At 41.0% G+C, this 144,179-nt stretch overlaps 1 protein-coding gene across 1 annotated transcript; it reads right to left on the bottom strand.

Annotated features, from left to right (window-relative positions):
• Nucleotides 1-60,547: 60,547 nt before the first annotated feature.
• LOC145397079 (glutamate receptor-like) lies at nt 60,548-117,883 on the bottom strand. Its single transcript, XM_080270286.1, has 9 exons — nt 117,787-117,883; nt 117,006-117,053; nt 115,947-116,112; nt 105,469-105,707; nt 97,356-97,540; nt 96,782-97,018; nt 67,981-68,159; nt 66,175-66,337; nt 60,548-60,688 (listed from the first exon to the last, which is right to left on the bottom strand). The coding sequence occupies exons 1-9, from the start codon at nt 117,881-117,883 to the stop codon at nt 60,548-60,550; spliced, it is 1,455 nt and encodes a 484-aa protein (XP_080126412.1).
• Nucleotides 117,884-144,179: the final 26,296 nt, after the last annotated feature.

The raw sequence follows: 144,179 nt of genomic DNA, 5'->3' as shown, positions 1-144,179 counted from the left end.
TTGAAAAAAATATTTTTTTTTTAAAGTTTATACCAAAATTATTAAAAATAAGGTATTCAAATGTTTAAAATTAAATCTTGTAAAACTGAAAAGTAATATCATGATTCCTTGGGTGGCTTGCAGTAGACCGATGTTGGGACATTCTGTATACAAAAGGAGAACGGCAGCAAATGAAAATAAAAAATCACAAGAGGGCTCAACTGAGGTTACATTATAGGTAATCCGAGGTCTAACATACCCCAGTGGCTCTACAGAGCAAAATCAGAGCCAGGTACAGCTATGACCCCATCATCCCCATGAAGAGCATCACTAGGCAGGAAGGTAATGAGACGGACAGATCATTAGACCTTATGCTCATATTTTTTTAAAATTAAATTTCGGGGACTGGTTTCTGATAACCCACGTAACCTATCTAGGGTTAATGACAGAATAGGACAATATTATGACTAGACAACCTTTCAATAGTATTTCTCAAAGTTTATCATCTCATACTAGTGTTCAGTACATGTCAGAAGATTGAGATTTTATGCCAAGTGAAAGTGGATAATTTACATTACAGTAACTAGAAAGATATATGTAGTAAGCAGCCTACTAAAGATTGCTTACCTTGTCTGTGCTATGCCGTCAGCAAAGTAGTTCTTGTACATTGAGTATCCTATTATACAAGCTACGGTTAGGGCTTGGCTTACACCTCGACCTGCAAAGGCTTCATCAAACACACACACACACACACACACACACACACACACACACACACACACACGCACGCACGCACGCACACGCACACACACACACACACACACACACACACACACACACACACACACACACACACACACACACATTCTGCATTATAGGACACACAGAAAACAACCTCGTATATTCGGTTTATTGTTCAAACGCAATTCCATTTGTCTTCTTTCACTCAGTACAGTATTTACATCCTGATTGGACGCTAGCAGGTACACTATTACATTTCAGTGTTTTCATTTAGCATTGCCATACTGTACTGTCCATCGTGTAGGTGTGTCAGCATAAACAAATTATATCTGTGGCCTTAAATATATGTCCAAGGGAGTCACTATTTACCGGCTGGCCTGCATCCACCTGGAAATAATTTAAATGGAATATTAGTGGCAACATTTTATCATGGAACACTCACGTGGTCAGGGCTGTGCTCCTCTGTCTGTCTGTCTGTCTGTCTCTTTCTCTCTCTCACACATTATTCTTCTAATTATTGTTATTATTATTATTATTATTATTATTATTATTACTATTTAGAATGTACTGGAAAAATAGATATTTAAGCAATACAATTCTATGACTTTTTCCATCAACCATGTACATATACTCGTACATTATATACTGCATGAAGCCCATTAACCTAGAGTTAGAGTGTCAGGTTCTACCCCAGCAGAAGGAGGAAGGCGGCGCCGAAACCATGCCTGGAAAAAATAGGGACAGAGCTAAAGTTGTCTATCCAGTTCGAAGAGCCTGTCCAAAGTTCAAGTAAAATTGTCTGGTGTTGGCAAGAACTGAGTAAAACCAAAGACTGCCAATATTCCCAAGGTAATGCCAAATTTTCTACACACGTACTGATCTTCGACTTGCTTCTTTGCAAATTGTCATGAAGATTAATGAACCTTTTTTTAACAGTGGATCTCAAACTTTGCTTGTTAATATCCTGTGACTTATAACCCCCAAAAGCCTTTAAACAGGCCTATAAAAATTTCAGAAGTTATCAGGGGCTATTGTCCCAAGAATCAGTTGTGCAAGTTTGAAGCGAACTGATGAAGAAATAAAGGAATGGCACCAAGATGAACGGCGACTGGAAGAAAGAAGAAAGAAACTGAGGAAGTACAAGATGTGGAAACCTAATTACGTTTTCGGACTTAATAATTTTTAGGGAAGACTGTGTCGAAACTCCCACCAGTTCGATGAATTATTGATAATTTAATTATACCGATAACCAGAAGTATTTTGCACGGCACATGAGACTTTTCTAACTACAGAGAGTAGGTACAGGTTTCATTAACTTCTTCTAAAACAGGACGCTCTCATAAGCTGAATAAAACGGAATGCAGCAAGAAATTCATAAATAGGACGTATTTGGAGTGAAAGGGAAAAATGAAGAAAGGAAGCATGAAAGGAAGAGGGTGCGGGTGTAGACCTTTAATCACTTCAGTCCGAGGATGTCTTTCTTTCTGTATCTAAATCTGCTAGCTCCCTGTCTTTTATATAAAATCCTCCATTACTGGCAATAGTAAAAATAAAAATCTGAGTGATGATCCAAACTTAACCTCACTATGTTCTGAATCTGGCTCTAATCTCAACCCAGCTCTAATCTGTTTTTACTTCTGACTTGTTTAGTTTTGACTGGAAGGTAACCTCCTCTCCTTTGCTTTCATTCGCTTGCCTATCACATCTTTAGTTCAATGACTGATTATACTGGTTTATACATATGAATATCTAGCTGAAGAGAGTGTATAATGGGGTTTGCCTACTGACTTCCTTCAACAGGTTTAACTACAACTATTACGATAATTTATCTTTGCTTTTAGATTGGTTACTCTAACTTAGTGTCTTAACCTCTGCAGTCAGAGGAACTTAACTTATATTCCACTTCTACTGTTATCAATGTATTTTTTTCAGATTAACACAGCGCCCTATTTAAGGGAGGGTTACTAATGGCTATATCTAACCTATCCAGTTAGAATATCTCTCCTACCTTGAATAAAGATATCTGAACGTGCAAGAATGCCATATAAATGAAGTACAATACTTATACTGCTGAGATGAACTTGGATCTCATTGTAATCTCACTTTGAGTACTTCCTGTTGGTTCAGATTTGACTGGAACATAACCTCAGACCTCTTAGCCTTCACTCGCATGGGTATCACATCTTCTGACCAGTAGGTCATTATTCCAGATTCGTAGTCGCTCTCGTGAGGCCAGTCAGCTCAGACGTGCTAGAGACCTGTGGTAGTGTTGTGCTAGTGTGCTTTAGTGATCTGTGATAGTGGTTGTGTTAGTGTGTTGTAGTGATCAGCGATAGTGCTGTGCTAGTGATCCGTGAGTGTGTGTGTTGTGGTGACCCGTAGTGACCCGTGATAGTGTGTGCTACCTTGTGTGAACTAGTGCGTAATGGCTTCCTCGGCAGAGAGCTGTGTCCCCACTGCAGGTACTGAAAAGGACTACCTTGAATTAAAGGAGGAACTTCTCGAACTGAAGCGGGAGGTACAAATTCTCAGGCAGGAGAAGGCACAGATGAGGGAATTGTTGGAGGAGATGTTGGAGGAGAAAGAGAAAAAGGCTGAAGGTTGGACACTAGTTAACAAGGGTGCAACGAAGTTCACTCTTAAAAAACAAACGGAAATTAAGACAACTAATACATTCGACGCACTACGGGACGAATGTGAAGGGAAGGCAGAGAGGGAAGTAGATGAGAAGGACGGTGAGGGAACTTCCAGTACAGGTAAGTATAAACAGAACAAGAAAGGTAAGAAAAATGTTGTTGTTGTTGGAGACTCCCAGGTGAGATATCTGAACAGGGCCATGTATACTCCACTCGCTAAACATGTGTGTCTTCCAGGGGCCAGGGTGGCTAATGTGGTAGATAAAATTTCAAATATCGTAAAGGAAAGTGGTGACAAACCCACTGTGTGCCTCAGTGTAGGAGGCAATGATATTAGTAGCCGTAAGAGTGAGGTACTGTGGAAAAGGTACAAGTTGATGTTAGAAAAGGTTAGGGAGAGGGGAGGAACCCCTGTAGTGCTTGGTGTTTTACCAAGGTGGCGGGTTGGAAGGGAATGGTTGAGCAGGGCAATAGGGTTTAATTGCCGCCTTGAAAGGTATTGCAAAGATAATGCAATACCTTTCATAGACAGCTGGGACCGGTTTTATGGATGAAGTGCCTTGTATAGTTGGGATGGGACTCATCTTAGCAGGCAAGGAGTTACTGTTTTAGCTGGAATGATAGATAGGGAGTTGGAGGGATTTTTTCGAGATTGAGAAGTAGGTGTACAGGAAGATGCAGCAACTACAGTCAGAAATCATTATTACCATGTTTGGATAGTTGCATCGATACTTGCAAAAGTAAGAACAAAAGTTCAACCAATAGTGTAGATACATCCACTCAGGCACCTCAAATTGAGCAGGCGATGATAGATGATAGAACAAGCGATGATAGAAGGGCGATAAGCGATAGTACAAAAAATTGTTATATTAGTAAAGTAAAGAGTTTCCCAGTTAGTAATAAAATAAATAACAGTAATTGCCAAGGTAAAGGCATAACTACTCGTAATAATCTGAAAGTGTACTACACAAACAGCCGGAGTTTACGTAATAAAATGGATGAACTGAGGGCTTTAATTTGTACAGAGAAAATAGACATTGCCGTTATTAGTGAAACTTGGATGAATACAGACACTCGAGAATTTTTAGCAGAATATCAGATAAAAGGCTATAATATTTTTGTGTCAAACCGTCAGGGAAGAAAGGGGGGAGGGGTAGCTATTTATGTAAAGGATTCATTAAACTGTTACAATAAAGCAGACATTAAAGTAAATAGGGACACAGAAAGTGTCTGGGTTGAAATTAGTAACAATAGGGAGAAATTAGTCTTAGGAGCAATTTACAGATCTCCTAAATTAAGTAGAGCTGATAGTAAATACCTCTGGGAGGAAATTAGGAAAGCATCACAGTCCAGCTTAGTAATAATTGTTGGGGACCTTAATCTACCAAGGATAGATTGGAGAAATCAGACAGGAGATGCAGAGTCAGAGGAATTTCTAGAGGTAGTACAGGATAATTTCCTTTATCAATATATCAGGGAGCCCACCAGAGGTAATAATATACTAGATTTGGTTTTAGCTAATAAAGAAAATATCATTAGCGATATAGAGGTTGGTGGACGACTTGGTAATAGCGATCATGAAGAAATTAAGTTCAAATTTATTTGGGATGTCTGTTCCACTGAAAATACCTCCACCGTTCCTAATTTTCGTCTAGGAGATTTCGATGGCTTAAGAGCTTATTTTCGAGCGGTATTCCACAGGGAGATTAGCTATTTGAGGGAATGTCAGGTTAGTGGGGATCCCCAGGTCATAGGTCAGGCGCAGGAAGCACGTGGGGATGTCCGTCAGGTGTCTGTGAGGGGGGAGGTGGTAGATAGGAATGTAGTCCACGTGACGGAAATTAACTCAGCTCCAGTACCAAACAGACGTTCGACCAGTGAGAAGTATAACGAGTTAATAAATATAATATACGGAGGCCAAGATAGATATATTCCTTCAAAACCGTTTAGAACTAACAATTCAGAACCAAGATGGTTAAACAACAGATTAAAATCTCTCATAGGCCAAAGGAAAGGAATATATAGAAAAATAAAACGTGGAGAGGAACACTTACGTAACCGGTACACAATTTTAAATAGAGAAGTAAAGAGGGAGATAAGAAAAGCAAAGAGAAGTTATGAAATTAAGGTTGCAAGTGAATCAAAAGTAAACCCCAAGGGTTTTTATCAAATGTACCGAACGAAAAATAAAGATAGGATAGGACCACTCAGAACAGAATCAGGTGACATTACCAGTGAAGATAAAGAAATGTGCTCCATCCTAAATAATTATTTCATATCAGTATTCACCAAGGAAAATCTAAGCCTGGTCCCTCAAGCAGCAAATATTTACCATGAGAATACGGAAAATATTCTTAGTAAAATAACCATTAGTAAGGAGGACGTATTGAAAGAAATTAACAAGTTAAAACCTCAAAAATCGCCAGGTCCGGATGATATATATGCAAAAATTATAAAAGAAACCAAAGAAGAATTATGTCAGCCACTTTTAACGTTATTTAATGACTCTTTAAGTTCAGGAGAAGTTCCAGAGGCGTGGAAAACCGCAAACGTAGTGCCCATCTTTAAAAAGGGTGATAAATCAGCTGCGTCGAATTATCGTCCGATAAGTCTAACGTCTATAGTAGGAAAAATGTTAGAGTCAATTTTGGCAAATAGGATTAGAGAACACTTAGAAAGATTTAATCTTATAAACGAAAGTCAGCACGGATTCAGGCAAGGACGATCCTGCCTCACAAATTTGTTGTCATTCTACTCGGAGGTCTATGAGGCAGTAGATAGCGATAAAGCTTACGATGTTATTTATCTGGACTTTAGTAAAGCTTTTGATAGAGTCCCACACGAAAGGTTAGTTAGAAAGGTTCGAGCACACGGTATAGACGGCGATATCTTAAAATGGATAGAATCTTGGCTGAAAGGACGAAAGCAGAGAGTATTAATAAATGGAACTAAGTCGGACTGGGGATTAGTAACTAGCGGTGTACCACAGGGTTCAGTACTCGGTCCCTTATTATTTATCATATATATAAATGATCTAGACTTAGGAGTCAATAGCAGAATCAGCAAATTTGCCGACGATACAAAAATAGGGCGTATCATTAACTCGACTGACGATTGCCATAACTTACAAAAAGACCTCGATACATTGTCCAAATGGTCTAAAACTTGGCAAATGGAATTTAACGTTGAAAAATGTAAAGTACTTAACGTAGGCAAGACCATTAGAGATACTAAATACAGCTTAGATAACAAAGAAATTAGCAAATCTGAATGCGAGAGAGATCTAGGAGTTATGATTAGTAACGACCTTAAACCTAGGCAACAGTGCATTAATGCGAGAAATAAAGCAAATAGGGTCCTAGGATTTATTTCGAGAAGCGTGAGCAATAGATCATCTAAAGTAATACTGAAACTTTATCTAGCATTAGTAAGGCCACATTTAGACTACGCAGTACAATTTTGGTGTCCTTACTATAGAATGGATATTAATTCGTTAGAAAATGTACAGAGAAGAATGACTAAAATGATACATGACGTCCGGAACCTGTCATATGAAGACAGACTGAAAAGACTAAGTCTGCATTCGCTAGAGAGGCGTAGAGTAACGGGAGACTTAATTGAGGTTTTTAAGTGGATGAATGGTATAAATAAGGGAGATATTAGCAAGGTACTTAAAGTGAGCATACAGGATAGAACTAGAAATAATGGTTTCAAACTAGAAAAATTCCGTTTCAGAAAGGAAATCGGTAGAAATTGGTTTGGTAATAGAGTAGTAGACGAATGGAATAAGCTACCTAGTAAAGTAGTTGCTGCCTCTTCCATTGAGAGTTTCAAGCATAGGCTAGATAAGCATATGACAAAAAAGGGGTGGATATAGAATAAAGAAAATATTATAACCAATACTAATTCAAAAATAAATTTTCTTTTCAGGTTACACTATGATAGTCTCTATTCTCCTTTCACACTTTCCTGTAAAATGTCCACGCCAGTTTTTCTATACGGCGTGGTGTTCTTTCTGACTTTTTCCTGCCGGCTTCGGCTGGAGGGTTTGGAGGGCGGGGGAGAGCCTTCTTCTTTGCTATCCTTATCTCATTCTAGTAGTTCAGTTACTCTTCTAGGAGCTGCCTAGCATGGGCCAACCGGCCTACTGCAGTTATCCTCTCTTCTTATGTTCTTATGTTCTTATGTCTAATCGCATGAAGATCATCTTGAAGTGAGTGTAGAATGAAATGCCGCTTCTAATCATTAAAAATAAAAGTAAAGTATTTGTCTTTATCTACCTATTTATACATGCCCGTCTACCTACCTATCTACCATATCTAAAAAATAATGAAATCAAAGTACTGGCTGAGTCCCTGCACTTGTTTCTCAGTCTCTGTTTGTTTATAGGCAGCCACCTTTATGACAGAAGGATGATAAATAAGAGATGAGCGGGGAGGTATTTGTCTGTCATACATATATTAATTTCGTCATTAACGGTAAATAAAATCCACACTTGTAGACGAAGAATATAATTACCAAACGGTTTCGGTGGACACTGCCACCATCTTCAGTGGTCAAGATAGAGAGAGGGAGTGACATATTGACAATACAAGGGTTCCTTTTTATGCGTGTGTGTGTGGAAGGGTGGGGTGCAGGTGAGGTGGGGTGGGGTGGATTGTAAGCGGGGATAGGGGGGGGCAACATTACCAGACAGGTCTGGTGTAATTCCTATCTGACCTCGGTACGGGAAGGGACATATCCACGAAGGACCTCATTATAGGATCTACCTAGTAACTGCCTTCACTAAAGTGTAAATTCTTGTATTTTTGGATACAACTGGCTTCAATAAACTTTCGTTTCCGAAAGTCATGACGTTTATACAGTAGATGGGTACCTTGCCAGTCAATTCTGTGGTTGTATTCAAAAACATGGTTAAATATTGCATTATTTATATTACATGTTCTTATGGCGTACTTGTGTTCCTTAATCCGTGTTTCCAGACTACGACCTGTTTCTCCTATGTAAACTAGTTCACAATCTTTGCAAGGAATTTTATATATGCCTGTTTCTGAATATGTTGTATATTTGTTCTTTACTAACATTGCTCTGATGGTGGAGGTATACCTAAATGCTATATTTACCTCACTACTGTAACCTATTAACTTTAACATATTCAAGACTGCAACATAAGGCAAAGTGAGGAAGCATTTCTTTTCTGTGCTGGGGTCTTTAGGTATGTAGTAAGATTGCCTAGCTTCAAGGTATGCTTTTTCAATGAACCATTTGGGATATCTTAAGTTTTGGAAGATTTCTCAAATGAGATTATTCTCTTCTTGCATGTTCTGGACTGCAAATTCTAAGGGCTCTAAGGAACATTGATGAGATAACAGACAATTTTGTGGCAGACTGATGATACAAAAAATAATGAATGAACAAGTTACAATTGGTTGATTTCCTCTACACCTTAAAGCTTGATGAATGATTTTTCTTCATCACCAGTATATCAAGAAAGGGAAGAACAACCCCGCTCTCCCACTCAGCTTTAAATTTAATGGAGGGAGCATTATTTAAATAATGCTACATTAAACCATGTTTGTGAAGCCATCTACTGTATAAAAGTCATGACTTTCGGAAACGAAAGTTTATTGAAGCGATGTGTATCCAAAAATACAAGAATTTCAACCTTAGTGAAGGCATGTACAAGCTAGATCCTATAATGAGGTCCCTGGTGGATATGTCTCTTCACGCACCGAGGTCAGATAGGAATTACACCTGACCTGTCTGGTATTATCCCCTCCCTTTCCCCCTTGGGTTATTCCCCGCTTACAAACCACCCCATCCCACCTCACCTTTACCCCGCCCTTCCACACACACACGCATAAAAAGGAACCCTTGTATTGTCAATATGTCACTTCCTCTCTCTATCTTGACCACTGAAGATAGTGGCAATGTCCTCGGAAACTGTTTGGTAATTATGTTTTCGTCTACAAGTGTGGCTTTTATTTACCGTCTTTGATTATCACGCAAGAGCGATTCATCCAGCCAATTTCGTCATTCATTTATACTGATTGTTTCTTGGCTTCTTTCCTTCATTTTTCAACACTAGGTACATTTTCATTAATCTAGATACAATTAAAATGCTTTCCAACCTGCCCAATCTCAAGAATAATGGTACTGTAACCAAAATTCCTCCCAGTAACAAAATCCTGGCTGCGTCCCTGCTCTTCTTTGTTTCTCGCTGTCTGTTTATAGGCAGTCACCTTTATGACGGAGGGATAATAAATAGATTAAGAGTTTAATATCCAAATAGCTCAGGCACCTATGACCCATGTGTATGTAATCATCTGCCTGCAGCTGGAATAAACTGCAAGAACTGCTTCAGTGATGACATAGTTAATGATGCCATTATCAACATTTAGGATCAGTTAAGTCATTGTCACCTAAATCCAACGACCTAGGGTAAAAAAAAAATTGAATACCTCAGTTGCCTAGACCATGATAACGTTAAAGGAAGTGTACATTTACTCCCTGCTCCCCTCCTTTAAAATGTATTAATACAGCACATGCATGTGTAATAGTAAATATTCTGGCTGAACTGAGTGTAAGATGGGATATGCCCAATAAAACAAATAATCACACACACACACGCACATTTATATATATATATATATATATATATATATATATATATATATATATATATATATATATATATATATATATATATATATATATATATATATATATATATATATATATCAAGAATATTTTCCTGTGACACTGACAATTTTTTGCTATTTGATAATAATTAGCACATTTTAAAAATATTATTGTTACATGTCTTTAACTGAATATGAAATTCATCTAAGTGTAACTTCCTTATCTTAGTTAATGTTTCATTTGTTTATAAACAAAAATTTGAAAATTATACATAATATATATATATATATATATATATATATATATATATATATATATATATATATATATATATATATATATATATATATATATATATATATATTTCATAAAAATCTTTCCCAGTGTGGTAGGTGGGGGCGTTCACCATCCACTCACTCAATGTAGTGCTGCTCTCGGGTGTCTCCCTGTCCTTTCCTCCATCCTTCTTTCCTTCCATCTTCTATATTTCTTTCCTTCATTCTTTCCTCGTCCTTCTGCCTACGGGTGACTTTACACTCCCTCTTCTGTCTTTCATTCCTTCATTCTTTCCTCTTTCTTCTGCCTATTGGCGACTCTACACTGAGTGACAAGCCAAATGGTTTCTTGTACACCAGGAAACTATTTACTACGCTGGATGGTATCCATATAACGAAATTTTGGCGCCTGGTGGTTTAGTGGGTAATTATTGTGCTCCAGTCGGATTGAGCCGGTGAAGGTTTCTCATCTTAAATGTCAGGACCAACTGCCTAGCCCCGGGCTCCTACGCTTCTCATGGGGCAACGTAGGATTGGATGATGGATGGATGGATGGAAAATCTTTCCTGAATTGAAACATAAGCCACATCTCCAAAAATTTTAAGACAATTGTGCCCCCCCCCCTGTGGCGGGGGGGACACAATCTGGCCGCACTATGGGGTGGTACTACTACTCTGCGGCCAGGTTGTGTTAGGAAGAATACTGCCACCGTATTCCCTGCGTGTCGTAAAAGGCGACTAAAAGGGGCAGGGTGAGGGGACTAGGAACCCCTCCTCTGTTTTTTAGTTCCTAAAAAGAGACAGGTCAGAGAAAGGGATGGGGAATGGAGTTATCCCCGTACCCTGAAGATTGGGTCTATGAATGTGCGTGGATGTAGTACGATTGAGGCTAAAAGGGAGGAGATTGGGAAAATGTTTGTGAGAAGAAAGTTGGATGTGTTAGCTTTGAGTGAAACGAAGATGAAAAGGAAGGGTGAGTCTATGTTTGGAAGTGTGAATGGAAGATTGTCAGGTGTTGATAGACGAAGGGCAAGAGAAGGTGTGGCCTTGTTAGTGAGTCCGAAAGTACAGCAGTGTGTGATTGAATGGAAGGAGGTGTCATCGAGACTGATGTGGGTGAAAGCGAAATTTGAACGTGAGTTGTGGGTGTTTGTGAGTGCATATGGGCCTGGTAGTGAAAGGGATGAAGAAGAGAGGGAGTCTTTCTGGAATGGTGTTGATGAGTGTCTGCAGAGTTTTGGAGCGAATGTGGACGTGGTAATGATGGGAGATCTGAATGCTAGAGTGGGAAATGTAGCAGTTGAAGGTGTAGTTGGTATGCATGGTGTGCCTGGAAGAAATGAAAATGGGGAGCGAATGATAGCAATGTGTGTTGAGCGAGAGATGGTGATTGGAAAACGCTTTTTGAGAAGAAAGATATTAATAAGTATACATGGGTGAGACAGGAGGGTGGAAGGGTTGTTGATAGAGCTTTGGTGGACTATGTGGTTGTGTCTAGGAATGTAATAGGAAGATTGTTGGATGTAAGAGTTCTGAGAGGGGAGGGTGGAGGTATGTCTGACCACTACCTGGTGGAGGGAAAGTTAAGAGTAGGTAAGAGATGGGTGAGAACTAGGAGGGTTAGGTGTGGCAGCGAGGTTTTGAAAGTGAGTGAGTTGGATAAAAGAGAGAAAAAGATAGAGTATCAGGAGAAATTGAAAGATGAGTGGAATGCAGTGAAAGATCGGGAAAATGGCAGTGTGGAGGGGGAATGGCAGTTATTTAAGAGTGCTGTGGTGGGGCATGGAGAAGAGGTGTGTGGTGTGAAACGTGTGGGTGGTGGTGTAAGAAAAGGAAGTGAATGGTGGTGCAAGGAAGTAAGTATGGCTGTGGCTGAGAAGAGACGTGCATATGAAGTGTGGCTGCAGAGGAAGGATAAGATGTCATATGAGAGGTATAAGGAAAAGAGGAATAGGTCGAGAAGGGCTGTGCATGATGCAAAAGTGGCAGCAGAAGAGAGGTGGGGTAGGCGGCTGACAGAGAATTTTCAACACAATAAGAAAATGTTTTGGAAGGAGATGAAAAGGGTGCGAAAGGGAGAGTCTTGGAAGAAAGAACGAGTAAAAGCAGAGGATGGAAGGATATTAACCCGCGCCATCCCGGGGACGTACTTCCACGTCCTCTCGTTTTGTCACAGCTAATCCCGGGGACGTACTTCCACGTCCTCTCGTTTTGTCACAGCTAATCCCGGGGACGTACTTCAACGTCCTGCAATTGCAAGGTTCATAATTTCCAAAATTTTCAAAATTCGCGGGAGATTTTCGTTTCGCTCGGGTACCCAAGCCTCCCCTACCTGCCGCCAGGTGGGCAGCATCCTAGACCCCGCGTGACCCGCGCTCGCCCTTGTCTCGGTCACTCACCTGCCAGCAGTGACCCAGGTCAGACATGGCGCGGAAAGGTCTCTCAGACGAGGAAATCGCATCCATCCTGGAAGCCTTCACTGGAGACAGTAATTCTCCACTCGATGATGATGTGGTGGATCGTGATTACGTCCAGCCAGAGGAAGAAATAAGTAGCAGTGATGAGGAGGTCCCTTCGCCCCGAAAAACGCAGTATGTGACATACCGTAAGGAAAAGGGAAGGCCAGCCTGCTTCCCAACCATGTGCACAGCTATCTCTCCATCACGATTCTGATCAGGACGAGGATGAGGACGATGAGGATGACGGAAGTGGCAAGTGGTGTGGTGGGATTGCTGGGAGAAAGGGAAAGTGTTGTGGCGGCAGCACGGGGTGAAAGTGAGAGTGGTGTGGGGGTAGTGCGGGGTGAAGGGGCCAGTGGTGTGAGGGAGGCAGCACGAGCACGTGGTGCTCGTAGGCCTAGGGGAGAGGAGGTTGAGTCACTCCCCAGCACTTCTTTCGGCCAAACTTCTTCCCCATAGCCCCAGGATGTGGGGAAAGGAAAGAAAGGGAAGGGAAAGGGTAAAGGAAAAGGGAGAGGGAAGAGAAGTGCGAGTGATGAGAGGCGCCGCTCTCCACCTCCCCAACCTCCCCCACCACCCTCACCTCCCCACCTTGACGAAGGGGACGATGGTGACGTGGCTGGAGACGGTGGTGTCACGTGGAACTGGGAGGATGGGAGTAATTTTACTCCCATCATTCACCCTTTCACTGAAGAGTGGCGGTCAGGTTGCATGGCTCCAGGTGTAAATGCTGGGTCGTCACGGTTAGATTTTTTCAACTCGTTCTTTGGTGAGGCGTTTGTTGGGCGCATAGTAGAACAAACAAATATTTTTTCACAATCCCAGCGCCTTGAAAGTGAACACTTAGGAACCACAAGCAAGCATGCAGAACAGTATGACTATCCCGTGACTATTTCAGAGATGTTCCTATTTTTTGCCCTGGTAATCTTGATGGGTGTGGTGAGGAAAAATCAAATTCCTGCCTACTGGACAACGGACCCAATCATCCTCACACCTTTCTTTGGAAAGGTGATGTGTCGTAACAGATTTCAGTTTATTCTCGGCTGCCTCCACTTTTTTGATGCAGATGATCCAGCCAATGCAAATAACACCGATAAAATGAGGAGAATTAGGCTGGTATTTGATCATTTACGGGAAATGTTCCGCTCCTCATTTTATCCCTACAGAGACCTCGTCATAGACGAGAGTCTTGTGTTGTGGAGAGGCAATATTTCCTTTAGGCAGTACATACCCAGCAAGAGACACCGTTTCAGGTTCAAGATCTTTGTTATGTGTGACTGTAAGACTGGTTATGTGCAAGACATAGTCTTGTACACGGGCGCACAGACAGATATAATAGAAGATCGGAGTATAGGACTCTCTGGGGCCGTGGTGAAGACAATGATAGAAGAGTACCTTCATCGTGGTCATGTGTTGTACCTGGACAACTGGTACACTAGCCCTCTTCTCGCTAGGTTCCTCCACCAACACAACACCGGAGTCTGTGGTACAGTCAAGAGAAACCGTCGCCATATGGTCAAGATAGGGAGGAAACTTGACAAGAATGAGGTGGTTTTCTTCCAGGCCAATAACATCCTTGCAACCCTGTGGAACCACAACAGGGAAGTTTGCCTCCTATCAACTGTTCACAGCCCCCTGATGCACCGCACAGACTCCGTGGATCACCGTAGCGAGAGGAGGTGCAACGTATGGAAACCAGAGTCTGTTCTTGCCTATAATCTGAACATGAGGCAAGTTGAAACTCCCTGTACTGTTGTTTGCAGATGATACTGTGTTGTTGAGTGAAGACGAAGGAGAGCTGCAAGGCTTGGTGGATGAGTTTGGGAGAGTGTGTAAGAAACGGAAGCTAAAGGTGAATGTAGGGAAGAGTAAAGTGATGGTCTTTGAGAGAGGTGAAGTCAGTGAATGTACAGCGAGGTTGGATGGTGAGGAATTGGAAAATGTGAGTACGTTTAAATACTTGGGTAGTGTGATGAGTAAGGATGGAGGTTTGGAGGGTGAAGTGCTTGAAAGGGTACAGCAGGGAAGAAAGGTTGCTGGATCCTTGAAAGCAGTGATAAGAAACAGGGAAGTGAGCATGGAAGTGAAAAAGTTACTACATGACAGTATTGTGATACCAACTCTAACGTACGGAAGTGAAGCTTGGACATTGTTGGAAGGACACAAGTCAAGAGTGAGAGCAGTGGAAATGAGTTATTTAAGAGGAGCCTGTGGAGTCACATGGAGAGACAGGCTGACGAATGAGGATATAAAGGAGCGTTGTGGTGTTGATGTGGATGTGATAGGAAGCGTTATGAGGAACACACTGAGGTGGTTTGGCCATGTGGAGAGGATGGAGGGTGAAAGACTGACGAAGAGAGTGTATGTGAGTGAGGTGGAGGGGGAAAGAGGGAGGGGGAGGCCGAGGATGAGATGGATGGATGGGGTGGAGAGGTATATGAGAGAGGGGGGTGTGAGCTGGGAGCAGGGGAGTGAAATGGCGGGGGACAGGGCGACTTGGAGGCGATTTGTTTGTGGCCACCCCAAACGGGATTGAGGCGTCTGGCAATAGATAGATAGATAGATAGATAGAGGCAAGTTGATCAGTCAGACTCGATGATTTCAAGTGTTGACTGTGCCAGGACCACGATGAAGTGGTACAAGAAACTCTTTTTCCACTTGCTCAACATCACGGTCCTGAATGCCCACTACCTGCACTCAATGACCACCGGAGTATCCGAGACCTTTGAGGGGTTTGTGAGGGAGCTGGCACGTGAATTAATCGCCCAGCATGCCCAGGACAGACCCCCACACCGCACCCGCGCCCCCCGTGCTGCTCAGACTCCCCTACGTCTTGCAGACCGCCACTACCCCAGCGCAATCCCTTCCGAACCAAACCGTCGTAAACCCCAACGTCGCTGCCATGTATGTAGGCACTCGACAGTCAGACCATCCACGCAGAGAAAAGACACAAGATACGAGTGTGTCGAGTGCAATGTTGCGTTGTGCCTTCAGCCTTGTTTCAAGGAATATCATAATTTCCTACACTACTGAAACTGTGTGGGAAGGCGAAATGACGCTCATGATAATGGTAAGGCCAGTCAGTAGATGCTATGTCAAATATAAAGTTGAAACAGGTGTTATTTTTTCAGAAAAGTAATGTATAAGATGAGAATTAGTGTAAGTGGAAAGAATTGTTATCAAAACTACACCCACTGTGTAAATCTGGTCAGTAAATATGTGATAGCAAGGAAATAAAGTGGAAACGGGTGTAATGTTATCATGAATAAAACGTATAAGTTGAACATTACTGTAAGTTGTCATAATTGATGTCACGAGTACACCCACATTCTGGTCAGTAAGTATGTGATAGGAATTATATACAGTGGAAGATGTTATAATGTTAGTAGTAAGGTATTTTATAAGTTGATTACTAGTGTAAGATGACACAAATGATATCGCGATAACACTCCCTGTGTAAGTGCGCAAATATGACGCTAAGTTCCATCGTACGTTCAGAAATGATGTGATATCAATTATATCAAGTGTTTACATGTGCAATGTTAGTGTAGAATTATTATATAAGTACAAAAATAGGTTGTAAGTTGAATTAGTTGTCATAGCGACTTCACCGTGTGTGTTATTATGCGCTATTATTACGCTATATATTTACGTAAGGCCTGAAATAATCTCAAAACAGTTCTATAAAGTTGAAAAGTGTATAATAATATTAGAAAAGTATTATGTAAGTAGAAAAAGCACAATACGAGTTGAAACAACAGTCACAGCGAGTTCACTCACTATGTAAATAAGCGCTAACATTACGCTAAATGTTATCAAAAGGCCTGTGAATACGTAAAAACAGTTCAATAAAATGTAAAATGGTATAATGTTATTGCAGAAGTATTATGTAAGTAAAAAAAATTATATGTATCATGATTTTAGAATGTTAGCGATTCATCGTGACCAAGTTGGCCGATTTTGCTCGTTTCGCACGATGGTACAATGCTTATTTCTGCTCTATTTTTGTATAAAATCCAATATACTCTTTTATCACATGTTTTTATGTTTGTAATAAATTCATTTCTACTTACTTTCATTGGTTTCCCAAACTTATAATACCATAGAAAACGTTTGAGGCTCACACCGCCTAGTGAGAACACGGGGCCAGGTGGGACCAAGGCATACCTAGTTAAGCTAATTAGGGACCCCGGGGACCACTTTCTTTGCCACCGGCCATTGTTTCTGACCAAAAGCGAAAGTTTAAGCAAAAAAAAAAGGGTCGAAAAATGGCCGGGATTGGGGGGTACCAGTGGTCGAAAAGTGGCCGGGACGGGGCAGGTTAATTGAGATGGATGCAGTAAGGAAGAGATGGGCAGAGTATTTTGAAAGCTTGTTAAATGTAGAGGAGGAAAGGGTGGCTGAGATTGTGGTGGATGGAAGGGTGCAAGGAATAAATGTGTTGGGAGAGTTGAATGATTCTTTGATCACGAAGGAGGAAGTGGAGAAGGCAGTAAAAGAGATGAAAACAGGGAAAGCTGCAGGTATGGATGGGTGTGCTGTGGAATGCCTGAAGGGTGGTGGCTTGACTATTGTTGACTGGTTAGTAAGATTGTTGCATGTGTGCTTTGTGAAAGGTATGGTGCCAGTTGACTGGGCAAGTGCTTGTGTGGTCCCGTTGTATAAAGGCAAGGGTGATAAGTATGAATGTACTAGCTTTAGGGGTATAAGTCTGTTGAGTGTTGTAGGTAAGCTGTATGGTAGAGTGTTAATTAAGAGAGAGAGGGTACAGAGGGAGTGATTGGTGATGAGCAGTGTGGCTTTAGGAGAGGGAGGGGATGCGTGGATCAGGTGTTTGCGGTGAGACAAGTGTGTGAAAAGTATTTCGCGAAAGGCAAGGATGTGATTTGGGCATTTATAGATTTAGAGAAAGCGTATGATAGAATTGATAGGGAGGCTTTGTGGACTGTTTTAAGATTGTATGGACTTGATGGTAGGTTACTAAAAGAGGTGAAAAGTTTTAATGTAAATAGAAGAGCGTGTGTAAGAGTGGGAAATGCTGTGAGTCATTGGTTTCCTGTGAGGGTGGGGCTGCGACAGGGATGTGTGATGTCGCCTTGGTTGTTTAATATTTACATGGATGGTGTTGTAAGGGAGGTGAATGCAAGAGTTTTAGGTGGAGGTCTGAGTCTGGTGAATGTTGATGGTGGAGAGTGGAATCTGAAGCAGCTGCTGTTTGCAGATGATACCGCACTGGTGGCTGATTCAGAGGAGAGATTGGGACAGTTGGTAGAGGAGTTTGGAAGGGTGTGTGAAAGGAGGAAATTGAAAGTAAATGAGATTAAGAGTAAAGTGATGAAGTGTACGAGGTTGGTAGATGGTAGGGGGATGAATAGTTTTGAATGGCAAGTTGCTTGAGGAGGTAGAGTGTTTTAAAAATCTAGGGTCACATGTTGCTGTGGATGGGAGAATAGATGCAGAAGTGAAGTTTAGAATAAATGAAGTAGGAAAGATGCTGGGAGGAATGAAAAAAGTGTTTAGATGTCGTTCGCTTAGAATGGATGTAAAGAGAAGGCTGTATGAGGGTGTTGTGGTACCGACTGCATTATATGGGGCTGAAACATGGAATATGGGTGTAGCAGAGAGGAAAAGATTGAATGTAATGGAGATGAGGTGTCTGAGGAGTGTGTGTGGAGTGACGTGTATGGATCGAATGCGGAATTATGAAGTGCGAAGGAGAACTGGAGTTGTTCGGGAGATGGCTGGTAGAGTTAAGCAGAGGGTGTTGCGATGGTTCGGGCATATGGAGAGAATGGATAATGAGCGATTGGTGAAAAAGATAACTAGATCTGATGTGAGAGGTGTAAGGCTGAGAGGAAGACCACGAATTGGATGGATGGACAGTGTGAAGAGAGCGCTGGATGAAAGAGGGATGTCTGTTGAGCAAGGAAGAGTGGCTGTGCATGACAGAAATAAATGGAGAGAAATTGTGAATGAATAAGTGATGACGAAGCGCTGAGGGGATATTCTCCCTCATTTGGTCTGATCAGCTATTTCAGGTCAGGTGCGGGTAAGGGGATGAGTCTGTTATGATGTGGCAGGGGTAAACCAGTTCTGGTCTCGGGCCCTGCTGTGGATGTCACTGATTGCATTGCGCAGTTGACCCTTGTGCGGTGTGGTGCGGTGAGGATCTGTCCGTTCTCCCCTTTGGGGCTAAGATGCGAATGAATGTGTTTGAATGGATGAGTAAATGGGGAGTGTGTCGTCCTGTCTCGGCTACCTCCTTTTCCTTGGGGTAAGCAGCCTAGGTATATAGACAGATAGATAGATTTTTCAGTATTTAAAGACTAATGAGAAAATACACTCCGGTGTCATCAGCTAAATATTCATCATCTACACAATCTGCTGCCTGTAAGCTCCTGTAGAAATGTTTACTTTCAGCAGGAATCAGAGGAAGGAGATCAATAAGGTCCTTCAGCTTTTAAGGCTGAAGTTTCCGTGCTCTGTCTTCTAGTTGTTTTATAGCATCCTCCCTAAGACTCTGGGGACATTACCCTTTGTAGCACTGAAAGACCTATGTTTTACAAGTTCCCTGGTACCCTTATCTCCATATGAGCAATTTTTGACATTGGCCCTTCTTGCATACTCTGAGTTCAAATCAGGGGCAACTGACTTGGGTTCTTTTTCAGGACTTGGTCCAGAGCATGCAACAAGAGGAACAGGGCTCAAATACAGACTAACCAGTCTTACATGTATATTACCACAAAAAAATAAACTGCAGGAAACAGTACATATGGCACAATACAAATACAATATTGGTACATAAGGATAGGGGATGGAGTGTGGGAGACCAGGTAGTTGTAGGTGGTGGCCAGGTGTGGGAGGCGGCCCGTCTGGTGCACGCCTCTGTGAGATGCACAGTCTCTTACTCTGTGTTCCTGGCTTTCAAGGCCACACTCTCACTATGCGGGCCTCTCACCACCCTCCACCTCCATCACGCTTCTCTCCTCACGGCTGGGCAGCCCTCCCACCCTCGTCCCATACCACCACCAGCCAGCGTCACTCCATGCAGGCCGTGACAATACTCTGAGTCAATCTGGCATGCTAAGAAGTTCAAACCTCTCTATCTATCTATCTATCTATGTATAGTCCGACTCCCTAATCCTGCAAAGGTTGGCCACAGACAAAAGGTCTTCAAGTTCCTCTGTCACCCATCATTTGACTGCCCTCCCCCCAACTCACTTCCCCCTCCCCCATATACCTCTCAATTTCAAACATTTCCACAAAAAATTGAAAATGTCATATGACGTGAAACACTTCTGTTGACTGCATGTCATATGATGTGAACCGGCCCCTAGGGGTTAATGAACAATTCAGTGAGGATTCTACCATTTATTGAGTATCCTTGTTTGTCAGACTGGTCACACAATATTACCACATTAACCCCTTACCCGCAGGCCGTCACTACCATGACGCTTTTTACATAAGTACCATACCTCAAGTACTCACATCCAGTGTCACCAATTTAGCCATTTTTCTGTGTTTGCCTCGCCTCCCAACCTTCCCTCTCTTACCCCCTCCCTCACCTAGCTACGACCTGGCTGCACAACGCGACTCCTGGCCGGTTTTTTCCATTCACTCTTTCCATTGAAATGTGCCCTATGTCCTATTCACAGACAAAAAATTATATGATAAAAGGGAAAAGGCTAATTAATACTGCCATTGGCAATGAGGTAGCAAATTTATCACCTGGCAACACCCCACGTGCACTTGGTCGCTAATTTTCCTTGTTCATTAGCCACTGAAATGTCCCTTATGACCTGTTTTAAGGCAAAAAAATATATTAAAAAAAGGAAAAGGCTAAGAAATACTTCCATCGACATGGAAGCAGCTAATTTATCGTGTATTGTCTAGATTTCCTGCTATCCCCGCGGGAGGGGCACGGCACAGCCCAGCCATCCCCGTGGGTAAGGGGTTAACCAGTAATTAGATAAATGTTACACCTGCGTATCCGAGCCAAGGTTCCCTCATGATTCTCAATTTTAGACAAACCAAACTGAATCTACAGCCTCCTGAGTCGACCCACACTGGTCTGAGTGTGTGGTGAAATGCTGAAGCATATGGGAGAGATAGTAGTAGAATGAATGTGGAAGAAGTGCAGATTGGCCTGGGAGGAAGGTAGAGTCCCGGAGGATTGGAAGTCAGGTATAATTATTCCCCTGTACAAAGGACAAGTGAAAAAGAAGTGTGTGGTAATCATAGGGGCATTTGTCTTCTTAGTGGAATGGGGATAGTATATGGTAGGATACTTATTGACAGTTAGGGAAATAACAAAGGACTTGGAGAAGAACAGGGAGGTTTTAGGAAGGGAAGAGGTTGAGTAGATCAGATTTTCATTCTTAGATCTTTAGTGGAAAAGTTATTTAGTTAATTTAACTTCGCTGTCAAATCGAAAACAAACGTGTGTGTGTGTGTGTGTGTGTGTGTGTGTGTGTGTGTGTGTGTGTGTGTGTGTGTGTAGAAAATAACTCTGGTTTCATCAGGATTTCCCCAAATTTGGGGGAGAGATCCACGGAGCAGTTGATCTATCGTTTTATACAACGATACAGTAGATCAAACTTGGGACAGCAAGAAAATCAAGAAATATACAGCAGATTAATATGGTTAAAATACAGTATCTTAAAGGAGATACTATGCAAAATAATGCTTAACATGAGGAAACCTAGCATCGCTCCAGACCACTATCTCGTGTTTGCAGCATTCCAGATTATATCTTTATTTAATTTTTCAAATCTTAATTAGATGTGTTTATTTTATGCTGCATCATTTTCAGACTGTTAATGCTGGTGGGAATTAACCACAGCTTTGAGTCCGTATAAATTATTTCTATTGTGAAAATAATGCACTGAATCTGAATTAATTCTCGAACACTTTGTTCTAAAACGTTATTCCTTGAGCCGGTGAATGCAGTCGAGAACCATGGCAAGCGTTCTGTTGTATTTGCGGCTGCGAGACCGTGTCGTGACATCAGCACTGTTGAGATTGATGGCTAATGAAGTAAATTCTGCAGGCTATGACATTTCAGAATCTTTACCCTGACCTTTCCTCCACCCAAGGATTACCTACAATCCAAACATTCCAAAAATATTTACTCTTCTATAACATGCACCATTAACATAAGCAAAATACTGTATCATTGGAAAGAAAAACGTTGTTCAGTACACACTGTGTCAGTCTACTTGAAGTTACATGAGACAATGATATACCTGGCTTCTTTATTCTTTCTGTGTGTAGTGGGATAATTACAAAATCTTAAGCCAGACGACTAATGACTCAGCCAGATCTTTTGGTGTGCTGGCTGCGTAGCAAGAAGTTTATGACCAATCAGCTTTGTGAAGTAACCATTAGTATATCGACATGGTGAAAGAGTGTGTGGCGTCGCCTTTGCCCCTAAAAGTTGAACAAACCAACACCCCAAACTACCAACCGATTCCAGTTTTCATATTTTATGAAATACCATGTCCACTTCCCAATCTTTAACCTCCTGTTGTCCTTGTGATCAGTACCAGGTCCTCAAGAATGCTACAAATGGCATTGTGACAATAATATGTAGATCTGATGCTGAGGAAAAGCGTTTAACTCAAAGACAGTAGACAAGAGTTTGTGGTGGAGGGCTGAAAGACAGTGGAAAAGAGTTTGGGGTGGAGGGCTGAAAAATATTATTGACTTTACCGTCCATAAACATCTCGTGACTCAGTCAATCCAGTCATAGAGTTAGTTGCACTTTGAGCTAGCAGTTACAAAAATGCAGTTTAATGATAAGAGCCCATTGGAAGGATGAGGGTGTTTGGGAGCATATACATATAGCCACTTACCATACTCTCACGGGTGTGGTGGAGACTGTTAGTGGTCAAGAGGCGTGGGGGGGTGGAGTCGCTCGTGTCAGGTGTAGAAAGTTGGGGGGATCGCTGTCACCCTCCTCCATGTTGATGTAGCATCATGGAATCTGGCAAAACCTTGATACTTTCTATCACTCACAGTCATGGGGAGTTACTCATGGGCACCAGTGATGGGGTTGGGTATGGCAGCCTACACAATGCCTCCATGTCTTTTATACTGATGTAAAGAGGAAGATACATGTTTGTTAAGGTGTATAGGCCATAGCTGACTTTAATGCTGGGCCCACACTGCAGCACTGGGCATCAGCAGAGGGCTATGAAGACAAGGAGGCAGAGTCTATTATTAACTCGTTGGTATATATTGGGTCAGTTTCTCCATGTACTTGCTTCTGTGTGCAGTTTGAATATCCTTGTTATTAGAATTTCATGTGTTTTCTTCTTAAACACTCGAGCATTCATGAGAACACATATTCTTCAGAGTTCTACAATTTGGTATCATCAGAATTGACAAGAATCTGAAAACATTCTTCAAATCTTGATAATATGCAACGTAATCTTCAATGTAATGGCTGTTCGTGCAGATAAATGTGTGCATTAATTACACTCGTTTTACAGACGTATCCAGTGCTTGCAACTGCAGGTTTCACACGCATCATGAATCTCCACTCTGAGCAGGAATAGCAAATTCATTGTTTCCACCTCATGAATACCATAATCTGGGCAAGATTGCTAGTAGTGATGAACCCTACCTACTGGTGGTCGTTGTACGCTTATCTAGTCTAGAAATTTGAAGATCTCAGATAGCAAAATAATATGACTCGAATAATACAAGCTGAATCACGTCATCAAAGCCCAATAGAACAATTGAGCAGTCGTCTTACAGTCATTTCAGAGCGACGTACGGTCAAGCGTATTTTGCCAAATATAAGGGCAATTTCATCGAAATTAGAGCCATATATTTGACCAAGTAATTCATCCTGTTTGCCAATATCCTACTTTCTGATTCTATTGATCGGAGGCAGCAAGATCGTCCGATGAATTCAGCACTGCAGGGTGGTTGCAACCATGATCAGTTTTACGGGTAATGATTTATCATGAACATACTGACGTTTTTCCTACCAAAGATTATCTAATATCCAAATAATTAACAGACTCTTATTGTACCACAGTGTGAGACATTTGCAGTAGTCCTAGACTACAGTTTTTTTTTTTTTTTTATGCGAGGAAGAAGGAACCAAAGGCCATGAGCCCGCAGTAATAGTTCCCTCCAAGAGAAAAATAAAATACAATATAGAGCCAAATTCAAGATCCGATCATTTTGAGATGCCTGGACACACTGCGTTTGAAAGACTGGAGATCATAGGCAGCAGGAAATACAGACAGAGGGAGACAGTTCCAGAGTTGACCTGTTGCATAAATGAAAGACTGGGAGTAACGGTTAATTCTTGCATTAGAGAGTTGGACAGAAAAAGGATGAGAGTCTGCTGCCAGACGGGTGCTACGCGCCCGTCGTAGAGGTGGAGGAATGCAAGCAGACAGTTCAGAGGAGCAGTGACCATTAAAGTAGCGATAGAAAAGAGATAAAGATGCAACAGTGCGGCGAAGAGACAGAGGTTGAAGGGAGTCAGTAAGAGGAGGAGAGTTAATGAGACGAAAAGCCTTTGACTCCACCCTATTGAGAAGAGCTGTATGAGGGGAGCCTCCCCACACATGAGAGTTGTACTCCACACAGGGGCGGATAAAACCCCTGTATAGAGTCAACAATTGCGCAGGGGTAAAGAAAGAGCGGAGTCGGCTTAGCACACCCAATCTCTTGGAAGCAGATTTTACAAGAGATGTAATATGATCTTTCCAAGATAAGTCCCGAGTAAATGAAACCCCAAGCATGTTCAAGGATGATGTAGGATTAAGCTGAATATTATTAAACATTAGTGGGTATACCTGTGGAAGATTTTGTCGGGTTGAAAGGTGTAAGAACTGAGTCTTAGATGCAGTAAAGACAACCATATTATTTTTACCCCAGTCAGAGATACGAGCCAAGTCAGACATTAGGTGTGCCATAGCCTCATCCCTTGTTTGTTGAAGTAACTGTTGAGATGGGCGTTGCGGGAACCGAATGGAAAGGTGAAGGGTGGAGTCATCAGCGTATGAGTGGATAGGGTTAGATGTAGAGCTTAGAAGATCATTGATGAATAAAAGGAAGAGAGTTGGTGATAGGACAGAGCCCTGAGGAACACCACTGTTGATAGATCTAGGAGAAGAACGATGGCCGTCTATAACAGCGGCTATAGAACGACCAGAAAGGAAGCTAGCGATGAAGGCACAGATAGAAGGATAGAAACCGTAGGAGGGCAGTTTGGAAATTAAAGATTTATGCCAGACTCGATCGAAAGCCTTTGAGATGTCAAGTGCAATGGCAAAGCTTTCGCCAAAGTCCCGAAAGGAGGATGACCAGGAGTCTGAAAGGTAGGTGAGAAGATCGCCAGTGGAGCGTCCCTGACGGAACCCATACTGACGATCGGAAAGAAGGTTGTGATAGGAAAGATGCCTTAAAATTTTTCTATTAAGAATTGACTCGAAAACTTTTGAAATACAGGACGTTAAAGCAATTGGACGATAGTTGGAGGGTTGGGAGTGGTCACCCTTCTTTGGGACTGGCTGAATGAGAGCAAACTTCCAGCAAGAAGGAAAGGTACAATTTGACAGACAAAGACGAAAGAGTTTGCCTAGGCAGGGTGTAAGCACAGAAGCACAGTTCTTGAGAACAACAGGAGGGACCCCATCAGGCCCATATGCCTTGTTAGTACTGAGGCCAGTGATGGCAGAAAATACATCAACTGAAGAAATTTTAATGTCAGCCATGAGGAAGTCAGAGGGGGGAAGTGATGGAGGAACAGCACCGGAATCGTCTAAGGTAGAATTGGAGGAGAAAGTCTGTGCGAAGAGATCTGCTTTATCAGTAGAAGAAATAGCTACAGAACCATCAGAGTAGAAAAGAGGAGGGAAGGATGATGAGGTAAAGTTGTTAGAAAGATTTTTGGCAAGATGCCAGAAGGAGCGGGAAGAATTCGAGTTGGAGAGTTGAGAGCATTTAGTATGGATGAAATTATTTTTAGTAGAGCGAAGAACAGACTTAGCACGATTCCGGGCAGAAACGTAAAGATGATGTGATTCAGGGGTGGGTTGGCTCCGGTACCTTTTGTAGGCCCTCTCCTTGTTGCGGACAGCTTTAGAACAAGCGTGATTAAACCAAGGCTTTCTTGCATTAGTCAAAGGATATGAGAAAGGAATGTATGCTTCCATGCCCGAGAGAATAACCTCCGTAATGCGCAAGGCACACTCAGATGGCTCACGGCCATGGAAGCAATAATCATTCCAGGGAAAATCAAAGAAGTACTACCTGAGGGCCTCCCAGTCTGCGGCTCCAAAATGCCACAGACGACGTTTCCCTGGAGGGTTCACAGGCCGTACCGGAGTGATAGGACAGGTTAAGGTAATAAGGTTGTGATCGGAGGAGCCCAACGGAGAGAAAAGATTAACAGAGTAAGCAGAAGGATTAGTTGTGAGGAAGAGGTCAAGTATGTTGGAGCTCTCTCCAAGGCGGTCAGGGATACGGGTAGGGTGCTGTACAAGCTGCTCTAGGTCATTAAGGATAGAAAAGATGTAAGCTTGTTCACCAGGTGGATCCGTGAAAGGAGAGGAGAGCCAAAGGTGGTGGTGAACATTGAAATCTCCAAGAATGGAGATTTCAGAGAAAGGAGAAATGGATAGAATGTGTTCCATCGTAGAAGTAAGATAGTCGAAGAATTTTTGATAGTCAGTAGAATTAGGGGATAAGTAAACAGCACAGATATATTTAGTCAGAGAATGACAGGAAAGCCGAAGCCAGAGTGTGGAGAATTCAGAAGAATCAAGTTCAGGAACACGAGAGCAAGATAAGTCGTTGCGTATATATACACAACAGCCACCTTTGGCTTTGAAATGAGTATAGAGAAAGTAGGAGGATACAGAAAAGGGTTTGCTGTCAGTTGCCTCAGACAGCTGAGTCTCCGTTAGAAAAAGAAGGTGAGGTTTAGAGGAGGAGAGGTGGTGCTCAACAGAGTGAAAGTTAGAGGAAAGGCCGCGAATGTTGCAGAAATGAAGAAGAAGAGAGTCAGACAGTGGTTCCAGGCATCTTGAGTCATCAACGGGAGAGGGGCAGATGGTGGGGGCATTTATGGTCCCCCCCCCTGGGGACTCCGAGGCTTGGTAAAACGACGCCATTTTGGGTAAATTTTGAATAGGAAGTGTAGTGTGTACTGTGGATGTAGTTTGGTGAAGATAGTTAGAGAAATTTGTACTGGAGAGCATGCTGGCCTACTCTCTGTGTAACTGAGACACTGAAAAAGTTCAGCAAAGGTGGATGGTCAGGAACTAGTCCTGAGGGCTGATGAAACGGGAACTCCAGCACTCCCTGTCATCAGCTTTCCATCCACCTCGGGAGTACTGCCCTGCTCGACTGGTGCTACAGTCTACTCCTCACTAAACGCCTCATTTGGTCATTCCTGGTGGTCTGGTGGTGTAGTGGTTGGGGGAGGCGGTGGCTCAATCAGTAGAGATGTTGCCTCCAGTCCTAACGGACCCAGGTTCGAATCCCGGCTGGGGCAGGGAACAGTTTAAGGATTTGAATTTCATTAAATCAGGCTTTACTGATCTACCAGAAGGCCCGCCGACATGTCGTAAAAATACCCCCGCTAATACCAATACACCAGTCCTGTATGAGACAGCCCTAGCATGTATTCAATATGGACGGTGGGTGTTAGCGCCGAAGTGGTGACATGTAGAGGTGTATGGTATGTAGGAGGACTGCTGGGCCTTGATAGCAGGCTGTGAAGCCTATGCCCAGAGTCGGACACATAAAATAATATATATATATATATATATATATATATATATATATATATATATATATATATATATATATATATCTTTCAGTGTTGGAACTGTCTTGCTTTCATCATGCTATGTCTCTGCCAATAAATGTTCTGGGATGAGTCGCCTAGCCTTAGACTCCTATACCTCTCTTGGAGTACTGGTTGACTTGATTGCCACCATGAAGTCGCCTCTGTAACAGATGGATCTCAGGCTGAAGTTTTGGAAGATGGGGAAAGATATCGCAGAACACATCACCAACCTGCTGCTTGAGTTGGTAGGGAGTACCTCACCAGCCTTCTGTCTGAGTCTCGTGGGTACAGTCTTATGAATTCCAGGACCCAAGTTTGCGCCCTGCCACAGAGGGCATTGGGTGGGATGATAGGCTATCACTTTGCGAGATAGAGCTATTCCTGTAGGCGGTAGTCCAGGCTGTGGTCTTAACCTTCTCGCAGCCAAACCAGACCTATGTTATGTTAGATTTAGGAAAAATCACACATTTTATGTGGACTGGTAAATTTCTCTGGAAGAAATGGTTCTTTTGAGTAGAGGTGGGCACCCAGTGCACAAAAAGTACCGTCGGTACCGGTACCGGTACTTGCCCAAAACTGTAGTGTCACTACCGGTACCAGTACAAAAAAAAAAAAGTCCCGAGTACCAACTCGGTACGCGGTACTAGGTACATGAATATGAATAAAGTAAACTCGCTCAGTAATGATTTTTATTTTTTTTTTACCACACTGAGGACCCAGAGACCAGTCTTGTCAGCAAAGCCGGACCTGAGGAGAGATGAAAGATGTTGTCAGACAAATGTCACAGTCACATTAACTATGGGGTGAATAAAGCATAAGGGTTAGTGACTGTTCAGTCCTTTACATTCAATACATAGATCGCTAAACTTTAACCAGGCACTGTAATTCACATTCTTATACACCTAGTTTAGTGTTTATCAAAATAAACACATTTTATGACTACGTCGTGTCATTTCATGCACAATGATCTGATTACTAATTACACAGTGCACTTCAGTTTTCTTTTTCACTGTTGCCTTTGAGTAAAACGAGTACTTCAAAATGACAGTCACTGAGTTCCGCCCGTTTTGGTTTGAGTATGTCCTTCCCCAATGAAAACAGACGTTCCACAGCAGCGCTGGATGGTATTGGCGTGTTATAAGTTACATATAAGTCTCTGAAAACTTTGCATGGAAAGCAGACCTTGTTGATTTTATGTTTCTGGGGTTACTCCAAAAATTCCTTTACTAGCTTTATCCCAGTCTCTCTTTTCTTTCTCCCTTTTATATAAAGGGGTTCGAAAAACTCTTCCTTGACATCCTGCTCGTCATCATCATCAATGGTGCTGCTCTCCGTGTCCTCCAGCTTGCTCTCCAGCGGTGACACCCTCCTCCTCATTTTCTCTATGTCGTAGAAGGCAGACTCAGGTAACCACGCCAACCACGATAGCTTGAATTGGGGATGAAAGGCAGCAGCAAGGAGGCAGTCACTGTCCATGAAACGATGGCTGAACCTGCCTTCCACACCCCCAGTTACTGTGTTCACTAGAGGCTAGCACATCGTCAGATCGGCGCTCTCCTTCACCTCTTTTAATTTCTTGAGGCACATGGCCAGGGTCGGCAGCAGCACTCCCATGTATGCCTTCTCCTCACCTTCTTTTTTTCACACAACGCTTGAATATAGATAAATAAAATGTACTGGTCCCGAGTACCGACAAAATATGCATTAAAATATACCGTCGGTACCAGTCTCGGTACATGAAAATAGAACTGTCACTACTGCTACCGGTACTCGAATTGTAACTCGGTTCTTTTGTAACTCGGTACTGCCCACCTATGCTTTTGAGAAATAAAATGGCACATTGTTATTACAGTAATTCTTCACTCGACACTGTAGTATGTTCCTAAAACTATTAAGATAGGGTTGTGTTCCAGTATGAATGATTATACTCATACAAAAGAATCCAAAATGGGTTTTATGCCTTGGTGTATCAGTGTGTGTTACACAATAAGTCTTGAGCAAAATATGGAAATACTGAAATGTCAGTGTAAGTTGTATCCATCCTAACCCTTCAGTGCATTAACTGTGATCAGTGGTGTGTTAGAAAAGTTTCTACACTGACTGGCAGCGTTAATTAGGGGAAAACAAGTGTGTTCATTGAAAGTGTGTTAAATGAGGAAATATTGTAATATTACCATACTTTGCTCTTAGGTTACAATAGTCTCAATACCGGGGAATTCAACAATACAATACTTTTTTTTCGATTTCAAAGTTTATATTCAGGCTATTCATGGTTGTGCATTGGTAGGTGGGGGACGACAATCATTCACGCAGTCATGTAGTTCTCTTCGCTGAGTAACAAGGAAAATAGATTCCTAATTCCCAGGATACAGTTTCATACGCCGGATGGTAAACATATAACAAAATGACACCTGGTGGTTTAGCAGGTCATGGCGCTCTAGCCAGATAGAGCTTGTGTGGGTTTCATGTGATGGGTGATTGAAGTTACTTGTTTGCCACATGACACTACAAGGGTAAGTGAAACTGGTCACCATTACTTTCAATATCGGGACTCTTACATTCCCTTTTATATAAGGCAAAATGGGATTCGATGTTATAGTTCTTGTTCTTGTATTATCACTATTATTACTGTGAACTAACAGGGAACCAAAAGAAAAGTGACCATGTATACCTGCAACGCCTGGGATAACTGTGAACTAACAGGGAACCAGGGGTTGCCCAGACTAAAGAAAAGTGACCATGCATACCTGCAAGGCCTGAGATCTTAGGAATGCCTGGGATCTTATGGGACCACCGCCTCTGGGAGACGACCCATAGGGTTCCATCATACCCATTGGTTCAATGTTGCTCCTTGGGCCCATTTCTCCCAGCAATATATTGCCCGTGGACTTATTCATACCAGGAACCTATGCACCCTACATACGTGATTCTATTTGCCAAAAAAAGAGAAAGTGGGGATATTAAGAAAAATTAAAGATATTAGAGAAAGTCACCAGGGAGTAGACTGTAGTACCAGTTGAGCAGGGTAGTACTCGCAAGGTGGAAGGAAAGCTGATGACAGGAAGAGATGGAGCTCCCATTTCATCAGCCCTCGGGACTAGCTTCTGTCCATCACCCTTTGGTGAACTTTATTTCTTTTTCAGTAATATAGAGAGCAGGCCAGCATGCTCCCCAATACAAGTTCCTCTAACTGTCAACACCAAACTACATACTCATTACACGCCACACTTCCTCTTCAAAACTCAAGAAAAACATCATCTCAAGACTAGCCTCGGAGTATCTTGGGAGGGAGGTGAGAGGGACCATAAAAGCCTCCCAACATCCGCTCCTCTCCAGATTACGGCCGAGAGACACGCCTGGAACCATTGTCTAACTCACCATTTAATTTCTGTAAGATTTGTGGCCTTTCCTCTAACTTTCCCTCTGTTGAACATAACCTCTCCTCCTCTAAACCTCAGCTTCTCCTCCTCACAAGACTCAGCTGTCTGAGGTGACTGATAGCAAGCACTTCTCTAAATCCTCCTACTTTCTCTGTACTCGTATAATCGCCAAAGCCCGCCGTTATGTATATATGCGCAACAACATAAATTGCTTTCATATTCCTGAATTTGAATCTTTTTAATTCTCTACTCTCTGGCCTCAGTTATCCTGTCATTCTATGAATAAATAGAACTGTGCCGTGTACTTATATCCTAATTCTGGTAATTATGAGAAATTCTTTGACTATCTTACTTCTAAGATGGATAAAATCCTACCAGTTACTCCTTTCTCCGAAATCTCCATTCAAGGTGATATCAATGTTCACCACTAACTTTGGCTCTCCTCTCCTTTCAGCGATCCACCTGCTGAACAAGCCTACATCTTCTCTATCCTTAATGACCTAGAACAGCTTATGGAGCACACTACCCATATCCCTGACTGCCTTGAAAAGAGTTGAAACATGCTTGACCTCTTCCTTACAACCAATCCTTCTGCTTACACAATTGAGGCAGTACTTCTTTGATTTACCATGGAATGATTATTTTTCCCAAGGCCGAGAGCCAACTCTGTGTGCCTTGTGCATTACGTTGGTTATTCTCTAGAGCACAGAAGCATATATTCCTCTCTTATTCTGTTAGTAATGCAAAAAAAAAAAAAAAAAAAAATTGGCTTAATTACAAATGTTCTAATGCTGTTCACAACAGGGAGAGCACCTATAAAAGGTATTATAGCCAACCCAACTATGAATATCATCACTATATTTTTAAGCAGAATCGTACTAACTCTGTTCTTCACTCTGCTAAATCTAATGTCATACACAGTAAATGCTCTGAACTCCCCAACTCATATTCCTATCACTCCTTCTGGCATCTTGCCAAAACCTTTTTAACAACATTACTTCATCATCCTACCCTATTCTTTTCTACTCTGTTAGTTCTGTAGCTGTTACTTTTACTGATAAAACAGTACTCTTCTCTCAGACTTTCTCCTTCAGTACCACAAGATGATTCTGGTGCTGTACCTCCATCATGTTCCCCTTCTGACTTCATCATGGCCGACATTGAAATTTCTTCATTTAATTTATTTTCTGCCATCACTAGTCTCAATACTAACAAAGCAAATAGGCCTGATGGGGTACCTCCTGTTATCCTATAGAACTACTGCTGGTCTTACTACCAGACTAGGATAACTCTGTCACCTTTGTCAATATGAACCTTTCTTTAATGCTGGAAGTTTATTCATTCAGCCTGTCCCAAAAAGGGTTACCATTCTCTACCCTCTAACTATAGCTCAATTGCTTTAACATCCTGTTTTTTTCCAAAGTTTGTGAATCTATTCTTAACAAAAATATTTTAAAGCACCATTCCTATCATAACTTTCTTTCCGATCGTCAGTATGGGTTCTGGCAGGGACAATCCACTAGTGATATTCGCACCTCCTTTCCAAAATACTGGTCATCATTCTTTAAGGTCTTTGGTGAAAGCAGTCTTGCTGGCTCGTTCTTCTGTGCATCCTCTCACGTCTTCCCCTCGAGCCGTTCCTGTTCTTGATTGTTTTCCTCTCCTTATTCATCTCTTCCATGACCTATGGAAAACTTCCTGGGACTCCCAGGTCACGAGTAAACTTCATCTCGTTAAACATTCTGTTCTTCCATGGTCTATTTTCACTCATCCCAATTTTCGATGGGAGACTTTCCTTGCTCGCCTTCACTTCGGTTAAACCCTCCTCACTCACGGTCATTTAGTGAGTGGTGACCCCCCGCCGCCTGACTATCTGTCACCCTTTTCTCCACTCCCCGTTCATACTCCACGTCTGTCACTCTGCGTTTCCTTTCCTCTCATTATTACCCCGCCCCTCGTTGATTACCGATTTCCTTGGTGACTCTTGTAAGTTTCCTATTTCTATTATTATTGCTTTTCTTTCTGCTTTGCGTGTTTTGCGTCTATTATAATTGTCCTTCCTTCTTTGCTACCTTAGTGCCACATAGCCTCTCTAGGCTTGGTGCTAGCTTTTCTCATTTTTCAATCGTTTGGCAAGAGCTTTGTCATAGCACTTGACGTCTCAAACGCTTTCGATCGAGTCAGGCATAAATCGTTAAATTCCCAACTGCCTTCTTACGATTTCTATCCTTCAATCTGTGTCTTCATCCTCACCATTTATTTTGGACGTTCTGTAGCTGCTGTTGTAGACGGTCACTGTTCTTCTCCTAGAGCGATGAACAGTGGTGTTAGCCAGGGCTCCGTGCTATCACCTCCTCTCTTTCCTCTATTTATTAATGACCTGAGTTGCACATTTATCCCTATCCATTCATACACTACCTTAATGACTCCACTCTTCACCTTTCCATCAGCTTTACACAGCGTCCATCTCAGCAGTTACTTCAATGAACAAGGGATGAGGCTATGGCACACCTAAAATCTGACTTGGCTCTTATCTCTGATTGGGGTAGATTAATTTTCTTGTTCTTAATGAATCAGAAACTCAGTTCTTACATCTTTCATTCCATCAATATCTTCCGCAGGAGTATCCTCTCAATTTTAACAACGTCCATCTCAATCCTGCATCATCTCTGAATATACCTGAGGTTTCATTCTCTCAGGATTTATCTTGGAAGGATCACATTACCTCTCTTGTTTAATTTGCTTCCAAGAGATTATGTGTGCTAAGCCGACTCCATGCCTTCATTATTCCTGCATAGTTATTGACTATATACAGGGTTCTTATATGCCCCTGTGTAGAGTACAACTTTCATGTGTGGGAAGGCACCTCACATACAGCTCTCTTCAACAAGGTTGTGTCAAAGGCTTCTCGTTTCATTAAGTCTCCTCCTCTTGCTGGCTCCCTTCAACCTCTGTCGCTTCACCACACTGTTGCATCTTAATCTCTTTTCCACCGCCACTTCAATGGTCATGGCTCCTGTGAACTGTCTGCATGTATCCCTCCGCCATTATGCTGTGCGTGTTGCGCCCGTCTACCAACAAACCGTTACTTTCAGTCCTTCACGTGTGCAACAGGTCAAATTTGGAAGTGTCTACCTCCAGTCTTTCAGACGCAATGTGTTCTGGCATCTCAAAATGAGTGGATCTTGAATTTGGCTCTCTGTTACCTTTTTTTTTTTTTTTTTTTTTCTTGGGGGGATCAATCTTGCAGGCTTCTAGCCTTTGGTTCGTTCTTCCTCGTATTTAAAAAATCGCAGCCCTGGCAAATCTTGCTTTTTACAAACCTACGTAAGAAAAGCACTCTTCAGTATTCAGGAAACTCTGTCCTGGGGTATGTGCGAATGTTGGCTGGAGAAGCTACTGTAGTGAAGTGATAGAGGACTGGTTCCATAACCAGGAGGCAACTGGTGGACCAGTAGTTGAAGTGAAGATTGAAGAAACTAATCTGGTAATAAATTAAAACAGGGGACGGGTGATAATGCAGATTTGGTTGTTTGGAAACACGGTGCAGAGTAACAGTTAATCATGTCATATCTTATTAAGATGTGAAAAAATAAATAAACAATATGGAATAATGCAAACACGAGATAATCGTCTGGCGCGAGGCTAAGTTTCGTCACGTTAAGCATTATTTTGCATAGTATCTCCTTTAAGATACTGTATTTTAACCTTATTAATCTGCTATATATTTCTAGATTTTATTGCTGTCCCAAGTCGGTTTCATTCAAGTTTGACCTACTGTATCGTTGTATAAAACAATAGATCAACTGCTCCGTGGATCCCTCCACCAAATTTGGGTAAAACCTGATAAAACCAGAGTTATTTTCTACACACACACACACACACACACACACACACATATATATATATATATATATATATATATATATATATATATATATATATATATATATATATATATATATATATATATATATTTGTTTTCGATTTGACAGCGAAGACAAATTAACTAATTAATTAAAAAAAAGTAAGTCAGCTTTGCTGACATATGGCCATACTGACATTTTTGCATGGGAGTTCGTAGCATTTTCATGTGTTTTTGTCTGTTTTTATAAATACTAGGAATATGAACACACATGATGCTCTGGTTTGTCATTATTGGTGTCAGTACAGTAAAAATTGGTTATAAAATTACCTCACATCTTTGCCACATACTTAACCTACTGGACTTCGCCACCAGAGGGCCGGACATAAATAAATCATTGCTGTGTGCGGCTCATATTCCTGTTTTTTTCCGCTGGTCCTTGCCTTCCAACAACCTACTGTCGTTTCAGGGAGCAAAATAAAGGTCTAGTGCTTACTTCACTGCTGGTTCTGTTTTTCTGGTGTTTGGACTTAGCCTGTAGTTTGGGGGGGAAATTCAGTACGGCAGACGGGGCTCCCCTGGTCACGTTTTCTCGTTTCTGCATATGCACAGTACGACCTGTGTGACGTCATAGACTCACTCCACTTCCCCTGCTACCATTGATCTGTTCTGTCATGCTGGTTAAGCTGATGCCCAGCTCACCCTGCTACCTGCCTAGGTGTGCAGCATGGAGTACTTGGGCCCCACCACCCTTGAGGACCTTGAAGCTGACCTGGTGCTGAGTGACGAGGATGAGATGACTCAGAGTGACTGGCCACAGCTACCACAAAGTAGTAGCAATGTCTCACTAGCTGGGGAAGTAGCTACGGAACCAGCACTTTCTGTACCTGCCGCATCTCACCTCGTTGGCTAGGCCTCTTCCTCTGCCAAGTGCCCCGTGCATAACACCTCGGACAGCAACAGTGAGCCTTCATCCCCTGCTGCCAAATCTTCCAAGCGGCAGGAGACTTCTGGTTCTCTGCAGAGGGCAACCGCCCTTGGATCCAACACTCCTCGCCTCCCACAGCTTGTTCAATCCCCCCCCCCCCACAGTTTTGCTGTAGCTTCCTGCCTCTATGCCTCTGGCATTCACACCCAGGGCTGACTACATCAAGCTTTTATTAAAAAACAGCCCAATTGTGAAACATTATACTTCGATGGTTGTCTGAGGTCAACATGCTTTTCACCATGACTGCACCCAAGCGGAAGTCAAGATGTCTGCAATCACTTCCCGTTTTGTCTACATCTCCAGACGTCGCAGGGACATCGCAGATAACGTAAATAAAGGAGAGTTCCTATTCCTTTCTTTGGAAATTCAAGACTTACGTGAGAGGCCTCGCAAGTTTCCTACTTAACTCCTTACATGTTATCCTGTCTGCACTGATCCGAACTTGGCCAAGGAGCTGCCAGGTATCTACTCAGCCTGATGTTTCCACCAGAATGGCATTATCAACCAGCTGGTAGTCACATGGAGCCTTCCTCACCCACCACCACCAATTGTCACCTTCAGCTTCCTTCCCTGCCTTCCATCTTGTGAGTTTTGCAATGAGCAACCGTGGTGCTTTCGATGCTGGGGCATTGGTCACATCTCTCGGTATTGCTCTGCGCCAGAATGGTGTGAATGGTGCTCTGGCCAACACGACTCTCGGACATGTCCTCACTGATCCCGTCCATCTTCTTCTGATACAGCCTTAATGCAACCCAACCTGCCACCTCCAGATACCTTGCACAAGAAATGTCCCCGATGACATCAAGAAGGGGTTAACGTTTGGTATGGCTGCACTAGACGCTGGGCTAACCCTGCCCCCGTTGCCAAGGGTGGGGCTTCACTAGCGTCACCACTACAAACACTCCACTCTGCCGCTCCCCCTGCCTCCACTGTCGGTTTGGACTCAGCTGCAGTCACTGAACTTTGCAATGCTGTTCCCACTCTCAGGACTCGGATTAGTACACTTACGGCACGTTTTGATGCAATAGAAGCCCGCATTGATGGCTTGGTTAGCAAGCAAGGAACACTTGAGACAACATTAAATTCACTGGTTGAATCACAACAAGTCATCATTACGACTGTCACCACCCTTACGGAGAAGCTGGACTCCACTGTCATTCCCATTGGACGATAGAATGCTCCCCCCAGAGAGTCTTCCCCTCGTGGCACGCCACATAGCACTTCACATGTCACCACCACATCCTCGTCTGGTCCCCGCAAACGTCATGACAAAGTTCGGTAACATGGCACAACTGCATTTCATCTCTTGGAATGACTGTGGTGTTATTAACCGGTCTAACCTTAGTGCACTCAAAGGATATGTATACAGTCGCCACCCGGATATCATTTTCATTCAGGAATCCTTTGTTGATCATTCGCAACTCGGGGTAGAGGCACCCACTCTCAGTGGTTATGTTTCTTACGTCCATCGAGTTAGGAATGGATTTGTCACGTATGTCCACTCCTCCATCCAGGATCGTTTCCTCCAAAGCTCTGTAGAAGACGAGATAACCTTCCAGCTTCTTGAGGTCACCACTGGAAGTGACACAAATCGGTTATGCAACGTGTACTCTGCGCCAGGCAGATTGAATACAGCTGCTATCCCCGCTCCCACCATACGTGGCATGATATACATGGGGGATTGTAATGCCTGACACCCTGCTTTGGGGGACCTTTCTGCCACTGTTAACGATAATGGAACTAAACTTCTTGAGTATATTCATCGTAATCAGCTCACCCGCTGGGACACTGGAGGGGCCACACACTCTCAAGGAGGCACACTAGATCACGTCCTTACATCCGGCCTCGTGGCATCCCCAGTCAGGTGTTCACCTATCCCTGAGCTCTTCTCTGATCACATTGCTCTCAGCCTTCATTATTTCCTCCCTGCTACACCGTCTCCTGTACACAGACGCAGTCGCATTGCAATCCCACCCATGTACTGTCCTACATACATCTCCTATATGACCGTCCTTCTTCCCACGTTCAACTTCATTGTTCTGAAAAGTTGTATTCATCACTTGTCAGAGCCACGCATGACTTCTACACCCATTATGTCAGCATGCCACACATTATGCGCCATCATGATGCCCACACCTTGACACTAGATAATCACATTGCTCAGGCAGAGAGGAAGGGGATGGAAGACGGTTTTGCCTTTCAAAGGCGACCTTCCCCCGAGAGTCTCCATCGATATCAATTGTTGAGGGATAATCTAATTGCTTTCCAGCACTGCGTTTATACCGATTTGTGGCATTAACATACCGATAGCATCAACCATCAAATGACTGCTGGTTCCATGTTGCACCTTATCAACAAGGTTGTTAAGAAAAAGCCCCCTAGTGTCCTCCACCACAGTCCAGCACAGTATGCACAGGATCTTGTAGATGCCTGGTCTGCACCCTTCCCGCACACATACAGGATGTGCTCTCCACCCAGACAAACTTTCGTGCACTCTGTCTCACCACCGCTTTACTGAGGACAGATGATGAGGATGGTGTGGCTAGAACTGACGATGAACTGCGATGGGCCCTCACCAGTGGTAGGGTAATGGCTCCAGGTGATGATGGCATCACTTTTTCTCTCCTCCATGTCCTCCTGAAAGTTCCTGGTAATCCCCTTCTCCAGCTATTCAACCTTTGCATCCCTGGGATATGTGCCACAGGCCTGGACCCGCAGTACAATCGTGCTTATTCCTACACCTGGAGCTGATAAATTCCGATCTGTTTCCCTCACCTCCTGCTTCAGTAAAGTACTAGAATGCATCCTCCTCATAAGACTCTTGTTTAGGCTGCAGGACAAGCTCTCACCCGGACTGTACGGCTTTTTACCACAGCGAGGGACACATCTCTGCCTCATGGAGCTTTACACCCTCCTATCCCCCACCAGTGCAATGGCCTTCATTGATTTAAAGAGTGCATTTGATGTCGCCAACATAGACATCATCCTCGACCAGCTAGTGGATTTTGGAGTTAAGGGAAACATGCTGCGATGGATACGTGGTTGCCTGACTAATAGGTCCTCTAGTGTACTTTTTAAGGGTGCATACAGCACTGCTAAGGATTTCGAGCTTGGTACTCCACAAGGTTGTATCCTTAGTCCTTTTTTGTTTAATATCCTCATACATCGTCTACTCAACCTCCTTCCTGACATCCCTGAAACCACGATTACTTGCTATGCTGATGACATCTGCATTCACTTAAATTCCCCAGCAGATCTCCAATGTTTCCTTCACTTGTTTCACGAGTCAGCTGCCAAATGCGAACTCATTATCTCTCCAGAAAATTGTAGAATCTTCACTTCCCGTCCAGCAAGAACACTGCCTGTATTCTTTGTCGGGGATTGTGTTATTCCTCTGTGCATGCAGTACCTTTATCTGAGGTACCTGTATGGATTTCTCCCTCCATTCCTGCAAGACAACGCATGCATTTGATTGTTCAGGATTTTCTGACCCGACTACATAGAGTTCATTCGATCAGTTGTTGAATATCCCCTGCTTTTTGTCAACTTTCCAGAACAGCCTTACAATCTCTTAAGTTCCAAAACACAGTAATGAGACTCATCCTGGGCTGCCCTGTCTCAACCATAGTTGTCAACATGCAACTTGAACTCAACCTTCCACCACTTGTTGAGAGAATATACTCCGTGGTTACATACTTCAGCGTAAAGTGCCTGCATTATCCTCACTTTTCTCCCCACAACTCTCACATCATTCGGACTTCCCTTGATCCCATTGCACCAAGGCCTCTGCTTCGCAGTGGTGGTCCGACGGCTAAACATCAACGCACCGGTGTTCGCTGAGGAGGTGGACTATGGCATTCAACCTTGGCAGACCCTTGTGCCTGATATCTCATACACTTCGGCCTCCAAGACTAACCTGCCTCAGCTTCAGAAACAGCTAGCTTTGGAAACCATCACCAGGCTGTCATCTTCCCTCCCTTCGGCCCACCATATCTACACCAATGGCTCCCTGCACAAGGATGGCAGTGCTGGCTGTGATGTATTTTCCCCAAGTCTGGACCCACCTCAAGGGGGCTGGTTGGGCTGTTGACTGCCGACATCATCGAGCTCTACGTATTGTGAACTACATGGACTACTGGATACAGTTACTTTTTTAATACTGACGAACAACAGCAGCTTGGTCATCTGTCATGCACAGCCCGCCCTCCATGCCCTCTCCTCTCCCAGGCCTGCATATCAACACCTGGTTATGCAGATACTCCGTCAATTGGCCACTGCCTGCGATCGTTTGCTGGTGGTGCACTTTCTGTGCATTCCCTCTCATATTGGTCTCACAGCCAACAACACTGTTGACCTCCTTGCAAGGAGTGCAAGTGGACTGGATCTGCCCACTGTGTATATTACTAATGCCTCCCCCATTTGCTACAAGCAGATAATACGCACAGCAGCCTACTCCCCTATTCTCCACCGTAGAAATGCTGAGAGGGCTTACAGTGTGTCTATCCAACATTATGACCACTTTCTCTCTCGTCCCCATAGATATCATCACAGTGGTCTTATGGTTCATTGACATAACGTGGTGTGTGCCCACCTCAAACTGGGCTACTGATCTGTGTGGCAGATGGCTGGGGCGGGCAACACACCTCATTTCTCCTGTCAGTTGTATGACGCACCCAATGCCAACACCCTTGACCATTATTGCCTGCAATGTCCACTTGTCTCTGATTTAATACCACACGGACTCACATTAGTGGATGCTTGTAAACATTTGTTGGAAGATGTTAACCTAGATGTTATTCTCATGTGTCATCCACACTTTGGTAAGTGTTAATTTGTTATAGCTAGACAGCATGTCCTGCATGGCACAAGTTCCCCTGCACTCACCTCACATATGGCTGCATGGCACTGTAATAGGTTTGTCACCTTTGTGCGTAATAAAATAATCAAATCTATCAATATCTGACCTACAAATAACCTTACCTCGCGTTACTCCGATGTGAAGCTGTGCACTCAAGGTGGCATGGCCGTTGGCAAATTAACTTTACAACAACCTATGTTAGATGTCTGATGACTTGTCTTTCCCGTCCAGTTTTTCTTTTCTTTTTTGTTCCAGTTTTCATTTTCAGTATCATTTACTGTCATTGACACTGTTCACTCACCTTTCCTAGTGGCACAAGACTAGGTAGGAGGTATTTTACAAAAATCAGCCCTTAAGAATCTATCTCATAAACAAAGCTCATTATGTTTATCTATGCAGTTGTACTCCATGTCCTTTTGTCCACTTCAGTGTTAAATTCTTGGACTTTTGTTTCAATATTTTGCTTGCACTATTCAGGTGACCTTTCCCTGCCTCTTGACGCTCGTTCCCTTTAATAGCAGTCCTCGTGAAGCAAGAGCAGAGTAGGGTTGCCACTGTATGTGCGTGTGTGTGTGCAAGCGCGTGGCAGTGGCTGGACAAAATAATTCAAAAGTTTTTTATCCAGTTTTATTCAAGGTAAGTGGAGGGATCGTAGATCAGCTATTAAGGATACCTATTGCAATTGCGAGGTCATAGGTCAGGGTCACATTGCTAGGTCAAAATTTGACCTATCAAAGTAAAGAAAGTTGTATCAGACATTAACCAAATTTGATGCTGAGGTAGTCGGTGAGGCAGAATTTGAGTCAATTTTCAGAACATTGCCTGGGGTGAAGGGTCAAAAGGTAAAGTCAAATTTCTACCCATCTGTGTGTGGCTGTATGAACAAAAAAGTTTTAATTTGATCTGGGTGCAACTTGGAAGGATTGAGGATCTGCCAATGAGTTGACCAAATTTTTGAGAGTAAGTCAAAGGTCAAGGGACCATGACTAAATTAACTTATATTTTACGAATTAGACCAAAACTTTGTGGAAGAGGTCATGATATTGTGATGATAAATGAATTAGACTAAAGGTCACAAGGAATGGCCAAAGGTCAAGGCAATATGTAGGGAACCTTTAAGCAGATTCAATCCAGTTTAGACCAAACTTTGTTCAGGGTTCAGGGTAATGAAGGGAACTGTTATCAGAACATTCTGCCAGTGGTCAAGGTAGCAGGACAAATTCAAATGCTCGAGCCTATAACTCTTAACCATTTTCGTTTAATATGAATCAGACTTGTTTGAAGGACTGATATTCTGGCAAGTATGAACATTTAAATCTGAGAATAGGATGAAAATTAAAGTCTTAGGATGGGGTCAAGTGAAACGGTTGTAATTCACATGTGGGCATAGTTGGTGAAAGTGATAATGGGCAAGCAAAAGTGAAGTAATTCGATTTAGAAAGTAATCGTTATAAGTCAAAGGTCAAAGTTAAATAAGTGGTCCTTCACGGATTAAGGGTCATAGGAATTGCAGTCTATTATTTTATATATATATATTTTTTAAAACCCGACATATGAAAAAATTCACTAACTTTTATGACAACAAAGAGCACTTAGAGAAAGCAACACCCGTGCCTACCAACTGACCTGAAAGATCGAACATTTGACAATAACTTTGATCTCAGAATGGTTGCCCCCCAAATCTAATTCCTTCACTCCTTTCTGACCCATAACCTTCCAATCTTACCACAAGTAAGATCAAAACTGTGCGAGTTAAATGTGTCTTTTGACATTAAATGCAGACCATTCCGTGTTACACTAAACTTTGGCTAAATCTTGTCAGAACAGAATCCAAGTGTCCTCAAAATAGAATCTCATTATCCTTGCCATCCATGAACTCTTCTACAAATTAGTGTTAATCCGATAAAATCTGTTTAGGCTATCCTTGCCATGTACCCCTGACTTATAACCTTTTGTTCTCACAAACACTGTCGGATCCATGGCTCAACTTCAAGCCTTTTAAGTTTGATCCAAATAAGATAAAAAACATGTTTACTTGTTTTGTTCAAATACAGACACATAAGTTAAAGTTTTAACCTTTTCCCATGTTCTTGGAAGTCATTTTCAAAACCGATAACATTCGCTTTAGCAGTACCTTCAACTCTTCCAACTTTGCAGTAAATCGGATAAAAACTTTTCAAGCTGACCTTGTTAAGTCAATACTTGACCTTGCACTGCGACCTTGACCTCTGACCTATGTTCCCGAAAACAACCACAAAATTTGGTTAAAGTTGGATAAAACTTATTTTCTAGACACACACACACACACACACACACACACACACACACACACACACACACACACACACACACACACACACACAAATTCCAGCAGAACATAAAAATCGCACTTACTTCGCTAATGCGGGTGCTACAAACCCTGTGTAAACTTTTGTTATACTGTATACCATCAATCCCATCCTCTCCAGAGTTACACCTAACTGTTGGTAACAATCACAAAGTTCTTGTTGTATATATATTTTTTTCATGTTCCTGAAGAGTCACAAACAGAATCCCTTCATAACAAGAATGGTTCTAAAAAGGTTCAGTACAGTTGTCAAACAGGGATCAACAGAACACATTCCTCAGTTGTATCATGAAGAAAACTTTTTTTTATTTTTTTATTCTGCATTATTATACTAGCCAAAATATTTCCCGTATGGCTAAAATCTGGAGTTTACAAACTTTACACCTGACTGCCACAATACTGTTGGTCCATGTTGTTGTCGCAATAAGATCGTTTAAGGCCTCCAGTCTTCTCAGGTCCCCTTATTAGCATCAGCACACAGTACTGCTCTGCTGTTGTCACAGTTTGTACGTGAGCCCAGCCTCTCCTTTCTCCTCTTATTTAAATGTGAGGAATAAACACCTGCAGTTACCACTGGCTGACATTTCACAAGTTTTTCTAATAGCTCGTGGCACGTATTCGAAAACTTTGTTTCTCCTGACACTTCCCCTGTTGTTGGCAATTTCAGCGACTCTGACATTTATCAGGCAAAAACATTCCACCACGCACAGATGTCTATACACTGGTCTGCAGCATACCCATGGCTGCTTCTAATTCTCTGTTGATAATCAGTCATTTCGCAAGAAATATCAGAGCTGCAGTCCGTGGGATGGAACATGGGTATAGTGTGCATGCACTGACTCCTCCAGCCATTTAATGGGTTCGTTGGATTTTGGTTTTGAGATAATGGAAACCCAATATGACATTTACGCAATTATGCACTTTCAGCAACTGTTGTTTTATCTTTATGTATTCACTCATAGATCTTCCAGTCTTCATTAAGCACGCTGTACGTCTTAACAAAAGTTGCCTTTATATATATATATATATATATATATATATATATATATATATATATATATATATATATATATATATATATATATATATATATATATATACGATTTCTAGGATCTACCGACATCCACCAACTGTACCCTAATCACTATGTTTTGCTTAGCATGCTCCAAGTCTTATCCAGTTCTCCTCCAGCTTCCTCACCTCGGCCTGATCCTGATGTTGCTTTTCGTTCCCGTACATTCCATTTTCCACCTCGATATTCCCAGATAATGCTGTACCCCGTTTCTCTAGAAATTCTTATTTTGATAACTCATTAAGTGGATTGATGTGTTGGTCAGACTCCAGGACAAAATTTGTTTTACTTTGTTCCTGTTTTCCCACCAGTACATTGGGATCTGATTACGATATAGACTGTTCTTGCTGTATTCCAGGAAAAGATTGATAAAAAAATGTCTTTATGTCATTTAAATAGTCGATAAGCATGAATTCTAAGTCATTTTTCTGGAGTGCTTGGGTATTCTTATCCCCCTCAGATCGAGAAAGCCCTTATTATTATAAAAGATGCTGTATATCCCGACAGTTGTTTTCACTTCAAACCATAGTAATCGAGCTGGATTATCTGGGTAGGCTACTGCCTTATTAATCTTCACCATTTGTGCACACTGCTTCTCAGTATATGCTGCATGTACAGTATGTCGTGTCGTGAAATTTGGCGAAAATATCTGCTGAAAGACTATAGTTCTGGAGCGGTCTGCTTTGCGTCGAACTGTTGGTTGGTAGCACTGACTTGAGTTGCCATGTGCTCCAGGTGACCGGCCTGTGGATGCCAGCATATTTTTTTTTTTTTTTTTTTTTTAACTTAACGAAACTAATGTACATAATTATTAAATCTTTCTGACTGCTGTTTTTATTTAGTATTTAAGAAGCGTTTCTCATCTTATGTTTTTTATAACCACATTCACAACGTTACAATTCAAGAAGCTAATTAGGTGTTTGGAAGTCAGTTCTCCATCTTTATTAACCGTAAATTAGCTAATTAAGTTGATAATGACCTGCGACATTATTTAACAGTGCTCTAAAACAAAATTCACTATATTATTCAACACATGAGAGCAGAGTTATTCTATTATGATAAATGATTTTTTCTTCTAGAGTGGCTGGGAAACTGAATCCCACATATGAGTTCGAACACACAAACCATATGAGCGAAGTCTACGCACAAAGGTGAGTGTGCTTCATTCTACAGTAGGTGCACTTCCTTTCTTACGACGTAAGCACTGCTTGCGGGTGCTGCTTCCATCGTTGTGATTATTTCCTGGTCCTATAGTGGTGTGGTAAGACAAGGTCGACCTGAACGATGACGGTTCTCCGTTGTGCCTTCCTCCTGAAATCCTAATCCAACTTTCTATGGTTATGCTAATACCAAATGTTTGAGCTTTCTGTTCAGGATTCGTTACCCGTTAATAAAGGAAGATCATGCCACCTCTCATATTCATGTTAGTTGGATGCATGTTGTTTGACCTGTCCATACAATGGTGTAGTATGACTGCTTGACGTTTTGTGGTAAGATGTAAGATGAAGTGTCAAGTGATCATCGCCTAACCGTTGGCATTTCGTCTCTCATACGAAGTTCGAAATCAGCAATTCTTAAGAATCGATGTTAAGGCTTCGGAGTTTTATGGGTTCATTCATACCGTCATCCCATCAGCTGCAGATATGGAACTTGAGGAAGTCTGGCTAGCCAACCACGAATATAAAACTCTGGTAGAGCTTTCATAATGTTTCAAGTGTTGCACTTAATCTTCGGACAAAACCGCGACACGACTTCTGTCTTTGACTGTACGTACAATCGAGCAAGTAAAAAAGTGCGAAAAAATAATGGGGTATATGGAGACATCTGGCAGTTTCCTGTAGTAAGCCCACATATCTTTATGAATGAATCACTCAGAATCTAGAGCCTCAGTCAGGTAGAACGTGATTGGCTCAACTTTTGAGTGGCGGTGAAGCAAATTTTCTCATCACATTATACGTATATGTAAATGAAGGTTAATAACTAACTAGTGGTAACAAACAGTTTTTAGAGAATGCTACAGTATTTAATGAACGAACGTGGAGTATAATAATGAGCGTTAGCAACCTGTAAAACCTAACTGGCAACATAGCACAGAGGAGCAGCTAGTCAACTGGTAGTTTCGTTTATTCATGATCGTTGAAGCTGCTGAAAGGAAGTCTAGTGAATGAGAATAATTGGTGTTGACCTATATCGAAGAGAACCGGCAATGCTTTGTTTAACGGATCTAATATTGCTATTAAATTTCATCAATTTCTTGAATTAGTGCACTCTACTGGGGTAGCCGGTGGCAGAAACGGTAAAGAGGCGGCCTGCAGTCCTAATGGGCCCAGGTTCGAATCCCGGCTGGGGCAGGGAACTGTTTAAGGATATGAATTTCATAAAGTACAAACTTTTCTGATCTACCAGGTGACCCCCCAACATATCATAAAAGTACCCCCTCTAATACCAGTGCATCAGTTCAGTAAGAGACAGCCCTAGCATGTATTCAAGATGGATGGTTGACGTTAGCGCCGAATTGGTGACATGTTTAGATGTAGGACTACTGGACCCCAAGGACAACTACTGGGACTTGGGGATAGGCCCTGAAGCCTATGCCCAGAGTACGTCACGTTAAAAAAAGAAAATGACTTAAAATGTCTATCTATTGCCAGATGCCCTAATCCCATACGGTGTGGCCACAAACAAATCGCCCCCACGTCACTCTGTCCTCCGCTATTTCACTGCCCTGCTCCCAATTCACACACCTCTCCACTCCATACCTCCATCTCATCCTTGGCCTTCCCCTCCCCCATTCTCCCTCCACCTCACTCATGTATATTCTCCTCGTCAGACTCTCTCTCTCCATCCTCTCCACATGGTCAAACCACATCAGTGTGTTTCTCTTAACACTTTCTCTCACATCCACATCCACACCACAACGCTCATTCACATCATTATTTGTCAATCTGTCTCTCCATGTGACTCCACAGGCTTCTCTCAAATAACTCATTTCCACTGCTCTCACTCTTGACTTGTGTCCCTCCAACAACGTCCAAGCTTCACTTCCATATGTTAGAGGTGGTATCACAATACTGTCAGGTTCTCAGGACTTCATATTATATACTAATACAAATCATAATAGATTGGAACACAAATGTGTAGTCTTAAAGGTAGTCAAGCTGGGTGGGAAAGGAAATATGTCACCAAGAGTTAACCAAAGGAATGCCAGAGGGCACCGGAAGTACTACATACAAACAGATACACACAAGCTTCTAGAACCCATACCTATGGGTTATACACGTGACACAAGCCCTCCTAGAGAAGTCAGGAAGGATTAGAGAGTGAGAAGGGGGCTAGCGATAGTAGAGAAAGGTGGTAAAGAGAAGAGGGGTCCAACAAGAACTTAGCTAGTAAATAATACGTTCCTATGTAATACACACAGTTTCAACTTAAACTTTCCCTTGAAGATAATAAACTACGATCAGGACCCTGTATCCATCTTTAACCTCTGTCTTCGACTACGCGATAACTAAAGTCAATCTCAAGATTCACATATAATATGGTCAACATACATGAACATCCAGTTCATGATCTATGTCAGATAATTAGTCAAGGCATACATAAACATGGTTTGAAGCCTTTGTTCCGGGGTAGAGATTTCATGTTATATTATCCATATTTTGAAGCAACACTATCACCAACATCAGTAGTAGTTCTTTTTTTTTATGTGAGGAAGAAGGAACCAAAGGCTGAGCCTGCATGAATGTTCCTTCCAAGAAAAAGGAAAAAAACAATACAAAAGAGAGCCAACTTCAAAATCCATTCATTTCGAGATGCCTGGACACACTGCGTTTGAAAGACTTGAGATCATAGGAAGTAGGAAATATAGACAGAGGGAGATAGTTCCAGAGTTGACTTGATGCATAAATGAAGGACTGGGAGTAACGGTTGACTCTTGCACTAGAGAGTTGGACAGAAAAGGGATGAGAGTTTGTTGCTAGACGGGTGCTACGCGCTCGTCATAGAGGTGGAGGGATGCAAGCAGACAGTTCAGAGGAGCAGTGACCATTGAAGTAGCGATAGGAAAGAGATAAAGAGGCAACAGTGCAGTGAAGAGACAAAGGTTGAAGGGAGCCAGTAAGAGGAGGAGAGTTGATGAGATGAATAGCCTTTGACTCCACCCTATTGAGAAGAGCTGTATGTGGGGAGCCTCCCCACACATGAGAGTTGTACTCTAAACAGGGGTGAATAAAACCTGTGTATAAAGTCAAAAACTGTGCAGGGGTAAAGAAGGCACGGAGTCGGCTTAGCACAACTAATCTCTCGGAAGCTGATTTTACAAGAGATGCAATATGATCTTTCCAAGATAAGTCCCGTGTGAATGAAACCAAAAGCTTGGTCAAGGATGATGCAGGATGGAGCTCGATATTATTAATCATTAGTGGGTACTCCTGTGGAAGATTTTGAGGAGTTGATAGGTGCATTAAAAACAACATAATTATTTTTACCCCAGTCAGAGATACGAGCCAAGTCAGACATTAGGTGTGCCATAGCCTCATCCCTTGTTTGTTGAAGTATCTCCTGAGATGGACGTGGGGGGACCGGAATGGAAAGGTGAAGGGTGGAATCATCAGAATATGAGTGGATAGCATTAGATGTACAGCTTAGAAGATCATTGCTGAATAAAAGAAAGGGAGTTGGTGATAGGACAAAGCCCTGAGGAACACCACTGTTGGTAGATCTAGGAGAAGAACGATGGCCGTCTACAACAGCAGCTATAGAACGACCAGAAAGGAAGCTATAGATGAAGGCACAGATAGAAGGATAGAAACCGTAAGATGGCAGTTTGGAAATTAAAGATTTATGCCAAACTCCATCGAAAGCCTTTGAGATGTCAAGTGCAATGGCAAAGCTTTCGCCAAAGTTCCGAAAGGAGGATGACCAGGAGTCTGAAAGGTAGGTGTAAAGATCGCCAGTGGAGCGTCCCTGACGGAACCCATACTGACGATCAGAAAGAAGGTTGTGATAGGAAAGATGCTTTACATTTTTTCTGTTAAGAATAGACTCGAAAACCTTTGGGACACTGGATTTTAAAGCAATTGGACGATAGTTAGAGAGTTTGGAATGGTCACCCTTCTTTGGGACTGGCTGAATGAGAGCAAACTTCCAGCAAGAAGGAAAGGTACAAGTTGAAAGACAAAGGCGAAAGAGTTTACCTAGGCAGGGTGTAAGCACAGAAGCACAGTTCTTGAGGACAACAGGAGGGACTCCATCAGGCCCATATGCCTTGTTAGTATTGAGGCCAATGATGGCAGAAAATACATAAGCTGAAGAAAATTTAATGCAGAGGAAGGAAGTGATGGGGGAACAGCACCGGAATCGTCTAAGGTGGAACTGGTGGAGAAAGTCTGAGCGAAGAGATCTGCTTTATCAGTAGAAGAAATAGCTACAGAGCCATCAGAGTAGAAAAGAGGAGAGAAGGATGATGAGGTAAAGTTGTTAGAAAGGTTTTTGGCAATGTGCCAGAAGGAGCGGGAAGAATTCGAGTTGAAGAGTTGAGAGCATTTAGTGTGGATGAAATTATTTTTAGCAGAAGGAAGAACAGACTTAGCACGATTCCGGTCAGAAACATAAGAATAATGTGATTCAGAGGTGGATTGGCTCCAGTACCTTTTATAGACCCTCTCCTTGTTGTGGACAGCATTAGAACAACCGTGATTAAACCAAGGCTTTCTTGCATTAGTCAAATGATATGAGAAGGGAATGCATGCTTCCAATCCAGGGAAAATAAAAGAAGTACAGCTTGAGGGCCTCCCGATCTGCAGCTCCAAAGTGCCACAGACGACGCTTCTCTGGAGGGTCCACAGGTCGTACTGGAGCGATAGGACCAGTTAAGGTAATAAGGTTATGATTGTAGGTGCCCAATGGAGAGAAAAGATTAACAGTGTAAGCAGAAGGGTTAGTTGTAAGGAAGAGGTCAAGTATGTTGGAGCTTTCTTCAAGGCAGTCAGGGATATGGGTAGGGTGCTGTACAAACTGTTCTAGGTCATTAAAGATAGAAAAGATGAAGGCTTGTTCACCAGGTGGATCAGTGAAAGGAGAGGTGAGCCAAAGGTGGTGGTGAACATTGAAATCTCCTAGAATGGAGGTTTCAGAGAAAGGAGAAATGGATAGAATGTGTTCCATCATAGAAGCAAGATAGTTGAAGAATTTTTGATAGTCAGTAGAATTAGACGATGAGAAAACAGCGCAGATATATTTAGTCAGAGAACAACAGGAGAACCGAAGCCAGAGAGTAGAGAATTCAGAAGAAAGTGAGAGGATACAGAAAAGGGTATGCTGTCAGTTGCCTCTGACAGCCGAGTCTCAGTAAGGAAGAGAAGGTGAGGTTTAGAGGAGAGGTGGTGTTCGACAGACGGAAAATTAAAGGATAGGCCACAGATGTTGCAGAAATGAAGAAGAAGTGAGTCAGACAGTGGATCCAGGCAGCTCATAGAGTCGTCACAGGGAGAGGGGCAGATGGTGGGTACGTTTATGGTCCCCCCCCCCGGGGCTTCCCCCCCTAGGGACTCCGAGGCATTGTTGTGGTGTGCCATTTTTCTTTTTTTCTTTTTTTTTTTTGAAAAGGAAGTGTAGTGTGTACTGTGCATGTAGTTTGGTGTTGATAGTTAGATAAACTTGTATTGGAGAGCATGCTGGCCTACTCTCAGTGTTACTGAAACACTGAAAAAGTTCACCAAGGGGGATGGTCAGGAACAAGTCCCGAGGGCTGATGAAATGAGAGCTCCAGTTCTCCCTGTCATCAGCTTTCTGTACCATTCAGATCTGACAACCTCTTCACAGTGTATCAAATATACCCCTTCATTTCTAAGAATAAGGACACTTTGGTCATCATCAACATCATCAAAGACACCGAACTCATCATGGTCTCCAAGAGACCGAACACTGTCACTTTCGCCAGTGAATCAATAATTGAACGAACGTACCATACATTCTTACACGCTGTTCACCTTTGTCCTGCTTACATCTTCACATTTCAGGCTACTGGAACAGTCCCTTGTGAAATGGCTATCATAAGAAATCACGACATTCATCACCATTGCAACTTCACATTTGCACCAGATAAACCTATACACCATCAGCACATTGGGCACTCACAGTTATATTACTTCATTCATAACACATCAGTTTACATCATTTGTCCAGATATACCTCCATCTCATACTTCAGCATCAGGATTATACAATGCACCAGACTACTGTGCAGTACTTACACCATCCATGTTCACTTTATCTACCACCAACCACTATACCATCCTCAATCATACACACAAATATTTCAACCCACTACCTAAGATGGATTTAACCCGCCCCATCCCGACTGATTTTCCACCACTTACCCCTCCCAATCCCAGCCAATTTTGGAAGAAATTTTTTTTTGGCTCAAACCTCTGCTTTTGGTGAGAAACATCGAAAATTCATAGAGAAATCGCTCACCTGAGGTTTAAAATATTGACTACAGGTATCAGGACCCCTTACCTTCCTGTGTTTTCTATCAGGCTCACTCCAAAGAAAACAAGCTCCATGGGAGGGTAACTATTCCACACCACTCATAAACGGTATTTATTTATTTATTTGGAACGAATTTATAGGTAGTATGAGAGTATATTGGTTTTCACACAATAATATAGGCATTTTAAGCATTGTTTTACTCACCAAGCACTTCAACATACCTTACCTTTTTTGGCAGCATTACATGATCATCATTTCTGACAGTTTCTTCCTCTAATGCTACATAGACTTTGTCTTCCACATTGTCATCGATTGGGAATCACTCTGGCCTTGAATTTCGTACTGTGGCACATGTCTATTCTGGCCAGGTCACTGGTAACAGGTAAATTGCCGAGACAATGGCATGAAAGGGAGGGGAGGTCATGTTGGGTAAGGTATTGACCCTGCCTGATATCTTCTAGAGGAAGGTGTCCCGTGTATACGTACCACAAATCACGCGCAAAACATGAAAATTGTGGAAATTAGGGACTTTGCAATTGCTGCATGTTTATATACATCAACAGGAGTCACAGTGACAAAACGTGTGGATGTATACATACGTCAACGGGAGTCAGTGGGTTAAACATGAGCACAGGTATTAAGCTGACTTCACCTAAGTTTGAAACTATGCAACTAATCAATGAAACAATGAAGCCCTGGGAAGAATTGAGTCTGAGTATGTTCAACCCATATTATGTGTATAGCCCATCATCAACTGTCTTTATAATCTTCTCTATTGTATTTGCTGTAGTGCAGTTCGCAATGCACAGAATGGATGCAAGAATTGCAAACTTGGAGTCAATATTTACCGGAGGAAGAGTGAACATTCAAGTGAGACCCCCTGAATGAAATGTAATTTGAAAATAGTGTTAATTTTATTTTTTTTAAATGGGCCAACAATTGAATTAATATTATCATTATATCTATGTAAAATACAAATTTATTAATAACTCTTACTATGATCTTAACTTTGAACTATTTTTTGCATATATGTGCCTGTTATACATAAACATTTTACACTGTGTTAAACAATATTCCATACTTAGTTTACCTAGAGTGCATTTACTCCATTATGTATACAATATTTTTAAAATGTAATATGTCTACTATATTATTTATCAGTAAAATAGTATCATGAATATTATATTTATACAATATTATAATCAGTATTATGTATTAAGAGACTAATGTCAATTCCATATGCTGTCATACGATCGCCTGCTGGCGTGACCGAGCGATGTCAGGACTCCATATTATAATAATACAAATCATAATAGATAGGAATACAACTGTGTAGTCTTAAAGGTAGCCAAGCTAGATGGGAAAGGAAATATGTGAGCAAGAGTTAACCAAAGGAATGCCAGAGAGCACCGGAAGCACTACATACACACAGACAGACAAGCTTCCAGAACCCATACCTTTGGGTTATACGTGTGACACAAGCCCTCCTAGAGAAGCCAGGAAGGATTAGAGAGTGAGAAGGGGGCTACCGATATTAGAGAGGTGGTAAACAGAAGAGGGTTCCAACGAGAACTTAGCTAGTAAATATACACTCGTGTGTAATACACACACTGTTTCAACGTAAACTTTTCCCTGAAGATAATAAACTGCAATAAAGACCCAGTATCCATCTTTAACTTCTGTCTTGAACTACACGATAACTAAAATCAATCTCAAGATTCACATATTATATGGTCAAGATACCACAAGGTAATAACTTTTTCACTTCCATGCTCACTTCTCTGTTTCTTATCACTGCCTTGAAGGAACCAGCAACCTTTCCTCATTGTTGTACCCTTTAAAGTAATCCACCCTCCAAACTTCCATCCTTACTAATCACACTGCCCAAGTAATTAAATGTACTCACATTTTCCATTTCCTCATCATCCAACCTCACTGTACATTCACTGACTTCACCTCTCTCAAAGACCATAACTTTACTCTTCCCTACAATCACCTTTCGATTCCGTTTCTTACACACTCTCCCAAACTTATCCACCAAGCCTTGCAGCTTCCCTTTGTTTTCACTTAATAACACAGTATCATCTGCAAACAACAGTAAAGGGAGTTTCCAAACAATGCCCTCTCTCATAAGGACCACTCCAGCATCCGCTGCCCTACCTTGTATCTCTTTTATAACTCCGTTCACATACAGATTGAACAATCATGGAAACATGGCACATCCCTGTTCCAACCCAGTCATCAAATAGAAAAATCATTCAGTTCATTATCCACACGCACTGCAGCCTTAGCACCCTCATACATACTCTTCACAGCATTCAACAACTTCCCATCTACTCCATATATTCTTAATACTTTCAACAATTCTTATCTATCCACACTGTCATATGCTTTCTCCAAATCCATGAAGGCAGCATACAACTTCTTTCCCTTCTAGAAACTTTTCCACTAAAGATCTAAGAATGAATATCTGATCCAAACGAGCTGTTCCCTTCCTAAAACCCTGTTCTTCTCCAACTAACTCCTCTGTTATTTCCCTAACTCTGTCAATAAGTATCCTACCGTATACTTTTCCTATTACACTAAGAAGACAAATGCCCCTATGATTACCACAAACTTCTTTTTCCCCTTTCCCTTTGTACAAGAGAATAATTATACTTGTCTTCCAATGCTTTGGGACTCTACCTTCCTCCCAGGCCAATCTGCACATCTTCCACATCCATTCTACTACTATCTCTTCCTCATGCTTCAGCATTTCACCACACACTCCATCAATTCCTGGGACTTTCCCCATTTTGACTTTCTTCATTGCATTGATAACTTCGATCTTACTGATTTCTTCCTGTTTTCTCACCTCCCTCCTTCTCCTAGTCATTCCCCAGCCACTGATACTCACATTACATCCATTCTCTATGTTCATCAGTTCATTAACCCGCCCCGTCCCATTGACGTATGAGTACGTTGCAACGATTTGCATTTGCCAATCCCGGCGACGTACCGGTATGTCGTGCAATTGCAAGGTCCTTAATTTGCACAATTTTCAATTTTCGCGCGTGATTTTTCGTATGTATACACGGGACACCTTCCTCTATTCCTCTACAAGATGCCAAGCAGGGACAATGCCTTACACCGCATAACCTCCCCCTCCCCCCCTCACACCATTGTCTCGGCAATTCACCTGTTACCAGTGACCTGGCTAGTAAAGATATTCAGGGCCAGAGTGATTCCCCAATCGATGACAATGTGGACGACAATGTTTACATAGCATTAAAAGAAGAAACAGCCAGAAATAATGATCAGGTAACGTGGCAAAAAAAGGTCAGGTATGGTGATTACTTAGTGAGTGAAACAATGCTTATAATACCTTTATTACTGCTTGAAAACCAATATACTCTCATACTACATATACATTCGTACCAAGTAAATAAATAAATACCGTTTATGAGTGGATAAAATAGTTACCCTCCCATAGAACTCGTTTTCTTTGGTGCCAGCATGTTAGAAAACCCAGTCAGGTAAGGAGAAACTCCTACCTGGATTGGGTATTTTAAACCTCAGGTGAGTGATTTCTCTATGAATTTTCGATGTTTCTCACCAAAAGCGAAGGTTTTAGCAAAAAAAAATATTTTCGAAAATACCTCGGGACTGGGGGATGTCAGAGGTGCGGGAAACCTCGGGACGTGACGGGTTAAAGTGTTCTCTCCATCTTGTCACTTTTTCTCCTTTCTCAACCAGTTATCTACCATTTTTATCATTCATTCCCTTACTAACTTCACTGCCACCCAGTCTGACTCTCTTTACCTCTTTCCAGAACATTTTCGTACACTCCCTCCACTTGACACTCAAAAACTTTCCAAATTCCTCATCCACTCTCTTCTTACTCTCTCTTACAACTCTTTTCACCTCTCTCTTCCTTTCTACATATGACTCTCGTCTGTCTCTCAACTTCTTCCATGCCCATATTTCTCATACATTCTTTTTTCTTTTGTGCCACAGCCTGTCTCACCTCTTCATTCCACCATCATGTTCCTTGCACCCTCTTTCATTTTCCCTTCACCCCACACACCACCTCACATGCTGCACAGATTCCTTCTGTGAATCTCTTGCAGACATCTTCCACGTCCCCCGTCGCTGCAATTCATATTCACCCAGTCGTTCCTCCATTTCTTTCATATTCTGCCTTATTCTCATCCTCATGTAACCTTTCCACTCTCCTTGCATCAACTCCTTCCTTCCGTCCTTCCCATCTTCTATTTCTCCATTTTACTTGGACCTTGATTCTGACACCACCAAATGGTGGTCAGAAAGTCCATCCCCCCAACCTCTATATGCTCTTGCATCCATTACACATCTTCGCATCGTTTCATCCACACACTCATAATCAATCATTGCCTTCCTTTCACTCAGTTCACCATCCACCCTTCACATCACTCGCCATGTATACCTGTAGATCCTTTTGTGTCTGAAGAGGGTACTGGCTATCATCAACCCCCTCCCAGCACAAATGTCCATTAAAGCTCTGCCATTGTCATCTGTCTCAGCAGGCACACCCCACTCGCCAACTACTCCATTCACCTTCACATTCCCTACTTTACCATTCATATCACCAAGCAAAAACACTCTCTCATTCCTTTCAAACTTTTCCATGCACACTTCCACATTTGTCCAGAACTCTTCTCTCACACTGCTTGCACGATCGTGCGTTCGTGCATACATGCACACAATTGCCCACATTTGTAGTCCAACTTTCAGTCTTCCCCACACAATCCCTGAGCCAACTGATCCATACTCTCTTATATTCTTCTTCCATCTGTTACTCATAACAATACACACTTCTTCTTTTGCCCTCTCATTTTCATCTACTCCTGCACATATACCCCGTCCGTACTCCAATTCTCTCACACTCTCACCTCTTCATTTAGTTTCTGTTAATCCACATACATCCACTTTCGCACCCTCAGGCACATGGACATTCTTTCTCTGTTTCACCTCATAATTTGCACCCCTTACATTTCACGTCGCCATCTGTATCATGTCCTTTGTTCGGTCCTTAGTCGTCATCTTTTGATCAGTCCTGGTCCGAGGCTTCTTGTTCGTATTTTTAGTTAGTTGTTATCCGGGGAGGGGCACTAACCCTCCGCCAACCAGCTTACTGTCACGTAGGGAACACGTGTCGGTTGGTTACAAGGTTACCACCCAGCATCGTAAATGATTTCCTGGTTTACAGGAAATCATTTGGCTTGCCACTCGATGTACAATAGAGCTACCCTAAAAACAGGGTACCACTGCACTAAGTGGGTGGATGATGGGCGCCCCCACCTACCACAAAATTAAATGTGCATTCACTAAATTAACAGTAAATTATTTGCTGCCTTTTTGCCTTTTATATATCTTGTCAATATAATACATTGAAATAGGAAGAGACAACACTGTGCTAGGTCTGAAAGACCTTTTACTGCAACATAGAAGGAGATACAGAGGAAGGACAGCAAGCAGGAGGGAAAAAAGAAGGAAAGGAGGGACATTTGATGAGTTGAATAAAACAGGAGTATTATTCATCCGTTCATAGTATATAGACCACATATGTTATATTGGAGAAAACATTATTATATAATGTTATAAGGAATGAATATTTTGTCTGAGGATATAAGTTTACTGAAAAACTATTATGATTTTGTTCTATGCCTATCGATGATGAGATATATCAGAGTTCAGTCATTATCAACATTAGTGACAAACATAGGTTAGGCAAAACAAACCCTCATAACTGATAACCATGCCGTCCCTGTATTCATTTTCACCACATTAGAAAACATGTCTTATTGAATGATTGCTATGAATTTCCATGGAAAAGATAACAGGAGGTAAAACCCTCGTGAGATATGTGTTGAAATCAGCGCTGTCCTCATCTTGCAGCTATATGGCACACGGTAAACATCCTGGCAAACGATAATGAATGCCTGTAAGTTAGACACAAACTATGCAACAATAAAAAGCAAGCATATAATCCACATTATTGGGCAGTTCCTGGCGGGTACAAGTGATAAGCCCGTCATCGAACATTTTGTGGCAACTTTGACAGGGAAACCAGCGAACAGCCAGTGCCCTTGGTTGAGTGATATCATAGGACACTTCCAGGTGGTTTGGCGCCTGGCATGGACCCACGACCCTGCCATGCTCTAAAAGTTGGCTCTTTAACCAGATTGCTTTTCTGTACATTTTCCTTTTTTTTTTTTTAAATATATATTAGGTTTGCAACAATTAATATGCCATACTGAACTACTACTTTTTCTTTTCAACTGTGTTGCGCATGGTGATACCGCACTCAAGCTTTGCCGACCACCTACTGACAACTGGCCGACTTTACTGCTTGACTGGCTACTCAGCAGTGTGGACATCATCACAGTCATGCCCAACAGACTGTGCTCAATGATGGCACATTCCGCCAGTCACTGCCTGATGGTGTGGACAGGGCATAACAACTTCAATCCGGGGATTGACTAGTGTCAAGCAATATAATTACGTCTTCAAATGAGAGAGAGAAAAAAAAAAAACACAGAGCTACCAGTGTTAATTGACGGTAGTCACCAATTTGTTAACCCCTTCAATTCACTGTTTTCATCGCTCTCTTTCCAACAATCTTCTCCAAACATTGTGGAGGAGGGATCGGTGTTGGTTGGGTGTTGCCAATTAAAACTGGATATTTAATTACCTAGTCTCTATTTGATGTTACAAAACAATGTTGTATGCATCTCATGGACGTGAAAGTAATTAAATGGAGCTGCAGGGATGAATTTCAAGGTAACCGACTCATAATGTATAAATGTTAATGATTACCTGACTATATATATGCAATTCCAATGCAATGCATTTATACTGAGGTGGACCCCATAGGAGGATATTGCCTGCAGAAATGTTAGCAATAATTGAAGGGTTTTGGCACCCCTTCGGTCCCGAGTCAATCCATTTCAGTCCTTCAGCTGCCCCTCCTTTCCTTCTTCCCTCGTGCTTGCTGTCTTTTCTCTATCTCTCCTTCTCCCTTGCACTATGAGGTCTTTCTGGACTAGCGCAATATTGTCTCTTTCGATTTCAATGTATTTTACTGAGAAGAAATAAAAAAGACAACAAGAAGCGGTGCCAAGGCACAGCAAACCCATCCCCAGCAGTCATTCTAGTGCTGATGTAAAAACACAACAGGATATCTAGTCAAACATGTCACATATCGAATTTGGAGTTAATTGGACAAAAATTGACAATTCTTGCCCATTTGAAATTTTAGGCCCGACCCACCTGACATAGACCTTCCTAGCGCCAACTGGGGGGGTTTACCCTCCTGATGTAATGAGGCATGTTATTGGAAACAAATTTGATAGATGTACCTTTAGGTTTTGGTTCCATGTCGATATGACGAATTTGAATGGAGTTATGGCAAAAACGTTTTTATTTTGAGGGGCCTACAGCCTGGGCCTTGGCCCTATTTGGCCCAAAATGTAATCACGTGATCAGAGGGTCCTAGCCCATCAACCCAGAAATTTTAGTCAAAACCGCGCCAATAGTTTTCGCATAAAATTGTTAACACAGAGAGACAGACAGACAGACAAACAAATAGACAAACAAACAAACACACAAACCGAGTGAAAACAATACCAGTCCCCGAGCCCCTCCGGGGATTGGACGGGTAATAAGGCTATAATTTAGTATTAATTTATGGAATACGCATTTCAAGACATCATGCGTCATAGAGCACAATAACTCTAGAAATCGATGAAATATAATAGCAATATTAGATTCGTTAAAGAAAGCATTGCCGGTTCTCTTCGTTAGAGTTCAGCATCGATTAGTCTGATTCACTAGACTTCGTTTCAGCAGTTTCAACAACCATGAATACACGAAACTACCAGCTGACGTGCTGCTCTTCTGTGCTATGTTGCCAGTTAGGTTTTACAGATTGCTAACGCTCATTACTCCATTATACTCCACGTTCATTCATTAAATACTGTATTATTCTCTAAAAATTGCTTCCTACCACTTGTTAGTTATTAACCTTCATTTACGTATAATGTGATGAGAATAGTTGCATCACCACCACTCAAAAGTTGAGCCAATCACGTTCCACCTGACAGAGGCTCTAGGTTCTGAGCGACTCAATCATAAAGACACATACTACCACAGGAAGATGCCCGACGTCTCCATATACCCCAATATTTTTTCGCACTTTCGACTTGCTCAACTGTACATTCTTACAATAGAATAATTGTCTATGAACAGTAAAGCCTAATTCCTTGTTTGTGTAGGTCTGATTTTATTGTATTAAATTGTTTGACTTTTCTGTGGCATAAGGGAATTGAAATTAATATCATGTTGCACAAATATGGTTATTTTTGAAGTCAGAAATTACAATAATGTACAGAAAAAAAAGATCAACAAAGCAGGTGGATAGGTAAGACCTTAGTTTTCACATCAAAATAATTATTACTAGTATACAGTACGTTTCATCTTTCGATCAGAAACCGTTTATGGGAGATGTAGTCCTAAATATTACTGGAATATACATATTAATTGTTGATTTGTTGAGCCAGCTAACAATGAAAATTTCCTTTGATTTACCTAAGCTAACCAACATACGGACGTCTTTAGTATTCCATTCTTGTTATCTACAGATATTTGTATTCTGCTTTGGAAAGATTACTCAAACTGTTAGGGTTAGGTGTAGGTTTCAGTAATTGCTTCAGTACAAGAGGTTTCTCCTTAGCTGAATCGGTTTCATGTAACATGAATAAACTGAGAAAAAAATATTACAGTAGTCAAAAGGACCCCAACCCCTCGAGAACGTAATATTAGTTTTAGTCGTCGTTTGATCTATTTGATTTTAAAGGAAACGATTCATAAGCGAGATAACGTTACACCCTTTCACTAAAGAAACATAAAGAGAAATAAATAAAAACCTCGAGGTTGTAAGGATACAATATAAATAGACGTCATTGTTTTGTAAAGGTTAAAGTAACGATTTCATCTTGGAACGAGAGTAAGTGATCATTTCCACCAGCATCGTGAAGGAGGCCAAGGCACTGGTAATGAAGAGTAAGTAGAAGCCACCCTGCGTGTGGTTGAGGCTGAGGGGTATCTCTTTACTTTCCTGTAATGGAATCTAAATATTAGTGTCTGTACTAAGTAAATAAACAACATATGGCGAAAGAATTTTGTACTCTAGGCTTATGACGAATACAAAATATACCAGTTTTACTGATAAAAGTTGCCGAAAGCCTTTCTCAGAGAGAGAGAGAGAGAGAGAGAGAGAGAGAGAGAGAGAGAGAGAGAGAGAGAGAGAGAGAGAGAGAGAGAGCATGTATTACACATTCCTTGCTACGAGCTGGTGACTCTTACGTCTCAGGGATGGCTTACTCAGCTTACCAGTGAGTTATTTTCTACTTGCCATTTTCCTTTTAAAGCTACATAGAGAGGATTCTCATTCTGGATGGCGACTATCTGGTGAGTCGTAAGGAGGGCTCACTTTGGACGGAATATTTAAAAAGTGCAAAGGTGCTTAAGTTACAATATCAGAGTGGAAGTTACCTCTAGAAAATGCTCTGTGATAATGAGAATCACGTAACTTCAGTCTTGCAACAACATACTAGTAAGTCTCATAAATCTGTTGGCCAGGCTTAATCTTTTTGCGGAGATGTGTTCATGATTACCGAAGATTACCGTTCAAATCACTGAAACAATACATCAGGTAAAGAGCTGCACAGAATATCCCACCAGTATTAACAGATTCTTCACTTGTTTACTCTAACATTCATATCATAATCTTTTTGGAATCAATCAAAGCTTGACCTGTGCGTGTGTGTGTGTGTGTGTGTGTGTGTGTGTGTGTGTGTGTGTGTGTGTGTGTGTGTGTGTGTGTGTGTGTGTGTGTGTGTGTGTGTGTGTGTGTGTGTGTGTGTGTGCGTGTTCTTACCTAATTGTTCGTACATAACTGTATCTTAACACGAATGAGTCAAGCTCGTACTGTCCCGTGTATTAAATCACTTTTATCATACATATACTTCAATTCATTATTTGTTTTGGCACTCTCTGTTTCATTCGGTAGTGCATTCCACTGATCAATTGCCCTACTTGGGAAACTGAATTCGCTTACGTCTTTATCAACTCTCTTTTTATGCAGTTTTTTTCAGTGTCCTCGTGCTGACGCTTCCCCATACGTTATATACTCATTTATGTCTATTTTCTCTTTCCCTGAGACACATTTATATAGCATCATCATGTCTTCTCTTTTCCTTCTTTCCTGTAGTGTTGGTAGATTCAATTTTTCTAGTCTTTCTTCGTAGTTTAGATCCCTTAAGCTTGGTACCCATCTTGTAGTTGCCCTTTCAACTTTTTCAGTCTTATCTATGTGTTTCTTGAGATGAGAATTCCAGGCTACTGATGCATACCCCATGGTTTATCTGATGAATGATGTTATTATCTTTCTCAGCATGTGTTCATTTATGTATGCGAATGCTATTCTCATATTAGTAAGCAGTGTATACATGTTCCGTACCTTCTCACTGATGTGGTCAGCCGGAGATAGTCTATTACTGATAATCACTCCTAAGTCCTTCTCTCTTTCTAATATGTGTAGGATTTTACTTCCTAACTTATAATCCAAATAATGGTCTTTTCCCACTTCTACCAAACTTAATTACATGACACTTGTCCACATTGAATTCCATTAGCTATTTATCGCTCCATTCATGAAGTTTATTAATTCTTCTTGTAGCTCTCTACAAAAGTCTGTGCTAGTAATTCTCTTTTGTATTTTTGCATCATCAGCAAACATATTTAGATAGCTGTCATTTCCAGTGTTACTATCTATGTCATTTATATACACTAAAAACAGTAGGTGCCAGCTCTGAGCCCTGTGGAACTCCGCTAGTCACTTCTCTCCATGATGAGTAATTTCTCCTTAGTACTGTTCTTATTTCCCTTTGTCTGAGAAAATCTTCCATCGAACAGTACAGGTTGCCTTGGATTCATTCTTGATGGTACAGTTTCCATAGAAGTCTTTAGTGTGGTACTCTGTCAAAGGCTTTCATGAAATCTAGATAGATACTGTCTACCCATCTTTCTCTTTTCTGTAATGTTTCTGCAACTCTATCATAGTAGCTTAATAGATTAGTAACACATGATTTTCCATTTCTAAAACCAAACTGCCTTTGTGTTATCATACTGTGTTCTTTTAGATGGTTGACCGAAACTTTTCATATCAGGTTTTCTAGTATCTTTCTTACAACACTGGTTGTGAAATTGTTCGGTAGTTGAGTGGAATTGGTCTATTTCCTTTCTTGAATAGGGGAAGAATGTTTACTTTCTTTCAAATATCAGGTAGTTTACCTTGACCTAAGGATTCCTAGAATATCATATATTTTGGTCTACTTAACTCTTTTACACATTCATGTAGCATCCAGCATGAAATTTCGACATGGCCATTTGCTTTTCCTTTCTCTAATTTACTTAACTCTTCCTGTATTTCTTTTTTTTATGTTTGTATATCTGGTAATATGTGTGGGCATGCATGTTCCATATCATCCCTCTCAAAATTACTTTCTTCTGTGTGTGTGTGTGTGTGTGTGTGTGTGTGTGTGTGTGTGTGTGTGTGTGTGTGTGTGTGTGTGTGTGTGTGTGTGTGTGTGTGTGTGTGTGTGTGTGTGTGTGTGTGTAAAATCTGTGTTACTAATTTTCGGAAGCATGTGAGAGTCTAAATTTTTAAATAACATGTCCATGCTTTTCGTCTTAAACCTAACATTAATTTAGTCTTTTTTTTTCTTGTAAAAATAACAAAATAAATTGCATTGTAAAGCTCATTGTATGTTGTCCAGTTCGGATGCCCATATCGAATAAAAAGAGAATAAAATTTAATATGCACACAGGAAGTGAAGTGTGATTTTATTCTATTGGTAATGAGTTCCAGTTAGGCACGTGGTGTATTTATGCGAAGTGGGTTTTAAATGTAATATTATTTCAAAATACAAGTGCTTACGGAATCTGGATACTTTTGGATGACATTGCATCTGCTGAATGACTGTCGCATTTTGGCAGATGAGTACAAAATACACGTATGTTGTGTGTGTGTGTGTGTGTGTGTGTGTGTGTGTGTGTGTGTGTGTGTGTGTGTGTGTGTGTGTGTGTGTGTGTGTGTGTGTTCTGTGTGTCTGTGTATGTGTGTGTAATGCATTAGGCTAAACGGATGCTGTATTAAGTTTGCTTATGATGACAGCCATACTACTGTCTGACGTTATGTTGTTGAATCGTCTTACGTGTATGATTTTGTTGGCTCTGTAAACACTAGAGAGAGCATGCATACTTTTTAAAATAACAGAACAGAATAAGAAAAAAAAATGGATTAAAAAAATAATCCGTACACAAGATTACTGGAGTCCTTCATTCATAAATAATCTGTAACTGTAGTACTTGACCAGCTGTAGGTTGAAGTTTGGGGAGAAACAACTCAGGGGAAGCGAGTTCCAGAGGGATGTAGTTCGGGGAATAAAAGAATTCTGATAAGCAGAAGTTCTGCAATTTGGCCGTGTGACATTCCAGTCAGGAGCGCTACCAGATGCCCATGTAGCAGGAGGGAAGCATGGGGAGGTGGCACAATGAATTCAACTTTGTCTGAGCTTTTGCCATAAATGTATCTGTAAAATAATGCAAGGGAGGCAACATTTCAATTTTAATCGTAGGGGAGGTAGTTCATTTGTAATAGCAAGGATATTAATAATTCCAACAGTTTTGTTCTGAATTTTGCCAGGTTGTTTTAGTGCAACCTCTCCACATCCATTCCACAAGAGTGAGCAATAATTCACAGGCCTTTTATAAAATATACCAAACTGCTCATCAATGAAAAATTTTGGGCTCTGTACAGTAATCCAAGTTTCTTTGAGGCGGTTTCAGCAAGTGATCAGACATGAGAGGTCCAGCTAAAGATATTGTTAAGTGAAACACAGAAACTTTCAATACTTTTGGAGATGGGAATATTAGTAACAATGAAGATAACAAACGAATTTGGCAATATCTCTTTGTTAGTAAATTGTTTATATATGGTTTTACTAGCATTAAACGAGACAAGGTTATTTTGTCCCCATTTAGTGATCGTAGATAAGTCTTGATTTATGGAGATGGTTGCACTGAGTTGAGAGTTAGAGATAATAAACTTGGTGAATAGGTGTTTGACTGTGAATAAACCGTGAAGTGTTGAGTCATCTGCATATGAATGGATGGGATTCTGGGTGACAGAGAAGAGATCATTAATAGGAGCTAAGAATAGGGTTGGCACTAGCATACATCTATGGGTATGACTGTATAATTTCCATTAGTGATATTAACACACTGACTAAATTCATTCCATGGGATGGCTCTGCAAATGGAGTTGTTGCATGCGGTTATTGGGTCAGCTCGGACAGACTAGGGCTAATCAACAACAACTGTGATGCTGCCGTCTGTCAGACTGTGTGCTGGTAAAAGCTAAGAATAATTTGTATGGTTTGTTTATAGCAGAGGTACTCATACTTTGTACTGGTCATTCCTCACTTTTCTCAGTGAATCGCATTGAGTCTTCCCCCACAATAACGAAAAAGAGGTATCTCCCTTTTGGGAATTTTAAATGCCTCTATTCCAGAGTTATTTGCGTCCACTTAGCGGTTCTTCCTAACATTAATGACAAGAAATCTAGCGGCGGTATGAGGGAGATTTTTACAAAGTTTATGTACCATGATGAATATATTTGAGGACCAATATTTTGATCTTATTAAAAAAAAACACTCAAATGCCAAAAGCACTTGAAAATATGTACAATTGATAACCGACAACACATCGAAAACGCTACTTTTTACGCAAGAGAGAAGGAATCAAAGGTTAGAAGCCAGCAAGATTGTTCTTACTAGAAAAAAAAAAAAAAGTGAAATTCTGAAAACCCATTCTCACTGAGATGCTCGGTCACATTGCCTTTAAAAGAGTGGAAGTCATAGGCAGAGGGAAGTACAGACAGATGAAGACAGTTCCATTGTTGGCCTGTGTCGTATATGAAGGACTGAGAATATTAGTGAACTCTTGCAGTAGAGGTGGACAGGAAATGGGTGAGAGTTTGCTGCTAGACGAGTGTATTCTGCCCGCTGTAATGGAAGGGCGATGGAAAATGTAAGTAGATAGTTCATTAGAGCATTGACTATTTAAGAAGAGATAGTGAAGAGTTTAAGATGCAACGGTGCGGTGAAGAGACAGATGTTGAAGAGAGTCGGTAGATGGCTTACAGGGACGAAAAGCCATTGACTCTACCCTGTTGAGAAGGGGTGTATGTTTGGAGCACCCCTCCTTCCCCCACACACATGAGAGTTGTACTCCACACACGGGCGAATAAAACCTCTGAGTCAACAGCTTTGCGGGGGTAAAGAAGGCACGGGGTAATCTTAGCACACCTATTCTCTTGAAAGTAGATTTTGCAAAATAGGTAATATGACTTTTCTTTGATAAATTAAGAGAGAATGAAACCTTAAGTTTCAGTCTCTCATCCCTTGGAATGTTCAGATTTCTTTCCAGGAGTAATTCCTCCAATCTGAGACTGCCGGTCCATAGGATTAGGTTAGTTACCTCAGTATTTAATGCTCTCATATGCTGAGCATTCTGTTTGGAAATCGCTCTGTTCTCCTTGACCCTGCCTTCGATAATCTGCTTGAGCCACATTTGCATGATCCCAGCGTCCTCCAGGCGATGAATAAGTTGCATAAAACGATGGTAATACGGCGACCCTTTTCTGAGGAGTAACGTAAGGAATGGACCTATCAATTGTGTAATAAACATTGGCATGGTTATAGGCATGAGCTGCATAAGCATGATATTAATTATTACGGAAATAATATAAGTCATCATTGTCCTCGATGTCTAAATCATTCTCTGTTATCAGCATTAAGAGTGTGATCATAAAATTCAGCAATCATTAACACCGTATTTACACCATCAGATTCGATTACGCACCTTTATTTTCGTTTTGCTAATAGCTGGTTGTATTTTTTAGCTCGTGCAAGATATTCTGAAATAGAAAGGGTTAGATATACGCTTCATTAACCCCTTCACACCTTTAGCTCTGTCGTAAGTTAAAAAAAATGACAGGTAGCGGCAACGATATAGTCAACAAGCAGGAACACTTAGAGTGCAATATTCGCATCCGGAGTTGTTTAAATGACCGAACATTTGATTTAACCCTTTGAATTTAACCTTCGACCCATTTCCCTAAAATTCCGATTGCTCCAGTTGTGCTTTACCCTCAGTCCTTCCACCAACTTTCACCTAAATCGTACCAAACTTGTGAGTTGATCTTGTCCTGTGATTCTGGTCATTGTTGTGTTGTTCTCAAATTTAAATTTTTTCATCCTTCTCTGACCCTGAGACCTATGATCATGAAAAGTTGGAACACAGTCAAAGCTATTTTAGTTATAGGACCGAACATATAACCTTGTCCTGTGATCCTGACCTTTTCTCATTGTTTTCAAAATAAAATTCCTTCAGTATCGCTCCACCCAGAACCTACCAGCCAAAATTTTGTGTACATTTTATCGAAACTGAGTCAGATGACATGCATGCTACCGTGACTGTTGACATTTCCCTGTGACCTTGACATTTGATTGTTTTCAATATAGAATTCCGTTTATTTTTTGTAGCATTACCATAAATCTTTCCAAATCTAAATCAGATAAAAGCTGTTAAGTTGACCTTGATGTGTGAAGCCTGACCTTTTATTACCGAGTTTTGTCCCAGTCAAACTAAACCTGTTCATTTTGTTCACATACTAACAGACAGCTTAAAATATGGCCTTGTCCTGTGACCTTCACCTATGGCTGACTGTTTTCAAATACACCTGATCGTTCCGCCTTACCTTTAATTATCCCAAGAAGTTAGCCTAAATCTTGCTAGGTCAAAATTTGATCCAAGCCCCGTGACCTTGATCTTTGACCTACTGTTCTAACCCTGAGTCATTCCATCATGTTTGATTTACATCTGATGAAAAGTTTGTTTGTCTGTCTGTCTGTCTCTGTCTCTGTCTGTCTGTCTGTCTGTCTCTGTCTGTCTGTCTCGGTCTGTCTGTCTGTCTGTCTCTGTCTCTGTCTCTCTCTCTGTTTCACACACACACACACACACACACACACACACACATACACTGTCCAATAAACTGCATCGCTTTATGAGCGCGAACGCAAAACTTCTTTCTTCGGATGGAAGGAGTTAGTCATCAATACACTACATGTAGCACAAGATTTTCAGCATTATTAGGTTAATAATCATCATCAATAATAGTCTGTGATTACAACTGAGTAATAATTACCTAGGCACTATCATCCTGATAGCCAGCATTTAATGACATGGGTATAATCAAGAAGCACAATCAAGCAAGTCGCTTACCTCAGTCCCCATCCAAAGGTTGTCATGATAGAGATGGGCTTCTTGCCAATGTGGTAGGGTGTGCGACCACGTTCATCAGTGTACAGGGACTCGATGATTATAGTGATATAATTCTCCAAGGTAACTAGTGTGTAGCCTCCTCTAGACACCTTCTCTATGGCGTCTTCGCAGCTGGTATACTGAGAATAAGAGACATAGTTTCAAAATGGGGAAAAAAAATTTACCCTTATCCTGAAAGTGCGTGAACTGAAGATACAAATGTTTTGGTCTGGAAAAAGATAGTTTGAACAGGAGGCATGATGACATAATGCATGTGAAACGGAGAAATAATAAAAGGGTGCATTATGTGATATGCATACCTTCCTTTCTTAGTTACCTTTCGTGACAATAGTATCATATTCCACAACTGTGCTCATGTGGTAGGCGTCAGTGACAATGTTGGGCTTGATGTGAACTAATGAGTCAGCCCATCATAGTTAACTGTTAATTATCAGACTGTTAGACTACCTTTGTCCACTCACCTGGTTTTTCTTCAGCCTTGACTTCGACTTCCCTCCAGCCATGGAGATAAAGAAATTAAAGATTGCGATATTGTAATGAAACCTCGAAAAACTGAGTCCCTCTCACTCTTCTTGTACCATTTAGTTACACATTCCATCAAATGTCTGTATTCTAGATAAGGCCAGACTTCTTGAAATAACTGAGGGAGATCATCTGTAGTAGAGTGAAATTGATTTTTACTGTCCATTACCAGACTCAACACAAAATACCTACATCATTACGTTAAGTAAAGTATCGGTGTACTATTGCCTACTTCAGACTATATCAGTGCGAGCTTGTGTTATAGACCATCTAGGTAGCTTTCAGATCTATATGGGTGAGACGATCTTAAGCAGTGAAGCATGTTCAGTCATTAACCCTCTTGCGCACGATAAGTTTCAGTAAGCTTTCCGGCGCACGGTTTTTTCTGTGAGGCCGCCCGGCCTAGCTGCCCACTCACGGCAAATAACATGTATTCTTTCCTTATTTTCGCCACCCAAACATCAATATACTGCCATGAAATTTATCTCATCTTATTCGTCGATGTTTGTTCTAGCTGAAAAGCATCACAAAAAAACAGGAAAACACGAATAAAACAACATTAGGCGGCCGTGAATAAACATTTTGCTACATCACGTTAAATTCCCAAGATCACCAGTCGAATGTTTTCCATCATACAGGAAAATGTTATTAAAAAAATTTAATAGAGAATTTCATCAGCTTTCTAAAGAGACTAATCCGGTTGTGATACGATGTGTAGTTTTCGAGAAAATAGCCAAAAACCAAAGCCATTAAAAAAAAAATCAAAGAGCTCTAATTCTGAACTTTTCTCACATGTTATGTTTTTAATTGCAAAATATTATGCAGAATATCACCAGCTTTATAATGACCTAAAAATGGTTTCTATACGCCTCATAGTTTTCGAGTAAATCGCCAAAAACGTCTGGGAACTCACGTCCGTACGGCACTTTCGTGATGTGCACATAGCATGCACAATATTCCCGCCTACGTAACAACGAATTCTTATCATAGATATTACATTGTTATGTCTTGTACATTCGTAGAATTTACTGCTCTTTATCATGGTTGTTACAGGAAATCGATACATTCAATAGTTTTCGAGAAATTGGCTGACCAAGTGAGATTATTCCTCGGAGCACTTGCGACTTTTACCTCAAGCAAGGAAAAAAACATAGTCTGTTCCCCTGCCTTTTCGTACCAAAAAATGCTCCCAAAGGCTTATATTCTGATAATGAACATACGTAGAATTTACTGCTCTTTATCATGGTTCTTAAGGGAAATCGTTAAGTCCAATAGTTTTGGAGTGATTGGACGACAAATGTAGAATACTTCTCCTCACCCGCACGCAAGATAAAACAACATTCTTTCCCTGCCTCACCCACGCGTACATATTTTTGCTCGTTACGTTTTATTATTTTCTTTTTTTACTCTACATATACACGTAAAATATCATAAGGTTTTTGATAGTGCTCTCAGAAACTCGACATGACCGCTAATCTTTTTGTTAGGTACTGATACTGAAGCTGAACATTCTTCCATCTCATGTGTGTATGTAAAAAACATTACTTATTTGTGTAAAAAATATTGAACTATAGAAACAGGCCAATATACAAATCAACAAAATATGGATAACTCACTTCCTCCAGAGATGTTGAGATACTGGCAAGAGACTGAACGTTGAGTGTGCGTGCGTGTGTGTGTGTGTGTCTGTGGCTGTGGCATATTTTCTCCTCTCCTTGCGATACATTTGCCATAAACATATGCAGTGCACACAATAGATTTCTCCACGATTATTCACTGCACGACATATATATATATATATATATATATATATATATATATATATATATATATATATATATATATATATATATTTAAATATATATATATATATATATATATATATATATATATATATATATATATATATATATATATATATATATATATATATATATGTGGCTGTGGCATATTTCTTGTCTCAGATAATTGCGCTATGTTTTCGCTAAGTCAGTCACTGCATGGAATATTTCTCGGTGAACACTCGCTGCACTATTTTACATGTATGTTTCGCACTAAACTATACGCAATATAAAACACTATCACATTATTTCACCCCAACCTCCTCTCTTATTCCCTTCCCGACTGTATGGCATACGTAACCGCCTGTTTCCTTAGCGACTGTTGCATATCTCTATGATGAACATAAGGCCTGCTATGGTAGGTCAGTTGTTTCACCAATCTAGGCACTATATGTTTCACAAATATAAGTATTGGCTTTACTGTAAAAAGGTAAGCTACTCACCATTTACGGGCAGGATGAAGGAGAGTGGAAACACTGGTATAACAAATCAAACTCCTGCCTGTAGGCCTAACGGCTCATAACGGACCCAAATGCTTTACAAACAATATATCTATGTTCCATTGACACAATCACTTCACGTTATAGAAAAAAAACACTGTACAATCACAATAATTCAATAATGGCTTCTGCTTCGGGTGGGAGGGGGAAAATGGCGGGTTTAAAGGGACAGCTGACAGTCACACAACCTTCCAGCCTGGCTGCTCGAGAGATACAAAGGTTTTTCTGCTACGCAGTGTCTCATCAAAGCAGTCACAGTGTTGCCAATACCTTACCACAGGAAAGCGTGGCACTCACCAGAACACATCAAAATTTGATGCAAATCAACCAGAAACTTAATTTTTGGTGTGTTTTGTGTGTGTGTGTGTGTGTGTGTGTGTGTGTGCTTAGGAACACGATTCACGTGAATGTGCTTCTTTAGAACAATCCAAATGGAACCCAAATAGCGTGACTGTGCCTGAGAGGGTTAATGTTTAGAACGAGTGAGTTGTTATCACCAGGGCAGCGATGAATGTTGAGATAGGACTTTCATGTTTGGTCGTGGGGAATGCAGACTTTTTTTGTGTGTGCTCTCTTCTCTAGCTTTCAGGATTGCCCCACCGATGGTAGCATCTTTTTTTTCACCTTTTTGGTGACCATTAGGGGAGCTAGTTATCAATCTCATACCCTTCCAGTCAGACTGGAAGAGTAGGTGTCATTACCCACTCACTCATTGATCGCTCTGAGGTGTGAATGGGGAACTTGTGGAAATTGTCTGCCACCAGATGTTTCTCACTGTGTAAGCTTTTCACGCGTAGATAAATTAACAAGTTTTCTGTGCCATGACGCATCAGCTTTTAGCCCCCTCCCCCACCCCGCCCACCGTGCACTCCAGAAAAATGTATTCTCGGGTTATTTTCACCACCCAAACATATTTATTTTGCCTCAAAACCCACATATTCCTATTCGTCGATGTTTGTTCAACACGATAAGGAAAAAAAAGTGGGCAAAAAAAATACACTATATGTACGTTAGGATCGTGTGAATAAACATTCAGGAACATACATCTCATTTCCCAGCATCATAAGTCGAACGTTTACTAAACAATCTCTACATGTTAACGCATCATTCGAAAGAGAATTTTATTAGCTTTCGAATGCCGGAGGTTCCAGTTTGATACGAGGTATGGTGTTCGAGTAATAAGCAAATAAGTAAAACCCATTTCTGACTGACAGCAGATTTTTTTATTCTGGGAACTCTAGCGAAAAACCTTTCTCACCAATGATATGTTTTTAGTTTATCATCCTATGCATAACTTCATTGGCTTTCATTTGAGACCACAACGGTGATCCCAGGCCTTATAGTTTCGAGAAAAATGCAAAAAACTACGGTGTACCCACACGGTGTAGTGACTGTAGGGCAGTTTCCTGCCTTCCTCTAAGCTACTGCATATATTTCACCAATTCTATGTACACTAGATATGGACACTATATTCACATAATTCACTATCACTATTTTTTATAGCTGAATGCTCACATTTGGTGCAGGGTAGAGGCAGTGCAGTTGACTAGAAACAGTAGCAGAATCTTCATTGGGCCAACAACTGATAATGACCAGGAATGTTTCACAAACACCAAATTTCATATTGCAAACACCAAATCTAATCACAACAGTGGCCAAACACTATATGCAAGCACTTCTGGTATATCGAAATATGTTGCACAGCCGAGATGGGGATAAGTGAGGAAATTTAAAGAGACAACCACACAGTAGTTTCCCCACTCACAGCTCATTTGGTACTGAATAACCTGTCCGGTCTCTTGCTGATATCGGGACCCAAAGTTGCCAACTTTTGACAAGGAGCTATGCGCCTCCAAATATGACGTCGATCACTAAAAACTTTTTTTCTGATGAAATTTTTTATGCTTTAATGGTGACAAAAGCGTCAATGTGTATTGGCCCAGCCACACAATAATGACGACAAACACATCATCATGTGCAGAGGGGTTAACAGCTTCTCCACCCTGAGTACATGTTAATTTACTGTGATTTTTCTCTGTTGATATCAGAACCTGTGTGGCAAAATACTATCTTCCATGACTGAAGTACTGAGAAAGCTTCATAAAAAAAAATGTTACAGAGGAGAATTCTTATAGAAACTCCGCAGCTTCTTATAGTGTGTTTTGTAGATCAGTTATACATATATTAGACTCGTGGACGAGCAGTTGTTATACGTGAGTAGTTTTTTAAGTAGATAATCTTCATTCCCTTTGTCATGCAATGACAGAAGAGATAAAGATTAGTATGGGACTATTTTTATTTGTCTTGGAAATATTAACAAAGTCTCTCACACACGAGTGAAATATAGTCCCTCTGTTACCTCCCCACTATCTCACTCTATCTCTCTCTGCCACTCTCTCGCCCCTATTGCTAGCCTCCTTCTCTCCACTACCTGTCGGTTCCATGGGTAGCCCTTTTCTGATCTCTGATTCCTACATTCTCGTTTAGCAGGGGTCGTGTCATGTGGGCTATACTGTGGTGGAAATGTTCTAGAAGCCTATATGTGCATATGTGTGTATGTGTGTGTGTATGGTCAAGAAGTGCTGTTTTTGGGCTATTGTGCTGGTGTGAGACATTCTGGAGAGGTGCTAAGGTCACTTCCTTTGGCCCTATGTTTGACATTGACATAACCTCTAGACTATATTATGTCTGTTGCTGGTTAATATGTATCAAGATATTTTACAGTCCTGACATCGCTCGGTCACGTCAGCTAACGGTCCTCCGACAGCTGTCATCATTGACATATGCTAATCTATTAATACATAATATTGATTATAATACTATATAGACATAATATTCATGATAATATTGTACTGGCCTAGTAATATTCTTGAAACATAATACATTTTAACCCGCGGCGTCCCGAGGACGTACTTCCACGTCCTCACGTTTTGTCACAGCTAATCCCGGGGACGTACTTCAACGTCCTGCAATTGCAAGGTTCATAATTTCCACAATTTTCAAAATTCGTGCGAGATTTTCGTTTCGCCCGGGTACCCAAGCCTCCCCTACCTGCCGCCAGGCGGGCAGCGTCCTAGACCCCGCGTGACCCGCGCTCGCCCTTGTCTCGGTCACTCACCTGCTAGCAGTGACCCAGGTCAGACATGGCGCAGAAAGGTCTCTCAGACGAGGAAATCGCATCCGTCCTGGAAGCCTTCACTGGAGACAGTGATTCTCCACTCGATGATGATGTGGTGGATCGCAATTACATCCAGCCAGAGGAAGAAATAAGTAGCAGTGATGAGGAGGTCCCTTCGCCCCAAAAAACGCGGTATGTGACATACCGTAAGGCAAGGGAAGGCCAGCCTGCTCCCCAACCACGTGCAAAGCTATCTCTCCATCCTGAATCTGATAAGGACGAGGATGAGGATGAAGAGGATGACGGAGGCCTAGGACGTGATATCGCCGCGTGGTTGGGAAAAGAGAAAATATCACCACGAGGATCAGAAGGTGGGGCGAGACGACACATAAGGTATGGTGAAAGTACTTTGTCTGGGGAAGTGGCAAATGGTGTGGTGGGATTGCTGGGGGAAAGGGAATGTGTTGTGGCGGCAGCGCGGGGTGAAAGTGAGAGTGGTGTGGGGGTAGTGCGGGGTGAAGGGGCAAGTGGTGTGAGGGAGGCAGCACGAGCACGTGGTGCTCGTAGGCCTAGGGGAGAGGAGGTTGAGTCACTCCTCAGACTTCTTTCGCCCCTGAATATTCCCAAACTTCCTCCCCACAGCCCCAGGATGTGGGGAAAGGAAAGAAAGGGAAGGGAAAGGGTAATGGAAAAGGGAGAGGGAAGAGAAGTGCGAGTGATGAGAGGCACCGCTCTCCACCTCCCCAACTTCCCCCACCACCCTCACCTCCCCACCCTGACGAAGGGGACGATGGTGACGTGGTTAGTGTAAGTGGAAAGAATTGTTATCAAAACTACACCCACTGTGTAAATCTGGTCAGTAAATATGTGATAGCAAGGAAATAAAGTGGAAACGGGTGTAATGTTAGCATGAATAAAACGTATAAGTTGAACATTACTGTAAGTTGTCATAATTGATGTCATGAGTACACCCACATTCTGGTCAGTAAGTATGTGATAGGAATTATATACAGTGGAAGATGTTGTAATGTTAGTAGTAAGGTATTTTATAAGTTGATTACGAGTGTAAGATGAAACAAATGATATCGCGATAACACTCCCTGTGTAAGTACGCGCAAATATGATGCTCAGTTCCATCGTAAGTTCAGAAATGATGTGATATCAGTTATATCAAGTGTTTACATGTGCAATGTTAGTGGAGAATTATTATATAAGTACAAAAATAGGTTGTAAGTTGAAATAGTTGTCATAGCGACTTCACCGTGTGTGTTATTATGCGCTATTATTATGCTATATATTTACGTAAGGCCTGAAATAATCTTAAAACAGTTCTATAAAGTTGAAAAGTGTATAATAATATTAGAAAAGTATTATGTAAGTAGAAAAAGCACAATACGAGTTGAAACAACAGTCACAGCGAGTTCACTCACTACGTAAATAAGCACTAACATTACGCTAAATGTTATCAAAAGGCCTGTGAATAAGTAAAAACAGTTCAATAAAATGTAAAATGGTATAATGTTATTGTAGAAGTATTATGTAAGTAAAAAAAATTATATGTTTCATGATTTTAGAATGTTAGCAATTCATCGTGACCAAGTTGGCCGATTTTGCTTGTTTCGCACGATGGTACAATGCTTATTTCTGCTCTATTTTTGTATAAAATCCAATATACTCTTTTATCACATGTTTTTATGTTTTTAATAAAATCATTTTTACTTACTTTCATTGGTTTCCCAGACTTATAATACCATAGAAAACGTTTGAAGCTCAGACCGCCTAGGGAGAAAACGGGGCCAGGTGGGACCAAGGCATACCTGGTTAAGCTAGTTAGGAACCCCGGGGACCAATTTCTTTGCCACCGACCATTGTTTCTGACCAAAAGCGAAAGTTTAAGCAAAAAAAAAAAAGGTTGAAAAATGGTTGGGACTGGGGGGTACCAGTGGTCGAAAAGTGGTCGGGACGGGGCGGGTTAAACAAATTGGAAACATAACTGAACAAATGCACTATAGTTAAACTATCTATCTATCTATCTATTGCCAGACGCCTCAATCCCGTTTGGGGTGGCCACAAACAAATCGCCTCCAAGTCGCCCTGTCCCCCGATATTTCACTGCCCTGCTCCCAACTCACACCCCCCTCTCTCATATACCTCTCCACCCCATCCCTCCATCTCATCCTCGGCCTCCCCCTCCCTCTTCTCCCCTCCACCTCACTCACATACACTCTCTTCGTCAGTCTTTCACCCTCCATCCTCTCCACATGGCCAAACCACCTCAGTGTGTTCCTCATAAAGCTTCCTATCACATCCACATCAACACCACAACGTTCCTTTATATCCTCATTCGTCAGCCTATCTCTCCATGTGACTCCACAGGCTTCTCTTAAATAACTCATTTCCACTGCTCTCACTCTTGACTTGTGTCCTTCCAACAACGTCCAAGTTTCACTTCCGTACGTTAGAGTTGGTATCACAATACTGTCATGTAGTAACTTTTTCACTTCCATGCTAACTTCCCTGTTTCTTATCACTGCTTTCAAAGAACCAGCAACCTTTCTTCCCTGCTGTACCCTTTCAAGCACTTCACCCTCCAGACCTCCATCCTTACTCATCACACTACCCAAGTACTTAAATGTACTCACATTTTCTAATTCCTCACCATCCAACCTCGCTGTACATTCACTGACTTCACCTCTCTCAAAGACCATCACTTTACTCTTCCCTACATTCACCTTCAGATTCCGTTTCTTACAGACTCTCTCAAACTCATACACCAAGCCTTGCAGCTCCCCTTCGTCTTCACTCAATAACACAGTATCATCTGCAAACAACAGTACAGGGAGTTTCCAAACACTATCCTCTCTCACCAGGGCCACTCCAACATCCACTACCCTACCTTGTACCTCTTTTATTACCCCATCCATGTACAGATTGAACAACCATGGAGACATGACACATCCCTGTTTCAAACCAACTTTCAAAGAGAAAAATTCACTTAGTTCACCATCCACATGCACTGCAGCCTTTGCACCATCGTACATACTCTTCACAGCATTCAACAACTTCCCATCTACTCCATATATTCTTAACACTTTCCACAATCCTTGTCTATCCACCCTGTCATATACTTTCTCCAAATCCATGAAAGCCGCATACAACTTCTTTCCCTTCTCTAGAAACTTTTCCACTAAAGATCTAAGAATGAGTATATGATCTACACAACCTATTCCCTTCCTAAAACCTACCTGTTCTTCTCCAGCTAATTTCTCTGTTCTTTCTCTAACTCTGTCAATAAGTATCCTACCATACACTTTTCCTATTATACTAAGAAGACAAATGCCCCTATGATTACCACACACTTCTTTTTCCCCTTATCCTTTGTACAAGGGAATAATTATACCTGACTTCCAATCCTCCGGGACTCTACCTTCCTCCCAGGCTAATCTGCACATCTTCCACATCCATTCTACTACTATCTCTCCCCCATGCTTCAGCATTTCACCACACACTCCATCAATTCCTGGGGCTTTCCCCGATTTAACTTTCTTCATTGCTTCCACAACTTGTATCCTACTGATTTCTTCCTGTCTTCTCACCTCCGTCCTTCTCCCAGCCATTCCCCAGCCACTTATACTCGCATTACTTCCATCCTCTACGTTCAACAATTCCTTAAAGTGTTCTCTCCATCTGCTCACTTTTTCTCCCTTCTCCACTAGTAATCTACCATTTTTATCTTTCACTTCCCTGCTAACTTCACTTCCACCCTGTCTTACTTGTTTTACCTCTTTCCAGAACATTTTCTTACAGTCCCTCCACTTTACACTCAAATTCCTTCCAAATTCCTCATCCACTCTCTTCTTACTCTCTCTTACTAATCTTTTCACCTCTCTCTTTCTTTCTACATATAACTCTCTCTTCCGCCTCTCAACTTCTTCCACGCCCCTATTTCTCATCCATTCATTGTATGCTTTCTTCTTTTGTGCCACAGCCTGTTTCACCTCTTCAGTCCACCACGCTGTTCCTTGCACCCCCCTCCATCTTCTCTTCCTTCCACACACCACATTACATGCTGCACATATTTCTTCTGTAAATATCCTACACACTCCTCCCACGTCTCCCATCTGCTCCAATTCATATTTGCCCAATCGTTCCTCCATTTCTCTCTTATACTCTGCATTTTTCTCATCCTGTTGTAACCTTTCCACTCTCCTTGCAACTACTCCTTCCTCTCGTCTTTCCCTTCTTCTATTTCTCCATTCAAATTGGACCTTGATTCTGGCCACCACCAAGTAGTGGTCAGAAAGTCCACTCCCCCAACCGCTATAAACTCTTGCATCCATTACACATCTTCGCATCCTTTCATCCACACACACATAATCAATCATTGCCTTCCTTTCATTCAGTTCACCACCCACCCTTCTCATCACTCGCCATCTATACCTGTGGATCATTTTATGCCTGAAGAGGGTATTGGCTACCACCAACCCCCTCCCAGCACGAATGTCCACTAACGCACTCCCATTCTCATCTATCTCAGCAGGCACACCCCACTCACCAACTATTCCATCCACCTTCGCATTCCCTACTTTACCATTCATATCACTAATCAAAAACACTCTCTCATTCCTTCCAAACTTTTCCATGCACACTTCTACATTTGTCCAGAACTCTTCTCTCACTCGTCTGGCACGATCTTGCGTTGCCGCATACACACACACAATCGCCCACATTTGTATTCCAACTTTCAACTTTACCCACACAATCCTTGACCCAACTGATCCATACTGTCTTATGCTCTTCTTCCATCTTTTACTCACAACTATACATACTCCTTCCTTTGCCCTCTCATTCTCTCCTACTTCTGCACATATACCTCATCCATACTCCCATTCTCTCACACTTTCTCCCCTCCATTTTGTTTCAGTTATTCCACATACATCCACTTTCGCACCCTCAAGCACCTGGACAATCTTTCTCTCTTTCACCTCATCATTCACTCCTCATACAATCCAAGTACCCATTACCAAGTCCTTTGTCCGGTCCTGGGTCGTCATCGTTTGGTCAGTCTTTGTCCGAGGCTTATTGTTTGTTTTTTTAGTTAGTTGTTTTCCGGGGAGGGGCACTAACCCTCCGCCAACCCTTTTGGTCGCCTTTTACGACAAGCAGGGATACTGGGGGAGTATTCTTGAAAAAAAACCCTACCCCCAGGGGGGTATAATTAAACTGATTATAGAATATTGTATAACATACTGTAAAATGTGTATGTATAACAGACGTACGCATATAACTGTGCAATGGTAATACTGCTAGGTCATTCCATTACATATGGAGTTATCCCTTTCGTAGTGTCTAATATTTCACCTAGCTTGTGTGATGATACTGGTGATACAGAAGTGTAGTAACATTGTATGAATTGTTACACAGTAATTGTATTGTACATAATTGTATTGTAATTTATATATCGTTTGTTGTTACATAACTGTGACAAGTGCAACATAATTCTAGTAACACTGCAGTAATATTGTAGTAACATTGTAGTAATACATAATTGTAACATAATGAGAATTGTTACGTAATTGTATTGTTACATAATAATTATATTGTACATAATTGTATTGTAATTGTTACATACCGTTTGTAGTTACATAATTGTAACAACTGTAACATAATGCAATCGTTTGTCGTTACATAATTGTAGTAATTGCAGTAATACTGTAGTGACTAGTCCTGACATCGCTAAACAGGTCATGCTGTGGTCGATGATAGTGATGATGTGCCTTGCCACTGGCTCGTGGAGAACAATAAATTACTCTTTGTTTCACTTATAGAAGGAGTTTATGTGGTATCTTGGCATTTTTAGTAACACACCGATTTTCATTTGTTTGTTATGTGATCTTACTGTTTTTCTTTTTTTTGTATGTATTGATATTCTATAGTTTGTTTTTCTTAGTTTGTCTACACTTTTTCGTTGTTGTCCGAGGTTGCATAATTGCTGGTTAATTCCCTTGGGACCCTTTTTTAAGGCTTAGTTTATATTGCACAGATATAATTGCAAATGATATTATATAGCCTCATAATTTGTTATTTTATATACAAAAAAAATATATATATATACACTATATACAGTATTAACTATATACACTGACTTGTTCACTTGTACCTATCGTGGGCAATATATGTGTCAGCTTCTTCACGATTGTGTGGAAGACTTCTTGCTAACATCATTTGTGTTGATCTTTTTTTTTTTTTTTTTTTGGTTTTCCTTGAAATTTAATTTCTCTGTTTCCACTAGGTAGCTTTAATTAATAATTCTTTTTGGGGGGGGTTTCCTTGTAACTTAATTTGTCTGTTTCTACTAGGTAGCTTTAATTAATAAATGTTTAATACAGTTCTTTTAATCGCTCACTGAGTAACTGTGATAGTATATTTTCTTTTTTACTTTGTGGATGTAATAATGTGTAGCTGTATGTATGATACACGTATTTTACGTAGGTATAAATGGTAACACTCGTTGGGAGTAAATAAATGCTATAGTAAATGAATGAATAAATACAGTGTAGAATATTTATTGTTGGAGCAAGTATTTAGTGACTGAATTATGCAGATAACTGAAGTAGGTATGTGTACATATGCTGTAACTATACAGCACGTTTTATATGTTTGTGCAGAAGTTTTTTGTCTACCAATGTGTATTGTATGAATGAAGTAACTATGTAACTCACTAGTTTTTACCGTGGTGTGAATGGTGTGAGTGGTGGTGTCACACACGAGTTGATTGACGTAGCGTCGTCTCAGCAAACATGCACAGTGACGTCGATTTCTCACCCTCTGGTAGCTGTGGTGGGTAAATGAGTGAAGAAAGGTGAGTAAGATGAGTTGTGAATTTGGGCTTGGTATTTGCTTCGTCTTCTTGACCTCTTCATTCCTTGCGTCAGCGTGGTGATGTTGGTGGAGGTAGGGGGCGGATGGAGAGAAGGGCGGTGGTCTGCTGGTTGTTGCTGTGTTCTTGCTTTTCGTTTGCTTGCTTTGTTTTTCTTTCTCAATTTATTCTAGGTCCTTTTTTCTTGTGATTTACTCGTTGTGGGATGAAGAATGTCGCTACTTGTAGATGCGTGTAAAAGATTATAGAGACAACTCGTAGACTTGTTACTTGTAGTTGATTGTAGATGGTTATAGTTCATTGGTTCGTCATAGAAGTTGGAAGATTGTTTGTATCAATATTTTGTTAAACTACTGGCAAGGCGTCGTGTGACCTCTTCACCTCTACATCAGCGTGATGATCGGGGAGACGGAGGGGGGGTTGGAGAGAATTCTGTCAGGACCTGGTTGTGAGTTGTTGGTTGTAAGAGGTATTGTTTGTTTTCTTTCTTGATAATGTAGACTCAACTGTACACTCGTAGACTTGTAGGCTCGTAGGCTCGCAGACTCGTGAACTCATAGATTCTTGGCCTAAACTCGTAAGTTGTAGACTCGTTCTTTTTACCGAATACTCGCGTGTGGTTACTTGATCGTAAAATTGTCGTTTTTTGATTGTATAGAATCAACAGTAGAACTGAAGCTGATATTGGTTACAGTAGGAATTCACTGTAGAACTGAAGCTAATCTTGGTTAGAGTCTTGCCTTCTTTTGTAGAAATTCACTGTAGATTCGTAGACGAGGTTCATACTTTCCCTGCCTCCTTCTCTCCACTACCTGTCGGTTCCATGGCTAGCCCTTTTCTGATATCAGATTCCTACATTCTCGTTTAGCAGGGGTTGTGTCACGTGGGCTATACTGTTGTTGAAATGTTCTAGAAGCATGTGTGTGTGTATGTGTGTGTATGGTCATGAGGCTGTGTATGTGTCTATGTGTGTGTATGGTCATGAGGCTGTGTATGTGTCTATGTGTGTGTATGGTCATGAGGCTGTGTATGTGTGTATGTGTGTGTATGGTCATGAGGCTGTGTATGTGTGTATGTGTGTGTATGGTTTGTGGGCTATTGTGCTGGTGTGAGACATTCTGGAGAGGTGCTAACATCACTTCCTTTTGCCCCCTAGTTTTGACATTGACCTAACCTCTAGACTCTATTATGAATGTTGCTGGGTATTATGTATCAAGATATTTTACAGTCCTGACAGAATACATTGCTCTCGTTGTTTTATTTCCCCCCAAAAAGAAACCTGAATTTTGAAAAAAACGGCACTTATATATTTCTTTTCGTCGTTTTTAGTTAAGTAGCTACAAAGTTGAGCTAAATCTTGTTTCCTGAAATGTTCGATTTACACAGTAGTTTTAGCCAGGTATTTGTTGTGTTTGTGTTAGTCTCTCTTTTGGCAGAAATTTAATGATGATCCCTCCATCCCTCCATCATCCAATCCTACATTGCCCCATAAGGAGCGTAGGAGCCCTGGGCTAGGCAGTTGGTCCCGACATTTAAGATGAGAGTGATTTAGTGATGATTTATTAAATTATTCTACATTGGCCATCCGAGTTCAGAGACAGTCCCTGTTCCAACCTGAGAGTGGTTTGAAAGGGTAGTCTCAGACTTGGGTGTTTTACCCAGGGTTTATAGTCCCTTGCTTGTCTTTCTCTTTCTTCTCACTTCCCCCGAGAGAGGGAGGTGGTTACTATGGAGAACTCACTACCTTCTCCCCTCTCCCCCCATCTTCAGCAGGGTAGTTGGCCACGATGATCGAACGAATGCTGACCGGACTGACTGTCCCCAGATGGACAGGCACCAGACTCATGCCCTGCTCAATGCAATTTTGGCGGTGGCTGAATCGGTAGAGAGGCGGCTTGCAGTCCTAATGGACCCAGGATCGAATCCCGGCTGGGGCAGGGAACAGTTTAAGGATGTGAATTTCCTAAAAAGCAGACTTTCCTTATCTACCAGATGACCCCCCGACATGTAAAAGTACCCCGCTAATACCAGTACACCAGTCCTGTATGAGACACCCCTAGCATGTATTCAATATGGACGGTGGGTGTTAGCGCCGAAGTGGTGACTTGTGGAGGTGTAGGAGGACTACTGGGCCTTGGGATAGGCCACTGCCTCCAAGAAATAGGCCCTGAGCCTTTGCCCGGAGTCGGACACGTAAAAAAAAAAAAATAGTATATTATAGGAGTGTACCTTCGGTGTGGCAGTTGATCAGCCTGCAACTCATGACGTACTCACGCGTTTCTTGTGTCAAAGAGGATGAATGAATGGGTTGCCGATTACTGGTTCAAAGTGAAACGAGTTTACAATGCATATACTTTGAAGACTATAGTATAAGTAACCACATGCACTGGTGTTTTCCATTAATGTCAAAACACATTTAATTGATTGATAAACTTCGATTGCAATGATAATCAAATATTAAGAGATTTTTGTATGAGAGTTTAATCCAATATGTGCTCACTCATCATAAAACGCTTCTGTCGTACATTGTCAGATGGTGCAGCACACTCCTCATTAGTGCTTTGAAAAAAAATAGTTTTCCACAAAGTATAAATGGTATTATCTAGGTGTATGTCATAAACAGATGTGGTTACTGGCTATAATATAATCCTTCCCTTCTCTTTCCTTTTGTTTTAAGTCTTTCATTGCTGGAAACTCATTCCCATCTTCCCCCCACCCCTCTCACTCTCCCCTTCCCTCTCTCAGCACCGAGATCCTCTTCTACCCCCCATCCCTCTCTGACCAAGGGAGGTGAAGGTGGCAGTATCTGATCTTCTTACATAATACCAACATAGTGGGACTCTACCTTCATGACCATAAGGCGGACCATAAGCTGTTCTTATGGACAGTTTCTCTTTCTGTCAATGTCTCTGTCTCTTTCTCTTTCTGTCTATCTGTCTGTCTTTCTATCTGTCTGTCTGTCGTGGCCACGTTAACTTAAATTGGCAGTCACCCCAACTGCAACTTCTCAAGGTGTGGGTATCTGAAAGGGAACATGATCTAATGTGTTGCTCCCACACCTTTTACACCCGCAGCAGTGAGGCGGCACCGAGGCCTCGGGCTTAGAGTTGTTTAATGCACCTGATAGTATATATATATATATATATATATATATATATATATATATATATATATATATATATATGTGTGTGTGTGTGTGTGTGTGTGTGTGTGTGTGTGTGTTTGTGTGTGTGTGTGTAAAATACTTATAATGCTAGACACAATGGAAACGTTACCGATATTTATCACAAACCAAGGCGTCCAGGCAAATTACAATCCTTGCACGGGGCAGATGTGTAAACGATGAACCGGCAGCAATGCACTCTCGTCCTTCGAAGGCAAACTGTTGGCAGGCAAGAATGGGAAGTCTACGGGAGAGATTGCCAACACCCTTGGAATATCAAAGACAATCGTTTAATTATGCCTGACATGCTGGACAGAAAGTGGAGACCGGAACAACAACCCAGGGGGACGACCACCAATGCAGACCATAGCCGAAGTCGATCAACAGATAAGTGATGAGAAAAATTTCTTGATCAACGCGGCGGCCATACGAGAACAAATGAGCTGATCTGAGTGCTATGACTGTGTGATGGCGGTTATATGCCGAAGGTATTTATCACAGGACACCAGCCAGCAAATTAAAAACAGCAGCTGATATCATAAGGACAGACGTAGATAGGTAGAGAGCCATGTGCAGGAAGATCATAAATACAGGACTCGGGTTATATTCACCGACGAAAAAACGTTCTCCCTAACAACACATGGGAAGATAAATTGCTGGAAGAGGAATAAAAGCAGGTCTAGTATTACAGACGACATCATACCTGACTGTATATATACAAGTAAATAAATTTAACATGTGCATTCCACTTATGAAATAAATGTAACATGTAAAATTGTCATGTAAATCAGAACATCTTGCAAGTGCATGCAAAGATGGTTTTAAAAAAAGAAGTAAGTTCAGCTCAGTGTGAAACATCCAAGTCACACAATTTGTCTATGGTTGTAACTTTCGACTCTACCCTGTAACCTTTCCCTTTGACCGAGTATCCAAAAAATCCATTTACTATACATATGCCCGTCCTTCAAACACTTAACAAATAATGTTTCAAATTGGATTAAAGGCGTTTACGTTGAACTTGTCTCCGTGACAGTGACCTTTTCATTATTGTCCTCGATGTTGAACACTTCATCCTTGTCTGACCTTAACCCCTTCCAGACTTTGTCCAGAGAACCAAAGGTAGCTGAGAAAAAGGACTGAACCATTGCCATTGCTCTGTTTCCCTTGCCTTTGACCAATAGTTTCGAATTATTATTCAGTCCATCCGATGCTGACCCTCAACCATTTTACCACATGAGGTCAATACCAGGTATTATGAAGTTAACTGACCGTTTCTTTGAACTATGACTTTGTTCAGCCATAATAATACCGCTTCTGCTTAGTCTTCTATATATTCCTTATTTATGATACCGTTCAGTAAGATTTTCACAGCTGGGAGGATAGACAAACAAACCAACTGAACCAAGAACATACCCCACTGCATAAAAAACACTGGTGTAACACCTCGCCAAATGACATTTGCCCTATTTTCCCAATAACAGATACAACACCCAAAACATCCATGGAGAAGCACGTAGCCAGCACGTCAAATGAAACTTGTAGGGATGTGAATGTCCCCATGGCGTGGATATCTCTCTTTCATTGATGGACACTTTACAGCAGCAAAGTATCTTGAAGTTCTTGAAGAGGAATTTTTTATTTCTCACTTTGAGGAGGACTACCCTTTTCCTTAGGCAGATACTGTTAGCCCATGACAAATGTCCTGGGCACAGAGCCTGAAACGTCCAGAGATGGTCTGACAAACCATCCACACCCTGGAACTACTGGACTAGCAGAGTCGGGATGTAATAAAGATGCAACAGTGCAGCGAAGGATAGAGGTTCAAGGAAGCACGTAAAATGAAGATAGTTAATGAGACGAAATGCCTTGACTCCACCTTGTTGAGAACGGCTGTATATGGGAAGCTTCCTCACATAGAGTTGTCTTTTCCACAGAGGCGAAAAAAAACATTTGTATAAAGTCAACAACTGTGCAGCAGTATAGAAGGAGGAGTCGGCTTAGCAAACCTAAAATTAAGGAAGCAGATTTTACAAGAGAAGTAATATGATCTTTGTAAGATAAATCCGAAATTAATAAAACTCAGGTATGCTCAGTGATGATTCACGGTGGAGCTGGACATTGTTAACAAATAGAAGGAACTCCTACGTTAGATTTTGAAGTTTCGAAAGATGTAGGATCTGAGTTTTTGATGCATTAAAAACAAGATTACTTTTCCCCAAACCAGAGATATATATCAGACATAAGGTGTGCCATAGCCTCATCAGTTGTTTGTTGCAACTGCTGAGGTGGACGCCGTGGGAAGCAAATGGAAATGCTAACGGGTGGAGTCATCACTGTATGAATGGACAGGGTTAGATGTACAGCTTGGAAGATCATTGATGAATATAAGGAAAAGCTGAGTTGGTGATAAGACAGAACCAAGAGGAACACAACTATTGACTGCTCTAAGAGTAGAATGGTGGCCGTCTACAACAGCAACGGCCTGAAAGGAAGTTAGAGATGAGGGCACAGATGGAAAGATAGAAACTTTAAGGGGGCAAATGGATATAAAGTTTTATACCAGACTCTATTGAAAGCCTTTAAGATGCCATGTGCAATGGCAAAGCTTTTGCCAAAGTCCTGAATGGTTGCAGAATGTGAAATATATATTCTAGAATATTGTAATTAATTCTCTCATCTCTATGTAAATACTTTTGCAGTATTTCTGTGCTAATGAAGAGAAGGGTGAATATCCAACAAGGTAGTGTCAGGCATAAAACGCATATGAAACCTACTGTCAATCTATGATGTATAAAAGTTATACAGTCACGATAATGTAATTGTTCATACCAAATTCATGGTGGGTATATCAGATGACCTGTTGTCCGTGTTTTAGTCAAAAACACATTGTTGGTATTTAATGCCATTAACCCTCCCCATCCCGTTGACGTATGGGTACGTTGCAACTATTTGCATTTGCCAGTCCCAGCGACATACCGGTACATTGTGCAATTGCAAAGTCCCTAATTTGCACAATTTTCAATTTTCGCAGTGTGATTTTTCGTATGTATACACGGGACACCTTCCTCTATTCCTCTACATGATGCCAAGCAGGGACAATGCCTTACACCGCATAACCTCCCCCCTCCCCCCCTCACACCATTGTCTCGGCAATGGACCTGTTACCAGTGTCCTGGCTAGTATAGATATTCAGGGCCAGAGTGATTCCCCAATCGATGACAATGTGGAGGACAATGTTTACATAGCATTAGAAGAAGAAACAGACAGAAATAATGATCAGATAATGTGGCAAAAAAAGGTCAGGTATGGTGATTAGTTAGTGAGTGAAACAATGCTTATAATGCCTTTATTAATGCTTGAAAACCAATATACTCTCATACTACATAAACATTCGTACCAAGTAAATAAATAAATACCGTTTATGAGTGGATAAAATAGTTACCCTCCCATAGAACTCGTTTTCTTTGGTGCCAGCATGTTAGAAAACCCAGTCAGGTAAGGAGGAACCCCTACCTGGATTGGGTATTTTAAACCTCAGGTGAGCGATTTCTCTATGAATTTTCGATGTTTCTCACCAAAAGCGAAGGTTTTAGCCAAAAAAAAAATTTTCAAAAATACCTCGGGACTAGGGGATGTCGGAGGTGCGGAAAACCTCAGGACGTGACAGGTTAAACATAAAGTGTAGGTAAAATAACAAGTGCTCTAACTTTAATCGTTTTTTTATTTATTTATTTTAACCCATCACGTCCCGAGGTTTTCCACATCTCCGACATCCCCCAGTCCCGAGGTATTTTCGATTTTTTTTTTTTGACTAAAACCTTTGCTTTTGGTGAGAAACATAGAAAATTCATAGAGAAATCGCTCACCTGATGTTTAAAATACCCAATCCAGGTAGGAGTTCCTCCTTACCTGACTGGGTTTTCTAACATGCTGGCACCAAAGAAAACGAGTTCTATGGGAGGGTAACTATTTTATCCACTCATAAATGGTATTTATTTACTTACTTGGTACGAATGTATATGTAGTATGAGAGTATATTGGTTTTCAATCAGTAATAAAGGCATTATAAGCATTGTTTCACTCACTAACTTATCACCATACCTGACCTTTGTTTGCCACATTACCTGATCATTATTTCTGGCTGTTTCTTCTTCTAATGCTATGTAATCATTGTCCTCCACATTGTCATCGATTGGGGAATCACTCTGGCCCTGAATATCTTTACTAGCCAGGTCACTGGTAACAGGTGAATTGCCGAGACAATGGCATGAGAGGGGGAGGGGGGAGGTTATGCGGTGTAAGGCAGTGTCCCTGCTTGGCATCTTGTAGAGGAATAGAGGAAGGTGTCCCGTGTATATGTACGAAAAATCACGCGCGAAAATTGAAAAATGTGCAAATTAGGGACCTTGCAATTGCACGACGTACCGGTACGTCGCCAGGACTGGCAAATGCAAATCATTGCAACGTACCCATATGTCGACGGGACGGGGCGGGTTAAGCAGAAGAGGGGGATGTGGTGGCTCAATCAGTGGAGAGGCGGCCTGCGGTCCTACCGGACCCAGGTTGAAATTCCTGCTGGGGCAGGGAACAGTTTAAGGATTTGAATTTCATACAAAACAGACTTTACCGATCTACCAGAAGACCCGCTGACATGTCGCAAAAATACCCCCACTAATACCAATACACCAGTCCTGTATGAGACAGCTCCTAGCATGTATTCAATATGGACGGTGGGTGTTAGCGCCGAAGTGGAGACATGTAGAGGTGTATGGTGTGTAGGAGGACTACTGGGCTTCGGGAGCAGGCTGTGAAGCCTATGCCCAGAGTCGGGCACATAAAGAAAAAAAAATGGAAGGTTAGAGTTGAAACCTGCAGATGGATATAGAGGAACAGACGAGGGAACTTGGTGGACAATTGAATATCGCCAGTTGACTAGGGTTGGATGGTGAAGCCGGTGGCCGAGTCAGTAGAGACATGGTCTCAGGTTCCATAGGACGTGAGTTCGATTCCCAGATGGGACAAGGAACAGCATACGAGTAGAAACATTGTTTTAAATAACAAACCTCCCTGATCTACCATGAGACCTGCAAGCATGTCGTAAAAACACCCTCACAAATACTAATACACCAGTCATGTATAAGACAGCCCTAGAATGGACAATGGGTGTTAGCGCCGAAGTGGTGACACGTGGAGGTGTACAGTTTACAGGATGTCAAAGAACTGAATGTTTCATAGCAATAGTGACAATGCTCTGTTGATATTCTCCGATTACAGTAGTGCACCAACTTTAGCTACAGCCGGATTCGCGGAATCCACTTTCGCGGCATGCACCAAATATTCCCTAACTTCCACTTTCGCTTGAAAAAAATCGATTTTCGCGCACAAATTTTGGGTTTGGGACAATATTTTGAACTTTGAATTTCCTGCACCGCCCGCCCGCAACCCACCGCCATCTTGAATGACGTCATGTCAACACTCTGTCCACCCATTCCCGCCATTGTGCACGAGCGTGCTTGCTCCATTGTGGTCGGATTCTCATGGTTCAATGGCCTCTGCTATACCTGGTAGTGTGGGGAAAGGGCCTGGTGGTGTGGGGGGAGAGCCTGGTGGTTGCATCTGAGGAGGCAGAGAGAGAGAGTGGTACCGAGGCAGCAAGAGGTGGCGCCAATACGTCTGGCGTGGCTAAATAAGCCCGCCACGAGCCTCGGATACTTACCCCCAACATCCATTAAACACCTCAACCTGGTCTCTGTGGTATGTTTCTCCTCATATAATGTGTACTATACAGTTTTTTATTGTTTGTATCTCACAATGCAATGTACAATAGTGATTTGATGTACTGTATTGCAAGTGAAAATGAAAATCTGATGTTACTTTAGGATAACCGGGAACCAATTAGCCTTTTTGCCATAAAGACAATGCCCCAACTTTCGCTAATTCCACTTTCACGCATTATTTTTGGACCCAATTAGGCGCGAAAATTGGTGCCCCACTGTACATCCAATATCAAAGAAATAAAAGGAAATTCAGCTTATAAATATGAATATATTACAAATAAACACAATAAGTTCTCTCAATACACATGGCACTAACACACAATATACCCATTCTCACAACAATGATATCATTCAGTAATACAAGCACACAATAGTCCAAGTATGCAACTCAGTACAACAACCACATTCACATAACAGTATACTCTAGGGTTTTTCGTTGTTGTAGTTGAGCAGTTGATCAATGGAAATCAGTTCAGGCCAACATAGTAAATAACACAGCTATCCTTCGGACAAATCGTACTGCAGACCAGGAAGGAGACTGCTTGATAGCTAGGTCCACCTGGCTCATCAATATAGTCCCCCTGGGAAGAACGCTTGAACCCTGCATGACTCAACCTCTTTGCCCTAAAATCCTGTAAAGACACCAGTCCCGGACCATATACAATCACATACGGTATGATCCAGGATCTTAATCAGGAACCCTGATTATGCTGTAAGGATTTTACAGTGAGCTTCGAGCGTTGTTAACGTTCCCAAACTCATGGCATCGTTAACGTTCCCATACTCATGGCACTTTGTGCAGGTCATACCAATATCCAAATAGGTTGGTCGTTTTATGAATCCTACTTCATTTTCTCCTCTTGTGTTGACTTTTTTTTCCATGTAAGGTCGTGGAACGAATGGTTAATAATTGGCCTCTTCTTGTTTTGGAATTGAGGAATTCGTTAAATGATCGACAATGTGACTTCCATAAAATCAGTTCACTATATCATTTAATGAATTTGGAACACTGTGTATTGTGGGAATCTGTCAATAAAGAATCCATGACAAGTGTTCTTGGACATCCATGAAGCCTATGACATGACGTGTTGACACTGTATACTAATGAAGCTTTACAATTTTGAGTTAAAAAGTAATTTGCCCTTTCTTCTTTCCAGATTTTTGAGGGACAGAACTTTCTATAGGAATCTGCCCCATAACATAACAGCAGATGGTTTTACCCATTAAAACGGAGTGCCTAAGGGCAACTTACTTAGCCCTACGTTGTTTAATATTACAATCAATGATATTCTGTCATCAGCTCTTATCCCGAGGAATCTTAAATACCTACACCATGCTGACAGTTGTACAATGCAACACTCCTCCAGTAATGCACAATTTTTAGCTGGGTGAATTCAAGCAGACCTTGATTCCGTCCACCAGTGAGCCTTGCAGTGGGGACTTAGGTTTTCTCTTCTTAAGTGTGCTGCTCTTCGTTTATCACCTTTAACGTCCCTGTCTTGCATTTGACTTTGGATAATCAGGCGGTACCTTTTCAGAATTCTGTAAAACTTTTAGGCATACATTATGATTAATGATTGAACTTTAAATTTTATTTTAATGATTTTCTTGTCCGTTATGATAAACTATTGAATGCCCTTAAGTATCTAGCGATTACTACTTTGGAAGCCAACAGAAAAACTTTATTAAAGATGTATAAGTCCCAAATTTTATTTAAGCTGGACTATGGCTCGCCAGTGCATGGGTCAGCACGTGATGCCACACTGAGGAGGTTGGACGTGTAACAGAATATATATTTGCAAATGTTTTATGGAGCCCTAAGGTGTACAGTTGTAGCTCATAATGGAAGTGGAGGTGAGGTGAATGCACAGACACAAGTATCTTCCCAGAGTTTGACGAATACATAGCGGAAAGATCAAAGCAACTGAAACACGCACTGGTATATCGCCAGTTGTACAGTATTACAATCAATGATATTCTGTCATCAGCTCTTATCCCGAGGAATCTTAAATACCTACACCATGCTGACAGTTGTACAATGCAACACTCCTCCAGTAATGCACAATTTTTAGCTGGGTGAATTCAAGCAGACCTTGATTCCGTCCACCAGTGGGCCTTGCAGTGGGGACTTCAGTTTTCTCTTCTTAAGTGTGCTGCTCTTCGTTTATCACCTTTAACGTCCCTGTCTTGCATTTGACTTTGGATAATCAGGCGGTACCTTTTCAGAATTCTGTAAAACTTTTAGGCATACATTATGATTAATGATTGAACTTTAAATTTTATTTTAATGATTTTCTTGTCCGTTATGATAAACTATTGAATGCCCTTAAGTATCTAGCGATTACTACTTTGGAAGCCAACAGAAAAACTTTATTAAAGGTGTATAAGTCCCAAATTTTATTTAAGCTGGACTATGGCTCGCCAGTACATGGGTCAGCACGTGATGCCACACTGAGGAGGTTGGACGTGTAACAGAATATATATTTGCAAATGTTTTATGGAGCCCTAAGGTGTACAGTTGTAGCTCATAATGGAAGTGGAGGTGAGGTGAATGCACGGACACAAGTATCTTCCCAGAGTTTGACGAATACATAGCGGAAAGATCAAAGCAACTGAAACACGCACTGGTATATCGCCAGTTGTACAGTTTCTTCAGATGGAAGTGGGAAGATCATTGTTTCTTTGACTGTACCTCTCCTTTATATTCGTCAGGATCATCTTTTCTCATACAGCATATGAACCGTTTGAAACAGTGATATAGGCAATGTGGCCTCTACTCCCCCTACATCAACACCTCCATCTTATGCAGGGTGCTCGTTGGCCACTTGCCACTGACATCCACTTACTGATTCAGAAGCTTTGTATGAACATGAATGACTGTGGCTAGTTGTTTAAGAATGTAGTGCTTTGGGAACCACTCAACTTCAGTGTTAATATTTCATGGCTCCAAGCATCGAAGACCAAGGCTTCGGGGTAGGAGGTCCACCACTTAATTGATAACATCATCAGGCACCATCTGGGGTCCCACCAACTGTGCACTGATGGCATGAAGTCGAGTGAATATGTGGGTGCTGACTTGTGATTGAATGAATATGTCCTCAAGTTTTAGTTGCCGACTTATACATCTGTGCTTACTTTTGAAGTTTTTGCAACAGGCAAAACCATAGAATACGCTCTAAATTCTCGTTATGGTTCATTTGTCATTTATTCAGACTCTGCATCAAACTTTGGGGACTTCTTGCACTACTGATTCTCATGAGATGAAGGGCCGCATCATTAATATACTGCATTCATGCAACAAGTCCTTCACACTGATCTGGGTGACTGGTCATTGTCGTGTTTACGACACTGAGCAGCCTAACTTACATGCGAAGTCAGCTGTGGAACTAGCTGAGACTTGGAACGTTCCTCATGATCTACTGTTGAGTCTCCTCCTCGGAGAGCAATCATTAAATTTTCTGGGGCAAGGTCAGTGGACTAGACTTAATATTCCAACGTGCAAGCCACTCCTTGACGACGGTGACACTGCACATCAGCCCAGTCGCCTTGGGGAAAGATTCTTGACGTGGTTAAGGGTAAGCTGCACGTCCATTACCAATATATTGCCATATATTGAGAGACGGTTACTGACTAATTCATACAGAAAATCACCTAACCAAAAATCGTAATACCAATAAACCCTCCAGACAAATAGCTTCCCTACAGAAACGTCCAAAAATACAAATGGCTAAACCAAACTAAATAGCCAGTGTGCTTACAATAATCGGTAAAATACCACGACTGACAGAACACAGGCAGCATCAAATATGTAATGCCTCTCTACGTTACATACTTCATTACCTGCTGACTGTCAGGCGAGGGACAGGCATTAACATACGGAACAGCAATTTTTGAAAGACAACCAAGTAAGTAAAGAGCTGTTCCATATGCATCAACAATTAAGAAAACTTGAAAAAAAAAAAGGTATAAAACATTAACATATGTACAGTAGTGGTCATAAATAATCACCTATCCTCCGGTACCATGTGCCTCAGGCTGGCTCCTTTGTGAGCGGCAAGTCACACTGGAGTAAGAGAGGCTGAGAGGGAGGGGCTAGAAAGAGAAGCGAAGGTGGGTGGGGGGACGAGTGATGGTGAGGGAACGGAGTGAGGGAGGGGAGGGAGGGTATGTACAGGAGGGAGAATGATATGCGAAGTGGTGGTCACATTTGTCTATTTTCTATCATTCAGGGCATGACATAAAGGAGATAATATTCGGTAGATAATGCAGCATTACACTTTGTATAGTGGTACCATATAACAAGCTTTAGATATATGGTGATATCCATGGCTGGCTTGTGTGAGAAATAAACTGACGTGACAGATCAAGCATTAGCACAGAGCCATCGAGACTGTGTGGACCCAGGATTGTCAATGCATGGAAGCCACAGAACGAGAGGACACGGACCCGCCTCCTCCAGCATACGAAGGACGAGTGAGTGCTGTTCAAACGAAACCAGCAAACCATCAACAACATTGTTTCCTCAGTGCAGCGAAGACTGCAAGAGTTTACTGGGGAAGGAGGCCACTGGAGCGCTTACTATGGCTTTCCTGGTTGCTTTGGCTTGAACAATGTCTGTAAACATTGACAAACATATTTTGGAAATTTGGGTAGGATTTTGTTTTATTTTTATTTAAATTGGTTTTTCATATAGAGATGCCATAAAATAGTTGACATGATGGTGACTGTATAGAGGGAGTACATAGCGAGAGGATGGTCATATTTACTGTGAACACAGCCGTGTCAGAGGTTGCATATGATATTTATTTCCAAAATTTAATTACATGTAATGGTAGGGGAAGATTCTTATATGAACATTACGGAAGTCAAAGCCATCCGTATTCCATTCTGGGTCCGAAGTCAAAATACACGGATAATCATAAATATCTGACTCCACACTAATGTTTGATCTGTCACATCAGTACATTTCTCTCTCCTGCCAGCCCTTCATGTCACCACCTATCTAAAGCTTGTTATCTGACGCCGCTATACAAGGCGTAATGCAGCATTATCTACCGAATATTAACTCCTCTATATCATGCCCTGAATGAAAGAAAATAGACATTACGTGACCGCCACTTCACATTTCCTTCTCCCTCCCATACCTACCCTCATTCCCCTCCCTCACTACACCGTCACACTGTCACTCGTCCCCCAACTCACCTTCCATTCTCTCTCTGGCCCCTCCCTCTCAAACCCTCTTACTCCACTGTGACTTGCCACGCATAAATTAGCCAGCCTGAGGCACGGAGTACCGGAGGATAGGTGATGATTTATGACCACGACTGTACAAAAGTAGAATTACATCGCCCAATAGGATCCCCATCGACTGTACGTAACCAGTACCTCTTTGTATTGCACACTTGCATTCATCAACGGGTGTCTGTCAGGCGAGGCACGTGGTTAAATACTGGGAACATCAGTATAAGAAACAGAACCGTCAAAAGCAGGAACTATTCCAGGTAAGTCAACTGTCAGTCCTAATTAAGTCATAAAAAATATACAAATGTTCATTCGGAAAAAGAATAATCAGCACAGTAAGATGGTAACATTACTCTGACCAAACCAGTCTCCGTCAAGAAAGCCATCAATTTATTAATCATAATGAGATCTCTATCAAAGATGGTGGGAAGGGCGACGGGACGTCTGCTGCGCTGCAGTATTTAGGGGAAGCACGTTCACAAATAAATCGCTGACAGCGCAGGATGTTTGGCCAGTAGATAACACCGCACCACAGATGTCCTAGTACGTTACATTAGGTTGGGTTAATTGAAATAAACGGTAAGTTATGTCAGGTTGGTCACTATAGAGTTAGCGTATAATTCAATTAAATGTTTCACGGCGGCGGTGACTGCGCCATGCCCTAATCGGCATGTTGCGAGGGTGTTGACTGCTTCTCTGATTATACTCCTTGCAACTTACACCTGCCTGTGTACTATTGTGATACAGATGGAAGAACATTGGCTGAAGATGGGTGTGATGATTTGGTGTTGACTGTTTTATATTTTCACATGGTTTTCACTGAGGTGGTTTGGCCATGTGGAAAGGAAGCAGGGTGAGAGACTGAAAAGGAGAGTGTATGTGAGTAAGATGGAGCGGTGGAGAGGGAGGGGGAGGCCGAGGATGAGATGGAGGGATGAAGAAGTATATGAGAGAGGGGTGTGTGAGTTGGGAGCAGGGCAGTGAAAAGGCAGGGGATAGGCCGATGTGGAGGCTATTTCTTTGTGGCCACCCCGTACAGGATACGCCTGGCAATAGATAGATTGATATATAGATAATAATAACACCATATACCTCTGTTTGACAAAGATATTTCAAGTGCAGCTGTATCATACCACAATTACAGTGTATGTGTTAAATATTTACCGTTAATCAACAGCTCTGTGAAACCAAGAAACCTAAAATGAAACCCACTTTTGCTATCAAAGACTAATTTCAGTATCTTTTAAACTCAGTATCTTCAGTGACAATTTCCTAATCAGTTTGGTAGACTTTTGATGATTTCGGGTCACTGACCTGAAATGTTTCAGATACTGCTTCCTCAATGGGATCAGTATGCGATGGTGTGTAATGCCGTGGGGTAACATCTAACCTTACTAATACAAGAATACAATGGATAAGAATTATTTTACCTGAATGTGTTAAGATGATGAAAACAGTTTGGAGATTTTTAGACCAAAACTCCTACGTCCTCTGTCTGAAGAGGTTTATTACTTGTTTAATTATGGATAGTACCGACACTTTTCACTAATATTCAAAGTTTGCTGGGGTTTAAGATGGCATCGTTAAGTTTCAAAAGAACTGTCCACTACCTCGTTTCTTCAAAGAATGCATTGATATTCATAACTTTATTTATAGTCTACTATAGTCAGTATGCTTGAATCAGATTTGGTTCACTTGCCTCAAATCCTTCATATACGGCTTTGACAGTAGGGTCAGTGTGCGTTAAAAAGTAGTGGCGAGGAGCCCCCGACATCATCCACGTTTCAATACCCCATTTCCAGCCTGGGATATTTAGCATGTCTTGAAATGTCTCCACCGGCTTATCCTTGACTTGGACGGTGAGGTGAGCGATCAGGGCAGACTTGAACCCCGTTGATATGATGAGGCAGAACACCAGCCACCAGCCAACCAACATCTACAACATACTCAATTATAAATCAGTCATTATAACAAATCTGTGTACATACTACTTTGCAATTGTATTAAGCGTCAATTATAAAATATTGTAGACCACTAGTTCACCCGGTCAGTACGATGAAACAAGATTAACTTAAATATATTACCTCAAAACTCTTTTACATGAGGGAAAGCCTTTTGCAGTGAAGTACGAGTATATGGAAATAAGCTCCATTTAGTTCATCTACTGTAAAAGATCTCTAAATCATAATATATTATACTCGAAGTGTCAGGAATATCCAAGGGCAGCAGATGGGGATGAAATACTATGTTTTTTTCAATATTTAAGTGATTACCTGTCCAGAGACATTAACGGATGGATCCTTAGGCGGTTCTTCCAAGAGGATGGCCCAGCCGTATAGGAACGTGGTGATTAACTGTACAGTCTTACCTCCTGCCACCTGCACCCACAGCCTCTGCAGCATCCATAACACCACTGCCCACACCAGGAGACTCACCAGGATGCCCAACCACACCATGGCTGACAGTTTTGGAAATTTTCTTACATATTAATAATAATCATTATAATAATAATGATGATGATAATAATAATAATATTTATAATAATAATAATATTGATAACAATAATTTATATCAATATAATCAAGATTTCTTTCCTCAAGTGTTGGGTATCAGGGCTGATGGAGCAACAGAAACGAAATACCGATAACATAAATATACACAATGGAAATCCTAAATTTCTGAACGAGCATAGTTGCAGGAGTGGGTATACATGGCAACACTAGAACCAACACTCCATGCAAACGAAGACACTCCAATAGCTATTGTTACATAGCCTATGATTTCATCATCCTTTGTGTAATTCTAACGTACAGTATGCTGCATGTTTGATCACGAGCGTGTTCTACCTCACTCCCCCCTTCTACCCTTATAGTAGAGTAAGTCGTTCTTTCTGTTGTTCAGAGCAGGACTGTCAACTCTTTGTCCCCATGGCTTCATTTGCACGTCCTTCTTACAAGTTTTATCAAGCTCTGCCGGCCCATATATAATGAGCTCAGTCTCTACATTAATTGCCACTTAGATCTACTCCTCATTTTGTTCACATCTCTGTCCTCCCCTGTACAGTTGTTATTATTGTGAGTGCTCAGGAAGTCTTCAGCCATCTAGCAGCTGTGTAATTTGAGTATAAGTGTTATTACATTTTTTCCTTGTACTGTATAGCATGAGGTGTTGATTCGTAGACCTAGTGAGGTTTTTGTGATTCATGTGTTTTTATGTCAGTCATTTTCGATAATATTTTGTATCTGTAATAATATATCTTGCATTAACTGAGCATTATCTGGTTTTCTTAATTCATCAGGGCTGACTTAGATAAATTTACTCTTGCTACTTTCGTGTTAATAGAGGCTATTGCAGTTAACCATATATTTAACCTGTTTTTGCCATTACATTATCCTTATGAGTCCTGAATGTTTAGTTGTTAGTTTGAGCATTAAACTTTAACTTATAATTTTACCTAACTCTTTTGTTTTGAACCTGGAACTTTACGGGACAGTAGTGATTTTTAGTATTCTCACTTAAAGTGTACATTATCTTTCTCTGTTCCATAACATGAATTTGGCGACCTCGCCAGGATATTCAGGATATCATCATAAGGATATTGCGTGATATTTTGTGACTGATTTATTCATGATGTCTACTATTACTACGTTTGATGAAGCCAAAGATTTTTTGTCAAATGTGCAAACAGTGTGTGATGTAGAAACAAGAACAAAGAATGAACTTAAGCTTGTTGCTCAACAATTGGGAATTGCTGTTCACTCTCATCATTCTAAAGATCAAATTGTTGACATGATTAATGAAAGCTTGTTTAATGTAACTCCTCCAAATGAGCAAACGCAGATTGAATTAGCTAAGTTACAGCTAGCCCTGCAGGAGGCTCGTGCTAACGAGGCTGACTTTCAGGCTCGTGCTAAGAAGGCTGAATCTCAGGCTCGTATTCAGGCGGCACAGGTACAGGCTCAGGCACAAATTGAACTTGCTAGGATTCAGGCAGACCATGAGTATCGCATGAAACAAGGTGGAACTGGATCATCTAGCTCTGATGATTTTGATGTGGCTAAAAATGTTAAACTTGTCACTCCTTTTAATGAATCTGATTTAACAAAGTATTTTCAGTTGTTTGAGAGGGTAGCTACAGGTTTTAATTGGCCCAAAAAGTATTGGCCAGTACTCCTTCAAACTGTTCTCACCAGTAAAGCTCAAGTAACTTATGCATCTTTGCCTCAGGATCAATGTGATAATTATGATGTAGTTAAGAGCTTGATTCTTAAGGCCTATGAGCTTGTTCCTGAAGCCTATAGAGTAAAATTTAGGACAACTTATAAGCAAGATAAGCAATCCCATGATGAGTATGCAAAAATCAAAGAAGATCTGTTAGAGCAGTGGTTAAATTCTAAGAATGTGGATTCTGATTTTGGTAAATTTAAGCAGATGATTTTGCTGGAGGACTTCAAAAGGTGTATTAATAAAGATGTAAGCCTATATCTTGATGAGATAAGAATAGATAATTTGTCTGATGCTGCAGTTTTAGCTGATGAATATGTTCTCACTCACAAGAGATATTCTAAAGAAAAAAGGAAAGCTGAGAGTAAGTACGTTACCTCTACTCAGAGTACAGGTAACAGGAAAGAGAATAAAGATGATGTTTCTCAGGAAGTAAATACCTGCTTCACCTCTAGATTTCAGAAAAGTAAATGTACTTATTGTAGTAAGCTTGGCCATACTACGGAGAAATGTTTCAGGAGACAGCGTGATGTGAACAAAAAGGAGTCTTTAAATATTCAGTCAATTGGTCTAGTGTCCACCCTTGAGAGTTCCCAGAATTCTTTAACTGAGTTAACTGAACCTGTTTTGAGGGGTAAATTAAATTCTCATGATGAAGCTCCTCTTTTCAGCAGTAACGTGGGTGACACTCTCAAGAGTTCATGTGCTAATTTCCTGTCTGATGGTTTTGTCAGTCCTCTGGACAGTAATGACAGGAAATCAGTTAAAATATATCGTGATACAGGTGCTTACCAATCCCTTATGCTGACCAGTGTTGTAGGCTCTAATGTTAATTCCTCTGATGAAACTGTAATCTTACAAGGTGTAGGGAATAATTACTTCTCTGTCCCTCTGTGCAGAGTGAATTTAGAGTCTGGTTTTGTTAATGGTTCTGTTATGGTTGGGTTGGTTGAGACACTCCCAATGTCAGGTGTAACTTTCTTACTTGGAAATGATATTGGTGGAAGTCAAGTGTGTCCAGCTCGTCAGTTGTCTAGTGAGCCAGTGGCTGCGGCCCAGGATTGTGATGTCCCTGATGTGTTCTCTGCATGTCCTGTCACTAGGGCTAAGTCTAAAGTTACTGGTGACTTAGAGGATAATGATGATGATGTTATCCTAGCTGACCCTTTTCTTGCTAATTTGGACCACTCACCAGATGAGGCAGTACCCCGTAGTGTTCATAATTTGTCTCGTCAAGAGTTGGTTGAGTTGCAGGTTGCTGACCCTGAGTTGAAAGGTCTAGCTAACCCTGCTTGCAGTGAGGAAGAGTCAGCTGGTGCTTCTACTTGTTATTTTATAAAGTCAGGAGTACTTATGAGGAAGTGGAGACCCCCAACAGCATCAGCCGACTGTGAATGGGAGGTTGTACATCAAGTTGTCATCCCTCGTGTTTGTAGGCAGGATATCATTAGAGTGGCTCATGATTCCAGTTTGGCAGGACACCTTGGAGTGAGGAAGACTGTGGCACGCATTTTGAAACACTTCTACTGGCCAGGTATCTTCAGAGATGTTTCCTGGTATTGTAAGTCTTGTCACACCTGTCAAGTTGTGGGGAAGTGCATTCAGACCGAAAAGGTTGCACCTCTAGTTCCCATTCCTCCTCTTGAGGCGCCATTCACCCGTGTGTTGGTGGATATTGTGGGCCCTCTTCCTAAGACTTCTTCAGGATTTTCTTATGTGTTGACCCTGATTGATATGGCTACTCGTTATCCTGAAGCCATTCCACTTAGAAATATCTCAGCAAAGAACGTGGTTAAGGAAATGCTAGGGTTCTTCACAAAGTTTGGTCTGCCCAAGGAGGTACAGTCAGACCGGGGAAGTAATTTCATGTCAAATGTTTTCAAGCAGTCTCTGAAAGAGATGGGCATCACCCAGATCACGTCTTCAGCTTACCATCCCCAGACTCAAGGAGCGTTGGAGAGATATCATCAAACACTCAAATCGATGCTCAAGAAATACTGTTTGGAACATCAGAAAGACTGGGATAAAGGTCTTCCATTCGTTGTATTTGCCACAAGAGAATCTCCAAATGAACCACTGGGCTTCTCACCTTTTGAACTACTGTTTGGCCATGAAGTAAGAGGACCCCTTAAGTTACTCAAGGAATGCTGGCTGTCGGAGGAAGATGATGTCAACCTGCTGGAGTATGTGATGAAGTTCAAAGAACGGCTGTCCACTGCTTTACAGCTGGCGAGAGAGAATTTAGGAGCTGCTCAGGAGAAGATGAAGACTTGGTATGATAAGAAATCCAGGTTACGTTACTTTCAGCCAGGAGATCAGGTTTTGATTCTGCTACTGGTGCATGGGCAACCTCTTCAAGCCAAGTTTAGTGGTCCTTATTTTGTGGAGAAGAAACTCAGTGATGTCAACTATGTCATCGCCACACCAGATCGTAGAAAGAACAAGCAACTTTGTCACATCAACATGATAAAGTTATATCACAGGCGGGACGAAAATAACCCAGTCTGCACTGTAGCTGTTCCACTCGAGTCTGCAAGTGAAGTTCTCCCATGCAGCATGAGCCTGAGTGATAGTTTGGGGAAGAATCCTGATATCATGAATGATCTCCAGACTAAGCTTTCTCATCTAGCTCCTGAGGAAAGGCAGGAGTTTTCGGCATTACTGCAGGAGTACCCGCAAGTGTTCCGTGCCACTACAGGAAGAACCACTGTGTTCATGCATGATGTCGATGTTGGAGACGCAAAGCCAATTAAACTGCCTCCTTACCATGTGAACCCATTGAAAGTTCCTCTCATCCAGAAGGAGCTTGGTTACCTGTTGGACCACAAGATGATTGAGCCCTGTCAGAGTGAGTGGAGTTCTCCTGTCACTCTAGTCGCTAAGCCAGGTGGGTCACAGCGGCTTTGCATCGACTACAGACGTGTTAATCAGATAACCAAAACAGACACTTACCCTCTCCCTCGCGTGGAAGATTGCATAGACAAGATCGGAAAGGATGGGTACATAAGTAAGTTTGACTTGTTAAAGGGATACTGGCAAGTACCTATGACTGAACGTGCTAGGGAAATCTCATGTTTTGTAACACTAGGAAAGACTTTTGCATGTTCTGTAATTCCATATGGTATGAAGAATGCACCAGCCACTTTTCAGAAGCTCATGAATGTTGTAACAGAGGGTTTGGCAGGGTGTGTTGTTTATACTGATGATGTATTAATCTTCAGTGACAACTGGAAAGATCACCTATGCCATGTCAGTAAATTTCTTGAGCGTTTGGTTCAGGCTAATCTTGTAGCTAATTTATCAAAGTGTGAGTTTGGTCAAGCTAAAGTTCAGTATCTTGGGTATGTAATTGGTGATGGACACGTTGCACCACCAGGAGCTAAGGTTCAGGTTATAAGTGATCTTCCCAGATCTAAAAGTAGGAAAGAGCTACAAGGATTTTTGGGAATGGTAGGTTATTACAGGAGATTTGTTCTTAACTTTTCTATTCTTGTATCACCACTTACAGACCTACTGAAGAAGGGAGTTAAATTTGTCTGGACCGATAACTGTGAATCCTCTTTCAACAAACTTAAAGCTATCCTATTAAGTCAGCCAGTGCTCGCTACTCCAAATTTTGCTAAGCCTTTTAAGATGGCTGTTGATGCAAGTGATACAGGAGCTGGGGCTGTTTTGCTGCAAGAGAATGATCCACCTCAAAAGAACTACTCAACTATTGAGAAAGAGCTTTTGGCCTTGATTTTGGGCTTACAGCATTTTTCATTTTATTTGTGTTCTGGTTTTGACCCCTTAATCATTTATACCGATCATAACCCACTGAAATTCCTTAGTAAGTTTGAAGATAAATATCAGAGATTGACAAGATGGAGTCTAATACTTCAGGAGTATTCATTAGACATACAGCACGTCAAGGGGAAAGAAAATGTTATTGCAGATTGCTTATCTAGACTTTAGACAGATTGTTTTAGAGTAATAAATTTCCTTTGTAAATTTCTTTTTCTTTGTGGGGAGGTGTTACATAGCCTATGATTTCATCATCCTTTGTGTAATTCTAACGTACAGTATGCTGCATGTTTGATCACGAGCGTGTTCTACCTCACTCCCCCCTTCTACCCTTATAGTAGAGTAAGTCGTCTTTCTGTTGTTCAGAGCAGGATTGTCAACTCTTTGTCCCCATGGCTTCATTTGCGCGTCCTTCTTACAAATTGTATCAAGCTATGCCAGCCCCTATATAATGAGCTCAGTCTCTACATTACTTGCCACTTAGATCTACTCCTCATTTTGTTCACATCTCTGTCCTCCCCTGTACAGTTGTTATTATTGTGAGTGCTCAGGAAGTCTCCAGCCATCTAGCAGCTGTGTAATTTGAGTATAAGTGTTATTACATTTTTTTCCTTGTACTGTATAGCATTAGGTGTTGATTCGTAGACCTAGTGAGGTTTTTGTGATTCATGTGTTTTTATGTCAGTCATTTTCGATAATATTTTGTATCTGTAATAATATATGTTGCATTAACTAAGCATTATCTTGTTTTCTCATTTCATCAGGGCTGACTTAGATAAATTTACTCTTGCTAATTTCGTGTTAATAGAGGCTATTGTAGTTAACCATATATTTAACCTGTTTTTGCCATTACATTATCCTTATGAGTCCTGAATGTTTAGTTGTTAGTTTGAGCATTAAACTTTAACTTATAATTTTACCTAACTCTTTTGTTTTGAACCTGGAACTTTGCGGGACAGCAGTGATTTTTAGTATTCTCACTTAAAGTGTACATTATCTTTCTCTGTTCTTTAACACTATCCATATTAGAAGGTTAATATACACCATACCAGTAAAATGCGCGTGACGAGCGAGTGAGCACCATGTTTTTTATAAGATTATAGGCGGAATCTCCAATATTTAATTGATAGAGCTGATGCCAAAGAAACACAGTGTTATAATTGAAAATCTATTTTACTGTGATTTATTAATCTTTTAAAATGTGATTCGTTCACATTTAGAGCCGAACAGTCCCTAGGAGAACTCGGGATTCCAAGAGGTTCCCACGCCTTTATGGGTGAGTTTTTAGGTGATAAAATTTATTGAATGAAAGTATCACATGCAGAAAGAATTTAAACTCTACTTCACAAAGGAGGAAAGCTATTAGCTTCTGCTTAGCGTGACGGTCGGGTTGGGCCAGGCCACTCATTTCCAGACTTAACTAAGAGTAAACGTCATTCGCTAATATCACTCACTCGTTTGTAATCAGTGTTAGAGTTTGATACAACACTTTTAAATACGTTGTATAAATTATTAACAATGTAATTTTGCAATTTCTTTTCAAATTTACTCAGCTAATGGCACAAAATAACAAGAATTAGAATTACAGTACATGGTGACATCGAAAATTAGGCACGAAAGGAAAGATGCGATTTGATCATAAATGATGCTGACGATTAAGGTTGCCAGCTATTGTATTGGTGGGAAAAAATACGATTTTTATGCAAAACGTTGGGTAAATTCTTTTTTCTCAATTAACACAATGTAGAGACACAATCGGGTCTAGAGTAATTAAGCGAAAGAATTTCTTGCAATGGCATTTACATTATTCATTGTAGAAAAATATAATTCATGTTTTATCTCTCTACCCCTTATTTCGTTTTGCCTCTGAGCTTCTTCAAAATTCTTATCACCGCAGATTTTTTTTTTTTAAATGCCTTAAATAAGGACTTTCTACAAAGGTGAGCATCACTACCTGGTGTTAAACAAGGTAAAAATCTCTTAGTAACCTCCTATACGTAGAGTTGGCTGATGTGCTTTCTTGACAATCAGAAAGTCTCTCCACTCACCTGGTTTCATATTAAAACATTGTTTTGTTCCGTTTTCTGTCACTGCCTCTGACTCCCTTTCCCTTTTGCACCTGTCGCCCCTCCCACCCACCCTAACAGACACTCATTACACTTCCCTCGACCACACTCAGATCTCCACCGATGGTCATATACATGTTCACATGCTGTTGATCATAAATGCTCATGTGCTGTGGAAGATGAGTTGGAACAAGTGTACGGTTATAAGGTCAGACAGGTAGTTGCACATGAAAACCAGCATGGTGAAACAATGACATTTTGACGAACCTATGAGTGACGGGCAAAGGACAGTTAGAGCTTTAGTGATAGTTACCTGTGAATGGTCTGACAAGGGCGAGGTGTTGTGGTAGAGGAGGTGGCTTCAATGACACCACAGTCATGGGGTCGGATGGGTAAGTCCTCAGGTAATCCAAAATAGTCAGCCGCTCTCGTAAAGGGGTCAAAATGGTGCAGAAATCTACCTCGTGTCTCTGGAGTCGGCCCATCATGCCATCATACACCCCATTTTTCAGTTTACTCCACAAGCGGTCTATTTCCTCACGAATAACATAGCTAAAAGATTATACTGATTTAACACCATTTACCCAAGAAATGTCTCAAGTTATTAATTTTTTAAAGTACGACAGAAATGAAGGGGTAGAAGAAACCTGAATATTATTTCCTCAATTTTGAATAAAACTTCGTGTCCACTTTGTTCTCGCTATCTCCAAACTACCTTCCTTAGCTTAGAAGAGACTTTTCGAAGTAAAGGGAGGAAATAGAGATGGACCAGCATACTTTTACTACTGGTGTGAGGGAAATGGCATCACAACCTGTGGTAACAGCCTAAAAATTAAATAATTTTTAGACTGTTACCACAGGTTGTGATGCCATTTTCATCACTCCAGTAAGAAAGTAGTACTAGTCCATATCTAATCCCTCCCTTGACTTCGAAAAGTCTCTTCTGAGCTAAGGAAAGTGGTATGGAGATAGTGGGAACAGGGTGGAAATGAGTTTGTATTCAAAATGGAAAATGCTTCCGAGACAAAAATAGTCAAATTTACTAATTTGGGGTCACTGAGAACGAAAGTCATGCTTATAATGTCTGATCGGCTCTACTTTTTAAGATATTCCACTTGCTTAGTATTTACGATCATTGACTTCAATAGCTAAGATACTTGAGTACTAATTGGACTTGGTTCTTATTTCAAACAAGAAATGATCCAAACACGGGCAAGGATTTGACTGAATGTATAAATAAAAGTTTTACTGAGTTTGGACAGCTTTGGCTGTTTTGCCAAAATAATGCGTGATGCCACCTGAAATTGTTATTGTGTCATGAACTGCATCATATCATTCTCAGACGTCACTAATGATACAATCATTATTCAGGTTACATCACAAAATATTTTGTCCTATACAAACCCTGCAGATCAAATGGTGTCGTTCAAATTTTTATATATATATATGCATGGGAAAAGAAACGAAATGCCAGAAGTCCGAAAAATGTTCCCTACAAGAAAAAAATAAAAGCAAGATAACAGAGAGCCATATTCAAGGTCCATTAATTTCGAGATACCTTGACTGAAAGTCATGTGATAGATAGTAGCAAATATAGACATAGAACGATAACTCCAGAGTTGAACTGTTGCATACATGAACGGTCGGGAGTAATGGTTAACTCCTCCATTAGAGCTTGGACAGAAAAAGGATGACAGTTTACTGCTAGACGGGTGTTATGCACACGTCGTAGTGGTGGAGGGATGCAACCAGACGGTTCAGAGGAGTAATGACCATTGAATCAGTGACTGAAAAGAGATAAAGATGCAACGGTACAACAAGGAGATGCAAGTTGAAGGGAGCCAATAAGAGGAGGAGAGCTAATATGAGGAAAAGCCTTCGACCCAACCTTGTTGTGAACTACTGTACGTGCGGATCCTCCTCACGCATGAGAGTTTTACAATGAAGGGATAAAGTAGGTAATGATTTGGCTTACCATACCTAATCTCTTGGAAGCAGATTTTACAAGAAAGATAATATGATCTCTCCAAGATAAATTCCAAAGGAATGAAATCCAAAAATGATTAAAGACGATGAAAGACAGAGTTGGGCATTTTCAAATTTCGAGGATATTCCCGTAGCAGATTTTGACGAGTCGAAAGATACAAGAGTTGCGTTTCTCATGCATTAAAAATAACAAGATTAATTTTACCCCAATCAGATCCAAGCCAGACATTAAGGATACCATCTCTTCATCCCTTTTCTGTTGAAGTAACTGCAGAGATGGACGCTGTGGGAAGCATTTAGAAAGGTGAAGTGTGGAGTCATCAGTATATGAGTGGATAACGTTAGATGTGAAAAATGTTTATTGGTTCTGTTAAACAAATCGGGGCCCTCTTTCTGGGCACCAAAATGTGAAAAATGTTTACCAGTTCTGTTAAACAAATCGGGGCCCTCTTTCTGGGCACCAAAATGTGAAAAATGTTTAATGTATCCAAGTCGGTATCACTGCCGGGACACCGCTATGCAAGAATTTTCTGGTAAACAACTAATAGGTCGTTCCTCTTCCCTAAAGTTGTCTAAGTAAATTAAACAAGTCTCATAGAGTTAGGCGAAACGTAACTTGAACTTAACTCACCTACAATAACTATTTCTCTTCTATCCCATAGCTAATCCCCCCTTGAATTGGCCAATTCGTAAAGGTTACTTAGCTAGTGAAGAGGGAGTGATCGTTAACCGATGACGATGAGGCTGCTTGGTATAGTTGCTTGAGCAAGCAAGCGTCCTTATGGTGTGTATATACAACCGTGCTAACTCCACGAGAGCTAGGAGCAGAGTGAGTGAACGCGGCAAGCCCCAGCTCTTCATCGAATTGTGGGTTGCCAACTCTTATTTAATTACAGTACTAAATACAGTTAAATTACATCATGATATGTACAGGGCAAATCTAACAAATTAATCTTAGTTCCACTTAAACTAAAGTTAGACCAAATATTCCCTTTAACAATGTAAATATCTTAATTCCACATCTGCCTTAACAGGGGAATCTTTCCCTGCTTGCCACGTCACCTAACGCGCAGACGCAGTTTAGGTCAGTGGAAAATACCACATAATTACCTGTATTTACAAAGTATAATTGTCCACGGGGGTTAAATGCAGTAGCATTTAATTTATCAATAACAAGAATTATTAAAGAGAACGTCATTTCTGGGTTATTAAAACCGCTTGAACAATTAACAACGGTCTCTATTTTTCCTCTGCCTTTAACCAGGGATAACTATGATAAAAATAGAGAGCGCAACTGCTCTGGGGGAAAATATTTCCCACATTAGATATTCAGCTTAGAAGGTCATTGATAAAAAGAAAGAAGAGAGTTGGTGATAGGACTGAGCCCTGAGGAACACTGCTATTGATAGCTCTAGAAGAACAGTGGCCATCTAGACCAGAAGCTATAGAACAACAAGAAAGGAAGCAACAGACGAAGGCTCAGACAGAAGGACAGAAACCATAAGAGGGGCAGTTTGGATATTAATGATTTATATCAGACTCAGTCGAAAGCCATTGAGATGTCAAGTGCAATGGCAAAGCTTTCGCCAAAGTCCCAAAAGGAAGATGACCAGGAATCTGAAAGGAAAGTGAGAAGATCACCAGTGAAGTGTCCCTGGCAGAACCCATTCTGGCAATCGTGAAGAAGATTATGATTGGAAACGTGCCTTAAAATAATTTTGTAATGGACAGATGCAACAACTTTAGAGATGCAAGATATTAAAGCTGTTGGACGATAGTTAGAGGGTTGGAAACGGTCACCCTTCTTCGGGAAAGGCTGAATGAGAGGAAACGTCCAGCAAGAAGGAAAGGTACAAGTTGATAGACAGAGGCGAAAGATTTTACCCAGGAAGGGTGTAGCACAGAAGCACAGCTCTTGAGGACATTCGGAGGGACACCTTCAAATCCATATGCCTTGTTAGCATTGCGGCCATTTAAGACAGAAAACAAATCGCTTGAAGATATTTTAATATCAGCCATGAGTAAGTCAGAGGAAGGGAAGCGATGGAGGAACGGCACCAGAATCATCGAAAGTGTAATTGGAATGGAAAGTCTGAGCTAAGAGCTGTGTTTTATCAGTAGAAGAAACAGCTGCAGAGTCATCAGAGCGAAAAAGAGGAGAGAAGGATGATGAAGTAAAGTTGTTAGAAAGGATATTGATAAGATGCCGGAAAGAGTAGGAAGAATTTGAGATAGAGAGTTCAGAACATTTAATAAGAATGAAATTATTTTTGGCAGAGCAAAGGACAGACTTGGCACGATTCTGGACAGAAGTATAAAAGAGATGAAATTCAAGGAAAGATTGGCTATGGTAACTTTTGAAGGCTCTCTCCTTGTTGTAGACGGCAGTAGAACAAATGCGATTAAACCATTTTTTTTTTTTCAATAGACACAGGATAAGAGAGGAATGTATGCTTTCATGCCCAAGAGAATAACCCTCATAATGTGCAAGTCATACTGAGATGGATCACGGCTATAGAAGCGGTAATCATTTCAGGGAAAATCAAATAACTACTGCCTGAGAGCCACCCAATCAGTAGCCCTACAGTGCCAAAGCTGCGCACTCCTTGGTAGGGTCCATAGGAGTTACTGGAATGATAGGACAGGTTAAGATGACGAGGTCATGGTTGGAGGGACCTAACAGAGAAACTATTTACAGCATAACAAGATGGATTAGTTGTAAGGAAAAGGTCAGGTATGTTGGAACTCTCTCAAAGGCAGGCAGGGATTCATGTAGGATATTGAGCAAGCTGCTTTAGGTCATTAAACATAGAGAAGATGTAGACTTGTTCAGCAGGTGGACCAGTGAAAGAAGAAGGTCAAAGGTAGTTGTGAAAATTGCAATAACATAAAATTCAAGATTTCAGAGGAAGGAGAAATTGTGAGGATATGTTCCATCTTTGAAGGAAGACAGTAAAAGAAAATTTTATAGTCAATAGAATCACGAGATAAGTAAACAGCACACACACATTAGTCAGAGAATGACAGAATAGCTGAGGTCAGTAGGGAGAGAAATTAGAAGATTCAACTTCAGGAACATGAAAGATATGTTGTTGCGTACATATGAACAACAGCCACTTTTGGCACTGAAGTGAGTATAGAGAACGAGTTGAACGGAGAGTGTTGCGATGGTTTGGTCATATGGAGGGAATGGATGAAGAGCAATTGGTGAAAAAGATAATGGGGTCGGATGTGAGAGATGTAAGGCTGAGAGGAAGACCACGAATAGGATGAATGGACAATGTGAAGAGAGCATTAGATGCGAGTGTTATGTTTGTAGAGAAAGGAAGAATGGCTCCGCGTGATAAGGATGACTCGAGAAAAATTGTGAATGGATAAATGGTGATGTGGCCCGAGAGGATATTGTCCCACATTTGGTCTGATCAGTTGATCAGGTCAGGTGCTGGTAAGGGGATGGGTCCATTATGATGTGGTGGAGACAAATCAGCTCTGCTGTTGGGCCCTGCAACGGATGTAGCTGATTGCACTGCGCAGTTGATCCTTGTGCAGTGGGGTGTGGTGAGAATCTGTCCCTTCTGCCATTGGGACTAAGATATGAGTAAATGTGTGTGTGTGTGTGTGTGTGTGTGTGAGAAAATTGGGAGTGTATCGTCCTGTCTCTGCTAAAGGGGGTCCAAACAGCTTAGGTATATAGATAGAGAGAGAGAAAGCAGGAGGATATAGAGAGGGGTTTGGTATCAGTCGCCTCAGACAGCTGGGTCTCAGTAAGGAAGAGGTGAGGTTTAGAGGAAGAGAGGTGGTGTTCAACAGATAAGAAATTAGAGGAAAGGCAGTGAATGTCAAAGAAAATGAAGAAGTGGGTCAGACAGTGGTTCCAAGCAATTCTCTTGGCCGTCACTGGGAGAGAGGAGGATGGTGGGAGAATTTATGCCCCCCTCCCCTCCGGGGCAATAAAGGCTTGATGCTGAGATGCCATTTACTTAACTTAAAAAAGAAGTGTGGTGTGTATTGTGCAAATAGTTTGGTGTCGACATTTGGAGGAAATTCTATAAGAGATTATGCTGGTCTATTTTCTGTTACTGAAATAGTGAAAAAAAAACAAAAACAAAAAAACAATAAAAGGAGATGGTCAGAAGATAGTTCCATGGGCTGATGAAATGGAAGATCTAGCTCTCCCTATCACTGGCCTTCCATCCATCTTCGGACTACTGCCTTGTTCGACTGGTGGTACAGTCGATGCCCTCTTTGTATATTACTGTTTGATTTTGCAAAGGGACATATTTCTGTTTAGCCAAAGTGAGCAGTGATGCCTCATACTTGATTTAACGAAGCTGGTAATTTCTGCTATATGTGTGGCGAAATGACATCTGAATCAAAAGTATAGTATTACCGCTGTGGTTAAGAAAAACTTCCACCTGTAATGTGGCTGTGAAACTGGAGATCAAGACAAGAGCCGGGCTCCAGCTATATGCTGCAACACTTGTGCAACAAATCGTCGCCAGTGGTTTATTAAGAAAAGGAAATCTATGCCGTTTGCAGAACCAATGATTTGTCGAGAACCAACACATCATTAAAGCAACTGCTACTTCAGAATGGTGGCCCCTATTCGGGAACGGTCTGTCAGAGCAGATAAAGTGGACTGTAAAATATCCGAAATTCTGGCAACTATTCGCTTAGTATCCCACGGGGATTGGTGCCTGTTCCTGAAACACCAGAATCCTTCCTATTTGAATCAGACGAGGAGGAAGGGAATCTCAAAACATCTACCTCTGCACCATCAACGTCACTTGACTCAGATTTTGACCCACCCTCTTCCACGAATCACACCTCATTACAGAAGTTGAACTGAATGATCTTGTGAGGGATCTGGAAATGCACAAGAGCAAGACAGAGTTGTTGGGCTACAAACTACAGCAATGGAAATTCCTGTCAGATGGTGTTAGGATTTCCATGTTCCTAACCGTCAAAAGAATCTTGTCCAGTATTTCTTCATGGAGGATGATCTTGTAGCCTGAAACAACATCGATGGTCTGATGGCAACTCTCAACATCGTCCATAATCCAACTGAGTGGTGACTCATCGTTGTTTCATCAAAGACGAGTCCTGATGGTCTTTTGCTGCACAACGGTAATGTTTTGCCATCCATTCTAGGTGGTCATGCAGTTCATGTAAAGAAGAGTTATGACAACATAAAAAACACTTTTGAGGTGCATAAACGACGGCCGATATCAGTGGCAGCTTTGTGGTGACCTGAAGGTTATTGCCATTTTACTTGGTCTGCAGAATGGATATACAGAGTATTGCTGTTATCTCTGTGAAGAAGATAGTCGTGCAAGACGGTCTCGCTACACTAAGAGAGACTGGTTGCTCATTCGATAGTCAGTGGAGCCAGAGAGGAAGAACGTTCAGCATTCACCACTTGTCAAAGACAAAATCAAAGAAGCCTTTAAGTATGCCTGTGTGAAATTCCCAGGGTTAAGTCAAACAAAAATAAATAAATGTGTTTTTGTTGGTCTTCAGATTCCTTAACCTCTTCGAAATGATGCATTTGAGAGCGCAATGTGTGGCAAAGGATCCTTGACAAGTCTTCGAGCTAGTAACAACAACATTTCTTGGCAACAACAAGGCAGACAACTACAGGGAGTTGGTGGAAAACCTGCTTACGACATACAATAAGCTTGCCTGCAACAAGTCACTCAAGACTCATTTATTTGCACTCTCATTTAAATATATTTCCACAAAACTGCGGAGCAGTGTGCGACGAGCATGGCGAGCGATTTCACCAGGACAGAGCAGCAATGGAGAAACTGTATCAGGGCAAATGGGCCCCACCAACCCTTGCGGGCTATTGTCAGGGATGCTCCATTTCATGAACACTTGAAAGAAGCCCATATGCACAATTCAGAAGCTGAATAATGGCTGAACTATGTACTGACACATAATAAGAGTATTATATACGTGGTATGTCATATATTCATGTAGCATCACAAACAGATGGGAATACATTGGTTTGAAATTTATGAGTAACAGTGTACTGTCGGCGTTATGTACATAAATGTAATATATAAAACTTATTTTCGAAACACTAGCAAATCAGCTGCTCTTTTTATCATATCTGATTTCAGTGCATTGAAAATCCATAAGAAACAGCAAATTTTATCTCCAAAGCAGACAACTTTTAAAAACTTTTAGACCAGTCAAAAGTGGTATCTGCAGATGCCGAAGGGGTTATTGTTTCTGCAATGGTGAAAACTAACAGGACTGAGCCAAATGTGTAAAAACAAATATGCTGCAGCGGGTTAGAAGTGTTTTCCGCATTGCTTGTGTGTTTCTCTTTGTCATTACATAATTATCTTTCATAATTCGAGACATACAATAATCGTGGACAAAGTTCAGTCCTCTCCAGTTACAGTCAAGATCCTGGTATTGTTTATTTTCGGGAATTCTTTCCAGTTAACAGTCAAGATCCTGGTATTGTTTATTTTCGGGAATTCTTTCCAGTTAACAGTCAAGATCCTGGTATTGTTTATTTTCGGGAATTCTTTCCAGTTACAGTCAAGATCCTGGTATTGTTTATTTTCGGGAATTCTTTCCAGTTAACAGTCAAGATCCTGGTATTGTTTATTTTCGGGAATTCTTTCCAGTTAACAGTCAAGATCCTGGTATTGTTTATTTTCGGGAATATATTACGAGTATATAATATATGGCAAAAGGGCTCCGTTTTATTTTTTTAGGACAAATCATCCGTATCACACTAGCTGAGAAGAAGAAATAAGTGGCAGTTCGCTTGGGTCAATTCCCTCTCTTCATACGCCACTCTAAGTACCGTAATATTAAAAAAAGGTACTCAAAGGTGTAGGTCAACTCATAAATTATTTTCCGGCATTAAAACTAATCACACACTGGGATATCATTGGATTGCACTCCAGTTTGCATAGTAGCATTAAAGTCTAAGTAGAAACGTCAGACGTAATTCTTCTGTTACTGGTCACTGTTCCTCTGAACTTTCTGCTTGCATCCCTCCACCTCCACGATGAGCGCGTAGCACCCGTCTAGCAACAAACTCTCATCCCTTTTCTGTCCAACTCTCTAATGCAAGAGTTAACCGTTACTCCCAGTCCTTCAGTTTATGCGGCAGGCCAACTCTGGAACTTTCTTCTTCTGTCTGTTTTTCCTACTTCATAAATTATGATCTCCAGTTTTTCAAACGCAGTTATGATCTCCAGTTTTTCAAACGCAGTTTGTCCAGGCATCTCGCAATGAATGGATCTTGAATTTGGCTCTCTGTTGAACTGTTTTTGTTGTTTTTTCTTTTTCTTGGAAGGAATGGTTTGCGGGCTCTTAGCCTTTGGTTCCTACTTTGTCACATGAAAAAAAAAAAAATCTTTTACAGATATGTTAGAAGATGAATCTGGGGAGGAGTAAAGTTATGGTCCTCGGGAGACGTAAGTCAGTGAATGTACCATGAGGTTGGATGAGGAGGAAATGGAATATGTGAGTGCATTTAAGTACTTGGGATGTGTGATGAGTAAGGATGGAAGTTTGGAGGGTGAAGTGCTTGAAAGGGTACAACAAGGAAGAAAGGTTGCTTGTTCGTTGAAAACAGTGATAAGAAACGGGGAAGTCATGGAAGTGAAAAAGTTACTACATGACAGTATTGTGATACCAACTCTAACGTATTGAAGTCAAGCTTGGACCTTGTTGGAGGGACAGACGTCAAGAGTGAGAGCAGTGGAAATAAGTTATTTGGAAGGAGCATGTGGGGTCACAAGGAGAGACACAGTGACAAATGAGGATGTGAAGGAGCGTTGTGGTGTGAATGTGGATGTGATAAGAAGCATAAGGAAAAACACACTGAGGTGGCTTGGCCATGTGGAGAGGATGGGGAGACAGAGACCGACGAGGAGAGTATGTGAGTGAGGCGGAGGCGGGGGGAGAGGGAGGAGGAGACCAAAGATGAGATGGAGGGATGGAGTGGAGAGGTATATGAGAGAGGGGTGTGTGGGCTGGGAGCAGAGCAGTGAAATGGCGGGGGATTGGGCGACATGGAGGCGATTTGTTTGTGGCAGCCCCTTGCGGGATAGAGGCGTCTGGCAAAAGGTGTAGGTAAATTAAAATGTTTGCCTCCTTTCCTGTTCCTAGGCAGGGTAAAGATGGGAAACATAATTCCCAAGACAGCATTTACCGAGCACCGGTTTTCTCCATAATGCCTCGAAGACCCAGCAGTAACGTAAACTTGCCTGGAAAAATGAATATCCCCAAGCTCTTGTCTGGTTGACACATGATCTGCTTGACTGGCACGTGATCAACAAGAAAGGTTGAGAAGTCAGTGCATAATTTAGTTTAACCCTGGAAATGAATATTCGTTGTTAATATTTCTATCTAGCTTCTATATGAGGAAGACTGAAACACATAATTCAGTAGAAATGAAGGGGCTTTAGCTGTGCAATAGCTGCCTATATTGGTCAAGAGTAGAGAAATTTTAATAAGGAACTGTAGTAAAAAGCAATGTACAGGAAGTGCAGATGTTGATGTAACATCTGGACAATTTACGAAGAACTGTGCGTTCTCTGTCTGAGCACTTTTATCCTTTATGAAATCTCAGGCCAGAAAGTTGCCAATAGGAACAGACAGTGTATAAGTAAGTGAAAAGTTTAAAGAAAAGGACTTCACTTCAGTACAATCCAATCACCATTTAGCAATGCAGGTGCGGTAAGAGAAAGAATAGTAACCTCCACAGAGAAAGGACAGGTAGACAACCAGCACGGTCAACATTCCTGCCGAATACACAAAAGAGTTAGTTACGTGAATTTCAACTTCTCTGAGAATTCCTTGATGAGTCTGGCATCCATGGAGTCTTTAAGGGTGGCGGTGCTGTATGGTTCATCAGTGTCCGGAGTGTAGTCCACGTAGGGGAAGAAGCGAGCAGTCACTATCTTCATGCCATGACCGTTCATATTAGGGAACTGATCTATGAAAAAAATATACATATAACCACACTAGGTATGGCAGTAGCAAATAGGATAATGATGATGATTATGATGATGAGAAATGGCGTACTTTTTACATGAGTGGGAAATAGTGATGATGCACTACCTTTCCCGGAACTGTAGTTGTAAATGTTTATGATGATGATGATGATGGTGATGATGAGAGATGGCGTATCCTTTGTATCAGTGGGAAATGGTGATGTACTATGTAGCCCAGAATTGTAGTTGTAATAGTTGTGATGATGATGATGGTGATAAGAGATGGCGTACCCTTTATATCAGTGGGAAGTGGTGATGATGTACTACGTTGCCCAGAATTGTACGTGTAATAGTTATGGTGATGATGATGATGATAAATGATACACTGTTGACCCTGTTTAGCAGTGGGAAATGTAATGATAATGATGATAATGCTGGAAATGATGAGAGGTTACGAAGTTGGTAATCAGTGTCTTAAACCTGGTAATGATGATAAGTTATGAATTGTTAAATCTGTCCCGTAATATGTATTTTGTGTTGAAGTTATCTCACTTTGAGATATAGTACACCATGATTTTAATCTCTTTTCATCATACTTTTAAACCATGGGTAATATTTGGAGATAATCTAACTTGTCTGTCAGTCATATACATGCATTAATATTAACACTCCTGTATAGTTTATATTTCCTTCATTATTTCACACACCTTCCGTCACTCATTATTGTTCTTATTCTCATATTGTCTCGTATATGATTTTTGCACGATGTGTGAAAACATAAGCCTACATTCGAACAAGGGGATGTCATTCCGAAGAAATGTGCTTTTCCTCAGTGAAGTTAAATTTCTTCTGAACAGAACCTGAATGTCCGCTTGTCCAGTGTTGCAGTACATACAGCGGCGGTACACCATCAACTCTTGCAGCTCTCTTGGCTCACTCACACCTGAAAAAGAAAATATACTGGTATATTTTGAGTATAATATATAGTTAGTGGCTGCTACAGTTAAATAGTGTATTTTTCGCACATGGAAATTGAAGGGATGATGCGAAAGAAAGGACAATCATGAACAAAACTTCGCCGACATAACTGTCCGCATTGTGTCCTGCCCTCCATACTTCTCATTTTCCCAAAAGACACACACTGTGCATCCTTCTCATGCTTCAGTTGTGTACTTCAAAGAGTATTACATTCACATAAAAATAACTCATGGAATATATCTCGTACCACAGCTGGTACAAAATTGCCACTGGACATCTGCCCATGGGGGTGAATCTGGATGTACTCCCTATGACAACAGTACCGTAGCCAGACAGTACAGGGAGTAAGGGGATTTAATCTGTAGATAACCAGAGACAACAATGAATGTTGGCCTATGACCAATGGTGAGGTGGTTGATGTAACAACGAGAGGTATTTAAAGAAGGTTATGACAAAAGTAAGATAAGATGTGACAATTTCTTCACAACCAAGTATACAGACTATTACATAATCCTAATAACAATAGAATTTTCTGGTCACCTCATAGTTTTTTCAGTAACTTTAGCACGTCATCACACGTTCCTCCACTAAAATCTTCAGATAGAAACACTATAAATGACCTATGTAGAAAACTGAATATCCTTGCCAGCACATTTGCCAAAAATCCTACCTTAACCTGCCAAGTGCCGGAGCCATACCTGTACGGTCTGCAATTGCAACCGGCGTAAACACATGATTATTCAAATTTGCTGGGAGATGACTGGCATGGACACAGACGCACCTTCTTCCCCACATGTGTACCCATGCTATGAGTCACCCAGGCCGCTCCCATGAAGTGCGGGAGGCCCGCTCCTCAGTCCTACTTTGTTACTGCTTGTTTGAACATCATGTCACATCACGGCCATTCACAGCCTGAGATTGATGCCCTTTTGTTCATCCCTCATGATGGTGAATGTGATTCACTCATCGATGACGATGTGACTGATAAAGATTACATTCAACCAGTCATTGAAACAAGCAGTGATGAAGAAATACAATCGCCAAGAAAGGCTAGGTATATGGTGTATAGGCTAGCCACGTCCCAACCTTGTGTGCCACGAGACAAACCACCACCATCAGCACCACACTGCACTCGCCCTTTGGATGAATCATCTAGTGATGAAAAGGCAGTGGAAAGCACCTCCAAGCTGCCTAGATGGGTGGGCTTACCCAGGAAAACAAAAAGGAGTGAGGAAGGCTCGAAAGGATGAAGTACAGGATGAGTAATACTTTATTCTACTCATCTGGCTCAAGTGGCACTCCAGCCCGGCCACCACACCGCACACCCTCACCCCAGCGAAGCACCTCCACCACCCTGCTACCACGTGCTGTCTCACCTCTGCCTCCCCGCCCTTTCTCCCCACAACCTCAAACAGTGGAGAAAGTAGGAAAGGGGAAAGGCAGGGGGAAGAAACGCAAAGGTCATGGAAGCAGTTTGGCTGGAAGGCCGTCTCTCTAACCTACTCCCCAACTTCTTCCCTAGCTTCCTCCTCATCAACTTCCTCCCCAACTTCTTCCCCATCCTGACAATGGTGATGGTGCCCCAAGTGGTGATGAAGAAGGCATGGATGGAGGCAATGACGTGACCTGGGAGTGGGATGATGGGAGTGATTTTTCCCCCATCATTCATCCCTTCACTACCGGTAATAGGGCTGGCTGTACTGTCCCTGACCTTACTCCAGCCTCAAGGAGGATTGTTTTTTTCAAGAATTTGTTATCACGAGAATTACCTGTAGTCTTGAAAACAGTTCTCATGACCAATGCATATGCCTCCTTCTGCCGTGGGGGAGCAACACAAACACCCCACAGCAGCCTCTTCGATGCCGACGTGTCTTTGGATGAGATGTACCTGTTCCTGGCCCTGGTTCTCCTGACGGGGCTAATCAAGAAGAACAGACTGCTGTCCTATTGGACTGTTGACCCCATGATGGCAACGTCTTTCTTCGGGAGAGTTATGGGCAGGAACAGGTTCCAGAATATACTGAGCTGCCTGCATTTCTTTGATGCTCTCAACCCTGTAAACCTTAAAAACTTGGATGAGATGAGAAGGATTCGGTTGGTTTTCGATCACCTGAAGGAGAGGTTCTCTACCTCTTTCTATTGACACCGAGACCTGGTCATAGACGAGAGTCTCGTGTTGTGGAGAGAAAAAATTTCCTTCAGGCAGTGCATCCCCCGCAAGAGGCACCATTTTGGCTTCAAAAGCTTCGTTATGTGTGACTGTAAGACTGGCTATGTGCAGGACAGTCCTGTACACCAGTTCATAAAAGGACTCTTGGACTTTCAGGGGCCGTGGTGAAGACGATGATGGAGAAGTATCTTCATCGTGAGCACATACTGTACCTGGATAACTGGTACACCAGCCCCCTTCTCGCTTGGTTCCTGCACCTGCAGGAGATGGGAGTGTGCGGTACCGTAAAGAAGTACAGACGGTATATGGTGCATGTGGGCTGGAAGCTGGTGAAGAAGGACATGGTGTTTTATAAGGTCAGTAATATCCTTGCCATAGCCTGGCACCACAACCGAGAAGTCAACCTTCTCTCTACAGTGCACCGCCCTCTGATGCACCTAACAGGTCAACTGACTATCAGAGCGAGAGTCAGATGCCAGTGTGAAAGCCTGAAGCCGTCCTAGAACACAACATCAATATGAGGCTAGTTGACCAGTCACACGCCACGATATCCAGTGTTGACTGTGCTAGATCCATGATGAAATGGTACGAGAAGTTCTTCTTTCATCTTCTTGATATCACGGTCCTGAATCCCCACATCCTTTACGCCAATACAACGGGAACCAGCGAAACCTTTGAGGCATTCATTAGAGAAATGTGCAGGGAACTCATCGGCACCCATGGGCATGATCGTGCGACTTCTCGTCAACCCCACGGCAGTGACATCCTCCTGCGACTCACCAGCCGTCACTTCGCCAGCATGGTCCCTGCCACAGAGATGCACAGGAATGTGCAATGGCACTGTCATGTGTCGACACAGCACCGTCAGGCCCCGTACACTGCAGTGGGTCTATGCATCGTTCCCTGCTTTGAGGAATACCACACCCAACTCCATTAATAACTGAACAAAAGAGGAGTGCGAAAAATGACGCAAGTGAAATGTATTTATTTGTAAATATGTAATGATAATTATCTCATATGTAAATGTAATATGACAAGAAACTAGTGTTTGTGATATTATAATAGTAACTGAAGTAAAATAAGTTACATATGTGTGTGTGTGTGTGTGTGTGTGTGTGTGTGTGTGTGTGTGTGTGTGTGTGTGTGTGTGTGTGTGTGTGTGTTTGCGAGAAAATGACACTGTGTGAGAATTTTGCCATGTGAGAAAAGAGAACGGTAGTGTGTTGAGAGTGCGAGGAAAAACACCAAGCCTGTGTAGAATTATATGTTATGTGGAAAACAAATATGTACGGTATAATATGTGTGGGCACAGACTTTCTACCTCAGAAACGTAGAATAAGAACTATTACAAACATTTTATGGGCAATCCATCTCACTCACTCGCTTGTCATAATGAGCCAACATACATAACTATGCCTGGGGACACTTCCTATATCATCTGTATACCCAACAAGAGTGTCCTTGGCTCGAATACCATAGTTACCGATGAGGAAAATGCAGACCTTCTGCCTCTTCTCACTCTGTGCCAGTAGTGGACGGTGAAATCTACAGGTGTTACTCCAAAGTTTTCAGCCGCCTGCTCAGGAAGAATCGACCTCAAAATCGACCTAAATGGCTTCTGTGAGTACTTTTACATTCGTTCTCCATGTTTTCTAATCATTCCTAACCTATTTTGGAAAAAAAAAAAAAAAAGGTCAAAAACTGTCCGGCACCACGGCTCCATTAGGGTCCAAAGTCTGCCGGCACACGGTGGGTTAAAGCAAGTCAATCAGAATGTCCCTGTACTAGAACTTGACTCTCCCGAAATCGCTACACTTAAGATACAGACTAGATACGTAAAAATAATCCATCCTGGACAATCTACCAACCAACAAAGCTACCAGGTCCAGATGGCATTCCAACAATCATTTTGAAAAAAAGAAAAAAAAAATGTTCCCTAGAACTTGCTCCTGTTCTGCTGTAGTTAAATTATTCAGACTATTCAGTGGTACTTTTTCATTCTCTAATTCTTGGAACGAAACCAATATCCGCCCACTTCCAAAGAAAAGAAGTTTATCTGACCCCTCTGATTACAGACCACTAGCTATCATATCTTCTCTTGGTAAAGTATTTGAGATTGCAGTTAATAAATGCATTGTTAAATATTCTGAATCCAACGACTTAACTAGTGACAGATAGTATGCTTTTCACCATGAAAGGTCCATTGTTGGCATACTCAGTCTCTTGAGACATTCCATTCATTAGTCAGTTGACCATCACTGGAGAAACTCATTCAGTAGCCCTTGATATTTTAAAGCTTTTGACTGAGTGTGGCAATTCCCTGCTACTTAAACTCCCTTGCTATGGCCTATCACCTTTTGTTTCACATATTTCATCACCTCTCTACTGCAGACAAAAGAGTAAAAGTAAATGGTGTTTGTTTTCAGTTTCCACTCAGTTATTGCCGGCATGCCACAAGGATCAGTTCTGACTCAAACCCTATTCCTAAATCATATTAATGATCACGTATCAATCACCAATAATCCCATTCACTCCTATGTAGGTGGCTGAACGCTTCAAAGTTCATTTACACTTCAACACCCATTCACAAAAATTTAATATCACTCTCAACTCAGTACAGCAATCTCCATAAATCAAGACTTATCTAAAATCACTGAATAGGGACAAATAACATTGTCTCATTTAATGCTAGGAAAGCAAAATATATACAGTTCACTAATTAACAGATAATATCTAATTTCTATATTATCTTCAGTGCTACTAATAATCATATCTCTAACACTGACGAAATTCTCAGTGTCTCACTTAACAATACCCACAGCTGGACCTCTGACAACCTTACAATCACTCCTGGAACTGATAGTGAGGGATCAGATAACGTATCATGTTGAAAAAAATCCATTTGGTCATTGGTCGTCTACTAACATAGTGTTGACGGCTGATTTGGTATCCTAAGTGGCAAATAGAGGGTGCAACTAGTTGGCAGTGAAGGTGTTGGCCACTGGGTCATGGTAGGTGCAAAACCCGGGAGGAATGCTGTATTCTCGGTGGAACTATCGGTAATACCTTGGTAGTACCAGTGTGACTCGCAAACCAGTATGTTGATGAAATGTTAAAACTTGGAATTATTGAGCCATCAGTCTCCCCGTGGAATGCCCCATTATTCTTCGTGCCCAAACGAAAGGGAGAAATGCGTGCCGTAGAAGATTACCGTAAATTAAACAATCACACAATCCCGGACAGACTTCCCATGTCATTGCTAAGCGACATTCTACAGATTATTGGACCAGAAAATAATGTATTTTCCACGGCTGATTTGGACAGTGGATACTATCAAATACGAGTACATTAGGAGTCACGTAATTACATTGCCTTTTCCACTAATACAGGACATTATCAGTACAGGAGAATGCCCATGGGACTGAAGACAGCCCCGGGCACATTCCAACGTCTTATAAATTGCGTACTGTCCGGAATTTTAGGACAAGGAATATTTATTTATTTTGATGATATTATCATCACAACGAAAGATATCACAGAACATCTCCAGAAATTAGACCTATTCTTACAAAAGCTTGGTGATGCTGGTTTAAAAATGAAGCTTTCTAAATGCAAATTTTGCTTTAAGGAAATAAAATTCTTAGGCCATAGATTAAGTGTTAAAGGTATTCACACCACGGATGACAAAATACAGGCAGTGAGAGACTTCCCTGAACCCACTACGACCGACGAAGTAAGACAATTTTTAGGTCTAGCAGGGTACTATAGGTCATTCATACAACAATTATCTCACATAGCCTTTCCTCCATTACAACTATTCAAAAAACATGCTATATTCCAATGGAGAGAAGAACAAAAACAAGCATTTAACAAATTAAAGAATAAACTTACAAATGCACCATGTTTAGCATATCCGGATTTCACAAAACCCTTTGTTATTTGTACAGATGCATCAGTTAAAGGATTAGGGGCTGTATTGATGCAAGAAGATAAAAGAGGACAGAATCAACCAATTGTATTTACCAGCAGACAAATAAAAGGTGCAGAGAAAAATTATTGCACAACAGACTTTGAGGCACTTGCAGTGGTTTTTTGCATTACAAAAGATTCGAGATTTGGTATATGGTTACGAAATAATTTATTCACCGACCATAAACCGCTAGTGGGTATGTTTAAAGAAAAACTCCTCTCTGGGAAGAGAGCAAGATGGAAATGTACAATCGAAAACTACAATGTCCATATTCATTATATACAGGGCAAAATGAATCGAGTAGCCGATGCATTATCTAGGAACCCAAAGACAATTCATATCACAGCATTAGATCTCAAAAGACACATCCCAAACCACGAAGAAATCGCAAAAGCACAAAGACTTGATCCAACATGGTCTAAAGTTATATACAAGTTAGAAAGTGGAGATGACATACAATTACCCAAACTACATGTGCCACTAGAACAATTCACAATAATCAATAATGCCTTATACAGGATCAGCCCAGGACAACCAAAATGCTGAAGAAATAATAAACAATTGGTAGTACCTAATGACATGATACCCCAAGTATTACGAACGATACACGATAGCCCACATGCAGGATATCCTGGAAAGGATAGGACATTCAAACAAGCCCAGTTGTTATATTACTGGCCATCATTGCAAAAAGATATAAACAATCATATAGACAGATGCGAATCCTGTGCAAAACACAAAGGATACCCAATCACACCTGCACTGATGGGTAATTACCCTGTACCACATCAACCATGGGACGTTGTCGCAGTTGATTTACTCAAGATGTCATTATCATACAATAATAACCAATACCTATTCGTAGCAACGGTTCATTTTTCCTGTTATGTAATTTTAGCCCCAATTAAAGTTAAAACAGCAGAGACAGTAGCAAAGGCAATAATAGATAATGTAATATGTCACTTTATTATCCCAAAGGTGCTAATAAGTGATAATGGAGGAGAATTTAATTCTGATATCTTGCAAGAAATATGTAAACAATTGGCTAAGATATCAAAAAGGTTAACGTTTTAGCCTATCACCCAGCCTCCAAGGGGTTAGTAGAGGGACAACACAAAAAAGTATTAGATGTACTACGACACATTCTCAAAGAATATTGTGCAAGCTGGGATTATTGGATTCCCAGAATAGGAGCCTCAATTAATGGATCTATAAATAAATCTATAGGTGACACACCACATTTCATTATATATGGGACAGATAAAAAACTACCATATGAGATTCTAGAAGGCCAGAATCTACCCATATACCACTACGACGATTTAACTTTGTTTACGTGAATTCCAGGACATAGGTAAAAGAGTAAAAAAACAACGATGTCCAAGGAAGAAATGATGGAGGCATTTAATAAAAAAGGCAAGAGACTCGCCTATCAGCTTAGGAGACATTGTCTATATCATACGAGAGACAATAAATTATCTCCAAATTTTGAGGGCCCATATAGAGTAATTAACATAAAAGCAAACAAAGTTTTAATTAGGTCACTGTGAAGTGGTGAAGAGAAACAAGTTCATATTAACCATTTGAAACGATTTTCAAGGGAACTAACCAATAATTATACAGTCTCGGATACCACCGAACAACTGAACATAACTCATGAAACCAATCAAGAAAACAACAATAATTACAAAAATAAATTAAGGTCATATAGCAAACAATGAAACATAGGTGCAACTGTTCCAAAAAAATCTGCAGCACATCATTTACATGATTGAAATACCGATTTAAACTCCTTCTATGAATGATATAACAAGCAAGTTATTGCTTTCTGTTAGTCAACCGTAACGCACATCATCACTGACATCGACCACAGCATGACCATATTAGAAAACGAATAGACTTCTTTTTGTCGGTAGGTAACGATGAAGGATGAAGGGACTTATGCTATGGATTTTTCTTTACATAGCAAGATGATATGCTCATTTAGACCCCCACTAGAGTTCGTTACAGGACACTTATGCAAGGAATGTCGAATGCTGGTAATGGCAAGATCACAATTGACTTACTTCCAGTTCATGAGCTACGTCAGATAATTAGACAAGGCATAAATAAACATAAATTGAAGCCTTTGTTCCGAAGTAGGGATCTCATGCAATATTATCCATATTTAGAAGCAACACTAACACCAACATCAGTAGTAGTTCATGTACCATTCATAAATGACGACCTGTTCACAGTATACGAAATACACCCCTTCCCTTCTAAGAATAATAACACTTTGGTCATCATCATCAACACTGACAACGAACTCATCATGGTCTCCAAGAGACGGAACACTGTCTCTTTCGCCAGGGAATCAACGATTGGACGAAAGTGCTGTACATTCTTACATGCTCTTCACTTTTGTCCTGTGTACATATTCACGTTTCAGTCTACTGAAACAGTCCCTTGTGAAATGGCTGTCATAAGAAATCACGACATTCATAATCACTGCAACTTCACTTTTGCTCGAGATAAGCTTGTACACCATCAACGCATCGGACACTCACAGTTTTTTAAATTCACTCATAACACATCAGTTTACATAGTCTGTCCAGATATACCACCATCTCATACTTCAGGATCAGGATTATACATAGCACTAGACTACTGTGCAATATTTACACCATCCATATCCACTTAATCCACCATCAATCACTACGCCACCCTCAATCATAACACACAATCATTTCCAACCACTACCTAATATGGACTTAAACATGAGCACAAGTATTAAGATGACTTCACCTAAGTTTGAAACTATGCAACTGATCAATGAAACAATGAAACCCTAGGAAGATTTGAGTCTGAGTATGTTTAACCCATATTATGTGTATAGCCCAGCACCTACTGTCTTTATAATCTTCTGTATTGTATTTGCAGTAGTGCTGTTCGCAATGCACAGAATGCATGCAAGAATTGCAAACTTGGAGTCAGTATTTAGTGGGGGTAAGGTGCGAATACAAGTAAACCCCCCTAAATGAGCTGTACATATTTTGAAATTAGTATTAATTTTACAAAAAAAAAAATGAAAGACATAATATAGAAGTATACCAGTATCATTACATCTGTATGAAATATTAATAGCTAATACCACAATCTTAACTCTGAACTTCTTTTTTTTTTTTTTTTGCATATATGCATATGACTGTTATACATACACATCTTACAATATGTCATACAATAACCAATTTAACCATATTGCATTTGTTCAATTATGCATACAACTTGTTTAAAATGTAATATTACTGGATCATTGCAATATTAACATTAATATTATATCTAGGCAATATTATAATCAATGATGTGTATTAATAGATTTGCAAATGTCAATGATGATTGCTGTCAGAGGACCGCCAGCTGGAGTGACCGAGCGATGTCAGGACTCCATATTATAATAATACAACTCATAGATAGATAGATAGATAAGATAGGTAGAAGCACCAAGCCAGGGTGTGAGATAGGAAGTGTATCAGAGAGAATCAACCAAAAAGAAACAAGCTTGCAACTCTTAAGTGAAGGAATGCTAGAAGTACACCGAAAGCAGTACATACACACAGACATACAGAGTTTTAGAAGCTTCCACGACAGTATAGCCTACGTGACACGACCCCTGCTAAACGAGAATGTAGGAATCAGAGATCAGAAAGGGGCTAGCCATAGAACTGACAGGTAGTGGAGAGAGCAAATAAGAAGAGGAGTCCGACGAGACTTAGTAAATTAAGTCCCTGTGTAATACATATGCTGCTCGACTTTGACTTTCTTTGAAGATAATGAATCAAGATCAACTCCCTGTATTTGTCTTTAGCTCCTTCTGCTCTTCGACTAGCACAATAACTTTAACCAAAACTCAAGACTTACATCTTTTGTAGAAAACTTTGTAGCTTCTTGCAGTGTGTTTTGTAGATCAGTTATACATATGTTAGACTCGTGGACGAGCGGTTGTTATACGTTAGTAGTTTTGTAAGTAGATAATCTTCGTTTCCTTTATCATGCAATGACAGGAGGGGTAAAGATTAGCATGGGACTATTATTATTTGTCTTGGCAATATTAACAAAGTCTCTCACACACGAGTGAAGTATAGAGTCCTGCTGTTATCTCCGCACTGTCTCACTCTATCTCTCACTGCCACCCTCTCGCCCCTGTTGCTAGCCTCCTCCCTTCTCCTCCTCTTTCTCTCCGTATATAAGAACTTTCATCTCGTGGGCTACACTGTCGTCCAAATGTTCTAAAAGCCTGTGTGTGTGTGTATGTGTGTATATATGTGTGTGTGTGTGTGTGTGTGTGTGTGTGTGTAGTCACAAGGTGCTGTTTGTGGGCTATTGTGCTGGTGTGAGACATTCTGGAGAGGTGCTGACGTCACTTCCTCTGGCCCCTAGGTTTGACATTGACCTAACCTCTAGACTATATTATGTATGTTGCTAGTTATTATGTAGTAAGATATTTTACAGTCCTGACATCGCTCAGTCACGTCAGCTGGCGGTCCTCCGACAGCAATCATCATTGACATATGCTAATCTGTTAATACATAACATTGATTATAATATTGCATAGACATAATATTCATAGTAATATTGTACTGGCCTAATAATATTCTAGAAACATAATACATTTTAAACAAATTGTATGCATAATTGAACAAATGCACTAGAGTTAAATTGATTATAAAATATTGTATAACATATTGTAAAATGTGTATGCATAACAGACATACACATACAATTGTGCGACGGTAATACTGCTAGGTCATTACATTACGTATGGAGTTATCCCCTTAGTAATAGCTAATATTTCACCTAACTTGTATGATGATTCTGGTAATACAGAATTGTAGCAACATTGTATGAATTGTTACATAATTGTATTTTTATTGCACATAATTGTATTATAATTGTTACATATCGTTTGTAGTTACATAACTGTAGCAAGTGTAACATAATTGTATTAACATTGTAGTAATATTGTAGTAACATCGTAGTAATATAGAATTGTACTAACATTGTAGGAATTGTTACTCACTAACTGTATTGTACATAATTGAATTGTAATTGGTACATATAGTTTTTAGTTACATAATTGTAGCAAGTGTAATGTAATTCTAGTAACACTGAAGTAATATTGTAGTAACATTGTAGTAATACATTCCGAGGAGTAGACTGTAGCACCAGTCGAGCAGGGCAGTAATCCCAAGGTGGATGGAAAGCTGGTGACAGGAAGAGCTGGAGCTCCCGTTTCATCAGCCTTCGGGACTAGGTCCCGACCATCTCCCTTTGCTGAACTTTTTCTGTGTCTTAGTAACACAGAGAGTAGATCAGCATGCGCTCCAATACAAGTTTCTCTATCAACACCAAACTACATGCACAGTACACACCACACTTTCTTTTCAAAAATAAAAAAAATAAAATGGCGTCGAATAACATAGCCTCAGAGTCCTCAGGGGTGGGGACCATAAATGCCCCCACCTTCTGCCCCTCTCCCGGTGATGACTCAAGATGCCTGGAACCACTGTCTGACTCTCTTCTTCATTTCTGCAACATTCGTGGCCTTTCCTCTAACTTTCGATCTGTTGAGCGAAACCTCTAACCCTCACCTTCTTTTTCTAATTGAGACTCGACTGTCTGAGGCAACTGACAGCAGTCCCTTTTCCGTATCCTCCTACTTTCTCTATACTCATTTCAAAGCCAAAGGTGGCTGTTGTTTATATACACGCAACAACTTATCTTGCTCTCGTGTTCCTGAACTCGATTCTTCTGAATTCTCTACACTTTGGCTTCGGCTTTCATGTCATTCTCTGACTAAATATATCTGTGCTGTTTACTTATCTCCTAATTCTACTGACCATCAAAAATTCTTTGACTATCTTACTTCTGCGATGGAACACATTCTATCCATTTCTCCGTTCTCTGAAATCTCCATTCTAGGAGATTTCAATGTTCACCACCACCTTTGGCTCTCCTCTCCTTTCACTGATCCACCTGGTGAACAAACCTACACCTTTTCTATCCTTAATGATCTAGAGCAGCTTGTACAGCACCCTACCCGTATCCCTGACCGCCTTGGAGAGAGCTCCAACATACTTGACCTCTTCCTTAAAACTAATCCTTCTTCTTACACTGTTAATCTTTTCTCTCCGTTGGGCTCCTCCGATCACAACCTTATCACCTTAACCTGTCCTATCACTCCGGTACAGCCTGCGGACCCTCCAAAGAAACGTCATCTGTGGCACTTCGGAGCTGTGGATTGGGAGGCCCTCAGAAAGTACTTCTTTGATTTTCCCTGGAATGACTATTGCTTCCATGGCCGGGAGCCATCTGGATGTGCCTTGTGCATTACAGAGGTTATTCTCTTGGGCATGGAAGCATACATTCCTTTCTCATATCCTTTGACTAATGCACGAAAGCCTTGGTTTAATCACGCTTGTTCTAATGCTGTCCACAACAAGGAAATGGCCTATAAAAGGTACTGGAACCACCCCACCCCTGAATCACATCTTTTATTCGTTTTTGCCTGGAATTGTGCTAAGTCTGTTCTTCGCTTTGCCAAAAATAATTTCATCCGTACTAAATGCTCTCAACTCTCTAACTCGAATTTTTCCCTCTCCTTCTGGCACCTTGCCAAAAACCTTTCTAATAACTTTACCTCATCATCTTTCCCTCCTCTTTTCTACTCTGTCGGCTCTGTAGCTATTTCTTCTACTGATAAAGCAGATCTCTTCACTCAGACTCTCTCCTCCAATTCCACCTTAGACGATTCTAGTGCTGTTCCTCCCTCACTTCCCCCCTCTAACTTCCTCATGGCTGACATTAAAATTTCTTCAGCTGATGTATTTTCTGCCATTACAGGTCTCTATTTTCTGCCATTACAGGCCTCAATACTAATAAGGCATATGGGCCTGATGGAGTCCGTCCTGTTGATCTCAAGAACTGTGCTTCTGTGCTTACACCCTGCCTAGGCAAACTCTTTTGCCTTTGTCTGTCAACTTGTACCTTTCCTTCTTGCTGGAAGATTGCTCTCATTCAGCTAGTCCCAAAGAAGGGTGACCATTCCCAGCCCTCTAACTATCGTCCAATTGCTTTAACATCCTGTCTCTCGAAAGTTTTCGAGTCTGTTCTTAATAGAAAAATTGCAAAGCATCTTTCCTATCACAACCTTCTTTCTGATTGTCAGTATGGGTTCCGTCAGGGACGCTCCACTGGCGATCTTCTCACCTACCTTTCAGACTCCTGGTCATCCTCCTTTCGGCACTTTGGCGAAAGCTTTGCATTTGCACTTGGCATCTCAAAGGCTTTCGATCGAGTCTGGCATAAATCTTTAATTTCCAAACTGCCCTCTTACGGTTTCTATCCTTCTATCTGTGCCTCCATCTCTAGCTTCCTTTCTGGTCGTTCTATAGCGCTGTTGTAGACGGCCATCGTTCTTCTCCTAGATCTATTAACAGTGGTGTTCCTCAGGGCTCTGTCTTATCACCAACTCTCATCCTTTTATTCACCAAAGACCTTCTAAGCTGTACATCTAACCCTATCCATTGATACGCTGATGACTTCACCCTTCACCTTTCCATTCGATTCCTGCAACGTCCGTCTCAGCAGTTACTTCAACAAACAAGGGATGAGGCTATGGCACACCTAATGTCTGACTTGGCTCGTATCTCTAACTGGGGTAAAAATAATCTTGTTGTTTTTAATGCATCAAAGACTCAGTTTTTGCACCTATCAACCCAAAAAAATCTTCCACAGGTATACCCACTAATGTTTAATAATATTCAGCTTAATTCTGCATCATCCTTGAAGATGGTTTGGGTTTCGTTTACTCAGGACTTATCTTGGAAAGATCATATTACATCTCTTGTAAAATCTGCTTCCAAGAGATTGGGTGTGCTAAGCTGACTCCATTCCTTCTTTACCCCTGCACAATTGTTGACTCTATACAGGGGTTTTATCCACCCCTGCGTGGAGTTCAACTTTCATGTGTGGGGGGGCTCCCCACATACAGCTCCTCTCAATAGGGTGGAGACAAAGATTTTTGCCTCATTAACTCTCCTCCTCTGACTGACTCCCTTCAACCTCTGTTTCTTTGCCGCACTGTTGGATCTTTATCTCTTTTCTTTCGCTACTTCAATGGTCACTGCTCCTCTGAAATGTCTAAATGCATTCCTCCACCTCTACGACAGGCGCGTAGCACCCGTCTAGCAGCAAACTCTCATCCCTTTTCTGTCCAACTCTCTAATGCAAGAGTTAACCGTTACTCCCAGTCCTTCATTTATCCAACAGGTCATCTCTGGAACTGTCTCCCTCTGTCTGTATTTCCTGCTTCCTCTGATCTCCAGTCTTTCAAACTCGTTGTGTCCAGGTATCTCGAAATGATCGGATCTTGAATATGGTTCTCTCTTGTATTTTGTTTTTCTCTTTGAAGGAACAGTTTTGCGGGCTCTTGCCTTTGGTTCCTTCTTCCTCACATAAAAAAAACAATTGTAACATTGTATGAACTGTTACATAATTGTATTATTACATAATAACTGTATTGTACAGAATTGTAGTGTAATTGTTACATATGGTTTGTAGTTACATAACTGTAGCAAGTGTAACATAATTCTAGTAACACTGTAGTAATATTGTAGTAACACTGTAGTAATACATAAATGTAACATTGGAAGAATTTTTACAATATTGTATATTTACATAATAATTGTATTGTACATAATTGTATTGTAATCGTTACATATCGTTTGTAGTTACATAATATTAGCATCTGTAACATAATTCTAGTAACACTGTAGTAATATTGTAGGAACATTGTGGTAATACATAACTGTAACAATGTATGAATTGTTACATAATTGTATTGTTACATAATAATTGTATTGTACATAATTGTATTGTAATTGTTACATATCGTTTGTAGTTAAATAATTGTAACAACTGTAACATAATGCAATCGTTTCTCGTTACATAATTGTAGAAATTGCAGTAATATTGTAGTAACTGCTATCCTGACATCGTTAATCCGGTCATGCTGCGGTCGATAATAGATGATGTGCCTTGCCACTTGCTCGTGGAGAACAATAATTTGCTTTTTTTTTTTTTTTTCACTTATAGAAGGAGTTTATATTGTATTTTGGCATTTATAGTAACACACCTATTTTCTTTGTTATGTGATCTTACTGTAATTTTTTCTTTACCTGTTGATTTTCTATAGTTTGTTTTTCTTCGTTTGTTTACGCTTTTTCGTTGTTGTTCAAGGTTGCATGAATGCTGGTTAATTCCCCTGGGACCCTTTTTTTAAGGCTTAGTTTATATTGCACAGATATTACTGAAAATGATATTCTATTGCCCCATAATTTGTTATTTTATATAAAAAATATATATACACTATACACAACATTAACTATACTGTATACATTCAATGGTTGTTCATTTGTATTTATCATAGGCAATATATGTGTCAGAACTGTGTGGAAATCTTTGTCTTCACGATTGTGTGGAGGATGTTGTTCATTCTAGCTAACGCTATTTGTGTTGGCCCTTTTTTTTCCTGGTTTTCCTTGTAACTTAGTTTCTCTGTTTCCACTAGGTAGCTGAATGTATGAAACACGTATTTTATGTAGGTATAAATGGTAACACTTGTTGCTAGTAAATAAATGCTATAATAAATGAATGAATATATACAGAGTAGAATATTAATTGTTGGTGCAAGTATTTAGTGACTGAATTATGCAGATAACTAAAGTAGGTATGTGTACGTAAGTTGTAACTGTACAGCACGTTTTATATGTTTGTGCAGATGTTGTCTATCACTGTGTATTGTATAAATGAAGTAACTATGTAACTCACTAATTTTGACCGTGGTGTGAATGGTGTCGGTGATCGTCCAGGTGATGAGTTTATTGACGTGGCGTGGGATGTCCTTAACTTCTCAGCAAAACGCTAGCAACGTCGATTTCTCACACTCTGGTAGCTGTGATGAGTAAATGAGTAACGATGAGTAATGTTGAGTAACGATGAGTAAGGTGAGAGGTGAGTGAGGGATCAGGTTTTTGCTGCCGTCGTCACCCCTGCCTCAGCATTGTGGCGTTGGTGGAGGTGGTGGGTAGGTTGGAGAGAAGGGTGGGGTCAGGTGGGGGAATGAAGTTGTGGGTTGTGAGTTAACTCTCGCTCTTCGTTTGCTTGTTTGTTTTTCTTTCTCGATGTATTCTCGGTCCTTTTTTCTTGTGATTTACTCGTTGTGGGATGAAGAATGTCGCTCCTTGTAGGTGCGTGTAGAAGATTATAGAGACGACTCGTAGACTTTTTACTTGTAGTTGATCGTAGATGGTTATAGTTTGTTGCTTCGTCATAGAAAATGGAAAACTGTTTGTATCAATATTTTGTTAAACTACTGGCAAGGTGTCGTGTGACCTCTTAACACCTACATCAGTGTGATGATCGGGGAGATGGAGAGGGGGTTGGAGAGAATACTGTCAGGAGCTGGTTGTGAGTTGTTGGTTGTAAGAGGTATTGTTTGTTTTCTATCTTGATAATGTAGACTCAACTGTACATTCGTAAATTCGTAGACTCGTAGACTTGCAGACTCGTAAACTCGTAGACTCGTAGCCTAAATTTGTAAACTTGTAAACTCATTCTTCTTGCTGTATACTCGCTTGTGGTTACTTGATCGTACAATTGTAGTTTCCTAATGGTGTAGAATCAACAGTAGAACTGAAGCTGATGTTGGTTACAGTCTCGCCTGTTTTTTTTAGAAATTCACTGTAGAACTAAAGCTAATCTTGGTTAAAGTCTCGCCTGCTTTTGTAGAAGTTCACTGTAGCTTCGTAGACGAGGTTGGTACTTTTGCTGCCACCATCTATTATATGTGACTCTTTGGTCTTGTAATATGTAATTCCTGAGTTTTAGTGAAAGTTACTGTGCTAGTCGAAGAGCAGGAGGAGTTAAAGATGAATACAGGGAGTTGATCTTGATTTATTATCTTCAAAGAAAGCCTAAGTTGAGCAGCGTATATATTACACAGGGATTTAATTTACCAAGTGTCGTCAAACCCCTCTTCCTATTTGCTCTCTTCACTACCTGTCGGTTCTATGGCTAGCCCCTTTCTGATCTCTGATTCCTACATTCTCGTTTAGCAGGGGTCATGTCTCATGGGCTATACTGTCGTGGAAGCTTCTAGAACTCTGCATATCTGAGTGTATGTACTGCTTCTGGTGCACTTCTAGCTTTCCTTCACTTAAGAGTTGCAAGCTCGTTTCCTTTTTGGTTGATTCTCTCTGATACACTTCCAATCTCACACTCTGGCTTGGTGCTTTTATCTATCTATCTATCTATCTATGAGTTGTATTTTTATAATATGGAGTCCAGACACCAGTGGTCAGGATCACCACTATGGCAGTGGAGTGATATGCTGGGTATGGTTGGGTCTCTGATTTGCTGGTGCAACTCCTCTCTAAGAGATAACAGTGGCCTATGCCCGGAGTCGGACACAATAAAAAAAAAAAAAATAAGTAAATGAATAAATAGTGATGGTGGTGGTGAGTTCCCACCAAGATGATGCTGGCCCTAGGCATGAATGAAGGAATATGGGACACACAGAAAACAGCAAGGATCAGTTATGCAAACAAATTGGAAAATTAAGTTAAAATATGCATTCTACAACAAGATTGGGAACACTTGGAGTGGTCTATCGGATGTAGTTGTCAATGCAGTTACTCTGACTAAGGTAGAAAATTGGATGGTGTGTGAAAAGATAAAGAAGAGAAACTATATTAAAGAACATATATAAAGAACAATTGCCTTGTTCACAAAGACCACACGACCATAAAAAGTACTGGAAGTGATCGAATGTTGTAATCGCAGGCACAGTGAGTTTCTGCCAGCAATCGTTTAAGTTTCCTTGTTTTTTCACTTCTCTGTGTATGACAGTGAAACTCAGAGTTCAGTGAAGTACATTTTTTCGTATATCCTATTCTCGCTAATAATTTGATTTCGTGAGGATATGCAGTCCTGACCCACACCAAAATAACGGACCACGCGCATTGCACCACCCAATTCCAGCATCTTTAGGAAAGAGATTCGTCTGAGATTATGAGAGGCATTTTCATTCACGGCGATTCTCGTGATGTTAACGGGACCACTAATATACACGCTATATTACTGACACATACAAGGGAACTAAATAGTGTTATAACCAAATTGGGACCGGCAAATTCTGTAATGCAACAACTGAATTTTATTTGAGACCTAACGAACTTAATCACCTTTCACGAAAGCCAACAAAACGAAATGTTACCGACTCTTCCAATGGATTTTTTATTCCATGGACCAAAAATAAATAAATATGCCCAGAGATACTGCCTTTTATTAAAGTTCATTGTGGCCACAAAATTGGATCCGAAAACTATAAAAATGAGAAATGTGAACTTTGCTACTCTTCCTGCTTTAGTATTCTTAACAGCTTATGTCTTTCTTTAGGTCCTCTTCCTTACCAGTAATTCTCTGCAGATTGTACGATAGTAAAAGCTGTGGCACTTGGGCCATTATGAAAAGCATGGTGCGATAGGGCATGGCGGTTTCAACAAAGAGGGTGTCAACACCTTCTGCCAGTGAATGTATTTTGCACTTAATTCATTATATTCCTGGAGGATTTTTGGCCTACATTTTTACCGTGAAGAAAAATACAACCTTTAACCCGCCCCATCCCGACCACTTTTCCACCACTGACTCCCCCCAATCCCGACCATTTTTGGAATTTTTTTTTTTTGGCTCAAACCTCTGCTTTTGGTGAGAAACATCGAAAATTCATAGAGAAATCGCTCACCTGGGGTTTAAAATACTCTATACAGGTAGGAGTACCTCCTTCCCTTACTGAGTTTTCTAACAGGCTGGCACCAAAAAAAAAACGAGTTCTATGGGAGGATAACTATTTCACACCACTCATAAACGGTATTTATTTATTTACTTGGTACGAATTTATATGTAGTACGAGAGTATATTGGTTTTCAAGCAGTAATATAGGCATTATAAGCATTGTTTCACTCACTAACTCATCACCATACCTGACCTTTTTTTGCCACATTACCTGGTCATCATTTCTGACTGTTTCTTCCTCTAATGTTATGTAAAATTTGTCCTCTACATTGTCATTGATTGGGAAATCACCCTGGCTCTGAATTTCGTACCGTGGCATGACATGGCTTTACTGGCCAGGTCACTGATAACAGGTGAATTGCTGAGACAATGGCATGCAGGGGGGGGAGGAGGTCATGCTGGTAAGGCACTGTCCCTGCCTGGCATCTTGTAGAGGAAGGTGTCACATGTATATGTACCAAAAATCACTTGCGAAAATTGAAAATTGTGCAAATTATGGACCTTGCAGTTGATTTGCGTTTTCTATACGTCGACGGGATTGGCAGTGACAAAACGTGTGGACGTTAAAGAACGTCGACGGGATGCCGCGGGTTAATAATTGTTTACCATGAGAAGTTGTCTTTTGCTGAATATAATTGTCTGTTAATAGTGTCGCTGGCATAGTTACCCCAGTAGTGAATGGGTGAAATAGAAAAAAAAAGTGATAATGTAAGGAGACAGGCGAGCCATCAAGAAGATAAATACTTTTCCTTATCAGTTTTATGGCCTCTAAAGGGTAACCCTCGTCCCCAGCTGTGTTTACTTAGCAGTCACTGGACTGATAACACACAAGACGTTTTTCTCAGAAATTATGCAGAAAATCCCTCTTGTCCTTGAACTGTGGGTGAAATTTATAGTGTGGGAGGAGATAAAAGAGAGCATTTGCCAATACAAGCCTAAATAACGTTTGCTCTGCCTTCTTAATGGCACTTCAGTGGTCTTGTGTAATTTGTGTACCTTTGCCATTGGCTCCCCTTCATAGCAGGTGCCTCTGTACTTGGTGAGTGGCTGTACTGTAGATATTCCATAAGACAGCCAATGGTTAATTCACTGAGAGAGGCGGAGTAAGTCTGCTTTATAAGCTCAAGCAAAATGTGAAGAGGCACTTTTTTTCTCATTTTGTACACACATCCCTATACACTTTTTTGTGTCATTTGTACACACATCTCTGTACACATTTTTGTCTCATTTTGTACACACATCCCTGTACACATATTTGTCTCATTTCTTGTACACACATTTTTGTACACATTTTGTCTCATTTACTGTCACATTACATTTTTGTCACATTGTGTTGCACTTTTCCCCAACACTACTGAATACGTGACTTTGATTACAAAACACACTGTTTGTGGACCATTTCTCAGTTTTGGTTCACTCCTCCATTTACATTAGTGTGTGATTTATATCTGGATTATTTCACTGAAGTCTCCACGCGTCCTTGAGCTTTGTGAGTACTTAGCCTCCACTGAGTGTGTTCTGGTTAGGTAAGAAGTAACTTGTTTTATATTTGTATTCTGAGGCCTATATGAATCCTCCTCTTGTAAAACGAACCCCGGTTTCTTCTTTTGGTGCGTATGTTATAGTGTACAGTAAAGTTAAGTTAGTTTTCTTGTAAGCTTTGCCTCATCCCTTTTGGTGATTAATTAAGGGCTAAGAGTGCACCATAATATACATCCCAATAACAATTTGGCTACCTCCTGGGCAGGAGAGCTCTGTGACATAATATTGGGAATCTTGGCCGCATACACAGTGCTTACTCTTACCTACTTAACTATAATCAGTAAATATGGCCCTAATGAGTGATAGTGATGTGAAAGCATTTTTGGATTTTAAGCCTTCCCCATCCAGAGTGAAAACACTCATAAAACACGAGCTGATATTGCTTGCCCAGGCCTTACAGTTGAGATTTCCTGCCTCAGTCACTAAGTTACTTGATTTAGTATTGGACACCATGTTTGAGCATAGCGAGTCCTCCATAACTAGTTCTGAGCCATTTGATATTGCACAAGGTGTTGACCCTGAGCCTTTGGCATCGGAGATACCTGGCCCTATTGATTTTTCTGCTCATGATACTGGTGACAAAGTGCAACTTGAGTTAGCCAAAATTAAGCTGAGGGAACTAGAAGTGCAAGCAAAAATGAGAGAACAAGAATGGAATGCTAAAATGAAGGAAACAGAATTACAGGCTCAAACGAGACAAAAGGAAATGGATCACGAATTCAGATTGAAGCACCCTGATACTTTACTTAGAGCTAGTAGTTCATCTGCCAAGGAATCTTTTGATGTTGCTAAGAACATTAAGCTAATACCTCCCTTTAATGAGCAAGATGTCACAAATATTTCCATATGATTGAAAAGGTGGCATGTCGTCTCTCGTGGCCAAGAGAAACTTGGATAGTACTGCTGCAGAGTGTTTTGAAAGGAAAAGCTCAAGAGGCTTATATTTCTTTATCTGTTGATCAAAGTACTAACTATGATGGTTTAAAAGATGCCATTCTCAATGCATATTAACTCGTGCCAGAGGCATATTGGCTTAAATTTAGATCCACCTTTAACCCGCCCCATCCTGACGTTTTCTGGACAGTGGTACGCCCCAGTCTCGACATTTTTGGACCTTTTTTTTTTTTTGGCTCAAACATCCGCTTTTGGTGAGAAACATCGAAAATTCATAGAGAAATCGCTCACCTGAGGTTTAAAATACTCGATCTAGGTACGAGTACCTCCTTACCTGACTGGGTTTTCTAACAGGCTGGCACCAAAGAACACGAGTTCTATGGGAGGGTAAGTATTTTATCCACTCATAAACAGTATTTATTTATTTATTTACTTGGTACGAATTTATATGTAGTACAAGAGTATATTGGTTTTCAAACAGTAATATAGGCATTTTAAGCATTGTTACTAACTCATCACCATTCATGACCTTTTTTTCCCACATTACCTGATCATCATTTCTGACTGTTTCTTCCTCTAATGCTATGTAAACTTTGTCCTCCACATTGTCGTCGATTGGGGAATCACTCTGGCCCTGAATGTCTTTATTGGCCAGGTCACTGATAACAGGTGAATTGCTGAGACAATGGCGTGCAGGGGGGGGTTAGAGGTTATGCTGTGTAAGATGCTTGGCATCTTATTGAGGAATAGAGGAAGGTGTCCCGTGTATACGTGACAAAAATACTCGCGAAATCACTTGCGAAAATTGAAAATTGTGCAAAGTAGGGACCTTGCAATGTTGCCGCATTAATTCACGTATCCGGGATATGAGTGCACATCATGTGAGGACGTGAATTCATGTCTCCAGGACGAGGCAGGTTAAACAGAAAGATCAGACTCATGTGGAATATGCTAGAGTACTCACAGACTTATTTGATCAATGGTTGCATTGTAAGAAAGTTGATGATTTCTGTAAACTTAAAGAATTAATGATCTTGGAGAACTTTTTCACTGGTAAGATAGATAGGGATGTGGCTACATACTTAGTGTAGAAAGATTTAGATATCCTAGCTGATGCTGATGTTGTAGCAGATAACTATAGCATAATTCATAAGCATGAACGTAAGCCTCAGTTATTTGTTAACCCCTTAAGACCGCAGTTGTTTCACGCAGGGTACCTCCCACAACTGCAGTTTGAGGGTGTTTTGGCTACTTTCACCAAAGGCAAATTGACTTTGTTCTAGCTAAAGAGGAAGAATTTGCACATCTGACAAAGCAATCCGCACCCCCGTAGGCCTAATGGTTACCACACAATCATGCGTCAAATTTCAAAAAAAGTTTATGATAGTTACCCCTCGAAAACAATCGAAAACATGAAAATTTTGATAACTACCTATTTTTCTTATTGAAACAGGTCATTTCAAATTGTTTTGTCACACCATGAAAACAGGTGTATGTAGGTGTGGGGAGATTACTAGACTGTGGGCAGATAAAGTAGGCTGTGGAGAGTAGGCCTATAGGTAGGGAGGTTGGAAATAACCAGCTTCTAGCATGAAAAGAAAGCACTTCAGTGTGTTCTGTAACATCTACCATGAAGACAGGTGTGTATGTAGGTGTGGGGAGATAACTAGTGTGGGGAGTAGGCCTACATGGCCTTGGTGGTACTTGGGGAGAAAAATTTTGGCAACAATCAAATTCTCTTGTGGAAACCCTCCATTTCAATGGGATTTGTCATATCAGCCATAAAAACAGGTGTGTATGTAGGTGTGGGGAGATAAAACAGGTGTGGGGAGTAGCCCTACAAGGCCTCATAGTCATTCCAAAACTACCACAGATGCATATAAATTTTTATAACCATCAAGGACATCAAAATAAAGTTGAATAATGCTTTAAATGCATGCATAAGAAAGAAAAAAAAACAATAATATGTTTTCGATTTCTCTTTTTACTATCCTAGCTTCTCGTTATACATTTATCACACCATTACAATTATCATATTATCATTACACTTCATCGCACTTATCAATACAGTTTCGGCAACAAATTCTCTTCTGGAAACTCTCCATTTCATGGGAATTTATCACACCAGCCATGAAAACAGGTGTGTTTGTATGTGGGGAGTAATACATAAAAGTAACATTGGAAGAATTGTTACATAATTGTATATTTACATAATAATTGTATTGTAATCGTTACATATCGTTTGTAGTTACATAATATTAGCATCTGTAACATAATTCTAGTAACACTGAAGTAATATTGTAGGAACATTGTGGTAATACATAACTATAACAATGTATGAATTGTTACATAATTGTATTGTTACATAATAATTGTATTGTACATAATTGTATTGTAATTGTTACATATCGTTTGTAGTTAAATAATTGTAACAACTGTAACAAAATGCAATCGTTTCTCGTTACATAATTGTAGAAATTGCAGTAATATTGTAGTAACTGCAATCCTGACATCGTTAATCCGGTCATGCTGCGGTCGATAATAGATAATGTGCCTTGCCACTTGCTCGTGGAGAACAATAATTTGCTTTTTTTTTTTTTCACTTATAGAAGGAATTTATATTGTATTTTGGCATTTATAGTAACACACCTATTTTCTTTGTTATGTGATCTTACTGTAATTTTTTCTTTACCTGTTGATTTTCTATAGTTTGTTTTTCTTCGTTTGTTTACGCTTTTTCGTTGTTGTTCAAGGTTGCATGAATGCTGGTTAATTCCCCTGGGACCCTTTTTTTAAGGCTTAGTTTATATTGCACAGATATTACTGAAAATGATATTCTATTGCCCCATAATTTGTTATTTTATATAAAAAATATATATACACTATACACAACATTAACTATACTGTATACATTCAATGGTTGTTCATTTGTATTTATCATAGGCAATATATGTGTCAGAACTGTGTGGAAATCTTTGTCTTCACGATTGTGTGGAGGATGTTGTTCATTCTAGCTAACGCTATTTGTGTTGGCCCTTTTTTTTCCTGGTTTTCCTTGTAACTTAGTTTCTCTGTTTCCACTAGGTAGCTGAATGTATGAAACACGTATTTTATGTAGGTATAAATGGTAACACTTGTTGCTAGTAAATAAATGCTATAATAAATGAATGAATATATACAGAGTAGAATATTAATTGTTGGTGCAAGTATTTAGTGACTGAATTATGCAGATAACTAAAGTAGGTATGTGTACGTAAGTTGTAACTGTACAGCACGTTTTATATGTTTGTGCAGATGTTGTCTATCACTGTGTATTGTATAAATGAAGTAACTATGTAACTCACTAATTTTGACCGTGGTGTGAATGGTGTCGGTGATCATCCAGGTGATGAGTTAATTGACGTGGGGTGGGATGTCCTTAACTTCTCAGCAAAACGCTAGCAACGTCGATTTCTCACACTCTGGTAGCTGTGATGAGTAAATGAGTAACGATGAGTAATGTTGAGTAACGATGAGTAAGGTGAGAGGTGAGTGAGGGATCAGGTTTTTGCTGCCGTCGTCACCCCTGCCTCAGCATTGTGGCGTTGGTGGAGGTGGTGGGTAGGTTGGAGAGAAGGATGGGGTCAGGTGGGGGGATGAAGTTGTGGGTTGTGAGTTAACTCTCGCTCTTCGTTTGCTTGTTTGTTTTTCTTTCTCGATGTATTCTCGGTCCTTTTTTCTTGTGATTTACTCGTTGTGGGATGAAGAATGTCGCTCCTTGTAGGTGCGTGTAGAAGATTATAGAGACGACTCGTAGACTTTTTACTTGTAGTTGATCGTAGATGGTTATAGTTTGTTGCTTCGTCATAGAAAATGGAAAACTGTTTGTATCAATATTTTGTTAAACTACTGGCAAGGTGTCGTGTGACCTCTTAACACCTACATCAGTGTGATGATCGGGGAGATGGAGAGGGGGTTGGAGAGAATACTGTCAGGAGCTGGTTGTGAGTTGTTGGTTGTAAGAGGTATTGTTTGTTTTCTATCTTGATAATGTAGACTCAACTGTACACTCGTAAATTCGTAGACTCGTAGACTTGCAGACTCCTAAACTCGTAGACTCGTAGCCTAAATTTGTAAACTTGTAAACTCATTATACTCGCTTGTGGTTACTTGATCGTACAATTGTAGTTTCCTGATGATGTAGAATCAACTGTAGAACTGAAGCTGATGTTGGTTACAGTCTCGCCTGTTTTTTTTTAGAAATTCACTGTAGAACTGAAGCTAATCTTGGTTAAAGTCTCGCCTGCTTATGCAGAAGTTCACTGTAGCTTCGTAGACGAGTTTCGTACTTTTGCTGGCACCATCTATTATATGTGACTCTTTGGTCTTGTAATATGTAAGTCCTGAGTTTTAGTGAAAGTTACTGTGCTAGTCGAAGAACAGGAGGAGTTAAAGATGAATACAGGGAGTTGATCTTGATTTATTATCTTCAAAGAAAGTCTAAGTTGAGCAGCGTATATATTACACAGGGATTTAATTTACTAAGTCTCGTCAAACCCCTCTTCTTATTTGCTCTCTCCACTACCTGTCGGTTCTATGGCTAGCCCCTTTCTGATCTCTGATTCCTACATTCTCGTTTAGCAGGGGTCATGTCTCATGGGCTATACTGTCGTGGAAGCTTCTAGAACTCTGCATATCTGAGTGTATGTACTGCTTCTGGTGCACTTCTAGCTTTCCTTCACTTAAGAGTTGCAAGCTCGTTTCCTTTTTGGTTGATTCTCTCTGATACACTTCCAATCTCACACTCTGGCTTGGTGCTTTTATCTATCTATCTATCTATCTATGAGTTGTATTTTTATAATATGGAGTCCAGACACCAGTGGTCAGGATCACCACTATGGCAGTGGAGTGATCTGCTGGGTGTGGTTGGGTCTCTGATTTGCTGGTGCAACTCCTCTCTAAGAGATAACAGTGGCCTATGCCCGGAGTCGGACACATAAAAAAAAAAAATAAGTAAATGAATAAATAGTGATGGTGGTGGTGAGTTCCCACCAAGATGATGCTGGCCCTAGGCATGAATGAAGGAATATGGGACACACAGAAAACAGCAAGGATCAGTTATGCAAACAAATTGGAAAATTAAGTTAAAATATGCATTCTACAACAAGATTGGGAACACTTGGAGTGGTCTAGCGGATGTAGTTGTCAATGCAGTTACTCTGACTAAGGTAGAAAATTGGATGGTGTGTGAAAAGATAAAGAAGAGAAACTATATTAAAGAACATATATAAAAAACAATTGCCTTGTTCACAAAGACCACACGACCATAAAAAGTACTGGAAGTGATCGAATGTTGTAATCGCAGGCACAGTGAGTTTCTGCCAGCAATCGTTTAAGTTTCCTTGTTTTTTCACTTCTCTGTGTATGACAGTGAAACTCAGAGTTCAGTGAAGTACATTTTTTTTCGTATATCCTATTCTCGCTAATAATTTGATTTCGTGAGGATATGCAGTCCTGACCCACACCAAAATAACGGACCACGCGCATTGCACCACCCAATTCCAGCATCTTTAGGAAAGAGATTCGTCTGAGATTATGAGAGGCATTTTCATTCACGGCGATTCTTGTGATGTTAAAGGGAC

This window comes from Coenobita brevimanus, chromosome 40 (genome assembly GCF_032717465.1).
Source record: "Coenobita brevimanus isolate Jiangsu-jjx chromosome 40, ASM3271746v2, whole genome shotgun sequence".
NCBI classification, from domain to species: Eukaryota; Metazoa; Arthropoda; class Malacostraca; order Decapoda; family Coenobitidae; genus Coenobita; species Coenobita brevimanus.
Note: the sequence above shows the minus strand (reverse complement) of the source record. Positions and strands in the feature narration are given on the sequence as shown.

Excerpts from the sequence above, each read along its gene's own strand:
- LOC145397079 (XM_080270286.1), bottom strand. The coding sequence starts at position 117,883 with ATGTGGGGAAGAAGGTGCGTCTGTGTCCATGCCAGTCATCTCCCAGCA. Across the intron at positions 116,113-117,005 it reads GTTGATGGTGTACCGCCGCT|ATCAGTTCCCTAATATGAAC; the intron begins GTATGTACTGCA and ends TTTTTTTCATAG. Across the intron at positions 97,019-97,355 it reads CCGTTAATGTCTCTGGACAG|ATGTTGGTTGGCTGGTGGCT; the intron begins GTAATCACTTAA and ends AGTATGTTGTAG.